Source organism: Amblyraja radiata, chromosome 37, assembly GCF_010909765.2.
Source record: "Amblyraja radiata isolate CabotCenter1 chromosome 37, sAmbRad1.1.pri, whole genome shotgun sequence".
NCBI lineage: Eukaryota > Metazoa > Chordata > Chondrichthyes > Rajiformes > Rajidae > Amblyraja > Amblyraja radiata.
In genome coordinates, this window is record NC_045992.1 from 21,968,644 (window position 1) to 22,095,878 (window position 127,235).

General features: G+C 45.6%; 1 protein-coding gene and 1 long non-coding RNA gene across 2 annotated transcripts; one reads left to right on the plus strand and one right to left on the minus strand.

Moving 5' to 3' along the window:
* Positions 1–36,902: 36,902 nt before the first annotated feature.
* On the minus strand, positions 36,903–121,069 carry LOC116966541 (prosaposin). Its single transcript, XM_033012889.1, has 14 exons — positions 120,953–121,069; positions 99,891–100,024; positions 86,560–86,634; positions 77,132–77,257; positions 74,013–74,189; positions 71,524–71,664; positions 67,232–67,288; positions 62,852–62,947; positions 50,753–50,848; positions 47,566–47,749; positions 46,218–46,381; positions 43,429–43,509; positions 41,252–41,359; positions 36,903–37,409 (listed from the first exon to the last, which is right to left on the minus strand). The coding sequence occupies exons 1-14, from the start codon at positions 121,002–121,004 to the stop codon at positions 37,374–37,376; spliced, it is 1,527 nt and encodes a 508-aa protein (XP_032868780.1). The 5' UTR covers positions 121,005–121,069; the 3' UTR covers positions 36,903–37,373.
* Positions 68,541–83,249, plus strand: LOC116966542. Its single transcript, XR_004410047.1, has 3 exons — positions 68,541–68,658; positions 73,026–73,030; positions 83,240–83,249. It is a non-coding gene; the product is annotated as an uncharacterized LOC116966542 (long non-coding RNA).
* Positions 121,070–127,235: the final 6,166 nt, after the last annotated feature.

A 127,235-nucleotide genomic window follows, 5' to 3' on the forward strand; every position in this document is an offset into this window, starting at 1 on the left:
ATGGAGCCCAAATTTTATGGAAAAGATCTTGTTTGACCATTAAGACAAGTCTAATTCTTTCTAAGTATAGGGTCTCCGACATTTCCGTAATCCACATTTTAATTGTGGTGGTTGTAGGGCCTTTCCAAAATTTTAATATTAATTTTTTCCCGGTTATAATACTGTAGTTGAGGAAATTTCTTTGGTTTGTTGTCAGTGTTAAGCTATGTTCTGATATTCCAAGTATTATTAATTTTGTGTCTGGTCCAGTTTTGTATTAATAACTTCTGAAGTTATTTCAAAAATATCAGTCCAGAAATGTTTAAGTTTTATACAGTTTGCAAACGTATGTGTTAAATTAGCCTCTAGATGTAGGGGTCCCTACATCGAAAGCTGGATCGCCTCAACGCAGAGGGAGACGAGCAGGGAAGAAACAAGGACTTTAAGACTTTTGCCTTCCATCACAGTGAGGAGGTGCCTGGTAGACTCACTGTGGTGGATGTTAAACTGTGTTAAGTGTGTGTTTTGTTATTTTATTCTATGTTATGACTGCAAGGTAAACAATTTCATTCAGACTGAAATGTCTGAATGACAATAAAGGATACTTTACTTTACTTTACTTTACTTTAGACATTTATCACAAATAGGAAAGATTTGTGGGAAGATTCTATTTAGTTTTATTTTAGAGTAGTGTAGTCTATGTAAGACCTTGAATTGTATTAAAGTATGTCTGGCATTTAATGAACATTGATGTATTTGTTGTAAACTTTCGTCCCACATATCTTTCGTGATAGGGTGACCTATTTCATTTTCCCATTTGTATCTATATGGTTCGGTCGGTGGTACCTCGTTGTTTAGTAGGGTGTTATAAATATAAACTATTAGTTTTTCAGTATTAGGATGCTTGTTCAGACATTCATCAAGAATTTCTGATTCACTATTCCTGTAGACTTGTGTATTAGATTTAACATAATCTCTAATTTGTAGATATCTGAAGAAATTATTTGAGTGCAGTCCATAATTCTGTTGTAACTCTTGAAATGAAAGAAAAGTACCTTTCCCATAAAGATGTCCTATATTTTTGATTCCATAATTTTTCCATTGTGTGAAACCTTTGTCCATAAAGGATGATTTGAATAAAGGATTATTTACAATGGGAAGGCAGAGTGGTATATTATTCAATTTAAATCTTTTTTTATTTGTTTCCAAATTCGTATTCCACTATGTATTATGGGGTTTTCTTTATAGGTTTTTTTGTGCAGTTTTGTGGGGGCAAATATGATCGGTCCAATTTCAAAAGGTAGACAGTCTTCCTTTTCCATCATTAGCCAATCTGGTTGTTGATCCATTTCTTCCAGCCAGAAATTCATGTTTTTAATATGGACTGCCCAAAAATAAAATAAGAAATTTGGCAAAGCCAAACCTCCATTTATCTTTGATTTACATAAATGTTTTTTACTTATTCTATGATTCTTATAATCCCAGACAAAACTTGTAACAATGGAATCGACTTTTTTGAAAAAAGTCTTTGGGATATATATCGGAATTAATTGAAGTAGGTACAGCAGTTGCGGTAAAAAAATCATTTTTATAGCATTAATTCTCCCAAGCATAGAAATGGGGAGTGTTTTCCAGTATTGAATATTCTTATGTAGTTTATTCAGTAAGGGTGGGAAATTTAGTTTAAATAAAGAGGTATATGTCTTAGTTACATAGATTCCTAAGTATTTAAATTTATCTTTAACTATTTTAAAAGGGGATTGTTGTATTGTATGTAAATTGAATTTTGTTATTGGCATGATTTTGCTTTTATTCCAATTAATTCTATATCCCGAAAACTGACCAAATTGAGTTATTAGATTTAATAGGTTTGGAATACTAGTTTCTAATTTTGTAATATATATTAGTATATCATCTGCATATAAGGAGATTTTATTCCTTGTGTCTCTAGTATTGTATCCAAATATTCCTGGATGGTTTCTAACGCTTTCTGCTAGGGGTTCGATTGTAAGAGCAAATAATAGTGGGGATAGTGAGCATCCTTGTCTACAGCCTCTAGAGAGATTACATTTAGTTGATAACATTTTGTTTGTTAATATTATACTTCTCTCCTAGTTGAAATTTTTCCATCACCGAAAATAAATATGGCCATTCTACCTGGTCAAATGCTTTTTCAGCATCTAACGAGATAATTGCTAGCTCTGCGTTAGGGATTCTATTGGAGTATATAATATTAAATAATCTTCTCAGATTATAAAATGAATACCGTTTGGGGATAAACCCTGTTTGGTCGGGATGTATTAATTTGCTGATCACTAAGCTCAATCTATTAGATAGAATTTTAGTTAATATTTTCTGATCAGTATTTAAGAGGGCTATAGCTCTGTATGAACCTGGGTCTTCAAGATCCTTGTCCGTTTTTGGTATAAGTATGATTGTAGATTCATTTAGAGTTTCTGGGAGTTTCTGTTGAGTATAAGCCTATTTGTACATTGTCTGTAGGCGTGGGGAAAGCAAATCATAATTTATTTTATAAAATTCAGAATTTAGACCATCGGGTCCTGCAGACTTTCCGTTTTTTAAGGATTTTATTGATTCTTCAATGTTTTTTATCGTAATTTCAGCCCCTAGCAATTCTCTCTCTTTCTGATCTAGACCCGCAAACTTACAATTCTGTAAAAATGTTTCCATTCCCGTTGATTGTTCTGTTATTTTAGATGAATACAATTTTTGGTAGTATTGTAGAAATCTATCATTAATATGTTAATGTTTCTCCCTTGTCTGTTCTAATTTTGTATATTGTTTTTTCCCCATCCAATTTGCGAAGTTGACGCGCTAATAGTTTTTGTGGTTTGTCACCAAATTCAAAATTTAATTGTTTTGTATGTTGATAAAGTTTTATAACTTGGTCTGAATAAATCTTGTTTAATTTATATTTCAATACTGCAATTTTATTGTGTTTTATCGTGGATGGTGCTGCTGCATTTTCTGTGTCTAATTGCTTTATTTCCATTTCCAGTTTCTGTTGTTTGGCCCTATTCTCTTTATTAAAAAATGATTGGGAAGAAATTAATGCTCCTCGTACAAATGCTTTAAATGTTTCCCAAAGAAGGGAAGCAGAGGTTTCAGGGCTGTCGTTAGCCTCAAAAAACATTTAAATCTGTTTTACTAGGTATTCATTACATGACTTATCTTTTAAGATTTGGGGATTAAATCTCCATTGTGACTGTGTCTCTGCCATTCCGTTTACTTTGATCATAAATGTTAATGGAGCGTGGTCTGAGATTATGATGTTATGATATTGTGAGTTATAGGTAAATGGGATAAGTTTTGAATCTACTAAAAAATAGTCTATCCTTGAGTAAGTTTTATGTATTGGTGAGTAAAATGAATATTCTCGGCCCGATGGATTTTCAATTCTCCAAACGTCCTTAATATTAGTAGTATTAATGTATGAATTTAAAAATTCACTTGATCGAGATTTTAGTTTTCTTTGAGTTGATGATCTATCCAAACAAGCATCCAAAGTGCAATTTAAATCTCAATCAAAGTGCAATCTTAACTTTTGTTGTGTACCTTCCGGGATATTGTTAAGAATTCTCTTAAAAAACAGAGGGCTATCAAAATTTGGTCCATACACATTGAGGAGAGTCACCTTTTTTAAGCATAACTCCCCTATTATTACAATATATCTGCCTTCAATGTCTTCTATCGTTGATATATGTTTAAAGGGTATACCTTTACGAATTAATATTGCAACACCTCTAGATTTATGTGAGAATGAAGAGTGGTACGCTTTAGCAATCCATTTTGCTTTCAATCTGTGTTGTGCTTCCTTTTTAAGATGTGTCTCCTGGAGAAATATTATATCTGTTTTCAATGATTTTAAATGAGCTAACACTTTGCCTCTCTTGATAGGTTCATTAAATCCCTTAACATTCCAACTACAGAATTTAATTCCCTCACCCCCAATTTTTATATTCATGTCTTGCATCTTGTGATTAAGTGGTAGAGCAGATGATTCAGCACACTCAACCCTACCTTATACTTGAACATCAGGTAGATGAATTTTACGTCACGTCTGTTTTCCATTCGAACATATCTCCTTAAATAAAATATGCAATTCCATTCCAAATACAAAATATAATATGATATAAGATAAAAAAGGTGATAGCAAATAGGGTTAGTAAAGTGTGGAAAGTAAAAAAGAAAAGCAACTGCAACTACAATTAGTGCAGTTAGTGATAGCCACCCTAATGTGGCTAAGCATCTATGGACTTCCGTAGCTTTTGGTTTATAAAAATACTAGCTCCGTACTTTCCTTGAAAGGAAAGTTTCCAATTCGATGCATACAATTTGTGGGGGTGAAAGAAATATTGATTATATTCCATTAATGGTATAATTAGTAGTCTCAAATTGAAATGTTAGTTTTGTATAATATAAACATTTATCAAAGAATAATCAAAAACGAAAACATCAGAGAGAGAGCCACCAAACATTTCTCATTATAAAATACCTGAATCACACTTTACTTATATTTCATACTTTTAGTTAATTCTTAAATAATCTAAATAATCTTATTATCATTAGTTAGTGTTAGTTAATATTCTTGATTATTAATAGTTGTTAGAGGTTAGTACTAGAATGTTAGTATTATATATCCGTTGCAGGAAATATACCCAATTCTTATTGCGAATTTTAGGCAACTCTTAAATATAATAGTTTAAAGTTTAGAGTTCCATATCTTCTCTGCGAGATAGCAGTATCCAGGTAGGTGTTAAGTGTTGAATATTTTTCAATCTTCGATCTTGTCCTCGATGTTCTTGGCAAATTCAAATGCTTCCGTGTGCTTGATGAAGAAGTATTCCTTCTTCTCGTAACTGACTCTTAGTGTTGCGGGGTATAACAGTCCATATCTCAGATTCTTTATGTTCTTCAGTATTCTTCTTGTTTCTGTGAACAACGCTCTTTTCTTAGCAACTTCCACAGGGTAATCTCTGAATACGCTCATCTTGTCTCCTTCATATACAAGATTTCTACTTTTGCCAATTTTCCTCATCATGTCATCCAATACATGGTCATATTGGACCTTTACTATCATTATTCTTGGTCGGTCGCCCACCTTTGGGGGACGTCTCGGCACTCTGTGCGCTCGGGCAAGTAATGGCGCCTGGTCCAGGTTCAAAATTGTTTTCAGTACTTCTGCAGCAAATTCACGGGGGTCACGAGTCCCCTCTCTGCCTTCCTGGATGCCCACGATTCTTAAGTTCTGACGCCTCTGTCGTCCCTCCAAGTCTGTACATTTTTCAGTTATTTGATGCAATAACTTTGATAGGCGTTGGTTCTCAGTGATGAGTTGTTTTGTAGTTGCGGTGCTTGTCTCAGCAAGTTCCTCAAGTTCTTTTACAATCTTGTGGTGTTGGTTTAATGTCAGGAGAATAGGTTCAAGTTTAGAATCAAATCTGGATTCCATCTTATTCAGCTTTTCATTTACTTCTTCAACATTTTGAGTCATATTTCTTTCCATATCTAATTTCCAGTCTTCAAGGACTTCGTGTACAATCTCTGTAACATCTTCTTTAATTTGTTCTTTAATTTCTTTTTTAAAAGATGTCAGCTCCTCTTTAAACTCTTTAAAGTTCTGTCTAAGATTTTTAAGTTCCTCCTTAAGAAACGTTTTTAATTCTTCCATCTCAGTCTTTTTCTTCTTCTTTGAGATGTCTTCTCGGGATGCTGTTAAACCTGAGGCCGAAGGTTCAGTTGGGCCTACCTCTTTAGTCGTGCCGTTTTTTGTCTTGTGGGGGGGAGTATGTTGAGTCGACATACTGCCGGTGTCGCGCACCTGATGACGTCACGGGCTTACTGCAAAACAATCGGTGCCGTTTTCTGCAGGTAGGATCTGTCTTTTCCCCCCATTTTTTCGTTTTTTCACGGAGCTAGTTGGCGCGAGTCTCTCCTACTCCATAGCACCGTGCGTTCTTTCTCAGTGGACATCCGGGCACGGACGTAACCCTGAAAATGGGGCAGGCAGTCGGCTCGTCTGCCTGGGACTGTGACGTATGAATGGCCAGCTTGGCCAGGACCAGGAGCAACCCAACCAAGACATCCTCTGCTCTCCCCATTTCACCACGCATTGTGTGGAAATGCCCTGTGTCGGGGTGCAGCTTCGGGGCAGATCTGTCACCAGGCACCAAGAGAAAGATGCTTCACAGTGACCTTCTTTAGTTCAAAGTGCCTGACACAAGGATCTGCAGGTGCTGGTTTACACAAAAAACACAAAGTGCTGGAGTAACTCAGCGGGTCAGGCAACATTTCTGGATAACATGGATAGGTGATGTTTAGGGTCAGGACACGGTTTGAAACATAGAAAGCAGGTGCAGGAGTAGGCCATTCGGCCCTTCGAGCTAGCACTACCATTCAATATGATCATGGCTGATCATCCAAAATCAGGACCCTGTTCCTGCTTTCTCCCCATGTCCCTTGATTCTGTTGGCTCTAAGAGCTAAACCTAACTCTCTCTTGAAAACATCCAGTGAATTGGCCTCCACTGCCTTCTGCAGCAGAGAATTCCACAGATTCACAACTCTCTGGGTGAAAAGGTTTTTTCTCATCTCAGTCCTAAATGGCCTACCCCTTATTCTTAAGGGTCCCAACCTGAAACGTCACCTATCAATGTTCTCCAGAGATGCTGCCTGACCCGCTGAGTTACCCCAGCACTTTGTGTTTTTTTGTGTAAACCAGCACCTGCAGATCCTTGTGTCAGGCACTGCAGGGTGACAGATCTGCCCCCAAGCTGCACCCTGACACAGGGCATTTCTACCCAATGTTTAGGGAAGTGGGGAAAGCAGAGGAAGTCTTGGTTGGGTTGCTCCTGGTCCTGGCCAAGCTGGCCATTCGTAGGTCACAGTGCCAGGCAGATGAGCCGACTGCCTGCTCCTTTTTCAGGGTTACGTCCGTGCCCGGGTGTCCACTGAGAAAGAACGCACGGTGTGCTGGGCACCGCATGGAGGGGTTCTGGACCACTGGGCACTGTGGGGAGAGGTTCTGGACCACTGGGCACCGTGGGGAGGGGTTCTGGACCACTGGGCACCGTGGGGAGAGGTTCTGGACCACTGGGCACCATGGGGAGGGGTTCTGGACCACTGGGCACCATGGGGAGGGGTTCTGGACCACTGGGCACCATGGGGAGGGGTTCTGGACCACTGGGCACCGTGGGGAGGGGTTCTGGACCACTGGGCACCATGTAGTCGGGTAACCTGGGCAACTACCGCTGCGTCACCGTGCCACCGACTATTTGGCTGAACATGGGGGTTGTCTATCCATTCCCATCTGTTCAGGGTCCCTTTCCAAATGGCTCTTAAATGTTGCTGTGCTATCTGCCTCTTCCACTGCGTCCCAGCACCTCTCACCCTCTGTGTGAACAACTTGTCCTATTGAGATGTACAGAAACCACCAACCGCCCTGGCTTCATCAAATTCCTTTGTTACCTCCTCAAAACCGTCATTGAAGTAGTGGGGCCAGATTTCCCCGACACAAGGCCATGCTGACTATCCCTGGTTAGTCCCTGCCCTTCCAAATGCGTTTGGAATATTGTGAGGTTTTGGGCCCCAAGGAAGGATGTGCTGGCGCTGCAGAGGGTCCAGAGGAGGTTAACAAGAATGATCCCAGGAATGAGTGGGTTAACATATGATGAGTGTTTGACAGCACTGAGCCATTGAAACTCATCGAATAGTGAAAGGCCTGCATAGAGTGTATGTGGAGATGTTTCAGAATGAAAGGACGTTCCTTTAGGAAGGAGATGAGGAGGAATTTCTTTTGTCAGAGGGTGGTGAACCTGTGGAATTATTTGTTACAGAAGGCTGTGGAGGCCAAGTCAATGGATATTTTTAAGGCAGAGGTAGATTCTTGTTCGGTACAGGTGTCAGAGGATATGGGGAGAAGGCAGGAGAATGGGGTTGCGAGGGAATGATAGATCAGCCATGATTGAATGGCGGAGTAAATTTGATGGGCCGAATGGCCGAATTCTGCTCCTATCACTTATGAACATGAACATACATTAATCTGATCCTTTGTCTTTTCTTCAGTTATTAATTATGGATTGCGCATGAATCGCTGGGGCAGTTACCTGGATTATCCTTGCTGGCCTTCTTAAACAGAAAAGCCTTAGCATCGTTGCATATTGCCAGTGGCTAACGAAGTGGTAAAAATGCAGACACAAGGAACTGCAGATGCTGGAATCTTGAGCAACATGCAAAGTGCTGGAGGATCTCAGTTGGCCAGGCAGCTCATGTGGAGGGATTGGACAGCGATGTTTCCAGTCGGACCATTCTGCAGACTGATTGAGGATGTAACATTTTAGCTGGGAAACCCCAACTACAGTTGTGGAAAGTGTTACCTCAGCTTTGACCCTGTGGACTGGGAACGCAGCCGGAGACCTTCATCGAGGCCTCGATCTCTCCCAGATCGCTGCGTAGAAGTCCGGGTATGAGCATGATGGAGACCAAGGACAATGAAGCTGGGTGTGGAGGCACAAGACTGTGAAGTGGAAAGCAGAACGTAAGCATTTCCCGAGGACAATTTGGAAGGTACCAGGACTGGGAAGGGAGACAGAAGATACAAGGACAGCAAGCAGAGCCCTGTGGCTGAGGAGAAAGCCCAGAGGGTACATGTAGGTCCGGCAGTCAGAACGTGGGACAAATGCAGCTGCCTCACAGTTCCAGGGGCTCATGTGTGTGTGTGTGAACATGTATGAATATGCAGGGATTTAGGTGCTTTGGGGATGGAATGTATCTGTTTAAGACTTGGCTTCACTGGTGGAGACCCTATTCCTGGAAGTCATGTGACCCACCTGCCACCACCAAGTCTGGACCCCTGAAGAAGTTTCTGTTTTCTTTCAATGTTATGTATCTGTGATCGGGCAAAGGGGTTGCCTCCCTCTGCACTTTCCCACCGTTAGTTTTCCCACCACTCTACATCCTTTTACTACATCGGTTTCCCCCATTCCGCTAATCTGACGACAAATTGGTCAGTCGCTGACGTGAGGGGAATCCCGACGAGATCAAGGTCAGTCTGGCGAATACTGGTAGTAGGATCGGTACATGGTCAGCGGCTGCTGAGAGTTCAGGGATCGAGTCCCTGTTGTTCAGGGTTCAAGTCCCTGTTCAGAACCATTGAATTGTTAACTGAAGGTCTAATATTGGAGTATGATTGGCAGGGTACCTTGAAGGACAATACTGAGAGGCCAATACTAAGCGGGGTAAGTACTGAGGAGCAGTACTTTATGGGTCGGTACTGAGAGGCCAGTACTAAGGTAAATTGGCATACTGTTACTGTAAATATTAGTGCTGAGGGAGAACGCGGAAACGTTATGGAGACCCGTCCGTGATATTCCAGGACAGTGTGATCCAAATTTTACTGCTCTAAATTCCGCTAAGTTTAAAGTGTTCCTATTGAATGCTTTTGCTTAAGTTTGTGTGGTTTTGCTATTGTATTATAATTGCTTGCTCCCTTAAGGAGGTAATATTGCTTTAATACGCTGTGCGAATTGTGTGTGTGAGCCCCGTCTATCTTGTTGAGTGGAGATAATTGTGTGTGGAAGTGCTTGTGTGTACATCGATCTTGTGTGTAGATCATCGGCCGAAATGAGAAATTAATTAGATCTCAAGTGTCCTTTGCAAATATTGTGTGCTAAGCATCCTGATAAAGCAAAACAACTCAAGTAGTTATCAGGAGCATTTAGTGGTCTGAGAAACGACTACTGGAGTTTTCAACAGATCTTTATTAAAAAGTTCAAGTTGCAGCATTCAGGCTTATCAGACACGTCTGCCCACAACGGTGGTCAGCGCTGAACTAACGCGGGCAAGGCAAACACCAAAGATCTTATAGCGGAGCAAGATAGGCTACCCCCTCCTTCGCTATAAGATCTTTGGGAAAAACCGCGCAAAAACACCAGCCCCTCCCAAGTCACGTGACCGCGGCTTCCGAACGCCGGGTTGGATATCTGCGTGCGCTACCAGGCGCCGCTACAAGCTTTGAATATTTGTGTGAAACTAATTCAGGAGATAGTTTGGAGATATAGTAAAAGCATTGCTGCTGAGGAGCTTATTGGGCTCTGGAGACAACATTATCAGCAACTGAAAGACCAGAAAGAAGCCGCAATGTTAGCGCGTTGGCAAGAAACGGCTCTGAGATTAGGAATAGATCTTACAGAGGGAGGAATGAGCAGACCAGTGCGCGCACTAAAAAGAGAATGTGCTTATGCTTATAAGGAATATAAGGAACAGGAGTGTGGACGGACCCTGGATGGGTTAGAAGTAGACAAGGATTGCACAATCCAATGGTTGGCTTGGCTTAGAAGAGGGGGACAAGGAAGATTTAGAGGATTGGGAAAGTAGACCCCATGTCTACTACCTCTACAACCCCCACCATATGCAAGTATCGATCCCACAGTCCCACCCGTGTCCCTTGCAGCAGCACCAACTCTGTACCCACCTACCTCTACAGCCCCCACCGGGCACCGGCAGCAGCACCAACTCCGATTTACCTAACCCCAACGTCCCTGACATTGGTAGACGCCCCGGTTGCGTTCCGTACCAGGAGTAAAACTAGAAGATGTCTACCCATGCCACGAGTTCAGGAACCCCCTGAACCAAGAAGGCTAAAGCATAGACAGAGGTACAGAACCAGTCCCTTGATAGTTATCGGCTTTGCAACAAAACCGAGAACGAGGATTCTGAGAATGACGTGATCCCCTGGGAATCTGAAGCTGAGCCTGAGCCAGGGACAGACGAGATATTTGAGCAACGATCCGTTCGTCGCCAATTCCCCGTTAGAGGAATGCCTAACCCCACTTTCAACCCAGCAAATGCAGTTGGCGCCGGCAACACACAAACAATAGGTGTTTACTTCCCTTGGAAGCCGAGCAAGATGATGGCTACTGAGCCAGATGCCTGATAGAAAGAAGTCTCATTTGTACACTTTCTCTGAACCACAATACGAGTCTCTGATGCCGATTTCAGAGATTTGTGGGCCCTAGTGCAACAAGTCGTAACCCTAGTAGAACATTCGAGATTCCTAGCTAACCTGGGATGCCCAACTCATGATGCACTAGCTAACCTGCTTGCCAGAGCACAGCACGGGAGGATGCAATCCTGGCCGCCCTTACTAAAACTCTGTAAAAACCCATTGATATCTCCAAGGTTTTGGTGACTAGACTAAAGTGACTAAAGGAGAGGGGGAGAAGAATTTTTGGAGAAGTTTTTGGAGATGTATATAGATAAGTTGGGAGATGCTAATTATCGAAACGGTGAGAATTCACCCCAGTATTGTGCTCTTCTAATAAACTGCCTACCAGCTGTTGCAGAGGCAATAAAAACTAGTAACATGGACTGAAAATAGTCTGAGCCAAACGGCCTGTGCAGTTCAATACCACTGGAGGGATAGTAAGTGACAGGAGAATCAACCCCAGGTTAAAGTAAAAATGGACTATGTGGTAAAGAAGGAAGGACCGAGGGCCATTCCATACGCCAGCGACTATCAAGCAGAACCCCAGTACTGTGTGCAGGGATGGGGAGTGAGACAGGGACATGGGTATACAGGTTACCCCAGCAAACCAAATGCCCCCACCTACAGTTCAAGTCCAAGTTCAAGTGAGTTTATTGTCATGTGTCCCTGTATAGGACAATGAAATTCTTGCTTTGCTTCAGCACACAGAACATAGTAGGCATTTACTACAAAACAGATAAGTGTGTCCATATACCATAATATAAATATACACACACATGAATAAATAAACTGATAAAGTGCAAATAACAGAAAATGGGTTATTAATAATCAGAGTTTTGTCCGAGCCGGGTTTAATAGCCTGATGGCTGTGGGGAAGTAGCTATTCCTGAACCTGAACCATCACATAGAAGGAGAGGGTTATCAGCAAGAACGAAGGGGAGGTTGGCACGGAAATCGAGGACAAGGGAGGCATACGAACTTCTCCCAGACTAATCCGTTTTCCCAGAACTGATTGGTCAACAGGTGCAACACTGATAATAAACCTGTTTTAACACTACAAGTTGCGGGAAGAGCGTGCACCTTTTTAGTGTACACAGGGACATCCATGTCATCTATTCAGTCCATTCACAATCTTCCTGAATCTGACAAAACCCAGAGACTGTCTGGACTCTGCCAATACCCCATCTCTATGCTAGTTGAAGTAACATGCTGGAGTGAGACAGTGCAGCATCAGTTTGTAATCACCACGGGTCTGGACTGTAATCCGCTAGCTCGGGATTTGCTATGTGCATTCCAGTTAAATATTGAATGTGGAGACAACGGGATAACTGTAATCACATGGGCCCCTAAACGACAGTGTTACTTGTCAGTGACACCCCAATGGTGGTCCCTAGACCTGGAAAATGACCCCCCACTCCATATTACCCCAGCATACAACCGGTGCAAGAAACAGGGAGCTGGAAATCTTTTATCAAATGAAGGAACCAGGCGGGATGTAAACCTCCTGGCTTTAGTGACCGGACCACAAGGAACAGCAGACTATGCTGAGGTACCTCCGGAATTGTGGAAACAGGCCTCTGGGGTCACCCCACATATAACAATGAAAGTGAACTTCCCATCTCATGCAAAAGACTTAGGACCTATGGTTCAGTAAGCAATCGGTTTAGCGAATGCGAACACGAGCCAAGAGCAAGAATTACCTAATGATTGTACTGTTTGATTATACCAGTCAACGTGGTGGTTACGATGCGATTACACCATCATCTTGGGAGCGAAGTAGAAGAGTATGTGGACCCACAGGTGTGGGCAGAAGACTCTACTCAGGTAGGATGTGTTGAGATTGACCCCATCCAAGTAGCTCTCCAGAAAAATGTAACACTGCCTTTTATACAACAGTACCCGCTGAACCAGCAGGAAATACCAAGCATTGACAAGTTAGTTCAGGGACAGCTAAAACAGGGCATTCTGGTGAAATGCCAATCCTCCTGCAACATGCCTATCCTCACAGTACCCAAAGCAGGGAAACCAAACCAGTATAGATTGGTCCAGGATTTGCAGTCTATTAATGCTATAGTAGAGCCGCTTCATGCATTGGTACCGAAACCAACCCATACAGCACGCCTTGTTCTCCCTGCCTCTACACCAGGATAGTCAGCACCACTTCACCTTCACCTACAATGAACAACAGTATATATGGACACGATTGCCTCAAGGATTCATGAATTCAAAACATTATTCTCCAGACCTTAAGCTTTCGACGTTGCTCCACCTCGTCCAATACGTGAATGATCTACTTGTTGCCACCCAGGATGAACAAAGCAACCGCGAAAATACCGCTCAGTTACTGAATCAGCTGTCAGCACTGGGATATGGAGTTTCCCAATCAAAAGCACTGGTAGCCCAACAAAGGATGAAGTTCCTTGGTGTGGTACTATCGGCACCAGAGTGGAGTCTGAAGAACAGCCGGGTGGAACCAATCTGAATTCTCTGCACCACGGGAGGCGAAGCAGATGAGGTGGTGGCTCGGCATGGTGAACTATTGTCCACAGTGGATACCCAACATTGCTCTGGACATTAAAAAATTGACGCCGTACACTGATATGGAGGGTGAGTTTCAATTGTCTGAGGAAGGTCAGGAAGCCTTTGAAAATCTGAAAAGGTCTGTGTTACAGGCATCAGCAATAGGACGGCAACTCTATGCCTGACCGTTCCAGTTGTACAGCACAATCTTCGCTGATTACTCCTCTGCGGTCCTTACTCAGAAACATGAAGACTAACATCGACCAGTAGCCGATTACTCCTCGAAACTTGATCCGGGAGCACGGGGATGTACACAGATCTTGACTGCGATCTACAACAGTTTGCAATCGGCTGCCAACTTGACTTTACAACAAGACTAAGTGTATAGTTCTCACTCAGTTGCTGCCTTGATGGGACAATTGCAGACTGTATGTTTTAATGTTTCTCAGGATGTCTTATGTCCGGGGGGGGGGGGGGGGTGAATAGGGAGAAACCGTTTTTCAGTCACTTACCTGGATGGAGATGCGTCTTTTTTCCATGTCGCATCTTCGGGGTCTGCTGACTTTAACATCGTGGAGCTGTGGTCTGCAGAGCTTCTAGCCGCGGGCGCGGCGCTGACTTTAACATCGCAGAGCCTGAGATCTTTTGCCGAGGATCGCCAGTGTTGGACCTCCGTCCAGCGGGGCCTGCGGACTTCGGAAGCCGCTGATTCGGGAACTCCAAACGGAGTGGGTTCCGATCCATCCCGACGTCGGAGTTTTGATCATCCTGGCGAGAGGCTTGTACATCAGGCTGTCCTTAGCGGCGAATGCGGAAGGTTCTAGGCCACGACCACGGGTGAACAAAAGGAGGATGATTGACTGAACTTCATTACCTTCCATCGCAGAGAGAAATGCTGATTCCACTGAGGTGGATGTTTATGTTAAATTCTATTGTGTATTGGGTTGTTTTTATTCGTCTGGCTGTATGGTAACTCAAATCTCACTGTACCAATTGGTGCATGTGACAATAAATGTGAATTGGCTCGCCAGAATAAATACGAAATACACCAAATTGCACTTTGAGTGTTGTACCACCATTAATCCAGCATCCTTTCTCGCGAAACCACCGGAGGGACAAATGGAATTAGGGCATGACTGCCTATTTATGATCAAAGAAGATACCTCTGTTAGGGAAAATTTGACAGATATTCCCATGACAAACCCTGACGTAACCCTGTATGTGAATGGGTGCATCAATAGGACCCCTAGGAGAAAGGCTTTCGGGATACACAATTATAGATAAAGGTGGGGATAGTATAGAAATGGCGGTCTTTGAAACAACATTCTCTGCCCAACAAGCGGAACTGTTTGCCCTGATTAGAGCCTGCATCTTAGGGAAGGACTTAAGAATAAAGGTTTACACTGACTGTGGATTTGCATTTGGAGTGGTTCGTGACTTCTGCCAGTTGTGGAAAATAGGGGATTCTTGACTTAGATGCAGATTGGTTATTTCCTACTAGCCAATTGTAGTGCTTATAGAAACATAGAAAATAGGTGCAGGAGTAGGCCATTCGGCCCCTCGAGCCGGCACCGACATTCAATATGATCATGGCTGATCTTCCAACTCAGTATCCTGTACCTGCCTTCTCTCCATACCCCCTGATCCCTTTAGCCACAAGGGCCACATCTAACTCCCTCGTAAATATAGCCAATGAACTGGCCTCAACTACCTTCCGTGGCAGAAAATTCCACAGATTCACCACTCTCTGTGTGAAAAATGTTTTTCTCATCTCGGTCCTAAAAGACTTCCTTGTTAGTGACTCCGCCTTTATATTAACAAGAGCTTGCCCACGCCAGTCAGTATGAGTAGCTGCTAGGAAATGTAATGTCCTGCATTTCGATGCTGTAAGTAGATTTAATAAACATGTGTTGTATTTTGATGTGTTTGACTCGACTCACATGGTGTCAGAGTGAGTCTTAACTATTCTGTTCACGTTTATCGAGTCTTGTTTTTATTAATTAGTTTATGTGCCAGTTATCTCTATAATGGCAAACTCGTCCCATAGAAACATAGAAACATAGAAAATAGGTGCAGGAGGAGGTCATTCGGCCCTTCGAGCCAGCACCGCCATTCATTGTGATCATGGCTGATCGTCCCCAATCAATAACCCTTGCCTGCCTTCTCCTCATATCCCTTGACTCCACTAGTCCCCAGAGCTCTATCTAACTCTCTCTTAAATCCATTCAGTGACTTGGCCTCCACTGCCCTCTGTGGCAGGCAATTCCACAAATTCACAACTCTCTGGGTGAAAAGGTTTTTTCTCACCTCAGTCTTAAATGGCTTCCTCTTTATTCTAAGACTGTGGCCCCTGGTTCTGGACTCGCCCAATATTGGGAACATTTTTCCTGCATTGAGCTTGTCCAGTCCTTTTATAATTGTATATGTTTCTATAAGATCTCCCCTCATCTTACTAAACTCCAGTGAATACTAGCCTAGTCTTTTCAATCTTTCCTCATATGACAGTACCGCCATCCCAGGGATCAATCTCGTGAACCTTCGCTGCACTGCCTCAATCACAAGGATGTCCTTCCTCAAATTAGGAGACCAAAACTGTACACAATACTCCAGATGTGGTCTCACCAGAACCCTTACAACTGCAGAAGAACCTCTTTACTCTGACACTGAAATCCTCTTGTTATGAAGGCCAACATTCCATTAGCTTTCTTCACTGCCTGCTGTACCTGCACGCCAACCTTCAGTGACTGGCGTACAAGGACACCCAGGTCTCGCTGCACCTCCCCCTTACCTAACCTAACCCAATTGAGATAATAATCTGCCCCCTTGTTTTTGCCACCAAAGTGAATAACCTCACATTTATCTATATTATACTGCATCTGCCAAGCATCTGCCCACTCACTCAACCTGTCCAGGTCACCCTGCAACCTCCTAACATCCTCTTCACAGTTCACACTGCCACCCAGCTTTGTGTCATACGCAAACTTGCTAGTGTTGCTCCTAATTCCCTCTTCCAAATCATTAATATATATGGTAAACAGTTGTGGCCCCAACACCGAGCCTTGCGGCACTCCACTCGCCACTGCCTGCCATGCTGAAAAGGACCCATTCACTCCTACTCTGTGCTTCCGGTCTGCCAACCAATTTTCTATCCATTTCAACACCCTACCCCCATTACCATGTGCTCTAATTTTAGTCACCAGTCTCCCGTGCGGGACCTTATCAAAGGCTTTCTAAAAGTATAGATACACTACATCCACTGGCACCCCTTCATCCATTTTACTTGTCACATCCTCAAAAAATTCCAGAATATTAGTCAAGCATGATTTCCCTTTCATAAATCCATGTTGACTTGGACTAATCCTTTTACTGCTATCCAAATGCCCCATTATTACTTCTTTAATAATTGACTCCAGCAACTTTCCCACCACCGAAGTCAGGCTAACTGGTCTGTAATTCCCCATGTTCTCTCTCGCTCCTTTCTTGAAAAGTGGGATAACATTAGCCATCCTCCAATCCTCAGGAACTGATCCTGAATTTATTGAACATTGGAAAATGATCACCAATGTGTCCACTATTTCTAGAGCCACCTCCCTGAGGACCCTGGGATGCAGACCATCAGGCCCAGGGGATTTATCATCCTTCAGTCCCATTATCCTACCCAATACTATTTCTCGCCTAATGAAAATTACTTTTAGTTCCTCTGTCCCCTTAGATCCTCTGTCCTCCAGTACATCTGGGAGATTGTTTGTCTTCCTTAGTGAAGACAGATTTGAAGTACCTGTTCAACTCTTCTGCCATTTCCTTGTTACCCATAATAATTTCACCCATGTCTGCCTTCAAGGGACCCTCATTTGACCGTCCTAGTGCTCTGATCTTTGACTCTGACATTGCTGAATGCTGGCGTCTTTTCGAGCGTGATTGGAAACTAAATATTCCAGGATTTTGTTGCTTCAGGTGTGATAGAATTGGAGTGGGCAAGAGGTGGAGGTGTTGCATTGCTTGTCAGGGAAGATATTACAGCAGTGCATTGGCAGGATAGATTAGAGGGCTCGTCTGGGGAGTGCTATTTGGGTGGAACTTAGAAATGGGAAAGGTGTAGCAACACTTACAGGGGTGTATTATAGACCGCCTAATGGGGAGCGACAATTGGAAGAGCAAATATGTAAGGAGATTGCAGATATTAGTAGTAAGCACAAGGCAGTGATTGAGGGAGATTTCAATTTTCCACACATAGACTGGGAAACACATTCTGTAAAAGGGCTAGATGGTGAGTCGCGCCACCCACATAAATTTCCGGTGGGCAGCGCGACTCACGTCGCAGCGGCCTCTGCAGTCCGTCTGTCTTTTTGTTGTTTTTTGTCTCGTTTGAATGTAGTTTTTATTTATTTTTTTGTGTATGTGTGTGGGTATGTGTGTGGGGGGCGGGGGGCGGGGGGTGGGGGAAACTTTTAAAATCTATCCCCTGCACGGAGAACCCGACCTTTTCTCTGTCGGGTCTCCATTGTCGTTGGGGCCTAGCACGGTGGAGCGGCCTCCGGCAGGAATGACCTGGGGCTCCAGTCGCGGAGCCTGCAGACCTACTCACCATCGCGGAGCTGGCCGACCTCGGAACGGTGGTGGCGCGCTGCTGAGACCCGACCCCGGGGATTCGGAGGCTTACCGCAGGTCTGGTGGACAGTGACACGGGGAGCCCGCGGGTCCCTGCTGGGAGACCGCTTTTCGTGGCTTCCGCAACGGCGACTTCACCCGCCCGAGTTGCGGGGCTGAAGAGTACCTGGAGCGGGGCCTTACATCACCGCCCCGCGCGGCTTGGAATGGCTGCGGGACTTTGCTAGCGCCCGCCGGGGGCTCCAACAACAAGACCCGGAGCGTGGCCTTGCATCACCCGGTGCGGCGTTAATGGCCATGGGACAATTGCCATCGCCCGCCGGGGGCTTTGACTCTGACATCGGGAGGGGAATGGGAAGTGCAGGGGAGAGATAAGTCTTTGCCTTCCATCACAGCGAGGACGAGATGCGCTGTGATGGATGTTTGTGTAAATTGTGTTGTGTCTTGGTTCTTTCTTGTGTGTATGACTGCAGAAACAACATTTCGTTTGAACCTCAATGGGGTTCAAATGACAAATAAATTGTATTGTATTGTATTGTTTGGTGTTTGTAAAATGTGTGCAGGATAGTTTTATGCAGCAATACATAGAGAAGGTGCAGTGCTGGACCTCCTGTTAGGAAATGAGACAGGTCAGGTGACGGAGGTATGTGTTGGGGAGCACTTCGGGTCCAGTGATCACAATGCCATTAGTTTCAATGTAATTATGGAGAAGGTCAGAAATGGACCAAGTGTGGAGAAAGGCTAACTTTGAGGAGATGCGAAAGGATTTAAAAGGAGTGAATTGGGACATTTTGTTTCATGGGAAGGATGTAGTAGAGAAATGGAGTACATTTAAAGGTGACATTTAAAGAGTACAGAATCTTTGTCCCTGTTTGGTTGAAAGGAAAGAGTATTAATTGGAAAGAGCCATCAAGGGAAATTGGACACTTGGTTCGGAAAAAGAGAGAGATCTACAATAAGGGAAACAAGTAGAGTAGCTATGGAAACTATGAGGATCAAAGAAGAGGAAGCACTGACACTTTTGAAAAATATAAAAGTGGATAAGTCTCCAGGTCCGGACAGGATATTCCCTAGGACATTGAGGGAAGTTAGTGTAGAAGTAGCAGGGGCTATGACAGAAATATTTCAAATGTCATTAGAAACGCGAATGGTGCCGGAGGATTGGCATACTGTTCATGTTGTTCCATTGTTTAAAAATGGTTCTAAGAGTAACCCTAGCAACTATAGAGCTGTTAGTTTGACGTCAGTGGTGGGAAAATTAATGTAAAGGATACTTAGAGATAATATATATAATCATCTGGATAAACAGGGTCTGATTAGGAACAGTCAACATGGATTTGTGCCTGGAAGGTCATGTTTGACTAATCTTCTTGAATTTTTTGAAGAGGTTACCAGGGAAATTGATGAGGGTAAAGCAGTGGATGTTGTGTATATGGACTTCAGTAAGGCCTTTGACAAGGATCCACATGGAAGGTTGGTTAAGGAGGTTCAATTGTTGGGTATTTATAGTGGAATAGCAAGATGGATTCAACAGTGGCTGAATGGGAGATACCAGAGAGTAATGGTGGATAACTGTTTGTCAGGTTGGAGGCCGGTGACTAGTGGGGTGCCTCAGGGATCTGTGTTGGGCCCACTGTTGTTTGTCATATACATCAATGATCTGGATGATGGTGCGGTAAATTGGATTAGTAAGCATGCAGATAGGTGGTGTTGTGGATAATGAAGTAGATTTTCAAAGTCTACAGAGAGTTTTAGGCCATTTGGAAGAGTGGGCTGAAAGATGGCAGATGGAGTTTAAAGCTGATAAGTGTGAGGTGCTACATGTTGGTAGGACAAATCAAAATAGGACGTACATGGTAAATGGTAGTGAATTGAGGAATGCAGTAGAACAGAGGGATCTAGGAATAACTGTGCATAGTTCCCTGAAGGTGGAATCTCATGTAGATAGGGTGGTAAAGAAAGCTTTTGGTGTGCTGGCCTTTATAAATCAGAGCATTGAGTATAGAAGTTGGGATGTAATGTTAAAATTGTACAAGGCATTGGTGTACAAGGCATACTCCAATTCTGGAGTATGGGGTACAATTCTCGTCGCCAAATTATAGGAAACAAGTCAACAAAATAGAGGGAGTACAGAGGAGATTTACTAGAATGTTGCCTGGGTTTCAGCACCTTCGTTACAGAGAAAGGTTGAACAAGATAGGTCTTTATTCTTTGGAGTGCAGAAGGTTAAGGGGGGACGATAGAGGTCTTTAAAATTATGAGAGGGATAGACAGAGTTGACGTGGATAAGCTTTTTCCATTGAGAGTAGGGAAGATTCAAACAAGAGGGCATGATTTGAGAATTAAGGGACAATAGTTTAGGGGTAACATGAGGGGGAACTTCTTTACTCAGTGAGTGGTAGCTGTGTGGAATGAGCTTCCAGTGGAAGTGGTGGAGGCAGGTTCGATTTTATCATTTAAAGATAAATTGGATAGGCATACAGACGGGAAAGGAATGGAGGGTTATGGTCTGAGTGCAGGTAGATGCGACTCGGTGAAAGTAAATGTTTGGCATGGACTAGAAGGGCCGAGATGGCCTGTTTCCGTGCGGTAATTGTTATATGGTTATATTATATGGTTATATAGTGTTCTGCATGCCATGCGTGACAGAGTTCACAATGAACTCAAGCGGATGATCTCCATGGGTGTTATTGCTGAAGTTACCGACCCATCTAACTGTGTTAGCACCATGGTGGTCGCAACAAAAAACAAGAAGATCCGTATCTGCATAAACCCCAGAGATCTTAACACTGCTATCAAACGCCCGTACTACCCTATGTGAACAGTAGAGGAAGTTGTTGCTCAAATAGGCAACGCATCAGTATACTCCGTTCTGGATGCCAAAAGCTCGTTTTGGCAGATTCCACTGGACCCAGACTCATCCGATATTTCAACGTTCGGCGCCCCCTTCGGCCGATACAAATTTCTAAGAATGCCCTTTGGCATCAACTCTGCCAGCGAAGTTTTCCAGCGCACGATGGAACAATTGTTTGCTGAATATCCATGCGCCATCAGTGTTGATGACATTCTCGTCTACGGACGCGACCTGGGTGACATGACGCCAATCTGAAGAAAGTACTCGACCGTGCCAAAGACATTCAGCTCAAACTCAATTTTCGAGTCCCAGAGGTTACTTACATTGGACATGTTTTCACAAGTGATGGTCTCAGACCTGACCCATCAAAAACTGCAACTATCAACGAAATGCCGGTTCCTACTGACGTTGCGAGTCTACAAAGGTTCCTTAGAATGGTCAACTACCTGGAGAAATTTATTCCCAACCTCAGCGACATATCTGCCCCCCTCCGAGAAATGACACACAAGGACGCTGCATGGTCCTGGTATCCGCGGCATCAAATTGTTGACACTCTCAAATTGCAACATGCTTCCGCACCTGCTCTCGCCTACTTTGCTTTGGAGTACCAGTAACGCTCACCTGCGATGCATCCCAGTACGGACTTGGCACTGCTTGCCTGCAGTCCACTACCGATGGCGACTGCAAGCCTGTTTCTTATGCCTCTCGCACACTTTATTTGACACTGAACAACGTTACACCCAGATCGAAAAAAAATTACTCGCAGTAGTTTTTGTCTGAACGAAATTCATGGACTTTATTTTTGGGAAGTCTGTGACTATAGAAACTGACCACCAGCCATTGGTCACTATTTTGAACAAACCCATCCACGCTGCCCCAGTCTGCCTACAACGTATGATGATGCAGCTGCAGCGATATGACTTCAACATGCTCTATAAGAAAGGCAAAGATATGCACATAGCTGACACGCTAACAAGAGCCCCACGCAAAACCAATGAACAACAACTATCTGAACAGGACCAGTTTTCAGTAATGTTCCTACTGATTGTTTGAGCAGCCTTGCAGAAAACACGGCAGCTGACAAGACTTTACATAGAACCATAGAAACATAGAAAATAGGTGCAGGAGGAGGCCATTTGGCCCTTCGAGCCAGCACCGCTATTCATTGTGATCATGGCTGATCGTCCCCAATCAATAACACGTGCCTGCCTTCTCCCCGTATCCCTTGATTCCACTAGCCGCTAGAGTTAAAATCTAACTCTCTCTTAAATCCATCCAATGACTGGGCCTCCATTGCGCTCTGTGGCAGGGAATTCCACAAATTCACAACTCTCTGGGTGAAAATGTTTTTTCTCACCTCAGTCTTAAATAACCTCCATTTTATTCTAAGACTGTGGCCCCTGGTTCTGGACTCACCCAACATTGGGAACATTTTTCCTGCATCTAGTTTGTCCAGTCCTTTTACCTATCTTCTATCTATTAATATATAAAACTCTCGCCCAAAATTCCGAAACGGAACTCCGTCCGGCTGCCACATTTCTTCCATTGATTCCCTGCAACTCCGAAACTGGACGCAGAATCGCCGACATCTTTTCCATTTCGGTAGAGATTTCACTTTTCTTTCTAAGTATCCGCTCCTCATTACATTCCGTCGTGTTTAAGTACACGTTTTTAATCAAATCCTTCCCCCCCCCCCCCCCCCAATATTTCAAAACTAAACTGGCTTCACACCCACAGAACCTTCACCAGCCCCAGCCCCTGCTGAACGTTCCATCGTGTGATGTCACAATGCCCAATCTTCACATATGTCCAATCGGAATGGATCCATTTACATATGCCTATGCAGGAGCCCAAGCCAATGGTGAACGTTCCATCGTGTGATGTCACAATGCCCAATGCTCAAAGACATCGTTGCCATAGAGAGGGAGTACAGAGAAGGTTCACCAGGCTGATTCCTGTTATGTCAGAACTTTCATATGAAGAAAGACTGGATAGACTCGCCTTGTAATCGCTAGATTTTAGAAGATTGAGGGGGTATCTTATAGAGACGTTTAAAATTCTTAAGGGGTTGGACAGGCTAGATGCAGGAAGATTGTTCCGGATGTTGGGGAAGACCAGAACAAGGGGTCAAAGTTTAAGGATAAGGGGGAACGCTGAATCGCCGACATCTTTTCCATTTTGGTAGAGATTTCTCTTTTCTTTCTAAGTATCCGTTCCTCATTACATTTCGACGTGTTTAAGTACACGTTTTTAATCAAATCCTAACCCCCCCCCCCCCCCAATATTTCAAAACTAAACTGGCTTCACACCCACAGAACCTTCACCAGCACCAGCCCCTGCTGAGCGTTCCATCGTGTGATGTCACAATGCCCAATCTTCACATATGTCCAATCGGAATGGATTCATTTACATATGCCTATGCAGGAGCCCCAGCCAATGGTGAACGTTCCATCGTGTGATGTCACAATGCCCAGTGCTCATAGACATCGTTGCCATAGTGACAGTACAGAGAGTCAGATGTGGGCCGAGGAGCCTTCAAGACAACATGAGATGTTCCCATATTGTGTGAAAATATTTACGTCATTCACCCCTGAACCTCGATAAGAACACCACCTGCACATCTTAATTAAATTAGAGAAAAACGGAAAAGAGGTCGGGCATTTACACTTTTAAGGCTCTGTGTGTGTCGAAGCTTCGTGTGTGTGATGCCGCACCGCTAACCCCCCCACCACCCCCCCCACGCGTTGCCGAGACGGACCCGACTTCGACGACTTCAAGATACGATATTTTAAGACGGCAGGGACCCGACTTCGACGACCAAATCTCCCCTGGGGGCTACAGGTAGGGAACGGTCTTTATGCACTTTTCCAACTCTGTGTGTGGGGGTGGTTAGTGTGTGTGAGGCGCCCGCCCCCCACCCCCCCCCCAGTGGAGGCTACGGGTAGGGAACGGCTGCGTTGGGGGATCAGACCCAACGGGTTTGCCATTGGTCGTCGTGTTTAAGTGCACGTTTTTAATCAAATCCTAACCCACCCCCCCCCCCCCAATATTTCACAACTAAACTGACTTCTCACCCATAGAAGCAGCACCAGCCCCAGCCCCTGGTGAACGTTCCATCGTGTGATGTCACAATGCCCAATGTTCAAATACATCGTTGCCATAGAGGGAGTACAGAGAAGGTTCACCAGACTGATTACTGGGATGTCAGGACTTTCATATGACGAAAGACTGGATAGACTCGGCTTGTACATGCTAGAATTTAAAAGATTGAGGGGGTATCTTATAGAAACTTACAAAATTCTTAAGGGGTTGGACAGGCTAGATGCAGGAAGATTGTTCCAGATGTTGGGGAAGTCCAGAACAAGGGGTCACAGTTTAAGGATAGGGGGTAAATCTTTTAGGACCAATATGAGAAAAACATTTTTCACACAGAGAGTGGTGAATCTCTGGAATTCACTGGCACAGAAGGTAGTTGAGGCCTGTTCATTGGCTGTATTTAAGAGGGAGTTAGATGTGGTCCTTGTGGCTAAAGGGATCAGGGGGTATGGAGAGAAGGCAGGTACAGGATACTGAGTTGGATGATCAGCCACGATCATATTGAATGGTGGTGCAGTCTCGAAGGGCCGAATGGCCTACTCCTGCACTAATTTCAATGGTTCTATGTTTCCCTCTCCGCACCCACTCTCCCACCCATCCCTCTCTCCCCCACCCACCTTTCCCTCTCTACGCCCCCTCCTTCCCTAACCCCTCTGTCCCTTCCATCGACCTCCCCCTACCCCTCTCCCCCTCCCTCCCCACTCTTCACATCTCACCCTTCCCCTCCCCTCCTCCCTCCCCAATCTCCCCTCTCTCCCCCACCCCTCTCCCCCTCCCTCCCTCCTCCCTACCTCCCCCATCCTCCCCCCTCCCCCACATCTCTCTCCCCATCCCCCTCTCTCACACCCTACCCCGCTCTCCTTTCCCTCCCAAATCTGTCCCATTTCTCCACCTCCTCTCCCCCCCCTCCCCCACCTGTGTGTTTGGGGGTTGGTTAATATGAGTTTGATGCCGCAGCCCCCCCCTCCCCCCCCCCCTGCAAAACGCCGTTGGGGAAACAGACCCAACGGGTCTGCACTTGGTCTAGTATATTACTAAAAGTAAGATCAAGACCGCTTTGGCTCGCTGTGCTGTGATTTCCAAGAGAACGCCGCCACCTACGGCCGTCACCCCCCTCCTCCTGTCTGGACTGGAGGATTTTTCCCATGGATGAAAAATCAGAGAGATATTAATGTTTTTTAAAAATCGCCATTCTCTCTGCTGGCGGCAGGGGGGAGGGACTATAAAACCCGGATGTGTCGTGCCTCACTCAGTCTCTGCCAGACCCAGGAAGTGAGAGGGTCGCGGCTCCCAGAGCTGCGAATAACACTGAACGCACGTCTACTCCACGGTGAGTCCCCGGGATGTGGTTTTCAGCAAATGTCTTTTGGTGGCTTGCTAAGTGTTTTTGCCCTAATTGCCTTTTTTAAAGTGTTCAGGAAAACGAATGTTTTTTGTTGGTTTGCTAAGTGTTTTTTGCCCTAATTGGCTTTTTAAAAGTGCTTTCAGCAAAACGAATGTCTTTTGTTGGCTTGCTAAGTGCTTTTTACCCTAATTGGCTTTTTTAAAGTGCTTTTAGCAAAACGAATGTCTTTATCGGCTTGCAATGTATTTACAAGCTGGTTTGAAGTTGAATGGCTTAACAAAATGGTAAAAACTGCTGCACCAAAAGCTCACGAGGTCATATATTTGCACAAGAATTCAGCGCACACACATTTGTAACCACATAAAAAATTGCACAATACAAGATTTCTGCGCACACAGTCCCTACACACGATCAATGTTCCCTACTAAAAATTACAGGGGAGCGCAGGGCGGTTGTAACTAAAATGATGAGGCAGACAAAAAGTATAGATAAAGGCAAGTCTCCCTAGGAAAAACCAATTATCCAAAATGTCGTTAGATTACAGGAGGATGCTCCTGACCAAGATATAGAAATGTGGAAGCAACTCGGTTGTACGGTTGATTGTATGTCGGGATTGTGGGTTACCCCGGCAGGACAAACATGCACGTCAGACGGACTCACAATGTGGGTTATTGAACGTATACACTTTTCAACTCACTGTGGTGCCCGAGCAACTGGCGATACACTTCTAGCTACCTGGTGGCATTCAACGTTGCAGGCTCTGGCTCAGGGGATTAGTAGTTGTTGTCAGCAACACAACCCCGGAAAGGGTATAACTTGTGAAAATGGGAAAACATCGTTACCAATGGGTCTCTTTGAGACCCTCCAGATGGACTACATTGAGTTGGAAAGATATTAGAGTTATAAATGTGCATTAGTTATTGTTGATATTTTCAGTAAATGGATTAGCTAATTGTTACAAAGCGTGGACAACAAAGCCTCTACAGTTGTTAAGATACTTATGAAAGAAATTATACCCAGGTATGGGATCCCAACTCGGCTGAGTTCGGACAATAGCCCTCATCTTGTGGGACAGGTAAGTAAAGAATTCTGCCACAAATTAGTATCCACCAGCTAACATTGTGCTTATCGACCACAGGCTGCTGGACTTGTCGAACGAGTCAATCAAACACTAAAAACCAAACTCGCCAAATTACAAGCTGAAACAGGGGCTAACTGGTTTAAACTACTCCCCGTGGCACTGTTCCAGATGCGCACCACCCCAGCACGGAAGGCACCGCCCACTCTGAACCCCATGGAACCAGAATACCCCAAAGGCCGTTCACTTTCACCACTTGACAGCAGAAATGAGTAACTATATTCTATCACTAACCAGGGCATTGATAGACTTGCATTCCAGGGTATGAGCAGCGTACATTCAACTCCCACCTCTAACTACGCAGTCTAAGATTGAACCTGGTGATTCTATAATGGTCAAAAATTTGATAAGATAGGGTCTGGATGCTCGGTGGGAAGGACCTTATCAGGCACTCCTCACAACCTCGACTGCTGCCAGGGTGTAAGGGAGAAATGCGTGGATCCACCTTCACCATTGTAAGATTGTCAGTATTGCGCCTAAAACCTAAACTGCTAACCTCGTCTTTTGTTTGAGAAATCTCTTTCCAGTACAGATAGATTGAGCTACCATGGACACACTGCTGTTGCTCATTTACCTTGGGATGCTGGTGGTGAAGATAAAGTGTGCCGACGTGATGACCCCAAGAGAATCCACCACCCATGTGAAAAATTCAGCAAGTGGAGACTTAAACCCCTGTCTCACAGTGCGAGTTGACCCACGAGGTACCCCGAGTTTAAAACAAATTTAACTCGTGGTAACTACGTACAATTAACGTAGCGGGAACGTCGGAACTCATGGACGCAACTTTGCGACTCATGGCGCTAACGGCAGGTACCCGTGAAACTTGTTAACTCTTGGAAAAATTCAAACATGTTTAAATTTTCCACGAGTAAAATGTACTGATGAAGTTAAAAATTGAAACATTTAATCTCGTTTTAAGAACGTAGTGGCCCGTGCTATTACCTTAGTGTCTCGTGAGTCTACCGTGGGAACACTTTAACTCAGCGGGCAGGCAGCATCTCTGGAGAGAAGGAATGGGTGACATGATGAAGTTTCCAAATTTCTGCTGCGTCTTTGTGTATCTACAGCACTGTGTGTACACTTTTTGTCAACCAGCATCTGCCCTTTCTTGTGTATTATATTATTTGTATCCGTGGCAGTTGATTGTCGCTCCCTTCAGTTTCCCAGGGGGTCGGGTCGGAACTGGAGTTGGGAGGGAAAGGTGGGGGTGTGGGGAAGTGGAGGTGGAGGAGAGAGGGTGAAGAGTGGAGGGAGAGGAAGGGGAGACAGATGGGGGTGTCTTCATTCACTGGCGGCGGGTGCCTGTCACTGAAACAGGCAGGTAAGATTTCACATCCACCTTGTGTGTGTGTGTCTCTCTCTCCCTCCCTCCCTCTCACACAGGCTGAGAGACTCTGCCTCTGTGAGTGTACGTCTCTTTCTCTCCCTCTCCCACACACAGCAAGACTGAGGTACTGTGCTCAGTCCATCTGTGTCTCCCACATACACAGTAAAACTCTGCTTTGTGTGGGTATATACGTCTCCCCCCATTTCTCTCTTTCTCCCCCCCACCTCTCTCTTTCTCCTCCCACACACAATAAGACAGATGTATTCTGCTTAGTCTCTCTTCCCTCCCACACACAGATAGACTGAGGTCCTGTGCGCTCTTTCTCTCCCCCAGTCACGCCGAAGTAGACCACACTGCCTCTCTCTCTCTCTCTCTCCCCCTCTCTCCTTCCTGCACAGTCAGAGGTCAGAGGTCCACACTGTCTCTGTGTCTCTCTCTCCCCCACACAGACCGAGGTACACACTGCCCATTGTGTGTGTGTGTCTGCCTCTGCCTCTCTCTCCCACACACAGTTAAAGGAACTCCACGCTGCCGGTGCCAGTCAGTGTGTGAGGCAGGAGGCAGAGAATGGTAGCACTCTGACCCAAAATGTAGGGGAGAGAGAAGAAAAAGACAATAAACAGAGAATAAGAGAGGGTGGGTTTCTTAAATGTGTATATTTTAATGCTAGAAGCATTGTAAGAACGGTGGATGAACTCAGAGCCTGGATTGACACCTGGAAGTATGATGTTGTGGCGATCAGTGAAACATGGTTGCAGGAGGGCTATGATTGGAAACTAAATATTCCAGGATTTCGTTGCTTCAGGTGTGATAGAATTGGAGGGGCAAGAGGTGGAGGTGTTGCATTGCTTATCAGGGAAGATATTACAGCAGTGCTTTGGCAGGATAGATTAGAGTGCTCGTCTAGGGAGGCTATTTGGGTGGAACTGAGAAATGGGAAAGGGGTAGCAACACTTATAGGGGTGTATTATAGACCGCCAAATGGGGAGCGAGAATTGGAAGAGCAAATATGTAAGGAGATTGCAGATATTAGTAGTAAGCACAAGGTAGTGATTGTGGGAGATTTCAATTTTCCACACATAGACTGGGAAACACATTCTGTAAATGGGCTGGATGGGTTGGAGTTTGTAAAATGTGTGCAGGATAGTTTTTTGCAGCAATACATAGAAGTACCTACTAGAGAAGGGGCGGTGCTGGACCTCCTGTTAGGAAATGAGACGGGTCAGGTGGCAGAGGTATGCGTTGGGGAACAGTTCGGGACCAGTGATCACAATACCATTAGTTTCAATATAATTATGGAGGGTCAGAACCGGACCTAGGGTTGTGATTTTTGATTGGAGAAAGGCTAACTTTGAGGAGATGCGAAAGGATTTAAAAGGAGTAAATTGGGACATTTTGTTTTATGGGAAAGATGTGGAAGAGAAATAGAGTACATTTAAACGGGAAATTTTAAGAGTACAGAATCTTTATGTCCCTGTTCGGTTGAAAGGAAATAGTAAAAATTGGAAAGAGCCATGGTTTTCAAGGGAAATTGGACACTTGGTTCGGAAAAAGAGGGAGATCCACAATAATTATAGGCAGCATGGAGTAAATGAAGTGCTTGAGGAGTATAAAGAATGTAAAAAGAATCTTAAGAAAGAAATTAGAAAAGCTAAAAGAAGATATGAGGTTGCTTTGGCAAGTAAGGTGAAAGTAAATCCAAAGGGTTTCTACAGCTATATTAATAGCAAAAGGATAACGAGGGATAAAATTGGTCCATTAGAGAGTCAAAGTGGACAGCTATCTGCAGAGCCAAAAGAGATGGGGGAGATATTGAACAATTTCTTTTCTTCGGTATTCACCAAGGAGAAGGATATTGAATTATGTGAGGTAAGGGAAACAAATAGAGTAGCTATGGAAACTATGAGATTCAAAGAAGAGGAAGTACTGACACTTTTGAGAAATATAAAAGTGGATAAGTCTCCAGGTCCGGACAGGATATTCCCTAGGACATTGAGGGAAGTTAGTGTAGAAATAGCAGGGGCTATGACAGAAATATTTCAACTGTCATTAGAAACGGGAATAGTACCGGAGGATTGGCGTACTGCGCATGTTGTTCCATTGTTTAAAAAGGGGTCTAAGAGTAAACCTAGCAATTATAGACCTGTTAGTTTGACGTCAGTGGTGGGCAAATTAATGGAAAGGATACTTAGAGATAATATATATAAACATCTGGATCAACATGGTCTGATTAGGAACAGTCAACATGGATTTGTGCCTGGAAGGTCATATTTGACTAATCTTGAATTTTTTGGTAAATTGTTGAGGGTAAAGCAGTGGATGCTGTATATATGGACTTGAGTAAGGCCTTTGACAAGGTTCCTCATGGAAGGTTGGTTAAGAAGGTTCAATGGTTGGGTATTAATGGTGGAGTAGCAAGATGGATTCAACAGTGGCTGAATGGGAGATGCCAGAGAGTAATGGTGGATGGTTGTTTGTCAGGTTGGACGCCAGTGACTAGTGGGGTGCCACAGGGATATGTGTTGGGTCCACTGTTGTTTGTCATGTACATCAATGATCTGGATGATGGTGTGGTAAATTGGATTAGTAAGTATGCAGATGATACTAAGATAGGTGGGGTTGTGGATAATGAAGTAGATTTTCAAAGTCTACAGAGAGATTTATGCCAGTTGGAAGAGTGGACTGAAAGATGGCAGATGGAGTTTAATGCTGATAAGTGTGAGGTGCTACATCTTGGCAGGACAAATCAAAATAGGACGTACATGGTAAATGGTAGGGCATTGAAGAATGCAGGTGAACAGAGGGATCTGGGAATAACTGTGCACAGTTCCCTGAAAGTGGAATCTCATGTAGATAGGGTGGTAAAGAAAGCTTTTGGTGTGCTGGCCTTTATAAATCAGAGCATTGAGTATAGAAGTTGGGATGTAATGTTAAAATTGTACAAGGCATTGGTGAGGCCAATTCTGGAGTATGGGGTACAATTTTGGTCGCCTTATTATAGGAAGGATGTCAACAAAATAGAGAGAGTACAGAGGAGATTTACTAGAATGTTGCCTGGGTTTCAGCAACTAAGTTACAGAGAAAGGTTGAACAAGCTAGGGCTTTATTCTTTGGAGCGCAGAAGGTTAAAGGGGGACTTGATAGAGGTCTTTAAAATGATGAGAGGGATAGACAGATTTGACGTGGATAAGCTTTTCCCACTGAGAGTAGGGAAGATTCAAACAAGGGGACATGACTTGAGAATTAAGGGACAGAAGTTTAGGGGTAACATGAGGGGGAACTTCTTTACTCAGAGAGTGGTGGCTGTGTGGAATGCGCTTCCAGGGAAGGTGGTGGAGGCAGGTTCGTTTTTATCATTTAAAAATAAATTGGATAGTTATATGGACGGGAAAGGAATGGAGGGTTATGGTCTGAGCGCAGGTATATGGGACTAGGGGAGAATACGTGTTCGGCACGGACTAGAAGGGTCGAGATGGCCTGTTTCCGTGCTGTAATTGTTATATGGTTATATGGTGTGTGTGTGTGTCTCTCTCTCTGTCCCACCCCCACACAGACCGTCAGTCAGTCAGAGGAACTCCACACCGTGTGTGTGTGTGTGTGCGCGCCCCCCCCCCCCCCCCAGTTGATTGTCGCTCCCTTCAGTTTCCCAGATGGTCGGGACAGGGGGGGGGGGGGGGGGGGGGGAGGGGGGGAGGAGGGGGGGGGAGGGGAGGAGGGGGGGGGAGGGGAGGAGGGGGGGGGGTTGGGGTGACTTAGTACGGGAGACAAGTGTACCGACAGTGTGAGCAGACACTTGTGTGATTGCCCATGGGGTTCACTGTGCAGTTCATAATGTGGGGTTCATAATGCAGAGAACATTATAAACAGTGGAGCGATTAACCCTGGAAAGGGGGGAAGACTTCTCTCTGAGTTGGACGCCGGAAACTGAAGCAGGAATTTTCTTGAGGTTATTAACGACATATAAATGGATGGGAAGGGTTTAGAGGGGTATTGGCCACATGCAGGCAAATAGGACTACCCCAAGACGCCAACTTGGACGGCACGGCCAAGCTGGGCCGAAGGACCTTTTTCCGTGTTGTACAGCACCATGACCAAGGCCTATCCAGTGGGATTGACATGTTTTGTATTTTTCCTTTCTAAAGATGCAGTGTATTTTGGTGACTATTGCACACTGCAGACCAGAAGCGCCTTCAATGCCCAGAGAGAAGGGATGGGTGGATTAGGTGAGCAGGAGAGTGGGGTTGTTTGCATTTGCAGAGGGAGGGGGCAAGGGCGGTACAGTTCCCAGTCTCAGCTCCTGTTCTACCGAGCGTGTGGACGTGGACGGGTGGCTTGGTTGGCGGCGGCCCATGGTGTGGCAGAGCCGGCGTGCCCGCTGACTCCCATCCCCCCCACCTCCCGGTCCGGGGCCACTGGGAGTGAGCCCCCGAGCATCTGCCCCAGGCGACTGGCACTGACCTGCTGGCATCGCCGATGTGAAGACAGTGCAAAGCCCCCGCACCCAGTGCAATGGGCGGGGAGCTGGAGACGGGAGGGAAGGGGTCACACACATGGTTGGGAAGCAGAAGGGTGGGGGTGGGGGTGGTGACAGACAGGGCCAACAATGAGTAGAGAAAGACAGAAACACCGACGTGCAAAGGAGACCTACAATAGTGCATGATCTCTCTCGCGTTATGGCGGGTGATTGTCGCCTGCCCGCTGTTTCTGATGCTAAAGCCTTGGGATCATTGCTCTTCGTGTTCGCGTGGAGGGGGAGGGGGTATTGTTCTGTTTGATCGCCCCCTGCTATCCCAGGGACAGAGAGACACAGCGACTTTTGAGACTGGTGGGCAATCACTACCAAAGTGTCTGCCCACACAGTCAGTACACCTCTCCTACACTTGTCTCCCGCACTAAGATCATCCCGCAGAGAATGATCCCAGCCTAACCCAAGAGCCTTGTCACCCCAGACAGATAAATGACCCCCCCCCCCCCAACAATCTGATGTGCACATCCGCCCACATTCAAAGATTTCATCTCCCGTCTTCCCGCAGTGTGTAGACATGGCAGTAAATTCAATTAAATATATCAAACCTGTGTGTTTCAAACAAATCATAAGTATAACTGCTCTGGCATTGGACGGTGCGCATTTTCCCTTTGTAGGTCACATCAATAGATGCGGCCGCGCTGAATTCTATCTTTAAATCAAAGCCGCAGGATGGAGATGTCTTCTTTAACACTGTTGCTTATTAAAACAGACCTTCATTCAGGGTTGGCTCAAGAGTAACTCGGGAGACAAACTTTGAACATCGCAGAATTGACAAGTAAAAGGCAAACTTGTCATACCTGTGGGAACTCGGTTAAACTCTTGATCATACACATGGAATCTCGTACACAACCACAAGTCTTTCACTCGGGGTACCACGTGGGTCAGCTCGCACCGTGAGACAGGGCTATAACTCAACTGATCGGATGTCTTGGACTCCTGGCACCACCTCATCATCATCATTGTTGATCATAATTATGGACTGCTGTCATATCATCATGCTTGTGTAAAGATGCCGAAAGGAGGAAGCAAGAGCCACAATGCCAAGTAAATCCTTTAAGCACGAGGGTCAATATACTGCTCTCAGGAGAAGAGATATCATAGAATGATAAAAGGAAGGAATGTGAATATGCAGGAATTGGGGTACTTTGGGAATGGAAGGTATCTGTTTAAGACTTGGCTGCACTGGTGGTGACATCACAGATTGGAGACCCAATTCCTGGAAGTCATGTGACCCATATGCTGCGACCAAGTCTCGACCCCTGAAGAAGTTTGTTTTGTTTCAATGTTATGTATCTGTGATTGGGTAAAGGGGTTGCCTCCCTCTGTACTTTCCCGCTGCCAGTTTCCCACCACTGTATATCTGTATAAATAGATCGGTTCGTTGGGGCGTCGTTTTTCTTCTGTTCTGTTTGCGCGAGGCTGCTGTGGGCTCGGGTGAATGGATCCGAAATCGGCCCCGTGCTGAATAAAGGGTTTGGACTACAGTATTCTAATTAGTGTTTCACTGACCCAGACTGGGGGGGGGGTGAAAGAACCGGAATCAACACATGTGTCTGTGCGTACATGTGGAGTCTACACATCCTACCACCCCTCGTAACCTTTGCACCTGCACCCCCCCCTCAAACCCTCCACCCCTATACAAAGTGTTTGCAAACTGACTGAGTACATGCAGGGAAGTCACTCCCCTTACCTCTGGTATTTAGACCCAGGGATCACACAAGGGCGGCACGGTGGCACACCGGTAGAATTGCTGCCTCACAGCACCAGAGACCCTGGTTCGATCCTGACTTCATAGCATTCATAGCAAAAGGATTTGAGTATAGGAGCAGGGAGATTTTACTGCAGTTGTACAGGGTCTTGGTGAGACCACACCTGGAGTATTGCGTACAGTTTTGGTCTCCTAATCTGAGGAAAGACATTCTTGCCATAGAGGGAGTACAGAGAAGGTTCACCAGACTGATTCCTGGGATGTCAGGACTTTCATATGAAGAAAGACTGGATAGACTCGGCTTGTACTCGCTAGAATTTAGGATTGAGGGGGGATCTTATAGAAACGTACAAAATTCTTAAGGGGTTGGACAAGCTAGATGCAGGAAGATTGTTCCTGGTGTTGGGAAAGTCCAGAACAAGGGGTCACAGTTTAAGGATAAAGGGGAAATCATTTAGGACTGAGATGAGAAAAATATTTTTTACACAGAGAGTGGTGAATCTCTGGAATTCTCTGCCACAGAAGGTAGGTGAGGCCAGTTCATTGGCTATATGTAAGAGGGAGTTAGATGTGGCCCTTGTGGCTAAAGGGATCAGGGGGTATGGAGAGAAGGCAGGTACAGGATACTGAGTTGGATGATCAGCCATGATCATATTGAATGGCGGTGCAGGCTCGAAGGGCCGAATGGCCTACTCCTGCACCTATTTTTTATGTTTCTATGACTACAGGTGCTGTCTGTACGGTGTTTGTACGTTCTCCCTGTAACCACGTGGGTTTTCCCCGTGTCCTCCGGTTTCCTCCCACATTATTCATTGTGATCATGGCTGATCGTCCCCAATCAATAACCCGTGCCTGCCTTCTCCCCATATCCCTTGATTCAACTAGCCCCATGGAGCTCTATCTAACTCTCTCTTAAATCCATCCAGTGACTTGGCCTCCACTGCCCTCTGTGGCAGGGAATTCCACAAATTCACAACTCTCTGGGTGAAAAAGTTTTTTCTCACCTCAGTCTTAAATGGCTTCCCCTTTATTCTAAGACTGTGGCCCCTGATTCTGGACTCGCCCAACATTGGGAACATTTTTCCAGCATCTAGCTTGTCCAGTCCTTTTATAATTTTATGTTTCTATAAGAAACCCCTCATCCTTCCAGTGAATACAAGCCTAGTCTTTTCAATCTTTCCTCATATGACAGTCCCGCCATCCCAGGGATCAATCTTGTGAACCTACGCTGCACTGCCTCAATCACAAGGATGTCCTTCCTCAAATTAGGAGACCAAAACTGTACACAATACTACAGATGTGGTCTCACCACAGCCCTATACAACTGCAGAAGAACCTCTTTACTCCTATACTGAAATCCTCTTGTTATGAAGGCCAACATTCTGTTAGCTTTCTTCACTGCCTGTTGTACCTGTAAGCCAACTTTCAGTGACCGGTGTACAAGGTCACCCAGGTCTCGCTGCACCTCCCCCTTACCTAACCTATCCCCATTGAGATAATAATCTGCCCCTTTGTTTTTGCCACCAAAGTGGATAACCTCACATTTATCTATATCATATTGCATCTGCCCACTCACTCAACCTGTCCAGGTCACCCTGCAACCTCCTAACATCCTCTTCACAGTTCACACTGCCACCCAGCTTTGTGTCATCTGCAAACTTGCTAGTGATGCTCCTAATTCCCTCTTCCAAATCATTGATATATATGGTAAACAGTTGTGGCCCCAACACCGAGCCTTGCGGCACTCCACTCGCCACTGCTTGCCATTCTGAAAAGAACCCGTTCACTCCCACTCTTTGCTTCCTGTCTGTCAACCAATTTTCTATCCATGTCAACACCCTACCCCCAATACCATGTGCTCTAATTTTAGTCACCAGTCTCCCGTGCGGGACCTTATCAAAGGCTTTCTGAAAGTCTAGATACACTACATCCACTGGCACCCCTTCATCCATTTTACTTGTCACATCCTCAAAAAATTCCAGAAGATTAGTCAAGCATGATTTTCCTTTCAAAAATCCATGCTGACTTGGACTAATCCTTTTACTGCTATCCAGCTCTTTCCTTGCAAATTATTTGTACCAGCTATCACCCTCCCCACCTTTACTCAATCTCACTGAAGAAAGGTCCCCACCCAAAACATTGTCTGTCCATTTCCCTCCACTGATGCTGCCTGACCTGCTGAGTTCCTCCAGCACTCTGTTTTGCTGAATAATCAAAGTATATGGATGGGAAAGGAATGGAGGGTTATGGTCTGAGCGCAGGTATATGGGACTAGGGGAGATTATGTGTTCGGCACGGACTAGAAGGGTCGAGATGGCCTGTTTCCGTGCTGTAATTGTTATATGGTTATATGGTAAACTGGAAAGCAATTCATGTTTAGATGTTCTGGGAGCAGAATTGGGCCATTCCGGCCATCAAGTCTACTCCACCATTCAATTGTCTCCCTCTCAACCCCATTCTCCTGCCTTCTCCCCAGAGCCCCTGACCATGTACCTGTCAAAATGTTTCTTAAACATTGTGATAGTACCTGCCTCAACTACCTCCTCCGGCAGCTCGTTCTATACACCCACCACCTTTTGTGTGAAAAAATTACCCTGCTAAATCTTTCCCCCCTTACAAACCTATGTGCTGGTGGAAACACCCTCACCACATCCATTCTATCCAGGCCTTTCACTATTCAGTAAGTTTCAATGATCATCCTTCTGAACTCTGGTCACCTCAACTCTTCTATTCCTTCGTGTCAATGAAACAACTCGCAGCAACTCTGCGGCTCAAAAGAAAACGAGGACAAAGACGAGACTTAACACAGACTTTATTGACCAACCAATTTGTACATATTTATCAAATATTTTACAACAAACTAATGATTGAACAGATCAGCACAGTTTAGTCATTCTGACCACGATGCTTGTACATTAAGAGAAGCATAACCCAGTTATTACTTCATTAGTAAAATCACTTGAACACTAAAAATCTATACATTAATTCTCACACATGAAGGCTAACCTTAGCTGCAGCTCCTTCCTGTTAACAAAGCCCAGATTTGCAGCTATCTTTCATCGTTAATTTCCTGCAGTGCATCACATCATAGTTAGGTTCAAAATTAGACAGACATCATGGAGCATAATCAATAACCACAGGGCCGAGATATACGTGGATTATGGAACATTCATAGCTGCTTACAACAGACATTTCTACACAAAGCTGGAGGTTAGAATGCAAACTACACTTAAAACCATTACTTTTCATCCGGGATGTGATCCCCTTCAGTTCCAGATGTGACGCTTGCAATGTTCAACCGCCTGTCAGACAATGAGAGAAACAGCCATCAGGGACGGCACCACCAGTGATTATGGTTCACACAGTTATAGACACAGCACAGAAACAGAAACTGCCACACTGCTGTGGAGGCCAAGTCAATGGATATTTTTAAGGCAGATATAGGTAGATTCTGGATTAGTGCAGGTGTCAGGGGTTATGGGGAGAAGGCAGGAGAATGGGGATAGGAGGGAAAGATACTTGATGGGCCAAATGGCCTAATTCTGCTCATATCACTTATGAAAGTTCCTTTAGCCCAACAAGGACTAAATGTCCCATCTAAGCTAGTCTGTGGAATTCTCTGCCACAGAAGGCAGTGGAGGCCAATTCACTAGATGTATTCAAGAGAGAGTTGGATATGGCTCTTAGGGCTTACTGAATCAAGGGATATGGGGAGAAAGCAGGAACGGGGTACTGATTCTGGATGATCAACAATGATCATATTGAATGGCGGTGCTGGCTCGAAGGGCCGAATGGCCTACTCCTGCACCTACTTTCTGTTTCTAGTCTCCTTTGCCCGCGTTTGGCCCACATCCCTCTAAACCTTTCCTGTACATGTACCTGGCCAAGTGTCTTTTAGATGCCTTAACTGTAGCTGCCTGTAGCACCCTCTCTGGCAGCTCATTCCTCATGCACAACATACAGTGTGTGAGGAAATTGCCCATCAGGTCCCTTTTAACTCTTTCTACCATCACCTCCATGCAGTCTAGTTTTACATTCCTCTAACACTGGCTATTCATCTTCTTTAGACCCATCATGAGTTTACAAGCATCTGAAAGGTCACCCCACAGCCTCCTATGCTCCAGGGGAAATTGTCATTGCCTATCCAGCCTCCCCGTATCACTCATACCCCACAGTCCTGATAACATGCATGTAAATCTTTTTTGAATCCTTTCTAACGCCATCCTTCCAATGGCTAGGTGACTGTGGCGGCACGGGAGCCTTACAGCGCTTGCAGCGCCAGAGACCCGGGTTCCATTCCGACTAGTGCTATTTTACAAAGTTTGTACGTTCTCCCCGTGACCTGTGTGGGCTTTCTCTGAGATCTTCGGTTTCCTCCTACACTCCAAAGACGTACAGGTATGTAGGTAAGTTGGCTTGGTAAATGTAAACATTTTCCTAGTGCGTGTAGGATTGGTGGGCTGAAGGGCCTGTTTCAGCGCTGTATCTCTAAACTGAAACTAAATGTACACAGTATATGTAAATGGTGCCTGACTAAAGGCTTGCATAGTTATACACAGAGCCCCATCTCATGAACCCAATAACATTCCCCAGAATACTGCCATTCTATAATTATTTGATTTCATATTAATATCTATATTCACCCTCACACTATATACAATTAAACTAATGGATCCAATGTTCTTATTATCAAAAATTATTTAAAAAATGTATGGCAGAATTTGTGTAAACTCAAATTTCTGTAAGTCAGGTCCTCCATAACCCAGGAAGCACCTGTCTCTCCATTGTGGATGGAGTCAGTGTCATACAGTTTTGGAACTTGCCCATGCTGACACATGCCTGGAGGGAGTATGAACTGTGAGAGTAGGGTGAAGCATGTTGGGCAGGTGGGCTGAATGAGCAAATGCAGTAAAGTGTAGATCAATTCCAAAACAGGAAGGCAGATGGTGTAAACGATGATAAGCTTATAAAATGGGGAATTGAAACAAGAACTTGGTGTCCTTGTACAGTACATGAAAGCTGCTGATGCAGCAAGTGTTTCAGGCAGCAAATACTAGGATGGTCTTCATAGTGGGTGGAATTGGGTTGGGGAACAGGGCTGTTGTTCAGGGCGGCACAGTGACGCAGCGGTAGAGTTGCTGCCTTACAGTACCAGAGACCCGGGTTCAATCCTGACTATGGGTGTTGTCTGTACAGAGTTTGTACGTTGCCCCTGTGACCGCGTGGGTTTTCTCCGGGATCCCGTTTCCTTCCACACTCCAAAGACGTACAGGTTTGTAGGTTAAATGGCTTGGTATAATTGCAAATTGGCCCGAGTGTGTGTAGGATAGTGTTAGTGTGCGGCGAGCACTGGTCGGTGCGGACTCGGTGGGCCGAAGGGCTTGTTTTCGCACTGTATCTCTAACTGAACTAAACTACAATGATACAGATGGAGAGATGACGCCTTGGGTATTGTTTTTAGTTTTTAATCTCCTGGTAGAAAATGGAAAGTATTCACCGATGGTTCACCAGAATGTTCCCTGGGATCCTAGGTAGGACTGATGTATGAGGAGAGATTGGAGATGATTGGATTTACATTCATTAGAGTTTGGAAGAGCATGGATTTAATAGAAACAAAGAATCCCATTAGGATTAGGGAGTAGATGCAAGAAGGGTGGTGAGAAGCAATGGGGACAGCTTAGAGACACGAGGCAGGCCATTTATAGGACTGGGATGATGGAATGGTAAACCTGTGGAATTCTCTACAGGAGGTCAAAATTATTCATTATTATAAATTATTAATTACATAAAGAGATCAATAAAAGCTGGAAAAAAGTATTGGGTTGAATAATCAGGCATATCCATTCAGGATTCAGAAACCAGAGCTGCAAAGGGACTTGGGGGAGCAGCTTAAAAGGTTCATTTGCAAGTTGAGTCAGTAGTAAGGAAGGCAAGTGCAATGCTAGAATTCATTTCCAGTGGACTGGAATATAAAAACAAAGATGTAATGCTGAGGCTCTATAAGGTGCTGGTCAGGCCGCATTTGGAGTATTGACAGCAGCTTTGAGCCCCACATCTGAGGAAGGATGTGCTGGCATTGGAGAGGGTCCAGAGGAGGTTTACAAGAATGATCCCAGGAACGAGTGGGTTAATCTGTGATGAGCGTTTGACGGCACTGGACGTGTACTCGCTGGAGTTTAGAAGAATGAGGGGGGATCTCATTGAAACTTACCGAATAGTGAAAGGCTTGGACAGAGTGGATGTGGAGGATGTTTCCACTAGTAGTAGAGTCTAGGACTAGAGGTCATAACCTCAGAATTAAAGGACGTTCTTTTAGGAAGGAGATGAGGAGGAGTTTCTTTAGCCAGAGGATGGTGAATCTGTGGAATTCATTGCCACAGACGGCTGTGAAGGCCGTCATTGGGTATTTCTAAAGCGGAGATTGACAGATTCTTGATTAATAAGGGTGTCAGGGGTTATGGGGAGAAGGCAGGAGAATGGGGTTGAGGGTAAGATAGATCAGCATGATAGAATGATGGAACTAACTTGATGGGCTGAATGGCCTAATTCTGCTCCTTTGACATGAACCATTGAACGGCAGGGCAGACTGGAAGGGAATCATGGCCACTTAGTTATGTTATGATCCACGTGATGAAGATTCAGTCTCTGGTCACTCTTCAAACCTTTAGCACAATGGGAAAGAGTATCAAAGGGAACTCAACTCAACTCAACTCAGGGCCATGCTTTTCAGTGCGGCACGGTGGCGCAGCGGTAGAGTTGCTGCCTCACAGCACCAGAGACCCAGGTTCCATCCTGACTACGGATGCTGTCTGTACGTTCTCCCTGTGATCTGCCTGGGTTTTCTCCGAGATCTTCGGTTACCTCCCACACTCCAAAGTACAGGTTTGTAGGTTAATTGGCTTGTTATAAATGTAAATTGTCGCAAGTGTTAATGTGCGGGGAGAATCGCTGGTCGGTGCGGATTAGGTGGGCCGAAGGGCCTGTTTCTGCGCTGTATCTCTAAACTAAACCAAACTAAAACTAAGTAGTGACCGAAAACCCACCACCTGTGTCCAGGAGGTTACAAGAAAATGGAGTTGACAACTGAGAATGAAAACATGTTGGAAGCACTCTGGAATCAGGGCAGTGGAATGCTGTTACTCACGTTGCACTGGGTTGCAGTGTCCATGTTTGCACACCAGTATGAAGGGCCCCACACACACTTCTCTGCTCCCAAGAGACTTTTCCTTGATCCATCGCAAACCCCAATATTCTGTTGATGAGAATAATCACAGTCAAACTTCATCACTTCAGGCTAGAAGCTGTTTTAGGATTACATTGTCAGGCACAATGGAAAGTTTTTGTTTGCATGGTATACCTATATGTTAATGAGATAATACCACACAATAATGGTATATAATCAGATAATACCACACAATGAAGCCAAACATGAGGACAAAATGTAGAATGCAGAGAAAGACAGCAGGATGCAGAGGATAGTTTCTTAACACTGTAGTGTAACAGTGCCAGAGAAAAAGTCCAATGTCCGCATCGAGGTAGTTTGGAGGGTGGGGACTTATGGCAGGACCAGAGGCCCGGTAACAGACGGGAACATTTTAAAGTAGTTGAACATTTACTTTGTTCCCAATGCCATGTTTGCTGAATGTACAGCTATGCCCCATCTGTGGGGACAAGTAGTGAGATTTTCCCTCTCCATCCTGGTACTGGGTTCCACATTGTAGCACTCACCGCAAATTAAACAGCGTTTGGACAGGTGCTTAAACAGGAAAGGCCTGGGACCCGGGCTGGCAAATGGGATTAGCACAGACAGGTATTGGGGTCGGAACAGGCAAAAGGGATCCATGAAATGACATAAAGACCTAATCCATGTCACAACTTGCATCACCAGTAAATCGAAAGGTACTTGAATAGTTTGTGAAGTAATTGTGACGTTCAAAGATGGAGAACACTCTAGAAATGCGTTGGCAGATATCCTACAGCTCAGCAATGAAGGAGTGACGATCAAATATAAAGGTAGATGCAGGGAACTGCAGATGCTGGTTTAAAAACAAAAAAACGTGACAACACAGTGGTGCAGCGGTAAAGTTGCTGCTTTAGGGGCTGTCCCACTGCGGGGACCTAATTTGCGAGTTTAGAAGCGTTTGCGCTCGACTCAAACTCGCAGCATAGTCGACACGTGGTCCTAGGAGGTCACTGTCCACTGAGGTCCTAGGAGGTCTCCTTCACACTTGAGGGAAGTTCCCGCATACCCGCGGCCTCAGTTTTGTCGAGGAACATTTTTCAGCATGTTGAAAAATTCTCCGCGGGTAAAAGTTGGTCTGCATGTTTCTTTTGAACTCGTAGTGCAGTGGTAGTGAGGTCACTATGTAGTTATAGGCAGTCGAGGTAGCCGTAGGCAATCTCCTTTTAATTGGCTCATTGGAGTTGTCAAAAACAAGGAAAAGTGTGTGTGTGTGTGCGTGCGTCTCGAGCTTGAAGGTCGAAAACAGTTGCTGAAGAATCGCGTTAGTGGGACAGGCCCTTGACAGCGCCAGAGACCCGGGTTCCATCCTGACTACGGGAGCTGTCTGTATGGAGTTTGTACGTTCTCCCTGTCACTGAGTGGGTTTTCTCCGGGTACTCCGGTTTCCTCCCACACTCCAAAGACGTACAGGTTTGTAGGTTAATTGGCTTTGGTAAGATTTGTCCCTCGTGTCCATCTCTAAACTAAACGCAAAGTGTTGGCGTAACTCAGCGGGTCAAGCAGCATCTCTGGGGAACACTAATAGCAGATGTTTCAGGCTGGGACCCTGAAGAAGGCTTCCGATCCCAGAACATCACCTATCCATGTTCTTCAGAGGTGCTGCCTGACCCGCTGAGTTACTCCAGTACCTTACGCTTATTATGATCAAATGTAATCTGGCTGTGCAAGTCTTTTACATCCATTTAGAATTAAGAAACAAATTAGAGGTGGGGTGGATAAAGCAGATTAACGATCGTTTTAGTAGAATTGTAAAAATATATCCAAAATGAGGAAGTGGGTGAAAGTGCTACTTTCAAGACTAAACCACATCCTTAAATTGAATTTTGCTTGCGTGCACTTGTTGATGAACTTTGGGCCAGGCACCTGCTGGGACAGGAGGTGTATGGCTGGGTCCTGAGACAGACTAGGTTGCAGGCTGACCGAGTGCTGATACACTGCGGGCATCAGGGCACAGTCCTGTGAACGGCAGCTGAAATCAGCTGAAGTGTGACGGTTCCACGTGCCGCCCCAACACTTCACACGGCAAGGTGCACCAGCAACAAGAGAAATGTGATTATCAGAGAGCAAACCATACTCACAGTGCAAACCAATGTTGGTTCCAGGTTATCCAACAGGACTTGAAGTAACACGGGTTCATACTGAGAGACCAGCTGGTCGCACTGCAACACAAAGTCGTGATTAGAGTGAGTCGCCATTTAGACACTGCATACTATCTGGTGGACACAGCCCCATTCATTCACAACATAAGGAGGCAGATAATCTATGTGGCATGGTGGCTCAGCGTTGCTGCCTCACAGAGTCAGAGACCCGGGTTCCATCCCGACCAGGGTTTGTACCTCTCCGGGATCTCCGGTTTCCTCCCACACTCCAAAGACATACAGGTTTGTAGGCTAATTGGCTTGGTATAAATGTACATTGTCCCCAGTGTGTGTAGAGTAGTGCTAATGGCGGCACAGACTCAGTGAGCCCAAGGGCCTGTTTCTGTTCTGTATCTCTAAACTAAACATAAGGAGGCAGATAATGTTAGTTTCAGGCTGGCGGTCAATCCATAGGTTCAGCCTGGTAGATAGGTGACCACTAGGAGTGGCAGGCAGATTGGTTTAGAACCGTCCCATCAAAGCATGAGACACCTCACACGGTCTTCAACTCTTCAATTGCTAGACCTCCATTGCCTCATCTTTACCATGGACGTCCACTCTACACCAGGACTCTCTCCATCCTCCGCCAGGAAGGGTTCAAGGCCCCCCAGTTTTTCCTTGAAAAGTGACTCAACCAAGTTGTCTCTACTGATACTTGTCTCAATCCTGCAGAACTTGTCCTCACCCTAATCAACTTTTCTTTTGACTGCTCTCATTTACTTCAAGTTAAATCTATAGCCATGGGCTCTCTCATGAGTCCCAGCTATGCCTGCCTTTTGGTTGGTTACGTCAAACAGTCCTTGTTCCAACCATGCACTGGCACCATCCCCCAACTCTCTCTCCGCTACACCGGGCTGCCTTCTACATCTGTGCACAACTCATTGATTTCATTAACTTTACCACTAACCCACAGTCCTCAAATTCAAGGACCATCTCTCCCCCTTTCATGATCTCTCTGTCTCCATTACAGGGACAGACGATCGACTGTCTTCTAGTACAAACTCGCCGACTCCCAGTTATCTGGACCAAACCTCCACTCACCCTGCCTCTTGCAAAGACACTATCCCCTACTCTCAATTCCTCTGTCTCCGCCACATCTGCTCCCAAGATGAGGCTCTCCATTCTAGGACATCCGAGATGTCCTCTTTGTTTAGTAAACATGGTTACTGTCATAGATGGTCTCTTCTGAGCCCTGCAGCTTTGCTCTCCCTCCCCCTCACACAGAACAAGGATAGAGTTCCCCTGGTTTTCACCTTTAACCCAAAACTCTGCATCCAACACATCCGACATTTTCCGACACTTCAGGCATCTCCAACATGATCCCACCGTTAGTCACATTTTCCCATTCCCACCCCTTTCTACTGTCCGCATAGACCGCTCCGTCTGCAACTCCTTGGTTCACTCATCCCTTCCCACCCAAACTATTCCCTCCCCAGGTACTTTCCCCTGCAACCGCAGGAGATGTAACACCTGTCCCTATACCCCCTCCCTCACCTCCATCAGGGACTCTAGCAGTCCTTCCAGGTGAGACAGCTTCACGTCACCTCCTCTAACCTCATCTACTGCATCCGGTGTTCCCGATGTGGCCTCCTGCACATTGGCGACCATTTTGTTGAACACTTGCTTTCAGTTCACCAACGCCTACTGGATCTCCCAGCTGTTAAACCTTTCAAATCCCTTCCCAATTCCATAGTGACCTTTCTGTCCTGGGCCTCCTCCATTGTCAGAGTGAGACCACAAGCAAACTGGAGGAACTGCACCTCATATTCCCTTTGGGTAACTTACATAAATAATGAATTCTCCAATTTTAGGTATCTAAGCTACAGACCCTTCCCCCTCTCCTTTCTTCCCTGTGCCCCACCTGGATGTGCCCCCTTCCACCCTCTACTTGCATTCCTTCTTCTGGCTTCACAATTTAACTTCTTCTATCCTTGTTTCACACCTTTTGTCTTTTCATCACTGGCCATTGTCCAAACATCTGCCTATAAAAAGCCCCCCTGATCTGCACCCACCTATTATTCGCCAGGCTTTGCTCTACCAGCTTTCTGCCCTCCCCTCACAACATCTGAAGAAGGGTCCCGACCTGAAGTGCCACCTATTCATGTTCTCCACAGATGCTGCCTAACCTGCCGAGTTACTCCAGCACTTTGAGTCTTTTTTGTAAATCAGCAATTCCTTCAAGATACTGGAGGCTAGGGACTCAGGAATATCACAGCGAGCCCTGTCTGTTCCTTCACACAGTCACACCATGTCCCTGAAGACACATGTGGGACGAAGGATTAATGGTTTAAACTGTAGACACAAAATGCTGGAGTAACTCTGGAGAGAAGGAATGGGTGACGTTTCAGGTCGAGACCCTTCTTCAGACTGAAAGTCACAGGAAAGGGGAACGAGTGATATAGACGATGATCTAGAGAGATATAGAACTAATGAATGAAAGATATGCAATAAAAGTAACAATGATAAAAGAAACAGGTCATTGTTAGCTGTAGTTAGGTGAGAACGAGAAGCTGATGTGACTTGGGTGGGGAAGGGATGGAGAGAGAGTGAATGCAGGGATTACTTGAAGTTAGAGAAATACATTTTCATACCCCTCGCTTGTAAGCTGCACAAGCAAAATATGGTGAAGAACCACGTCCACTTATCACAAAGAGAGGCCACAGCTGCCTGTGGCTCTGCTCCCGTTATCCATTGACTTAGTAAAGCTGGCAAACACGTGTGTCTCTTACCTCATCTCGCATGGTATCCGGGAGCATGGAACACACCTTCTCAAGAGCAGCCAAGATCTTTACCTCGGTGGAGTTCTTCTCCAGTAAATCATCCAAATATCTTACCATCGTCTCACAGACTTCACATAAAGCACCTGCCTGCTGCTGCTTTGGTCTGCTTATGTCTGTGGTGGGAAGAATGATCAGAACACAAACCAATTAGAAAATTACAAACACCGTACAGACAGCACCTGTAGTCAGGATCAAACCCGGGTCTCTGGTGCTGTGAGGCAGCAACTCTATCGCTGCGCCACCGTGTTGCTTTATTGAAAAGCTTTGATCCACAACCTGAACGTAATGTCATTAACATTCGGGCATCAGGGAAATGGATATAAACACCACCTCATGAGCAGTAGTTTATTTATTTTTAAGGTGCATCATAACCGAACCAAGCTATCAGCCAATTTACCAGAGACATTGTAAATATGATGGTAGCTGTACGTGACCAGCTGGCAAGTTTCACCAGTAAATAAAAATGAAAAAGATGCTGGAATCTAAACCAACAGCTTACTGGTTGAGCTGCACTGCCACCTTCAGAGATCATTGGACTTGTCCACATGGTCTCTGTTCTATTCAACTTATACACCATGGTTTCATTTTAGTTTAGCCTGGAAACAGGCCCTTCAGCCCACCAAGTCCACCCCAACCAGCGATTCCCGTACATTAACACTATCCTCCTACACAATAAGGACAATTTACAATTTTAACAGACAATTAACATTCAAACCTGTAAGTCTTTGAAGTGTGGGTGGAAACCGAGGCAGGCTCCCGGAGAAAACCCACGCGGTCACAGAGAGAACGTACAGAGGGGGGCCGTCGGAGAGAGAGGGGGGCTGTCGGAGAGAGGGGGTAGCTGTCGGAGAGAGGGGGTGGGGGGGGCTGTCAGAGAGGGAGGCTTTAGGGGAGAGAGAGAGGAGGGCTGTCGGAGAGAGAGGGGGGCCGTTGGAAGCTCCTGATGAACGCATGGAAGAATTCAAGAGAAGATCCTGCGGATGGGTCCTCGCGAGTGTGTTGCTGGTGGAAGCGCTGCCGATAGAACAAAAAGGGACCTGGCGTGGGGGGGCCCGCCAAGAACAAAGAGGGACCATTGGGGGCCACATTGAAGACTTTGCAACTCTGTCGGCGCCCTATACGTGGCGACTCTTTGCATACGTTGTGTATGGCATGCAAACAAAGTATCTCAATGTGACATATCACATGCGATAATAAAGTATCAATGATTCATTGATTGAATGTAAATTCTCCAGCTGCCACGGTGGCTGCTAGCCCACTGCCCCAAACCCCAATAAGAACGGGGAATTCACATTACCCGCGGCCACCCTTTTCGGCTTCTTGCACAGGCCGATCATGGTGCATACAAACTCAGGGTCCATCTCCTGGGAAAGGAGTTCAATCACAGCTTTCCCATACTGGTCAACAAAGTCTTGACATTCACTTTTAACTGTGGCCGGCAGAATAGAGCAGACTTTGATCAGAGCTTCAGTGATCGCCTCCTGCAAGTGAGAAACATGCCCGCAATTACAGAGAGACCTGTGCAGTGGTGGTGCCTATCCGTCCGCGAGACCTCTCTTTACATCCCATTCCCAATTTGCTAACACAATCGGACTCCTATTTAGAAGCAGCTACAAGTATAGATGTTGGGGGGGTCATGTCGCAGTTATACAAGACGTTAGTGAGGCTGCATTTAGAGCATTGTGTTCAGCTCTGGGCACCGGATTTTAGGAAAGATGTTGGAAAGGGTGCAGACGGTCTACAAGAATGTTGCCAGAACTCAGGGACCTGAGTTTTTGGGAGCGGTTGAGCAGGCTAGGACTGTATTCCTTAGAGTGCAGGAGGATGTGATGATCTTGTAGAAGTGTTCAAAATGGTGAGAGGAATAGATTGGGTAACGCAGTCTCTTGTCCAGAGTTGGGGAATCAAGAACCAGGGGACATAGGTTTAAGGTGAGGGTGGAAGGATAGGAACCCGAGTAGTAATTTTGTTTTTAAACACAGAGGATGGTGGGTATATGGAACGAGCTGCCAGAGGAGGCAGGGACTATCCTATCCAAATGCTTAAGAAACATTTAGACTGGTACGTGGTGTCAGGGTAGGCAAGGTAGGCAGTGCCTACCCTGACTAAAATTATAAAATGGTCATTATTAGATATAAATAGTAAAGGCACGGGAGAATTATGCCTACTTAAGAGATCGATCTCTTAGGTGGGCATAATTCTCCGTGCCTTTTATCTGCAGTACATACATGTAATACGCGAAAGTATGTGCAGCTCACGTGCCGTCGACGTAGCTTCTACCCTTCAATGACAAGGGGAGCTGAAGGCAGCTGAAATTCTGCCTTTACACTGTGGACTGCGTGCATGTGTTGCACAGCAGCCTACTGCGCATGCGCAGCGCAAGTTTCTTGGCCGGTTTTTCAAAAATGGTTTGTCATTATCTCAAGTCTATCTTTAGAAACAGAGAGAAGAATGGAGTTCGTGAACAAATAATGTGGTAAGTAAATTTCTTTGAGCTATATGTTATATGGTGTTTCCCGGCAATGAAGACGCTATTTTTTACCCAAAAATAAGGCACGAAAATTTATCTGCGTCTTGGAGCCCAAAGGTTAGGTTGTTAATCAAGAAAGATAGACTTGGCTATCCCTCAGTACAGCAACATCAAGAACGATGTTGCTGTACTGAGGGATAGCCAAGTCTATCCCTTATTGGGGAAGTTTAGGGGTAACATGAGGGGGAACTTCTTTACTCAGAGTGGTAGCGGTGTGGAATGAGCTTCCAGTGGAAGTGGTGGCGGCAGGTTCGTTGGTATCGATGGGAAGTGGCTGTAAAAGGACAGCTCCGCCGGGGAGGAAGAGTTCCTTTCACAGCTTGTGGGGAGTCTGGCCAGGGGTAAAGTTGCGGGGAGGGCAATAAGGAGGGGGGGTCGGGGATCAATAAGGAGGGCAATAAGGAGGGGGGTCGGGGATCAAGCCAGCAACTCACTCACTCAGTGCGCCGGGTGCGGTGCCACCGCATTGTGGCCAGGGAGGGAAGTAGCTCGGGTGGCTGCGAGCGGCTGCTGGGACCGGACAGCGGAACCGACTGCCATCTCAGCACCTTCTGCCGGCCCGCCCACCTCTGGCAGTGCTCTCCGTCTGAACACCTCTCTCCTGCCGTTCGCCGGCCTTGCCCATGTCAGCCGCGTCCTGCAAATCCGTAAATTCCGCGGGAGGAGGACATGGCCTCACTCGCTGCACTGGGTGACACTGCATTGCATTCACTGCCCAGTCCGTGTTTTTCAATGTAGACCGGACAGTGAGGGGACTAGCTCAAGAGCGGGTCAGCGGGCGATGAATAACAGGACAGCGGGCGGTGGAGCTTATTCCTGTTTCAGCGCGATCAATGGACCAACTGAGGTGCTCGTGCTGACACAGGAGTAAGCTCCACCGTCCGTGGTCCTGCTATCCATCGCCCGCTGACCCGCTCTTGAGTTGGTCCCCTCACTGTCCAGTCTACATTGAAAGACACGGGAATGCCATGCAGTATCACCCAGCGCAGCAAGTGAGGCCATGTCCTCCTCCTGGCGGCAGTCGTAATTTAAGGATTTGCGGGAAGCGGCTGATATGAGCGAGGCCGGCGAGCGGCAGGAGAGAGGTGTTCAGACGGAGAGCACTGCCAGAGGTGAGCGGGCCGGCAGAAGGTGCTGAGGTCCCGGCGGTCGCTCGCAGCCACCCGAGCTACTTCCCTCCCCGGCCACAATGCGTTGGCTCCACGCTCGTAGCGCTGCGGTAGCAGTGAGTGAGTTGCTGGCATGATCCCCGACCCCCTCCTTCTCAACGCTCCTGCCCATGCTGGCCCGGGCCAGACTCCCCACACGCTGTGAAAGGAACTCTCCCCCCAATTGGTCCCTTGAACTAGTATTGTCATTCAATAAGATCGCAACTGATTCAACTTGTCCCGGTGTGCTCCCGTTTTTCCCACCATCTCTCCACCTGCCGTCACCCTCACCCCCCACCCATTCAGTAATTCAGAATGGAGAAAATTTGGAAGCCTTGGGCAAATTGAATTGTTACTTTCTTTATTTTCTTTTTGAGCGTGAGATATTCTATGTCCAGCCAGCCCTTTTTTCAAAATTTCGCAACTCGAAATGGTGATGCGTCTTCATTGCCGGGAAATACGGTACTTTATTAAGAGATATGGCTTTTGAAGGCAAATGACTTTATAAAAGTCGACTGACTGCTCAGAGAGAACAATCTGCGCATGCGCGGTTTAAGATTTTTTAAAAGCCGACTGACTGCCTACCCTGAGTAATTACTCACGGCACGTGCCTGGTCCGTGGATAGGACAGGTTTAGCGGGATATGGGTCAAACGCAGGCAGGTGAGAATAGTGTAGATATGACACGTTGGTCGGTGTGGGCAAGTTGGGCCGATGGGCCTGTTTCCACGCTGTATCCCTCTGTGACTAAGTGCCAGTTTCTTACCCTGGTCATCTAACCTGCTGCCCGTAGTTCTGGGTTCTCACCTCAGTTGTATTCTTCTGCAGAAGCGTGCTGATCTCCTTCATGGCAAACTCACACATCACACATCCCTGCGACTCTGTTTCCTCCACCGGCTCCTTCTAAAGACAGAAAATACTTAGTGTGAAGAAAAAATTAAAAGTAACTGAAGCCACTATGGATTTCACAGGGGAAAGGTGCCCCACAATCGAGATTCACCAGGTTCTTGCCCGGATTGGAGGACTTTAGTTATGTGCAAGGGATTGGATAGACGCAAAAAGCTGGAGTAACTCAGCGGGACAGGCAGCATCTCTGGGGAGAATGAATGGATGATATTTTGGGTCGAGGCCCTTCTTCTGGTCTTGTCTGCAGAAGGGTCTTGACCCAAAATGTCACCCATTCCTTTTCTCCAGAGATGCTGCCTATCCCGCTGAGTTACTCCAGCTTTTTGTGTCTATCTTCGGTTTAAACCAGCATCTGGAGTTCCTTCCTACACAAGAGATTGGATAGGCTTTGCTTGTTTTCCCTGCAGTGAAGGAAGCGAGGGATGACTTCATGAAAGTATGTAAGATCAGGCGGCGCAGCGGTAGAGTTGCTGTCTCTCAGCGCCAGAGACCCGGGTTCAATCCTTACTACGGGTGTTCTGTACGGAGCTTGCACGTTCTCTCCGTGACCTGCTTGGGTTTCCCCCGGGTGCTCTGGTTTCCTCCCACACTCCAAAGGCGTACCGATTTGTAGGTTAATTTGGCCTCAATAAAAAGCGTAAATTGTCCCATGAGTAGGATTGTGCTTCTGTTTTCACCCTGTTTCTCTAAACTAAACAAAAATGAGGGGTATAGAGACGGGAAGTAATCAAAATCTTCTTCCCAGGGTAGGGATATCAAAAACAAGAGGGCATAGGTTGAGAGGAAAGAATTTGAAATGGGACCGGAGGGGTCAGGATTTTTTTTTACATATGCAGTGTTTGATATCTGGAATGCACTGCCAGAGCAGGTGGTGGACACAGACACACTCACAATTTGTACAGGGCATGAGACAGACACGCTGATAGGTAACTCATAGTAAAACATGGATAAAGGGGATTTGTCTAGATGTACATAAAGCGTGGATGTGGTGGGCCAAAGGATACGTTTCTGTGCTGTTTAATTCTATGACTCTGACTATTTCCCCCAGATTGGCAACACAAAAATTAGCTATTTCAAGAATCCTGGTTTGTTAAATTGAGCTCTGAGGGAAATATTAGTTATTATTATTAAATAGAATTGTCAACCTTTATTCAAAAAGTTGTTTCGTTCATTTCAATATATATGTATCAATTAAAAGTAGTTTGGGAGACTTTTGGAGATAAGAGAAAATGTTTGAAGACAGAACATAGACCAAAAAGCTGGAGTAACTCAGCGTGTCAGGCAGCATGTTTAAGAAAGAACTGTAAATGCTGGTAAAATCGAAGGTAGACACAAAATGCTGGAGAAACTCAGCGGGTGAGGCAGTATCTATGGAGAGAAGGAATTGGAGACGTTTCGGGTCGAGACCCTTCTTCAGACTGAGAGTCGGGAGAAAGGGGAAAGAGGGATATCGACGCCACAGAACAAAATTTATAATATACATCAATAATTTAGATGAAGGGATTCAAAGTAACATTAGCAAATTTGCAGATGACACAAAGCTGGGTGGCAGTGTGAACTGTGAGGAGGATGCTAGGAGAATGCAGGGTGACTTGGACAGGTTGGGTGAGTGGGCAGATACATGGCAGATGCAGTTTAATGTGGATAAATGTGAGGTTATCCACTTTGGTAGCAAAAACAGGAAGGCAGATTACTATCTAAATGGTGTCAAGTTGGGAAAAGGGGAAGTACAACGGGATCTGGGGGTCCTTGTTCATCTGTCAATTAAAGTAAGCATGCAGGTACAGCAGGCAGTGGAGAAAGCAAATGGCATGTCGGCCTTTATAACAAGAGATGAGTATAGGAGCAAAGAGGTCCTTCTGCATTTGTGAGATGCAGTGGCCCTTGTGAGACCACACCTGGAGTATTGTGTGCAGTTTTGGTCCCCTAATTTGAGGAAGGACATTCTTGCTATTGAGGGAGTGCAGCTTAGGTTTACAAGGTTAATTCCCGGGATGGCGGGACTGTCATATGCTGAGTGAATGGAGCGGCTGGGCTTGTATACTCTGGAGTTTAGAAGGATGAGGGGATCTTATTGAAACAGATAAGATTATTAAGGGTTTGGACACTCTAGAGGCAGGAAACATGTTCCCGATGTTGGGGGAGTCCAGAACCAGGGGCCACAGTTTAAGAATAAAGGGTAAGCCATTTAGAACAGAGACATGGAAACACTTTTTCTCACAGAGATTGTGAGTCTATGGAATTCTCTGCCTCAAGAGGCCCGTGGAGGCTGGTTCTCTGGATACTTTCAAGAGAGAGCTAGATAGGGCTCTTAAAGATAGCAGTCAGGGGATATGGGGAGAAGGCAGGAACGGGGTACCGATTGGGGATGATCAGCCATGATCACATTGAATGGCTGGCTCGAGGGGCCGAATGGCCTACTCCTGCACCTCTTGTCTATTGTCTAAAGGATATCCAAAAAGTAACAATGATAGAGGAAAGGCAGAGCCCACAATGGTTCATTGTTAGCAGTGAGGTAGGTGATAACAAGTTATACTGTGTTCCATGTCGGGAGACAGCATGAGTTATCAGAATAGTTCACGGATTATTGTGGCCCTATGGACTTCACAGAGAGGCTGCTGTGGCAATCATTGCAGGACTTAAGGAGCCACGTGGCTCTAAGATTCCAGTGTGGTTTAGCGTGGCTCCAAGGCAAGGGATCTGAGAGATCTGGCCCATCTCAAAGGCTAGAAAGCTCATTCGAATCACAGAGCATTTATGACACACTATCCACCTGCTGCATCTGTGGTGATAGACTAAAGAGCTACCCAACCATATCCCACCTTGCAGAAGGTTGAAAAACTCTAGTTACTTTCAGGATGCATCAATAGTCGTTGTTTCTCCGCTTCACTCAATCTTCTCCCAAACTTCCTCACCTTCTTGCATCTCCCCAAACACTTTGGCTCATCTATCTATACATAACTAAAACTCCGATCTTGTTATCTTCCAGTTTGGCAGTCATTCTATTTGCGCAAAAACGGTTCGCGATAGTGCTACTATTTTTCACCAGTTCACTCACCGTTCTCCTGTGCTGCGAGTGTACCAAGTTATGTTCTGATCGGTTGAATGTCGTAAATGTTAGTGAGGTCTAAAAATCTTAAAAAACGCGCATGCGCAGATTGATCTCTTCTCCTGCCAGTCGGCGCTGCGCGGATTATTCTCTTCCCCTGTCACTCCACAGTCCGCATCTTCCTGCGCCATCGCGTCTTTACTGGAGCTGAGGGTGGCTGGCGGAGGTTTCCAACCAAATACAATTTTCGGAGGGACCCGAAGCGACTCGAAGCAGCCCAGCCCCAAGCAGCCCAACAGGTCCCACTTAGTCTAGTAAGCATAAATTCTGGGAGCAAAATAAAGCTATTTGGCCCATCAAGTCTACCCCGCCACTCAATCATGGCTGATCGATTTTTCCCTCTAAACCTCATTCTCTTGCTTTCTTGCCATACCCCCTGACACCCTTACTAATTTAAAATCTGCCTTAAAAATATCCATTGACTTGACCCCCACAAGCAATGAATTCCACAGATTCACCACCCTGGCTCGATGGCCTCTGGTCCTAGACTCTCCAACTATAAGCGAGTTTGGTATTCCGACTGCGCATGCCCAGGTTATAGGTCACTAGCTATAAAACAGTCTCAGCAATGTTGGTGCTGCATCGTGTGCAGGCTTGTGTTTCGTCCCAGGGGTCACAGTTTAAGGATAAGGGGGAAATCTTTTAGGACCGAGATGAGGAAAACATTTTTCACACAGAGTGGTGAATCTCTGGAATTCTCTGCCACAGAAGGTAGTTGAGGCCAGTTCATTGGCTATATTTAAGAGGGAGTTAGATGTGGCCCTTGTGGCTAAAGGGATCAGGGGGTATGGAGAGAAGGCAGGTACAGGATACTGAGTTGGATGATCAGCCATGATCATATTGAATGGCGGTGCAGGCTCGAAGGGCCGAACGGCCTACTCCTGCACCTATTTTCTATGTCCGTAGTCGGGGTCGGGGTGGGCTCCCCGTCGCAGCGGGTGCTGTTGAGCCGTCCTTGACCCCTCCCCCGGTGTCTCGTCCCTGTCTGGGGTGGCCCTGGGCTGGCGGGGCGGCCCTGGACTTGCAGCCGTTGGCTCCAGCTCGGCTCTGCCTATCCTGCCGGGTTGGCTGGCAGCCCACCACCCCCATCAATCCGACACTGAGATCCCGCTGTAGATGGCCAGTCGCCGGCTGGGCGGGCGACTCGGAGCCGCTGCTACTGGAGTCGTCCTGGTCGGAGAGCGAGTCTGCGGACGGGTTCCTGCCGGCCATGGGCAGGCCGGGCGTTTGCTGGAGCTGCTGGTGCTCTTGTGGTGCTGGCAGCAGCATCAACCTCCTCCCCCTCCCTTGCCCAGCCCCATGCCCAGAGACTGGGCTGGCTACAACTCCAGGTCGGGGCTGAAGGCGCAGCCCAGTAGAGCGCTGGGCCGGAGGAGGCTGAGCCCAGGCTGGCGCCATAGCTCCTCCTCGGGGTTGTGGATGAAGTGGCAGCAGGCACCGTAGGGGCAGAAGCCTGTGATGTGCAATGTATGGCTTGTACTTGGGGTGGCGGCTCGGTCAGTCCGTGGGCGAACTGGCACTTGTCACTGCATCGGCCCATCGGGGAGCGGGTTCCTCTGCAGTTGGAGCGGTGTTGGGCTGGAGTTGATGCTGGCTCTGGATCTGTGGGCCTGGAGCCGCTGGTGTCGTTGATCTGGGCTGTCGGTTTGCCCGGCAGAAGAGGCGGAGGTGAGATGGCGTTGGCACTTCTAGGTGCTGCCTGTGGGCCGGTGTCTCATTGATCCGTAGGTCTCTGACCACCTTGCCCCCCCCCCTCCCAGTATCTCCCACCTCCCCCGGTCTCCCACTGAAAAAAAGACAAAAAATCGGACTCAAACTATACTCACTGAATCTACAGTGCTTCGTTCGATCTATATTTATAGTGTTCGTTCTTTGACAAATCCTTGCGTTTTTCGGAATATCGAACTCGCTAAACATCCTCTCCACATTCATTCTATCCAGGCCTTTCACTATTCGATGTTTCAATGAAGCCCCTCATCCTTTTAAAATCCAGCGAGTACAGGCCCAGTGCCTTCAAACGCTCATCATATATTAGCCCACATTTCTTGCAGTCTAAATCAGTCTACCGCATGGCCACATTCCAACCTTTGTAATTTTCCCCAGATCTCTCCCTATTCATAGGCATTTATTATAAAAGCTGGAGTACTGAACCTTGCGGATCTTCACCCACAACAACTCTCAACCCACAAGAACACCGAAATTAGACTGAAGAAGGAACTCGACCCAAAACGTCACCCATTCCTTTTCTCCAGAGATGGTGCCTGACCCGCTAAGTTACTCCAACTATTTGTGGCTGTCCACAAATGAGTCATTCTCTTTGTTCCCTGTCACTGAGCCAATTTTCAATCCAATTTGCTACCTTTCCTTAGATCCATTGGGCATTTACATTTTTTCATCAGCCCATCCAAGAATCACTGCAAGCCATAACAACTCATTGAGCTCAATACTTCCACAAAACATTCAATACGTTAGATACGCCCTTCCTTTAAATCCACATTGCTCCTGATTAATATGTACCTTTCCTATAGAAGATTAACTTTGTCCCTCAATAATCTGTTGCTGGGGTTCATTGGCCTGGTAACAAATCTAGAAACATAGAAAATAGGTGCAGGAGGAGGCCATTCGGCCCTTCGAGCCAGCACCGCCATTCATTGTGATCATGGCTGATCATCCCCTATCAATAACCCGTGCCTGCCTTCTCCCCATATCCCTTGACTCCACTAGCCCCTAGAGCTCTATCGAACTCTATCTTAAATCCATCCAGTGACTTGGCCTCCACTGCCCTCTGTGGCAGGGAATTCCATAAATTCACAACTCTCTGGGTGAAAAGGTTTTTTTCTCACCTCAGTCTTAAATGGCTTCCCCTTTATTCTAAGACTGTGGCCCCGGTTCTGGACTCACCCAACATTGGGTGAATGTTTGGGTGAATCTCTTTTTAAACAACAGAACATCAACAGTCTTCAAATATTCTGGCCATACTCCTGTAGCTACGGAGCATTAAAAATTGTCTTAAAAGCCTCTGCAGATTTCCTTTTCGTTTATTTTAGTAGTCTGAGATGTTTGGCATGGATCTTGGCGATTTACCAATTTTCAAAAATGCTGTATCGAATAAGGAAGAGTACAGTACAAGAACGGGTCCTTAGCTCCACAATGTCTGTACCCAACATGGTGCCAAGACCATCACATATCTATAGGTTGCAACTGTAGATGCTGGTTTAAACCAGATAGACACAAAAAGCTGGAGTAACTCAGTGTGTCAGACAGCATCCTTGGAGAAAAGGAATAGGTAATGTTTTGTGTCGAGACCATGAGAAGCTGTCTGACGTGCTGAGTTACTCCAGTTTTTAGTATCCATAACTTATCTACCTGCACAGAACCCATATCCCTCCATTCCCAGTACAGCCATATGCCTATCCAAAAGTCCTTTGAATGTCACTAATGTATGTATCTGCTTCAACCATCACCCCTGGCAGCTCGTTCCAAGCACTCATCAGCCTCTGTGTATAAAAACTTGCACTACATATCTCCTTTAAACACTGCTCCTCTCATTTTATAGCTATGCTGCGAGAAAGATTCTGACTTTCTACCTCATCAGTGCCTCTCATAATTTTATATAGTTCTATTGGGTCTCCCGCAATCTCCGGCGTTCCAGAGAAACTGATCCAATTCTGTCTAACATCTCCCTGTAGCTAATACCCCTCAACCCAGGCATCTGGTTAACCTCCTCTGCACGCTTTTCAAAGACTACACATCCTTCCTGCAATGGGGTGACCAGAACTGCATGCAATACTCCAAATGCATCCTAACTAAAGTCCTACAAATCTGCATCATGACTTCCTGACTCTTATACTCAATGCCTTGACCTATGAAACAAGCATAACATATGCCTATCATCAGTCTGAAGAAGAGTCGCGACCTGAAACTTCACCCATTCCTTCTCTCCAGAGATGCTGCCTGTCCCGCTGAGTTGCTCCAGTGTTTTGTGTCCATCTTCAATTTAAACCAGCATCTGCAGTTCTTTCCTACACATACCATTTGCCTTCTTTACCACTCTATCTACTTGTGTTGCCACTTTCAGCAAGTTATGGATTTTGACCCCATGATCCATTACATTAATACTGTTAAGGTTCATGCCATTAATCGTATATTTTCATTAACAAACCTTACTCGTATCCCCCACCTCTACACTCTGGTCCAGAAAAAGCCCTGCTAGCCCTGATTTTCTTTGATGTGACGTCAATTTTTTTGTTATAACTTTTTTGCCATTCTAACTTGTATTTTAATTTCACCCTTGTATTTTTACTCTTCTAGCTTTCTGTAGTATTTAGCTCTTGGTATCTCATCCCACCCCCAATACACATAATTGGCATTCTAGATCTAGCAGTCCTAGTTCTTTGTGGGAACATGTTTACTCTGAACGTTTTGTACCTCCATCCTGTATGTCTCCCATTATCCTGAGTTTGATGTAACTAAAGTAGCTGTCTCCAGTTCACTCTTGCTAAATCACTTCAGTCCAATAGGATAGTCCATAACCCTTAGATACACACAAAAAGCTGGAGAAACTCAGCGGGTCAGGCATCTCTGGAGAAAAGGAATAGACGACATTTTGGGTCAAGACCTTTCTTTGGTTTAAACCAACATCTGCAGTTCTTTCCTATACAGTCCATAGCCCTTCACAACTGTGGGACACAAATTCATTCCCACATCCCTGCACTTTTACCTGTTCAATTATTTACCAAATCCCATTGACAAGTCCTTCTTTGAGCTTCTTCCAACACTTTTTCAAGCAAATTGTGGGGCAAAAACATTTCTCAATTTTCCCTTACATTTTTTTTAAGCAAACAATCTTAAAACTGCTCTTCAGTTACCAAGTTTCCTGTCAGCCCATCAAAATATTTCTCTGCTACTTCCCTTCGTGACTTGAAGGAGAGGAATCTTGGCTTTTCAGTTCTCTCCATATAATTCCAAGTTCCTTATCCCTGGTAGAATTTTGGAAAATATTTCCAAACGTGGCATGGATGAAGTGGAGGTAGTTAATATCAAGGTTTAGATATCAAGTATCGAGATATACCATCCAAGCTCATCATCAAACTCGCGGGACTTGGTGTGAGCATTCATCTTTTCAACTGGATCCTCAACTTCCCGACCAACAGACCCCAATCAGTGAGCATAGGGGACAAATCATTCTCCACGATAATCCCAACACGGGGGCTCCACAAGGATGTGTTCTCAGCCCCCTTCTTTACTCCTTATACACCCACGACTGTGCAGACATGTACCAATCTAATTCAATTTCCAAATTCACAGATAACACCAGCATTGTGGGCTTTTGATCAGACTTTGCTGGCTTTACCTTGCCCTTAACGTTATTCCTTTCTGACGTTATCTATATACTGTAAATGGCTCGATTGTAATCATGTATTGTCTTTCCATGACGGGTGTGCTCGCAACAAAAGCTCTATACCTCGCTACACATGACAATAAACTAAACTGATAAACTGAGAGGTATTTAACTTTTGAAAAAAGTTGCAGGAAACATGTTCCCGATGTCGGGGGAGTCCAGAACCAGGGGCCACAGTTTAAGAATAAGGGGTATCAAAGGTATTTTATTAGTCACATTCACATACACCCAGGTGTAGTGAAGTCAGGGCCGGTGCTAGGAATTGCGGGGCCCAATTAGAAAACTGATGGCGGGGCCCCTACTCTACAAAAGTAAAAATTTATGTATGTTTATATTTCGTGTAGTATGCTCGTCAGGGCCGGCCTTAGGGGGTGCGGGGCCCAATTGGGAACAATTTTGGTGAACTCCAGATTCCCAGCCAAGGTCTGTCAGCATAGTTATTTAGTATATATTATGAAATTGTACACTAAGTGCTATGGATTATACACTGTGTGAACCACTCCTGCTCCCTCCCGTTTGACTGTCAGTAGCTCCGCTGGCTTCCAACATTTACCGTAGCTGCTAATTATGTGATTGGACACAATGCCCTTGGAGACAGCGGTTGATTGGACGAGAGGAGACTACATTCAGCTCAACTACATTCTGTGGCAGAGAATTCCAGAGATTCACCACTCTCTGTGTAAAAAACGTGTTTCTCATCTCAGTCCTAAAAGATTTCCCCTTTATCCTTAAACTGTGACCCCTTGTTCTGGACTTCCCCAACATCGGGAACAATCTTCCTGCATCTAGCCTGTCCAACCCCTTAAGAATGTTGTAAGTTTCTCCAGCATTTTTGTCTACCGCAAAACGTCAATGATTCCGGGAATGCCGAGGCGACAGTGTGAGAGAGCTAGAGAGAGACGAGATGGGGAGCGGGAGAGAGAGGGAGAGAGGGTGGGAGGGAGAGAGCAAAATACAAAGAGACACAACGTGGGTCGGTAGGTGAATGACTAACCTGCACACCAGGAAGAAGCCCCTTCTCGCGGTCCGGGGCCCTCACTCATGATGGTGAGTTTAAAGAAATTCTCAACGTGTCATCGATCTACATGTAATTGTGTTTTAAACAAGTATTAATGACGCCGCGTGAATTTTATTCAAAGGAACACGACGTCATTAATACTTGTTCAAAACACAATAACATTTACTGAGGTATGCGGATGGATGCATTGATGACATTGTATAACAACGTGTTAAGTACTTGCTGATAAGAAGTGCTAACAGTACTAGTTAACACATCGTTTGTGTCTGATGGCCGTGCAGCGGTTGCTATACACAAAGATCCTATAGTGGAGCTCTGCTAGAAGATCTTTGGTTACACATGTTCGTTTAAAAAATAATCCAGATGGCGAATTAAAAAAAACTTTAGTTAACAAAGAGAATTCGTATTTCCGTACGAAATACGGAACATTAGTGCGGGGCCCCCCTTAGGCGCGGGGCCTAATTGGGAGCAATCGGTCAAATCGGCTTAAAGCCGGCCCTGAGTGAAGTGAAATGCTTTTTGCCATTTTGCAGCACACAAAAAAAAGAATACAGACATAACACCAATAAGAGTTTTAAACACAAAGAACATCCCCCCACAATGGCTCCCACCATGAGGGAAGGCACAAAGTCCAGTCCCCAACCCCAGTTCACCCATAGTCGGGCCCATTGAGGCCTCCACAGTTGCCTCTACGGAGGCCTGATGTTCCAGGCCGTTCTCGCCGGGTGATGTTGCTCCAGCGTCGGGAGAGTCCTCCCATCGGCTTGGGAACCCTGGAACGGCCGCTTCCGCACTGGAGGCCGCGGCTTCCGAGATGGAGCTCCACAACTGGCGATCTCATCTTGAGATCCCAGGCTCCCGGTGTAAAGTTCAGCGCCGCCGCCCGCAGTTGGTCGCTCCACAGTCCCGCAGCTCCGCGATAGCGCTCTAGCGCTGTGCCGCCGCCGAAGCCGAGGTTCTGGGCGGTCCCCGACAGGAAACGCCGCTCCAGGCCCGCTGGTAGGCCGCGAGGACGGGTCGAAGCTGCAGCCCGGAGAAAAGCCGCCTCTCCGACCAGGTAGGGACCCTGAAAGGTAGTTTCCCCCTTCCCCCCTTCCCCCCCCCCCCCCCACTTAAAAAAGTCTAGACCTCCAAACAAAACACTTAACTAACTAAAATAAAAAATAAAAAGACGAAGAGACAGACAGCTGCTGGCTGGGCAGCCATGCACAGGACAGCGCCCCCTACAAGTAAGCTATTTAGAACAGAGATGAGGAAACACTTTTTCACAGAGAGTTGTGAGTCTGTGGAATTCTCTGCGTCAGAGAACTGGTGGAGGCCAGTTCTCTGGAAACTTTCAAGAGAGCGAGATAGGACTCTTAAAGATGGCGGAGTCAGGGGATATGGGGAGAAGGCAGGAACGGGGCACTGATAGGGGATGATCAGCCATGATCACATTGAATGGAGGTGCTGGCTCGAAGGGCCGAATGGCCTACTCCTGCACCTATTGTCTATTGACTGAGAGGCAATGCTGGAGCTTCAGGTGTGGTGAATGCAGCAATGTTTCCCCTTGTGTCAGAGTTTACAGTCAGTGTTAAGAGATGCAATGAGGAATTCAGGAGAAATTTAAACCACCAAATGAGTAGTTGTGGTAAATAATAGAGCATAGAACAATACAACATAGAACAGGCCCTTTGGCCCACAATGTCTTTACCGAACATGATGCATAAGCTAATCTGTTCTGTCTGCACGTGATCGACAATTCCCTGCATATCATTTGTCTCTTAAATACAACTATCGCATCTGCCTCCACTGGCATTCCAGGCACCACCAAACTCGTTAAAAAACTTGTCCCACATATCTCCTTTAAACAAAACACTTTTTTTTAAAGGAGAAACTGAACAAGTGGGCAAAGGATATGCAAATAGTTTTGGATGAAGCAGAATGAAAAGTTAGACCAGCGCACAAGCTCAGGCAATGACCGGCTGCACTTTTAGTTTTAGTTTTAGAGAAACAGCGTGGAAACAGGCCCTTCAGCCCAGAATGTGCACTGACCAGTGATTCCCATACATTAGTTCTATGCTACACACGAGGGATAATTTAAGCAATTAACCTACACAAATGCACATCATTGGAGTGTGGGAGAGAAAGCGGAGCAGCCGGTGAAAAGCCACAGAGTCACAGGGATAATGTACAAACTCTGTACAGTCAAGCACCGTCAGGATCGAACCCGGCTCTCTGTTACTGTAAGATAGCAACTCTACCGCTGTGCCACTGTGCCTCCTTTTCTTTACATTACATCTTCACCGAGTCCTTGTTAATCTATGGCACGCAGGGTTGAGCCCAACTACACACTCATTATGGGTTATCGTCATTTCCTCGGTTTTGTGCACAATTGTATGTCCCTATATCCCATATTCAGAAAGTTGATGGAGCATATGGGCATGGAAGAAGTTATCAACAGACCCTTGACTCTGTGGAACAGTGCTTCACCTTCACAGTTTGAACGATGGGTTTCTGAAGGAGCAGCATTGGCATGCTGGCTGCTTGCTGGCAGAATCCGTTTACAGCACAAATCTCTTCTGCACTCTGAAGGAGGAAAGAGGAATAAATATAACTCCTTAAAAATGACTTAACAACAACAAATAGATTCAAACACTATTTTAAAGAATGAAAAGTTAAAAGCACTTTGCCTGTTGCTGCTTAATTCAATAACGCCACCAGCTGTTTGAAAGTCAGATGTCTGAATTTATCGGTGACCGACACAAGGCAGATAACTGCATGGAGTGAGCGCTGTGGAGCATTGCCCACTGGTGAATTTATACTTTATAATGACAAGTTGTAAAGTGAAGAATAGATTGGGTAGATGCATGGAATATCTTGCCCAGAGTAGGGGAATCAAGGACCAGAGGTCATAGGTTCAAGGTGAAGGGGGAAAGATTTAAAAGGAATCTGAGGGGTAACTTTTTTCACACAAAGGGTGGTGGGTGAATGGAACAAGCTGCCAGAGGAGGTTGTTGAGGCTGGGACTGTCTCAACGTTTAAGAAACAGTTAGACAGGTACATGGATAGGGCAAGTTTGGATGGATATGGACCAAACGCAGGCAGGTGGGACTAGTGTAGCTGGGACATGTTGGCCGGTGTGGGCAAGTTGGGCAGAAGGGCCTGTTTCCACACTGTATCACTCTATGACTCTATGCAGGAAAGGCAGGCCAGCATGCTGCAGTGGAACGTGGCTCCTGTTTACTTTAGAGATATAGCACAGAAACAGGCCCTTCGTCCACCGAGTCCACGCCACCCATCGATCACCCCATACACTAGCACTATCCCACATACTAGGGACAATTTACAAATTTACCGTAGTAACAAATTAACCTACAAACCTGTACGTTTTTGGAGTTTGGGAGGAAGCCTCTCAATGCCACAGCAACAAGAAAATCGGTGAAGCAGCCTTTTTCAATTCTGCCCCTAAGCTGGGGAATACCCTACTTGGGTCTTCGAGAGAAGCCCACTCAGTTGGCATTTTTAAATGCCAGCTAAAATCTTAATTTTTTAATCAAGCTTTTAACTGACTTTCCTTTGTCCTTTTACACTCTAAATTTTATATTTAATATTTTTATATAAATCTGTGCTTTTTATGAGATTAACTGCCTACGTCCTTACTGTTTTAAATTGCATTTTTGTTTAGACCTGTGTTTTTGTGGAAAGCACTTTGAGTTGCATTCAATTGTATGAAAAGTGCTATATAAATAAAGTTATTATCTCTATATAACTAAAAGTCTTCGTCTTGAGTGTGTGTGTGTGTGTGTGTATGTGCGTGTGCGTGTGCGCGCGCACACACCAATCTGTTAATTCCGAACTTCTTCCAAACGCTAGGCCACAGCTCTTCCCATTTTCACACGTCCAATTCACATTTCCCCCTGGTGGCGATAAACATCTTTCTGTCGCATTTCCACCTATATTTCCGAAGTTATTAATCGTTTAAATTTTAAAAGCACCCAAAACCGCATTCTCACAGCTTCCAGCCTTCTCACAGTGATGATGTCACAATGCCTCTCACAGTGCCCCAATCACAATGGGCTCTCAAGTTGGCTGCCGACTTCCACAATAACATCACAATGGGACGTTGCCAACAGTAACAATGGGCTCTTAAGCTGGCTGCCAACTGCCACAATGATATTACAATGGGACGTTGCCAACGGTAACGAGGTTGCTGCCCCTCTACCAATATCTGAAGAGGCTGCTCCTCAAGTTCAAGTTCTGCATTTTGGTCCCACACCGTACTCAGCTTCACTTAAGATTTCATGCTATATTTCAAATGTTATTCATGATTAAAGTTTTGAAATAAGCCAAAACCGCCTTCCCGCAGCCCTTTTTCCAGGAGCTTCCAGTGATGATGTCACAATGCCACTCACATTGCACTAATCACAATTGGCTCTCAAGCTGCCGACTGCCACAATGACATCACAATGCGACGTTGCCAACGGTAATGAGGTTGCTGCCCCGCGATCCCGGTGAATGGCCACAAGGCAGGGAGTGGGGAGGGCCGATCGGAGGGCGAGGAATTTTATCCCCCCCCCACCCACCCTGCCCCCGCAGCAGGGGGAGGGTGAATTGGTATTGCAATTGGAAGTGCTGTGGCAGGCAGGGGAAGTGCAATTGGAATTTTTTTTCAGTCCAGTGCTGGGTGAGGCAGGGCAGTTGTGGAAGCTTACGTTGGGGAACGGGTTAAGTTGGGGGACCACGCCTCCCGTGGGGGCTACGGGTTAGTGGTAGAATATTGTGTTGGGGTACCAGGCCTCCCGTGTGACAGGGACCCAACGGGTGGGTCCCAGTTGGTCCAGTTATTATTATTAATATTGATCCACACAACTACACGCGCACTTCCACTCGCAGGGAAGTGCGGCTTTGGAGCTGGAGCAACGGGTGCAGTCCCTGGGCATCAACGACTGGACTGAAAGTGTCACTAGCACCACACATGGGCGGCACGGTGACACAACACGTGGAGTTGATGCCTTACAAGCGCTTGCAGCACCGGAGACCCGGGTTCCATCCCGATTACGGGTGCTGTCTGTACGGAGTTTATACATTCTTACCGTGACCTGCCTGGGTCTTCTCCAAGATCATCAGGTTCCTCCCACACTCCCATGATGTACAGGTTAGTTGGCTTGGCAAATGTAAAAATTGTCCCTTGTGCATGTAGGATAGTGTTAATATGCGGGGATCGCTGGTCGGTGCAGACCCATTGGGCCGAAGGGTCTGTTTCCGCGCTGTTTCTCTAAAATTAAAACTAAACTAAAACATCTGATTGATACCTCCTGAATAATGAAAGGCCTAGACAGAGTAGATGTGGAGAGGAAGCATCCACTAGTGGGAGAGTCTGGGACCGTAGGGCACAGCCTCAGAATAAAAGGAAGTCTTTAGAAAGAAGATGAGGAGGAATTTCTTTAGCCAGAGGGTGGTGAATCTGTGGGATTCATTGCCACAAAGGGCTGTGGAGGCCATCATTGGGTATTTCTAAAGAAGAGATTAATAGGTTATTGATTAGTAAGAGTGTGAAAGGATACGAGGAGGAGGCAGGAGAATGGGGTTGCGAGGGAAAAAAATCAACCATGATCAAATGGTGGAGCAGACAAATGGCCTAATGCTGCTCCTATGCCTTATGGTCTTGGAGAAGTGGTCATACTGCAGTTTAACAGCATGGGTACAGAGGGCGGACGAGTCCAGGACTCACCGAGTCAACCTCATTCACTCACGGACTTTCCACTCTGGATAGCAGTGAGGATGATGGTTGAGCACAATGGGTGGCCCCACGGGTGGCTCAACTGCACAGAAAGGAAGGCAGAGGCAGCAATAATGGCGGCACAGGAAGTGGAGGATAAGTGAGATAACCATGTGGCTGCAATGATGGTACTAGAGGGAGGCCTTTAGATGTACAATTCACTGGGACTTGTCCGGGGACCGGAACAGCTTGGACGGTGCCCTTGTACCAGAACAGGTCCAACATCCTTCTGAGATATTTGCTAATGCTATTGGAGAGTGTTTAAACTGAGTTGGCGAGGAAATGAGATACAGAGTAGTCAATGATAAGAGGAAAACTGTTGGTTCAATAGGCAGAGCATTCAGAAGCACGATAAGGCACATGCGAGTATCTTGTGGCAAAATCAATCTATTTTAAATATGTCGTCTAAGAAGTACCTGACTAATAACTGAGAGCAATAATCAGGATGGTATCTACCATAGTATTTTCTGTTTTAATATAGCATTTCCAGCACCTGTACTATTGAAACTACAGTTTATTTTGATTATGCTGGCATAGAATTTTGTACCTTTTAGACCATTTCCAAAGGCAATAAAGTGTCAATCACACCGTCATTTGATTGAAAGACACAGCATGGACACCTGCCTTTCGGGCCACCCAGTCCACAGTCGATCATGCTAGTTCGGTTATCCTGCTTTCCCCCTCCCCACTAGGGGCAATTTACAGAGGCCAATTAACCTACAAACGTCTTTTTGATGTGGGAGGAAACCGGTGGGAGGGACGACATGCAAACTCCACACAGACAGCACCCAGGGTCATGATCAAAGACAGGTCTCTGGCGCTGTGAGGCGGCAGCTCCACCAGCTGGGGTATAAGATGGTATTCAGGTGAGGCAGGACAGGGGTGACCAAGGACAGTTTCTTCCCAGTTGTTATCAGGCAACTTCATCCAACTAGGTACAGTTTTACCACAGACCAATCAGTTCATGATTCCTAATATTGATGCCAAGTTTTGGTCAATTCATTAACTGAATGCTTTGAGTGCAGAAGTGGGATTTAAGAAACACTTAAGCATATCAGATAACACATCACCACTTGTGTGTTAATACTCACTCGCTGCGTTAACACCTCAGCCACTTGTGGTCCGTGCAGGACGATGTACTTCTCACACTGAAATAACAGGTTAAACGCACATGAGCACACTGTTTCACGCTCTATTTGTGTTTAATCAGAGAGTAAGGCAACTGGAGTTAGCATTCCTACACAGGTTACAGCTGCAGGTGGAAGGAACACTGTTTGTTTTTTACAATTTATCAGCATGTACACTGGATAATATCATCAAACTGATATTGTCATTTCATGGGTCTGAAAAGTTCTCTGGGCGAAACACTGCTTCAGTGGTAATGAAACACGAACAAATCCTCGCTTGCAATCACAAGGCAAAGGTGTAAGATGACAGGTAATAAGGGAGGGTAGACCTTAAAAGGGGTGGGGGGCAGGAGGACCCATTACTTTGCTATGGAGCACTACAGGCCAGCTAATAGTCAACTGTGGCTACAGGCCAAACTTTGCTGTGAAAACAACTATGCTGGAGTTTGTGTAAGAAGGAACTGCAGATGCTGGTTTACATCGACTAGCTAGGTTAAATGATAGAAACTACAAGCAGTGAAGCTACAGCATATAGTTTCTATCATGTAACCTTCTAGCTAGTCGGTGGTATGTTTCTCTGCCTACAAAACAGATGGCATGCAAACATTACTGGTCCAGTGAAAGTAATCAATCTCAATTGAAAACATTTCTATCCCTATCCAAAACTGTAAGCTGCAGCTGAAAGCTTCTTGCCTACAATGATATCCCAATAATTGTCACCAGCCTTCATGTAGTTTACACCAATTTCAGCAAGGCCTTTGTCAATATCCAAAAGGTAAGGGACAACGGCTTCTGGAGCAAGTTGATATTTGGATCCAAAACTAATTTGGCAAAAGGAGAAAGGTTGTTTTGTAATTGGAAACCTTGACTTGCAGTGTATCAGGAGGGATTGGTGCTGGGACCTTCAATGAGGTAGCGAAGGCGTTCGTTGTTTACATTTTAGTAAAGCATTTGTTAAAGTCCCCCATTGTGCCCTAACCAAAGACGTATAAAGCTGCAACATGACTTCCTGACTCTCACGTGGTGCCCTGACCAATGAAGGCAAGTATACCGTATGGCTTCTTTACCAGTCTATCTGCCTGTGTGGAGCTCCATATCTTCATGGAGCTGTGGACTTGGACCTCAAGATCCCCCTGTACATTAATGTTGTTAGGGATCTTTCAGATCTTTTAGGCTGATACATAAGATTAAGATAAGGATTCACAGTGACTTGGCTTACTGATAGAAGTCAGAGGGTTGTGGAGAAAGGGCATTATTCAGCCCAGAGGCCTGTGACCAGTGGAGGTCCACAAAGATCTATGCTGGGTCCCCTGTTATTTGTGAAGTACATAAATGACTTTGACATAAATGTAAATGTGTTGCTTAGTCAGTTTGCAGATGAGACCAAGATTGTTGCAGTTACAGACTGTGAGGAAGACTGTCAAGGTATACAGCGGGAGATCAGCTACAGAAATGGATGGTGAAATGGCAAATGGAGTTTATTCCGAGCAAGTGTGAGGTGCTGCACTCCTGGAGGTCGAATGTAACGGGAATGTATACTGTTCATGGAAATACCCTTAACAACAATAATGTATAGAGGGATCTTGGCGTCCCATGAAAGTGGCAACACTTTAAATAATGTGGTAAAGGCGGCTTATGGTATGCTGCCTTCATGGCCTGGGCTACTGTGGGCAGGAAGTCATTTTGCAACTTTATACGACGTTGGTTTGAGTATTCCATGTATTCTGGTTGCCCCATTACAGGAAGGATGTGGAAATTTTGGAAAGGGTGCAGAGGTGATTAGCCAGACTGATGCCTGGGTAAGGGGGTGTTAGCTACAGGGAGAGGTTGGACGGACTTGGATTATTTTCTTTGGAGCGTCAAAGGTTAAAGCCTGATATGTGTATATAAAATTATGAGAGACTTAGATAAGCTAAATAGTCAGAACATCTTTCACAGGGTGTAAATGTCAAAAACTAGAGGAAATAGCTTTCAGGTAAAAGGGGCAAAGTTTAAAGGAGATGTGCGGGGCAGAGGGTGGCGTTTACCTGGACGCACTGCCAGGGGTGATAGTGAAGGCAAATACGATAGAGGGACACATGGATATGCAAGCATTGGAGGAGTATGGATCAAGTGCAAGCAGATGAGATTAGTTTGGCTTGGCATTGTGTTCGGCACAGACATTGTGGGCTGAAGGGCGTATTCCTGTGCTGTACTATTTTTTGAATGAATGAATATTCCTTTAATAATCCTTTTCAGGAAATTATTTGCCACGACAGCTTCAAGACAAACATAACATAACACCACGCTTTCATACATAACAAGTTAAAATTGCTATGTTCTTGACAAAAACATTGGATTTTGATGCAAATATAAAAATAAACTGCAATTAATAAGTTTGCAAATGTGATGAATATTGATTGGGGTTGTTTGAAAGGGAATTGGGTAGTCTCTGGCAACAAAATGATGCTGACAAATTGGTACTCATTACATTCCTACCATCGGGAAGAAGGTACAGGAGCCTGGGAACTAACGTCCCGGTTCAGGAGCAGCTTCTTCCCTACAACCATCACGCTATTAAACACTACAACCTCTAAATAAGCTCCAAAATTGGGGTCATTATTTTTCACTTTACGCTAACACTGCCCATCTATTTTTTTAAAATATATATATACTGAACATTTTTGTTGTTTATTATGGTTTTTACAGAATACTATGCTTACATTACTTGTGCTGCTTCAAGTAAGAATGTCATTGTTCTGTTTTAGGACATATATGTCAATAAAACACTCTTGACTCTTGGTTATGAATGTCAGATGGAATTTAATATTGCTGAGGTGATGTGCTTTGGAAGGACATACAAGGCTAGGACATGAATGATAGAGCTATAGGAAGCATCAAGGGACAGGAATCTTGGCTGTGGCTGACGCACACATAGATATAGAGCTGAGTATGAAACAGATATACTCAACTGTAATGTGCTACATGCAATGATGCTCAGCTGCGAGGGTCACAGCTAATGGTGGTACCTGTCCATGTGATACAACCAATAATGCTGAACACTACATGAAACAGACTCAATGGCACTCAGCCACTGTGAGCGTGAGACTGTCAATTATACAGGTAGTTCTGCTGTAATGTGATAATTGCTTTCCTAAGAAACCCTGTGTTATAGAAAGTCACGTTATAAAGACAATTGCAAAATGGCAAAAAGGAGTTATAGGCTGGAGGGTTTCAGACTCACAATAACAGGAGTTATTTATCCCCATAGAATTTCCAAAAATAAAGGCCTTGTCACCTTGTAACTAACAAGTTTATTTTTGTTGTCACAAGCTAAAAATATTAAAGGCTCTACATTACAAAGTTTAACAGACTATTGTTAACAAGTGTCAATGGGTGTCAATGCCAGTGACCGCCTGTCAACTTCAATGGCAAATTGCGGTTAAAATAGGGATAATGGTGCCGGTTACTATGGGGAAATTTTCCCTGGTATTGTTTAAATCCAAGACAGCATTGTTTTCTACTTATTAATTTTCAAAGTAACTTTAAGTGGTTTCCTAGATCCCGATTGAAATCTCATTATAAATTCAGCCGTCTCAATGCAAATAGTGTTGCCTAACTCATTGGGTATTTTTAAAACACAGATAGATAGGTTCTTGATTAGTAAGGGGTTTAGACTTTAGAGATATAGCGTGCAAACAGGCCCTTCTGCCCAGTGTCGACCAGCGATCACCCCGTACACTAGCACTATCCTACACACTAGGGACAATTTACAATAGTTACCAAAGCCAATTTACCTACAAACCTGTACGCCTTTGGAGAGTGGATGGAAACTGGAGCACCCGGAGAAAACCCATGCGGGTACGGGGGGGGACGGGGGGGACGTACAATCACTGTACAGACAGCACCCGTAGTCAGGATTGAACCTGGGTCTCTGGCGCTGTGAGGCAGCAACTCTACTGCTGTGCCACTCATGATGTCGGAAGTTACAGGGAGAAGGCAAGAGAAAGGGTTGAAATAGATCAGCCATGATGGAATGGTAAAGCAGACTTGATGGGTCAAATGGCTTCATTCTGCTCGTATGTCTGACGGTCCAACTGGCGTCATGATTAATTCATGATCTGGAAACACGTAGCAGAACTACCTGTACTCGGACACACCAAATACAACCTACCAGGTGTGCAATACAACATGGCATTGAGCTGTGCTTGCACAGACCCACCCATCCCATTGACAAGTCTATTCACACCGTGTGCTCCATACACAAGCATACTCACCAGCTCTGTTAGACCGGCCCCAACGTTACACTGTTTCTTCAACTGAGAAATGAATTCATTCAGGAATCCATCATTCACCTTCATAGCAAGCTGAATATTTGTGATGAACTGATTGCAATCCCGACAGGCATCGTCAGTGCTCTGCAAATAATTAATAAACAAAATGCGAAGTTGTGAATCAAAGGAAGTTTAAATATGTGCGACCTACCACAATTGCAGATCACCTCAATGAAAAAAAATGACCAGAATTGAACAATCTACTACAAATGTTTGGTTGAAAAGTTATTTTTTACATAATTACATTTCCTTTGGAAAAGGCAATTTTCTCAGTTCAGCACCACAAAAGACACTAACAGTAGCAAATTTAGTTCAGTTTAGAGATACAACATGAAAACAGATCCTACGGCCCAGCTAGTCCACGCTGACCATTAGTGTACACTAGTTCTATATTATCTCACTTTTTCAGGGAAAATAGATTATGAAAGAAAACTGGCAGGGAACATAAAAACTGACTGCAAAAGTTTTTATAGATACGTGAAGAGAAAGAGATGAGTTAAAATAAATGTAGGTCCCTTGCAGTCAGAAACTTGATCATGGAGAAGAATGACATGGCAGACCAATTGAATAACTACTTTGGTTCCGTCTTCACTAAGGAAGACATAAATAATCTGCCGGAAATAGCAGGGGACCGCAGGGTCAAATGAGATGGGGGGAACTGAGCGAAATCCAGGTTAGCGGGGAAGTGGTGTTAGGTAAATTGAATGGATTAAAGGCCGATAAATCCCCAGGGCTGGATAGGCTGCATCCCAGAGTACTTAAGGAAGTAGCCCAGAAATAGTGGATGCATTATAATTTTTCCAAAACTCTTTAGATTCTGGAGTAGTTCCTGAGGATTGGAGAGTAGCTAATGTAACCCCACATTTTAAAAAGGGAGGGAGAGAGAAAACGGGGAATTACAGACCAGTTAGTCTAACATCGGTAGTGGGGAAACTGCTAGAGTCAGTTATTAAAGATGGGATAGCAGCACATTTGGAAAGTGGTGAAATCATTGGACAAAGTCAGCATGGATTTACGAAAGGTAAACCATGTCTGACGAATCTTATAGAATTTTTCGAGGATGTAACTAGTAGAGTGGATAAGGGAGAACCAGTGGATGTGTTATATCTGGACTTTCAGAAGGCTTTTGACAAGATCCCACATAAGAGATTAGTATACAAACTTAAAGCACACGGTATTGGGGATAGAGTATTGATGTGGATAGAGAACTGGCTGGCAAACAGGAAGCAAAGAGTAGGAGTAAACGGGTCCTTTTCACAATGGCAGGCAGTGACTAGTGGGGTACCGCAAGGCTCAGTGCTGGGACCCCAGCTATTTACAATATATATTAATGATTTGGACGAGGGAATTGAATGCAACATCTCCAAGTTTGCGGATGACACGAAGCTGGGGGGCAGTGTTAGCTGTGAGGAGGATGCTAGGAGGCTGCAAGGTGACTTGGATAGGCTGGGTGAGTGGGCAAATGCATGGCAGATGCAGTACAATGTGGATAAATGTGAGGTTATCCACTTTGGTGGCAAAAACAGGAAAGTAGACTATTATCTAATTGGTGGCCGATTAGGAAATGGGGAGATGCAACGAGACCTGGGTATCATGGTACACCAGTCATTGAAAGTAGGCATGCAGGTGCAGCAGGCAGTGAAGAAAGCGAATGGTATGTTAGCATTCATAGCAAACGGATTTGAGTTTCGGAGCAGGGAGGTTCTACTGCAGTTGTAGATTGGTGAGACCACACCTGGAGTATTGTGTACAGTTTTGGTCTCCAAATCTGAGGAAAGACATTCTTGCCATAGAGGGAGTACAGAGAAGGTTCACCAGACTGATTCCTGGGATGTCAGGACTTTCATATGAAGAAAGACTGGATAGACTCGGCTTGTACTCGCCAGAATTTAGAAGATTGAGGGGGGATCTTATAAAAACTTACAAAATTCTTAAGGGGTTGGACAGGCTAGATGCAGGAAGATTGTTCCCGATGTTGGGGAAGTCCAGGACAAGGGGTCACAGTTTAAGGATAAAGAGGAAATCCTTTAGGACCGAGATGAGAAAAACATTTTTCACACAGAGAGTGGTAAATCTCCGGAACTCTCTGCCACAGAAGGTAGTTGAGGCCAGTTCATTGGCTATATTTAAGAGGGAGTTAGATGTGGCCCTTGTGGCTAAAGGGATCAGGGGGTATGGAGAGAAGGCAGGTACAGGATACTGAGTTGGATGATCAGCCATGATCATATTGAATGGCAGTGCAGGCTCGAAGGGCCGAATGGCCTACTCCTGCACCTATTTTCTATGTTTCTATGAATGGCAAAGCAGACTTGAAGGGCTAAATGCCTAATTCTGCTCTCATATCTTATAGTCTAAAAATGTTCATTATACAACAATGCTCATTTTATACAAAGTGATCAATCCCACAATACATTGCGATGGTTTCTGTTTACCTTGGGCATGACAGTCTGCTCTGGATAAAGAAGAAGTGGAACATTTGCGATGAAAGGGGAGACTGATTTGGACAAGTCTACCTCCGGTATTTCATTGGAGATAATATCTTTTCTGTTCAATGCTTCTTGGAGGGTTTGGCACAAGTGCAAAGCGCTGCACACGACCTCGGGATTTTCCTGTAAAAAAAAAAAGATGTGCAAAACAGTTTTAGCTGAAGTACTCTGGTTAATAATGCTGACTATCTCCCTGTGGCACTATTATCCTCCTATCACAAAATGGTAGTGCCATATAGAAGGAGGCCCTTTATCCAACAGCTAAGTCTTGTGCTCCAAATGGCCACCGATTCCTACTCTTTATTCCTCTTCTCCAGAGATGCTGCCTGAGCTGCTGAGTTACTACAGCTTTTTATGTCTGCCTTCGGTTTAAACCAACATCTGCAGTTCCTCTATAGACATTACCATAATCACACCAGAATTACCCATTGAATATTATTTGGCATTAAAAAAAATTCACTTTTGGAATCTGGCTTTGTAGGCAAGGCCAGCGATTTATTGTCCACCCCTAATTGTGGTTTGGTAGATGATGGAGAGGCACCATCTTCAACCACTGCATCCTCAGGTGAAGATTTTGACGGTTTGATGCTGAATGAGGAATTCTTGGAGTTAGACCAAATCACGATAAAAGCCAGGAATATATTTCCAAGTCAATCTGGTGTGTACTTACAGGTGAAGGGACTAATTGCGTGAGAAAGAACTGCAGATGCTGGTTTAAATCGAAGGTCGAAATCGAAGTCTGAAGAAGGGTCTCGACCCGAAACGTCACCCATTCTTCTCTCCAGAGATGCTGCCTGGCCCGCTGAGTTACTCCAGCATTTTGTGTCTACCTTGGAGGGACTCATTGTTCACAGTAAATCACTGCTCTAGTGGTGGAGGGAATGGATGTTTAAGGTGGTGGAAGGGGTACGCATTAAATGGGCTATTAGTCCCAGGTGCTGTTAAGCTACTTGATGGGAGATCCAAGTTCCACTATTTCAAGGGACATTGTTACTGCCCATCACTTGCGACATGGATGTTTCCAGCCACTGATCAACCTCATGCTGTAACACCGTTAGGCTACAGGCAGCAATGCCTGCTTCCCTTGCTCATGAGTTGTGAACAGGACCGAACACTGTGTAATGAGAACATCTCAACCTGATCTTGTGATGGTAGGTCATTAATGAAGCAGGTGAAGTTAGTTAAGACTCAGACACTAGTACGAGGAACTCCAGCAGTGATGTGAAACATCACAAAATGCAGATGCTGGAAGCGTGAAGTAAAAACAAAAGATGCTTAAAGGGTAGAGATATGGATGGGATTTGACGGTAGAATTTTTCACCCCGACAGTGGTGGAAGCAGAGTCACCGACAACATTTAAGTATCTAGTTCAGCACTTCAGTCGCCCAGGCAGAGAAGGCCCTGGGCCAAGTGCTGGAAGATGGGACTGACACTGATGGGCATCCACTGTCCTGCGTGGATGGGTGGGCTGAGTGATGCATTACCATGATGTATGACATGGTCCAGATATTACTTGGAGTCTATCTAATTGACTGGATACCAACTTCCTTGACACTTCTGGCTGAACACATTTATAAATGCTTCGGCCTTTTCATTAGCATTCACATGCTAGGTGCTGCCACCATTAGAAACGGAATGTTAATAGACCCTCCACTTCCCATGAGCTGCTTAATTAATTACTACCATTACTAGTCGTAAGACTGATCAATTGAAGGCGAGATTGCTTAGCTGTGTAAAGCATGCTGTTTCACAAGCAATTCCCCACTGCAGCCTCACTCGACTGGCACATCATCTATAGATGGACCATTGTGTGCTCCACCTTCCATGCCGCATCAATGCAGGCTCTGTCCTGTTCTGGACCATCCCATACCTCTAGTTTCCCACTCCTGACTCTCAGTCCGATGAAATCTTGACCCAAAACTTCACCTATTCCTTATCCCCAAAGATGCTGCCAAATCCAGAGTTACTCCAGTAATTTTTGTCTATCCGGTTTACACTAGCATCTGCATTTCCTTCTTGCATCATTTATAGATGTGCCTGGTGCTATTCCCAGCATGGCTCTCTTCACTCCTCAATGAACCCGGCTTGAACTGCTGGGTTGATGATATGGTCAAGTGGGAGGCCAAGCCACAAGGCTGGAGACTGTGGTGGTGTAGTCGTGCATGCCTAGTTTTGAACTGTTTGATCTATTCTCCATCTAACCAATTGAGCACATTTATTGTAAGTCAGCATGGAAACAGGCCTTTCAGCCCAAATCATCCATGTCGACCAGGATGCCCTATGTAAGCTAATCCCATTAGTCTGCATTTGGTCCACATGCATCCAAACCTTTCCTATCCATGTACTTGTTCAAATGTCTTTTGAGTGTTATTATAGTAGCTACCTCAACTACCTTCTCTACAGCTCATTCCATATACCCACCACTTTCCGAAATGTAGTCTCTCAGATTCCTATTAAATCATTCCTTTAACCTATATCCTCTGGTTCTTGATTCCCCTATCCTGGATAAAGGACTCTGTGCATTCACCCGATCTATTCCCCTCATGATTTCATACATAAGATGATACCTCGGCATCCTGCGCTCCAAGGAATAAAGTCCGAGCCGGCCCAACCTCTCCCAACAGCTCATGCCCTCAAGTCCCGGCAACATCCTTACAAATCTTTACTACACAAAATGTTGGAGGGTCCTCGGTGCAAAGACGGGATGTTCTACCTGAAGTGACGGAGTGATGGTCATCAACTGATGCTATCATGAACAGATGCATTTAGTCAGGTAGGTAGGGGAGAACAAGGTGCAGTAACTTAATCAACTTGCTTTATCAAGTAGCTGGCTCTGTGTGCATCCTTAATAGTCATCTCAAGGATTTGGCATGATTACAAATTAAATAATCTATCTTCCACCCAGGAAGTTTTATTTTTCATCTTCAACCACGCAACTTGGTGGGATAAGGTGAGAAGAGATCGAGAGTTAACCAGAACACTGGAAAATGCATGCTAGTTCTCATTTTAATTATGTACTATGCCATTACATTTAAATTCTGTATGAAAAGGAATGCTTGGGTTACCAGCTCTTCATTGAGAATATCCAGGATAATTGGTAGATAGTCATCTATCAATTCGTTGCATTCTGCTTTCGTGGTTGGATCAGGAAGCAGCTCACAGGCTTTGTTCAAATAACTTCTCACCTCCGCCTGGATAAAAACAAAGCAAGCACATCAAACCAAGCCTCAGCAAACCTTTACAGAATTCAAGAGAAGGAAAGTAATATTATTTAATAGCTCTGAGCACATTAAAAGGCTGGTCACAACTGGTTTGGATATGGAGATGGTGAGGTCGGCTCAGACAGCACCAGCAATGGTATGGCGCTCTTCACCTCAGTTTTTCACTGAATTGTCCCTTGTGTACCTGTTGTAGAAGAAAAAATTAAAATCTTCATTTACTTAATTTTAGGTCGGAATTAAATAAGATAATGAAAGGGTGTACGAATGTGGCAATTGGCATCTCTTGTTGACCAGCTGCAGAAGAAGATCATGAGGAATCAGGCAAAACAAGTTTCAGACACATTATCCCTTCTAGAATTGACCTCGTACCCGTTTTTCTTTCTGGGAATGCGTAGCGTTGGTGAACAAAGCACAGCTTTGGACATGGATCAAGAAGCCTGTTTCTTAGTGGAAAGTTACTGAATGCTGGAACACAATAGTTAACCCTGTAATGTCCATAACTATTGTGATCAAAAACACAGCAGCAATAGCTGGGTAGACCACCCGCGTCCTTTACCACTAGTAGCACAGAAACATTGCAGTAAATGGGGGCTTATGGTTGGCTCTGGTAAGGGGCAGTGGCGTGGCCCGCTTGAAAGATGAGATAGAATAATGTCAAGATGCCCTTGTATTATGTTTGACTTATATTAACCATCTGTTGTTGAATATGATTAACATAAACAAAAAGTATATTATGACTAATGAAATAATTAATACCCATGTAGTAGATAGTAATAACAGTAAAACATATAGCCAAGTATATTTTCATATAGTTGTATCTAATTTAAAAAAAGTTGTTTACTGCACTGTATAACTGTCGGCTAATTCAGCTGCAAAGGCAGAGAGTTCGTGAGCAGTTAACTGCCGCCATCTCTACATGGGTATTAATTATTTAATGCTCTTTCCTATCGAAATTTCCTATCGAATGGTCTCTTGAAGCAAAAATCAAAGTCTTTGTTTTTCCTTTAATTTTCCTCTGTTAATTTCCTCGACACCTGTACTTAGTGCCACTGGGTTTACTCTTATTGTCTCATATAGTTACATTGTCAAAGGTACTGAAGCACCACTGGCTTGGTTCCCTTCTTCTGGACAGTGAAGCGAACAGTACCAGATTAATAAGCGTAACTGGTGAACAAGATAGCGGCGCCTCGCGGCAGCCGCCTCTGCAGTCCGTCTGTCTTTTTTTTCCTTCTTGTCGTGTTAGGTGTATGTTTTGGTTTTAGTTTTATATTATTTTTAGCTGTGTATTTGTTGGGGTGCGGGGTGGGGGAAACTTTTTAATCTCTTCCCTGTAGGGGGACTCGACTTTTTCCTTGTCGAGTCTCCATTTTCGCTGGGGCCTAACATCGTGGAGCTGGCGACCTTCAATCGGAATCGACCTGGGGCTCCAGTCGCAGAGCCTGCGGACTCACCATCGCGGAGCTGGCCGACTTCGGAGAACGGAGCGCTGTGGTGGCGCGTGGCTGCGACCCGACTTTGGAGCTTCGGAGGCTTCGTCTGCAGGCCCTGTCACTTTGGGAGTTCGCAGGTCCCTCGTGGGAGACCGCTTTTCGGAGCTCCCGCAACGGCAAACTTCGCCCGCCCGAATCGAGGGGTTTAAATCGACCCGTAGCGGGGCCTTACATCGCCTGCCGTGGCTTAAACAGCCGCGGGACTTACTATCGCCCGCCGGGGACTCTAACATCAAGAGCCTCGATCAGTTCGATGCAGCAGTTTAACTGCTTGACTGCGGGAGAAGAATAAGAACAGAGAACAGGGAAGAGATAAGACTTTTGCCTTCCATCACAGTGAGGAGGTGTTTGGAGATTCACTGTGATGGATGTTTGTGTGGAATTGTGTTAATTGTGTGTTTTGTTTTTTGTTGTTGTTATGACTGCAGAAACGTAATTTTGTTTGAACCTATGTTTGAATGACAATAAATGGCATTCTGATTCTGATCTTATTTACACACAAGCACATACACATTTACAAACAGGAAGGAGTTAGTCAGAATTATACAGCACGGAAATATGCCCTTCAGTCCAACTCGTCGAAAATGCCCGATCTAATACAGGCAGATTTACACCCATATCCCCCTCGCTCTTTCCTGTCGAAATGTCTTCTAAATGTTGTTTTGTAATTGCTTCAACTGCCTCCTCTAGCAGCTCTTTCCATAAACCCACTACACTGTGTGAAAAAATTGTCCCTCAGATTCCTATTCAATCTTTCCCCTCTCATCTAAACTCTAGTTCTTAATTCCACTATACTGGGAAAAAGACTGTGCATTCACCCTGTCTATTCCCCTCTTAGTTTCATGCACCTCCATAAGTTCACCCTCAGCTGCCTGCGCTCCAAAGAATAAAGTGCTAGCCTGCCCAACCTCTCCCTGTAACAGGCTCGAGTCCTGGCCACATCCTCGTAAATCTTCTCTGCACTCTTCCCAGTTAGATGGCATCTTTCCTGCAGCATGGTGACCAAAAGTGAACACAATACATCAGGTTCAGTCTCACCAACATCTTGTACAACTGTAACATATTGTCCCAATTATCAGGTACAATTCATCAGGTGTGGTATCACCAACATTTTGTACAACTATAACATATTGTCCTAATTATTTGACTGATGAAGGCCAATACCCCAAAATCCTTCTTCACCACCCTATCTCTCTGCGACGCAACGTTCATGGAATGATGTACTTGTTCTCCGAGATCTCTCTGCTCTACACCACCCCTCAGGACCCTCCAGTCCACTGTGAAGGCCCTGCTCTGGTTTAACTTCCCCAAAGTGCAACAACGCAAACTTATCTGCGATAAACTCCATTTGTCATTCCTTGGCCCGCTTGCCCAGCTGATCAAGATCTCACTGGAATTCTGAATAACCATCTTCATTATCTACGAGACCCCCCTATTTTAGTGTAATCTGCAAACTTATTCATCATGCCTGGTACAATCTCATTTAAATGGTTGATACAGATGACAAACAGCAATGGGCCCTGGTAAAGAAAGCTTTTGGTGTGCTGGCCTTTATAAATCAGAGCATTGAGTATAGAAGTTGGGATGTAAAGTTAAAATTGTACAAAGCATTGGTGAGGCCAATTCTGGAGTATGGAGTCCAATTTTGGTTGCCAAATTATAGGAAAGATGTCAATAAAATAGAGAGAGTACAGAGGAGATTTACTAGAATGTTGCCTGGGTTTCAGCACCTATGTTACAGAGAAAGGTTGAACAAGTTAGGTCTTTATTCTTTGTAGCGCAGAAGGTTAAGGGGGGGACTTGATAGAGGTCTTTAAAATTATGAGAAGGATAGATAGAGTTGACGTGGATAAGCTTTTTCCATTGAGAGTAGGGAAGATTCAAACAAGAGGGCATGATTTGAGAATTAAGGGACAAAAGTTTAGGGGTAACATGAGGGGGGAACCTCTTTACTCAGAGAGTGGCAGCTGTGTGGAATGAGCTTCCAATGGAAGTGGTGGAGGCAGGTTCGATTTTATCATTTAAAAATAAATTGGACAGGTATATGGATGGGAAAGGAATGGCGGGTTATGGTCTGAGTGTAGGTAGATGGGACTAGGTGAGAGTAAGTGTTCGGCACAGACTAGAAGGGCCGAGATGGCCTGTTTCCGTGCTGTAATTGTTATATGGTTATATGTGGTTAAATTGCACATTGTCAGATTTTATTAAAGGGTATTTTTATACAATTTGGTTTCACCATGTAGAAATTACAGCTGAGTTTATACATAGTCCCCCCATTTCAGGGCACCATAATGTTTGGGACACATGGCTTCACAGGTGTTTGTAATTGCTCAGGGGTGTTTAAATGCCTCTTTAATGCAGGTATAATAGAGCTCTCAGCACCTAGTCTTTCCTCCAGTCTTTCCATCACCTTTGGAAACTTTTATTGCTTTTTATTAACATGAGGACCAAAGTTGTGCCAATAAAAGTCAAAGAAGCCATTATGAGACTGAGAAACAAGAATAAAACTGTTTGAGACATCAGCCAAACCTTACCAAAATCAACTGTTTGGAACATCATTAAGAAGAGAGCACTGGTGAGCTTACTGATCGCAAAAGGACTGGCAGGTCAAGGATGACCTCTACAGCTGATGACAGAAATATTCTCTCTATAATAAAGAAAAATCCCCAAACACCTGTCCGACAGATCAGAAACACTCTTCAGGAGTGGATTTGTCAATGACCACTGTCCGCAGAAGACTTCATTAACAGAAATACAAAGACTGCACTGCAAGACGCAAACCACTGGTTAGCCGCAAAAATAGGATGGCCAGGTTACAGTTTCCAAGAAGTACTTAAAAGAACAACCACAGTTCTGGAAAAATGTCGTGTACAGATGAGACGAAGATTAACTTATATCAGAGTGATGGCAAGAGCAAAGTATGGAGGAGAAAAGGAAGTGCCCAAGATTTAAAGCATACCGCCTGCATCTGTGAAACACAGTGGTGGGGGTGTTATGACCTGGGCATGTATGGCTGCTGAAGGTACTGGCTCACTTCATTGATGATAAAACTGCTGATGGTAGTAGCATAATGAATACCTAAGTGTATGGACACATCCTATCTGCTCAAGTTCAAACAAATGCCTCAAATCTCTTTGTCTGGCGGTTCATTCTACAGCAAGACAATGATCCCAAACATACTGCTAAAGCAACAAAGAAGTTTTTCAAAGCAAAAAACTGGTCAATTCTTGAGTGGCCAAGTCAATCAACCAATCTGAACCCAATTAAGCATGCCTTTTATATGCTCGAGAAAACTGAAGGGGACTACCCTCCAAAACAAGCATAAGCCAAAGATGGCTGCAATACAGGTCTGCCTCATGGACATCACCAGAGAAGACACATCACAGGTGATGTCCATGAATCACAGACTTCAATCATTCATTGCATGCAAAGGATATGCATGCAATGAAACTCAAGCTCTGGCCCAGTCCACTGTTCCACCCTGTCTGAAGTCCGCAACCATAGTCCCCTTGCCCAAAAAACCCCACATTTCCAGCCTCAACGACTACCGGCCAGTCGCACTCACACCAGTGGTGATGAAGTGTTTTGAAAAACTGGTCCGGGGTCACATCACATCACTCCTGCCCCGAAGCTTTGACCCCCACCAGTTTGCGTACAGAGCGAATAGATCTACAGAGGACGCTGTAGCCACAGCTCTCCATGCTGCACTGTCCCACCTGGAGCAGCGGGGGAGCTACGTGCGGATGCTCTTTGTGGACTACAGCTCTGCCTTTAATACCATCCTTCCCCACAAACTGGTGGACAAACTGGGGGACTTGGGACTTCCACACTCCACCTGCATGTGGATAAACAGCTTCCTGTCGGGTCGCAGCCAGAGAGTCAGAGTGGGCCATCACACATCCACGGCCCTCAGCCTCAGTACCGGCTCTCCACAGGGCTGCGTGCTGAGCCCCCTGCTCTACACCATCTACACACATGACTGCACCCCCGCCCACCACAGCAACACCATTGTCAAATTTGCGGATGACACTACGGTGGTGGGACTCATCTCCGGGGGGGACGAGTACGCCTACCGGGATGAGGTGGAGCAGCTGACAGTGTGGTGTGGAGAAAATAACCTGCTCCTCAACACCTTAAAGACCAAGGAGATAATAATAGACTTCAGGAAGAATAAAACGGACATGGTACCATTAATTATCGGAGGGGACTGTGTGGAGAGGGTGGCGGATTTCCGCTTCCTGGGAATCCATATTGAGGAGGACCTGACGTGGAGCGTGAACACCTCTGCGCTGCTGAAAAAGGTCCAGCAGAGACTGCACTTCCTGAGGGTGCTCAGGAAGAATAACATCACTCAGAGACTGCTGCTGTCCTTTTATCGGTGCTCCATTGAGAGCATCCTAACATACTGTGTATGCGTATGGTACACCAGCTGCACAGCGGCTCAGAGGAAAGCGCTCCAGAGGGCCATTGACAACGCCCAGAGGATTGTCGACTGCCCTCTCCTTACCTTGGAGGACTTACACAGTTCCCGCTGCATCAAAAAATCCCAGAGTATTATAAAGGACATTTCCCACCCCGGACACTCCCTGTTTGAACTGTTACCGTCAGGCAGACGGTACAGATCTACAAGGACAAACAGACTTAAAAACAGTTTTTACCCCACTGCTATAAAGGCACTAAATGTAGCCGCCAAGGAACGCAGGGGCGATACATACTAAGAGACTGTGAAATCGACAGAAGGATGTAGGGCTGGGTGTTTATGCGTGCTATTTTTATGATCTTTATTTTAGTTGTTTATCTTTTTTAAATATTTACATTGTATGTATCGTTAGCTTTTAGAAATGTTTGAATGGTGCACTGACTGGCTGACATTTTACAATTTCGTTGTACATGGTTCATGTTACAATGACAATAAAGAAACTATTCTATTCTATTCTATATGCAACAAAATACAGTTCGAATAACTCGAAAAGGATACCATCATGCACATAGCTCGCATCAACAAGACCTTGCTACCAGGAAAACTCAAGCTGTGGTGCTTCTACTACTGGCATACTACCAAGACTATTTTGGCCCTTAACTGTGTATGAAATCCCCATCAACAAAGTGGAAAAGCTGGAAAGAATGATCAGCACATATGTGAAACAGTGGCTTGGATTTCCACGATGCTGAAGTGCTGTCGGACTGCATGGGAGTGGTAAATTGGAATTACCCATTGCAGGACTTGTGGAAAAGTTCAAATGCACCAAAGGTTGAAAGGTTCAAAGGTTCAAAGGTTGATTTATTGTCACATACACCTAAATGTAGTGAAATTCCTTTTGCCAATGCAGCACATAAAAAAGAATACAAACATAACAATAATAAATAGCTTTAACATAAAAACATCCCCCCCTAAAGCAAGGTTGGTCATGACCATCACTGAATCTGAAGATACTGTTGTTCGTAAGGCCCCCCCCCCCCCCCATGTGATAACGGGGAGGAAGTGGACCCCATCTGAAGCTGTTCAGAGTGCTAAGTCTGCTCTTCATTTCAGGGATGTGGTTGGCCAAGTCCAACACGGGAGAGCCGGGATCAGACTCGTCCCAAAAGCTCCTCAATGGCACAAGGCAACATCAGTGCAGAAGAGACGGTTCGTGGTGGAGGAGGTGAGAAGACGGGAGGAGGCAGAGCAACACGCCAAGGCCGTCTCAATGACCAAGCAGGGCCAATGGACTAACTGGGAGAGCCTGGATAAGAGGAAATTCAGCAGGCGTGACATCTTTGGTTAAGAAGGTTCAATGGTTGGGTATTAATGGTGGAGTAGCAAGATGGATTCAACAGTGGCTGAATGGGAGATGCCAGAGAGTAATGGTGGATGGTTGTTTGTCAGGTTGGAGGCCAGTGACTAGTGGGGTGCCACAGGGATCTGTGTTGGGTCCACTGTTGTTTGTCATGTACATCAATGATCTGGATGATGGTGTGGTAAATTGGATTAGTAAGTATGCAGATGATACTAAGATAGGTGGGGTTGTGGATAATGAAGTAGATTTTCAAAGTCTACAGAGAGATTTATGCCAGTTGGAAGAGTGGACTGAAAGATGGCAGATGGAGTTTAATGCTGATAAGTGTGAGGTGCTACATCTTGGTAGGACAAATCAAAATAGGACGTACATGGTAAATGGTAGGGAATTGAAGAATGCAGGTGAACAGAGGGATCTGGGAATAACTGTGCACAGTTCCCTGAAAGTGGAATCTCATGTAGATAGGGTGGTAAAGAAAGCTTTTGGTGTGCTGGTCTTTATAAATCAGAGCATTGAGTATAGAAGTTGGGATGTAATGTTAAAATTGTACAAGGCATTGGTGAGGCCCATTCTGGAGTATGGTGTACAATTTTGGTCGCCAAATTATAGGAAGGATGTCAACAAAATAGAGAGAGTACAGAGGAGATTTACTAGAATGTTGCCTGGGTTTCAGCAACTAAGTTACAGAGAAAGGTTGAACAAGTTAGGGCTTTATTCTTTGGAGCGCAGAAGGTTAAGGGGGGACTTGATAGAGGTCTTTAAAATGATGAGAGGGATAGACAGAGTTGACGTGGATAAGCTTTTCCCACTGAGAGTAGGGAAGATTCAAACAAGGGGACATGACTTGAGAATTAAGGGACAGAAGTTTAGGGGTAACATGAGGGGGAACTTCTTTACTCAGAGAGTGGTGGCTGTGTGGAATGAGCTTCCAGTGAAGGTGGTGGAAGCAGGTTCGTTTTTATCATTTAAAAATAAATTGGATAGTTATATGGACGGGAAAGGAATGGAGGGTTATGGTCTGAGCGCAGGTATATGGGACTAGGGGAGAATACGTGTTCGGCACGGACTAGAAGGGTCAAGATGGCCTGTTTCCGTGCTGTAATTGTTATATGGTTATCTGGCAAATGCAGGCATCTCGGCATTACTGAAATAAATAATTACCAGATACAATGATATCTTCGCTCCATAGATGCTTTCTCACCCGCTGAGTTTCTCCAGCATTGTTGTCTACCAGATACAATGAGTCCAGGCTCCCTCTGTAGGATGCCAAAGATGACCCATTGCCTCCTTGACAAAGAGCCCTGGACAATATCCTTCTCTCCTCTGCTATAGCAAATTATTTTCCCACAGTTATGTTTGATGGACTAAGTGGAAGAAATGCTTTCTGTGATCCTTGCGGGTTGTGTGAGCCAACAGTTGCTGCTTAGTGCGGGTGTCAGGGGTTATGGGGTGAAGCAGAATGGGGCTGAGTGGGAAAGATAGATCACCATGATTCAATAGACTTAATGGGCTGAATGGCTTCATTCTGCTTCTAGAGCTTATGAACACACAACCCAGTTCAGAACCTGGCCTCAATGGAGGTGCATCAGAAGAGTACAATGTGCTTCAGCTGCCAGTGGCTTTTAACGCCACAGAGACCTGGATCTGTGGGCAGTAGGATGTTTTCTCACCTCTTCAAACACAGCCATGTTTCTCAAAGAGCAACTACATATAGAAAGACACAGTGGCGCTGCTGTCTCATAGCACCAAAGAGTTGCTGTATCATGGCACGGGTTTGATACTGACCTCTGGTGCTGTCTGTGTGGAGTTTGCACATTCACCCTGTGACCTTACCCCAGTTTCCTGCCACATCCCAGGTTTGTAGTTTAATTGTCCTCGGTGTGCAGGGAATGTGAAGAGATGGTGTTTGATGGATGGGCAGTGTGGACTCGGTGGGCCAAGGGGCCGTTATTATGCTGTAGCTCTAAACTAAACTACTGCGCGCGCACAAACACAAACATACCTCTGTGGTATTGTCCTTCAGAAGATTTCCCACCACGGACATAACTTCTTTGCACAGATCACAAGGGACAGATTTCTGAAATGAAACAAATAGATTTCCATTAGACATTATTGCCACAAAAAGCTGGAGTAACTCAGTGGGTCTGTTGCAACTAGGGAGAGGGGGAGCAAAGGCAGAGATGAGGGGTACCGAGGAGACACAAGTGAGGGCCTCATCCATGATGAGAGAGGGGAATCCCCGTTCCCTAAAGAATGAGGACATCTCGGATGTCCCCTCGGATGAGGGGGTTCTCCCCTCCCATCATAGGTGAGGCTCTCACTTGTATCTCATCGGTACCCCGCAGCTCCACCCTTGCTCCCCCTCCCCCTTGTCGCATCAGAGTCCCCCTAGTCCTTATCTTCCACCCCATCAGCCGTCGCATACAACACATAATCCTCTGAAATTTCCGCCACCTCCAAAAGGATCTCACCACTAGCCACATTTTCCCCATCTCCACCCCTTTCCGCCTTCCGCCGTGACCATTCCCTCCGCAACTCCCTGGTTAACATCCCTTCCCACCCAAACCACCCCCTCACCACGTACCTTCCCCTGCAACCGCAGAAGATGCAGCACCTGTCCCTATATCTCCCCCTTCGACTCTGCCCAGGGACCCCAACAATCCTTTCAGGTCAGGCAGAGGCTCACTTGCACCTCCTCCAACCTCATCTACTGTATCCGTTGTTCATGATGTGGACTCTTATACATCGGCGAGACCAAACGCAGACTGGGCGATCGTTTCGCTGAACACCTTCGCTCAGTCTGCCTGAACCAACCTGATCTCCCAGTTGCTGGACACTTGAATTCTCCTTCCCATTCCTAAGACCTTTCTGTCCTCTGTCTCCTCCATTGTCAGAGTGAGGCTAATCGCAAATTGGAGGAACAGCATCATATTTTGCTTGGGCAGCTTACAGCCCAGTGGCATGAATATTGATTTCTCTCACTTCAGGTAGCCCTGGCATTCCCTCTCTATCCCTTCCCCACCCAAGTCGCACTAGCTTCTCACTTTCACCCTACAAACAGCTTACCTGTTTCCTTTATCGTCATTACTTTTTTGCATATTTTTTATTCATCGTTTTTTCATGTCTCCACAACACCATCTATATCTCTCGTTTCCTTTATCTCTAACCAAGGGTCCGAATAAGGGTCTCGACCCGATATGTCACCCATTCCTTCTCTCCAGAGATGCTGCCTGTCCTGCTGAGTTACTCCAGCTTTTTGTGTCTATACTGGCATGATTGTGAGATTTACTGTATTTGCCGGCAATGAAGACTCTACTTTTTACCCAAAATTAAGGCACAAAAATTTACCTGCGACTTGGAGGCCGAAAGTTAGGTTGTTAGCCAAGAAAGATAGACTTGGCTATCCCTTAGTACAGCAACATCATGAACAAGATAAGCCAAGTCTATTCCTCATTGCTGGCAGCTGAAAGGAAGCGGCTGTAAAGTGGGAAGTGACTGTAAAAGGACTGCGCCTGGGGGGGGTGTGTTCCTTTCATAGGAGGGAGGGGGTCGGGGAGGGAAGTAGCTTGGGTGACTGCGAGCAGCCGCCTTCTGCCGGCCCGCCAGCCTGCCACGGTGACCTTCGGCACAGGTGCAACCGATGGAGGTGGTGGTTGGCGGGTAACTACTGGGGGAAGGCTGGCTGCTCCGTCCCGGACTGACTTTCTCTCTCTCTACACTTGTCCCGGGGGAGGTGACCTGAGTGTTACAGCCAGTCCCAGGGACGTGAGGGATCTGGGAACTGCAGCCAGTCCCGGGGCACACAGGCGATGTTACCGACCCCTGGACTAAACCAAACCCTTGATCCTGTCCCGCCATCCTTTTCTCAAAATTTAGCGACTTAAATTGTGGGTGCGTCTTCGACGCAGGTGCGTCTTCATTGCCGGAAAATACAGAAGTTATCAGTTATGTAGGAAGTTGGATTGATTAAATAGCAGAAGAAACAGTTAGGCAGTAATGTAAGGATGTCAGGAATTTAATTGTGATGAATAATTTGCACGGATCATTTGAGATGAAAGTCAATTGAACATCCTTAATGTTAAAATAATTTTCTGAATTTGCAGGGAAGTTACTGCATGTCAAAAGTAATTCATTAGTAATTAAACAATTATCCCAAATGTGTACAAGGAGCTATATTAAGGAATCTACTGTTTGCTTGCAATGAATATAATTGCTTCCTCTTTAAGAATTCATGGTTAAAAATTGCTAACGGAGAACATTAGGAACATTTAGGCAAAATGTACCGATGTCAATCATGTCTGACGAATCTTATAGAATTTTTCGAGGATATAACTAGTAGAGTGGATAAGGGAGAACCAGTGGATGTGTTATATCTGGACTTTCAGAAGGCTTTCGACACGGTCCCACATAAGAGATTAGTATACAAACTAAAAGCACACGGTATTGGGGGTTCAGTATTGATGTGGATAGAGAACTGGCTGGCAGACAGGAAGCAAAGAGTAAGAGTTAATGGGTCCTTTTCAGGCAGGCAGTGACTGGTGGGGTACCGCAAGGCTCAGTGCTGGGACCCCAGCTATTTACAATATATATTAATTATTTGGACAAAGGAATTGAATGCAACATCTCCAAGTTTGCGGATGACACGAAGCTGGGGGGCAGTATTAGCTGTGAGGAGGATGCTAGGAGGCTGCAAGATGACTTGGATAGGCTGGGTGAGTGGGCAAATGCATGGCAGATGCAGTATAATGTGGATAAATGTGAGGTTATCCACTTTGGTGGCAAAAACAGGAAAGTAGACTATTACCTGAATGGTGGCCTGTTAGGCGCTTCCCCCCCCCCTGGTGAATGCTATGTACTTACCTTTCTCTGTTTCTCTCCCGAGTACAGGCCTCGTGGCTGAGAGTCTGGAATCAAGGGGTTAAAAGGCTCCTGTACCCGATTGGCCAAGCTGCGTCAGGTGACGGGTGACTCATCTGAAGCTTAAATACCAGAGTTTCCCAGGATTCTCTCTCTTCTTCGTAGACCCTGACTTGTGAGCAGCCTGCTGGTGTGAGCTGAGGAAGGCCTGGCCACATGGCATAGAACTTTGTGTACTTTCACCATTACTTGTTAACAGATATTGAATTGGGACGGATAAGGGCTGACCTTAGTGTTTTCGTGTATTTTGTTTCAGGGTTATATCTCTTTAGGCAGGTTTTTGAGTCTCTGGTTCGACGGTCCATTACGTGGCTGGCTGGAGCACTGTTTAATTGTTTGTTAGTCCATCCATATCCCTGACTGGGTTGTTTAAATCAGGTTTGGGTTTTTGTGTTCCATTGAATAATTAAAAGATTTTTGAACTTGAACCTGGTTTTTGAATTATGTTACGCGGCTCTGAAGTACCTGCATTCAGGAGTCGTAACAAAATGGGGGCTCGTCCTAAGTTTTGAGGACCCTAGACGTTTTTGGGGGTTTTTTTGGTAGGCTTCTGGTGACTGAGGAAGTCTGTGTGTGTGAGGGAATTTTTTCTTCCCTGCTTTGAGGCAGTCTGTGTTGTGAGGGAATTTTTTCTTCCCTGTTTGTGGTAGCATTGGTGCCCAGGGTTTAGCTGGTGGTTTGGTGCTACATTAGAGATGGAATTTAAGGTGAAAGAGTTTGTTGTGGCTCCTAGTCGGGAGTTGTTTGATAGATGTACGAAGGAGCATTTGATTTTGCTGGCTGAGAACTATGCCGTGCCTATTGACAAGCATTCAAAGAAACACTCCATTAAATCGGAGTTGTGGGCTGCGTTGGTGGAGGGTGGGGTTTTGCCTGGCTGTGCAGACAGTCCCCCACCTTCTGTTCAGCCAGTTCAGAACATGGAGGCCGTCATTAAACTTAAGGAGATGCAGCTTGAGTCACAGAGAATTGCCTCTTTGTTAAAAGAGAAAGAGCTCATGCATGTTCTTGAAATGAAACGGCTTGAGCAGGAAACCAAAAGGGCTGAATTTCAGCTGTGGGAAAAAGAAATAGATAATTCCCGGGTTTCTTCTAAGGAACGGGAGTTTGATATGAGCAAGAACATCCGCCTGGTTCCCCCGTTTCGTGAGAAGGATGTGGACAAGTATTTCACAGTGTTTGAACGGGTGGCTTTGTCCTTGAAGTGGCCTAGGGACGTGTGGACCTTGCTATTGCAGTGTGTCCTTGTGGGTAAAGCACGGGAGGTGTACTCGTCTTTATCTGTTGAAAGCAGTCTGGACTATGAGTGTGTGAAGTCTACAGTATTAAGGGCTTATGAATTAGTTCCAGAGGCGTACCGGCAGAAGTTCCAGCGCTTTAGGAAGTTTGATAGTCAGACTTATGTGGAGTTTGCTAGGGAGAAGGAGGCACTTTTTGACAGGTGGTGCGCTTCTGCAGGAGTGAAGGATTTTGAGCTACTGCGGGCCTTGATGATTATGGAAGACTTTAAGAACTGTCTCCCTGAGAGGGTTGCTATTTACCTTAATGAGCAGAAGGTGAATGAGGTGTCTAAGGCCGCGGTGTTGGCAGATGAGTATGTATTGACTCATAAATCTGATTTTGTTGGGCGATCCTATAGTTTTGGTGCACGGCCGGTTGATCGTGGTGGTGTCGCCGGTGGCAGTGTCAAAGCTGTTTCTGTGCCTGCAAGTGGCAGCACGTTGATACAGGGGGAGGTCCAAGCTGATAAGGTTGACGGAAATTTGAGGGCTAAGGAAGGTCCTGTATGCTACTGTAGAGGGAAAGGGCACATGTTAAAGTCGTGTCCCGTGCTGAAAAAGAAGGATGCAAAGCCTGTGGCTTTGGTGGGTACACAGAAGACACCTGTAGTTCCTGAGGTGCCTGAGTCTGATGAGTGTAGGAATTATTCTGCGTTCATCATGAATGGTTTTGTTTCTCTAGAGGATGGGGGTGATAGAGTTCCAGTATCCATCTTGCGTGATACTGGTGCTACTCAGTCCATTATATTGGATAGTGTACTGCCGTTTTCTGGGGAATCATCGGTTGGGTCAAATGTCCCAGTGGTAGGATTCGGGATGGATGACATGGTAGTGCCTTTGCATACCGTGAGTCTCGAATCCGAGTTGGTTTCAGGCCGGGTGACTGTTGGGTTACGGCCGTGTTTTCCCGTTGAGGGAGTTTCTGTGATTTTGGGGAATGACTTGGCAGGAGGTAGAGTTTCAGTTACTTCTGAGGTGACGGCTGTTCCGATGGTGCAGTCCTGATAGATTGGCTATGCAGCATCCGAGGGTCTTCGCAGCTTGTGCTGTCACGAGGGCTATGGCTAAGAGCCAGGCGAAGTTTGAGGATGTGGTGGACCTGAGTGAGAGCATTTTGGGGGATCAGGATGATAGATCCTGTGTTGTGAAGGGTGTTTCTACATCTCAAGATGGGGTAGTGTCTGGAAATGAATTTTTCTCCAGGTGACATGGCCGATTAGGAAAAGGGGAGATGCAACGAGACCTGGGTGTCATGGTACACCAGTCATTGAAAGTAGGCATGCAGGTGCAGCAGGCAATGACGAAAGCGAATGGTATAACCATATAACATATAACAATTACAGCACGGAAACAGGCCATCTCGACCCCTCTAGTCCGTGCCGAACACATAGTCTCCCCTAGTCCCATATACCTGCGCTCAGACCATAACCCTCCATTCCTTTCCCATCCATATAACTATCCAATTTATTTTTAAATGATAAAAACGAACCTGCCTCCACCACCTTCACTGGAAGCTCATTCCACACAGCTACCACTCTCTGAGTAAAGAAGTTCCCCCTCATGTTACCCCTAAACTTCAGTCCCTTAATTCTCAAGTCATGTCCCCTTGTTTGAATCTTCCCTACTCTCAGTGGGAAAAGCTTTTCCACGTCAACTCTGTCTATCCCTCTCATCATTTTAAAAACCTCTATCAAGTCCCCCCTTAACCTTCTGCGCTCCAAAGAATAAAGCCCTAACTTGTTCAACCTTTCTCTGTAACTTAGTTGCTGAAACCCAGGCAACATTCTAGTAAATCTCCTCTGTACTCTCTCTATTTTGTTGACATCCTTCCTATAATTAGGCGACCAAAATTGTACACCATACTCCAGAATTGGCCTCACCAATGCCTTGTACAATTTTAACATTACATCCCAACTTCTATACTCAATGCTCTGATTTATAAAGGCCAGCACACCAAAAGCTTTCTTTACCACCCTATCTACATGAGATTCCACTTTCATGGAACTGTGCACAGTTATTCCCAGATCCCTCTGTTCCCCTACATTCTTCAATTCCCTACCATTTACCATGTACGTCCTATTTTGATTTGTCCTGCCAAGATGTAGCACCTCACACTTATCAGCATTAAACTCCATCTGCCATCTTTCAGCCCACTCTTCCAACTGGCATAAATCTCTCTGTAGACTTTGAAACTCTTCTTCATTTCCCGCAACCCCACCTATCTTAGTATCATCTGCATACTTACTAATCCAATTTAGCACACCATCGTCCAGATCATTGATGTACATGACAAACAACAGTGGACCCAACACAGATCCCTGTGGCACCCCACTCGTCACTGGCCTCCAACTTGACAAACAACCATCCACCATTACTCTCTGGCATCTCCCATTCAGCCACTGTTGAATCCATCTTGCTACTCCACCATTAATACCCAACCATTGAACCTTCTTAACCAACCTTCCATGAGGAACCTTGTCAAAGGCCTTACTGAAGTCCATATACACAACATCCACTGCTTTACCCTCATCAATTTCCCGAGTAACATCTTCAAAAAATTCAAGAAGATTAGTTAAACATGACCTTCCAGGCACAAATCCATGTTGACTGTTCCTAATCAGACCCTGTTTATCCAGATGCTTATATATATTATCTCTAAGTATTCTTTCCATTAATTTGCCCACCACTGACGTCAAACTAATAGGTCTATAATTGCTAGGTTTACTCTTAGACCCCTTTTTAAACAATGGAACAACATGCGCAGTACGCCAATCCTCCGGCACTATTCCCGTTTCTAATGACATTTGAAATATTTCTGCCATAGCCCCTGCTATTTCTACACTAACTTCCCTCAATGTCCTAGGGAATATCCTGTCCGTATGTTAGCATTCATAGCAAAAGGATTTGAGTATAAGAGCAGGGAGGTTCTACTGCAGTTGTATAGGGTCTTGGTGCGACCACACCTGGAGTATTGCATACAGTTTTGGTCTCCTAATCTGAGGAAGGACATTCTTGCCATAGAGGGAGTACAGAGAAGGTTCACCAGACTGATTCCTGGCATGTCAGGACTTTCATATGAAGAAAGACTGGATAGACTCGGCTTGTACTCGCTAGAATTTAGAAGATTGCGGGGGGATCTTATAGAAACTTACAGAATTCTTAAGGGGTTGGACAGGCTAGATGCAGGAAGATTGTTCCCGATGTTGGGGAAGTCCAGAACAAGGGGTCACAGTTTAAGGATAAAGGGGAAATATTTTAGGACTGAGATGAGAAAAACATTTTTTACACAGAGAGTGGTGAATCTCTGGAATTCTCTGCCACAGAATGTAGTTGAGGCCAGTTCATTGGCTATATTTAAGAGGGTGTTAGATGTGGCCCTTGTGGCTAAAGGGATCAGGGGGTATGGAGAGAAAGCAGGTACAGGGTACTGAGTTGGATGATCAGCCATGATCATATTGAATGACGGTGCAGGCTCGAAGGGCCAAATGGCCTATTCCTGCACCTATTTTCCATGTTTCTATGTCAGACTTTCTCAGCTTACAGATCTTTTGTGAAGGCTGCCTAAATCTTCCTGAACCTGCTGAACAACAGTACATCATAAAGCCTGCAAATGAAGTTAGAGGATCTGTAAGCCGGCGAGATTAATTGCAATTTAATCACAGCCACAACTCCACGATTAGAAGTTGTGGCTGCGAAGAAAAATATTTCAAAGAAATCCTGAGTTTTCCCAGTATAATATGATAGGTGTATCTGGGTAAACCGGGAACCATTACCTAATTGTCCACATTCCATTTGCCTGCAGGGTTGGCTACACAGAACTAAGACTCTTTTTGCATGAAGAGAGGAGCTGCAAGTTTAGTCAAATTGAAATAGGAAGCATATGTAAGGTTTCAGCAGATTAATTTGACAGGACCTTAAAAGCATTAGAAGGGAAGTGTGAGAGAACTGAATCAGAAGGGCTAAGAGGAACTGTGAAATGTCCACGGTGAGTAGGATTAAAGAGAAGCCCGCGGCATTTCTTGTATATATTAAGAACAAGAGAGTAACTAGGGAGAAGGCGGAACATTCATGGAGTGGAGGGGAATGTATGCCTGGAGGCAGAGAAAGTGAATGAGGCACTGAGTGAGTACCTGGCATTGGCATTCACCAAGGAGAGGACATGGGGAGAGCGAGATCAACTATATTAACAAGTTCGCTGATGACACAACAGTGGTGGGTCTCATCAGCGACAATAATGAGTCGGCGTACAGGATGGAGGTGAAGCTGCTCACAGGATGGTGCAGATCCCACAACCTCACTCCCAATGTGGAAAAAACTAAGGAGATGATGAGGACATTGGTGCCCCACTCCCTTTCCTGTTGGAGATCTACAAGAAGCGGAGCATCAGTAGAGCCATCTCCATCATCAAGGACCCCTACCACCCATCACACCACATCTTCTCCATTCTGCCATCTGGGAAGAGGTACAGGAGCATCAGCTGCAAAACCAGCAGGATGCTACACAGCTTCTTCCCACAGGCAATAAGACTGATTAACGGACTTTGTCCCCTCCCCAAATATCGTTCACCAACACATTCAACCTCGTCCATACTTTGACAGTTAGCCACCTGTCAAAGTAAAGCCACTGTCGGTCGGAATGTCTGTTTTTATTCTATTGTAAATTTTAGGCCTATTTTCTGTTTTTAGACATGGTAATTTTAATTTGTTTTTAAAGCTCTATGTATTTATCCTTTTTGATTAACTACACTGAATGGAAACTGATCGAGCAACGTTTTTTCGTTTCCTCTGTGTATGCTCAGTGAAAATGATATTAAAGAAATACTGAATACTGAGGTGCATTGATGGAGGAGTTGGTAGTGTTAGTGTAGATGCTGGTTAACATCAATGATATACAATCAATGCTGGAGTAACTCAGCGGGTTAGGCAGCATCTATGGAGAAAAGAAATAGGTGACGTTTTGAGTTGAAACCTCTCTCCTCTGGACGCGAGAAGGGTTTCAACCCGAAATGTCACCTATTCCTTTTCTACAGAGATATTGCCTGACCCGCTTAGTTACTTCAGCATTGTGTGCCTATCTTAGATGAGTGTTAGGTTTCTTGTAGAGCTGAAGGCTGACAGCTCTCCAGGACCTGATGGGATCTATCCCAGGTTATTAATATAGCCACGAGAGGGGACTGCTGAATGCTGGCAGGGATCTGTGTAATCTCTTTAGCCACAAGCGAGGTTTCAGAGGACTGGAGGATAACCAATGTTGTTCCTCTGCTTATGGAGCACGGTGGGGACAAACCAAGAGACTATAAGCTGGTGAGACTTACATCGGTGGTGGGGAAATTAATGGACATTCTCAAGCATAGGATCGACTTGTGTCTGGATATGCACAAGCGGATTAGGGATAGTCAGCATGGCTTTGTGCAGGGGAGGCCACGCCACACAAACTTAATTGAGTTGCACCCCCCCCACCCCGTGGAGAGGTGAGAAAGGTGATTGATGAGGGTAGTGGATGTTGTGTACATTTGAATTTGACAATGTCCCCATGGAAAGCTAATCACAAAGATCAAGGTACATAGGATCCACTGAAGCCTAGGAAATTGCATTCAAAATTAGACCATAAAAGAATCAGCGCTGAGGCATTTGTCTGCATCTGTGCATGAGTGCCCCTATCTGTGTGCGTCTGTCTGCCGGCACGTGCGTATTTATGCATGTGTGCGCATGTGTGGGTGTGTGTGGACGTGCGTGTATGTGTGGACGTGGGTGTGCTAGCATGTGTGTGTATGTGTGTGCATGTGTGTGCAGGTGTATGTGTGCAGGTGTGTGTATGTGAGAATGTGTGTTTATGTGTGTGTGTGCATGTATGTGTGTGTGTATGTGTGCATGCGTGTGCGTGTGTATGTGTGCACATGTGTATCTGTATGTGTGTGCGTGCGTATGTGTGCGTGTGTATGTGGGCATGTGTGTATGTGTGCATGCGCATGTGTGCATATGTGTGCGGATGTGCCCATGTGTGTGTATGTATGTGCACGCGTGTGTGTGATTGCGTGTGCGTGCTTATGTATGTATATGTGTGCGCATGTGTGTGCATGTGCGCATGTGTGTGCATGCATGCGTCTGTGTGCGTGTGTGTATGTATATGTGCATGTGTGTGTATGCGTATGTGTGTATGCGTGCACGTGTGTGTATGTATATGTGCATGTGTGTGCACGTGTGTGTATGTGTGCACGTGTATGTATGTGTGCACGTGTATGTATGTGTGCACGTGTGTGTATGTGTGCGTGTGTGTGCATGTGTGCTCGCACATACAAATGTGGTGCAATTGTGAGTAGTGAGAAAGGTTGTAAAAGATTCAGCAGGATCAATTAGAAATATGGGCAGAGATGTTACAGATGGAGTTTTAGTGCGAGATGTTGCACTTTGGCAGGTCAATGTAAGGGGAAAGTATATCATAAATAGTCAGACCATCAGCAGCAATGAAGAAAGGGATCTTGGATCACAAGTCTATCGCATCCTGATAATGGTAACACAGTGTGACATATGACTTCATTGATTGGGGATTGTATATAAATTGGCAACTTCCCCACAAGCTCTGTCTTCCGCCCCCACACTAATGACTGGTATTTAGCTTCTACTAATTACATCTAGTGTAAGTGATTGATGGTATTTGGTGGGAGCCCTTGGAAATGTAGGATCAATGGGTGGTTTATGCTTGGCACAACTCAGTGGGCTGAATGGCCTGTTTCCATGCTGTCTCTCTCTGTGACTCGAGTAGAAAGGAACTGCAGATGCTGGTATACACCAAAGATAGACACAATAAGATGGAGTAATTCAGCAGGACAGGCAGCATCTCTGCAGAAAGGAATAGGTGACATTTCAGGTAGAGACCCAGTCTGAAGAAGGGTCTCACCCCGAAACGTCAGCTATTCCTTTTCTATAGAGATGCTGTCTGACCCGCTGAGTTACTCCAGCTTTTTGTGTCTCTCTATGACTCAGTGTCCTCACAATCTTCAATTATAGGGGGGCGGGAAGGCTCTTATTAGCAATCTTTGCTTCACATACCGGGATCTGCAGATGCCTTTGTACTGCAATATTCTATGACTTATTCCTGTTTTTTTTCTTGTGTTGAACAACTCCAATCGCTTTCCGGGTGCAGGTTAATCAAGGCCCACGGATATCTTTCCAACAGCTTCTCTACCACTGATTTTCCAGTCGCTGGCCAGGATTCACCTGGCCAGCGGTGCTTCATAAATAACATATTTGCTGTCCTCCAGAAACCAATGACAGGATCAGTCAGTCAGCATGGATTTATGAAGGGGAAATCATGCTTGACTAATCTTCTGGATTATTTTGAGGGTGCAACAAGTAGAAGGGATAAGGGGGAGCCAGTGGATGTGGTGTATCTGGACTTTCAAAAAGCCTTTGACAAGGTCCCACACAAGAGATTAGTGTGCAAAAATTGATCACATGGTATTGGGGGTAGGATATTGACATGGATAGAGAACTGGTTGCCAGGTAGGAAGCAAAGAGTAGGAATTAACGGGTCCTTTTCAGAATGGCAGGCAGCGACTAGTGGGGTGCCACAAGGCTCAGTTCTGGGACTTCAGTTATCTATATTACTAAAACTCTGTTCTTGACCGGTTTTGGCAATCTGTGCTGCGATTTCCGAGAGAACGCCGCCACCTACGGCCGTCATTTTTGGCCACCTCGCTCAGAGCCCCCCTCCGCCGTATGTGTACCGAGGATTTTTCCCGTCGATGAAATATGACAGAGATATTAATTATTTTACAAAATTCTCCATTCTCTCTGCTGCCCCCGCTGGCAGCAGGGGGGAGGGACTATAAAACCAGGAAGTGGTGTGCTCCAATCAGTCTCTGCAAGTGGTGTGCCTCAATCAGAGCTTTGAATGACACTGACAAATGTCTACAGCACTGTGAGTACCCTTAATTTGGTTTGAAAATGAAAATATGGTTAGAGGTAAAAAAGCACTGCCTGCAAATGGTTGTTTGGGTTTGGGTTGAAGTAAAAAGGCACTCTCTCTCCCCCCCTCCCTCTCCTCTCCTCTCCCCCCCCCCCCTCTCCCCTCCCCTCCTCTCCCCCCTCCCTAATCCTCTCCCCTCTCCTCCCCTCCTCTCCTCCCCCCCCTCTCCTCTCCACCCCTCCACCCCCGTCTCCTTTTCCCCCCTCTCTCTCCCCTCTTTTTCTCCCCTTCCTCCCATCCATCCCCTCCCCTAAACCCCCCTCCCCTCCACACCCCTACCCCCTTCCCTCCACCCTGCCCCCCCTCTCTCCTCCCCCTCCTCTCCCCTCCCCCTCTCTCTCTCTCTCTCCCCCCTCCATTAGCGTGAGTGCGGGGGGGGAAGTTAGTGTGTCACGCTGCATGCCCCCCCCCCCCCCCCAACCGCACTTTGGGGCACTTGGTCTAGTTTACAATATATATTTAGACAAAGGAATTAAATGTAACATCTCCCAATTTGCAGATGACACAAAGCCAGGTGACTGTGTGAGCTGCGAGGAGGATGCTATGAGGTTGCAGGGTATAATGTGGATAAATGTGAGGTTATCCACTTTGGTGATAAATACAAGGCGGCAGATTATTATCATTATTATATCAATTCACTGGATGTTTTCAAGAGAGCTTGTTATAGCTCTTAGGGCTAAAAGAATCAAGGGATATGGGGAGAGAGCAGGAACGGGATACTGATTTAGGATGATCAGCCATGGTCATATTGAATGGCGATGCTGGCTCGAAGGGCCAAAAGGCCTATTCCTGAACCAATTTTTCTATGTCTCAGATTTACTTTAAAAAAATCAACATTATGTTGTGTATTGCTTTCCATCGGTGATACAAAGAACTATCCACTGCTATTATTATATATAATTCATTTTAGTCCGAGCAAGCCATAGAAAAAAAAGTATTTCACAAAACAAGGTCACTAACTACTACAATGTCTGATCATCATTTATAGTGGCAATTGAATTGATATACTTTTGGTTAATTTACTTCTGTTGATCCCATCATTAACTAAAAACAAATTTCACAAGAACCAAATCACATAATATTAAATGACTTTGGACAAGACTACTGAAACAGCGTGCGGGACATGTGAATGAGAAGGTATTTGCAGGCTTCTCTCTCACCAACTTACCACAGTTGGTTGTCTCCAAACATTCTGCTGACAGTGTTTCACAGCTCCACACTCGGATGCAGTTTTTACATCATGACACCAAAATGGGGGGCCTTTAGCACATTGTTGCTGGCCTGAGAAAGGCTTGGCCACAGCTGTCAATAGAAAAAAAAAATTTAGAATTCACTTTGTAGCTAACATTCAGACAAGGGCCTGAACCAAGATATCTATGCGTAGCACTCTCCCAAACTTAAAGATGCAGAAGTTAACCACATTGCGGTATGTGTAAGACAGAACTGCAGATGGTAGTTTAAATAGACAATAGGTGCAGGAGTAGGTCATTCAGCCCTTCGAGCCAGCACCGCCATTCAATCTGATCATGGCTGATCATCCACAATCAGTACCCCGTTCCTGCCTTCTCCCCATATCCCCTGACTCCGCTATCTTTAAGAGCCCTGTCTAGTTCTCTCTTGAAAGAATCCAAAGAACCGGCCTCTGTGTGAATCGAAGGTAGACACAAAATGCTGGAGCATCTCTGGAGAGAAGGAATGGGTGACGTTTAGGGTCGAGATTGGGCCTGTTCACAGGCTACAGGGCATGTTCCTCTGTTTTACTGTTGCTGTGTTCTGTGCGTTTCTGACAACTAGATCTGCACGACACTGCAACCCCTCTCCGACTATGTGATGGAACAGCAGATGGACATACTGAGGAGCATACTGAGGCAGAGAGGGCTATAAGCAGTGGTTCCACCAGATCGGTAGGCAGGTAGTGCAGGAGTCTCCTGTGACTATCTCCCTCTCAAACAAGTGGAGCATTTTGGAAACGGTTAAGGCTGATGACCTTTGGTTTGGTTTATATATACAGCATGGAAATAGGCCCTTCGGCCCACCAAGTCCACACTGATAACCGATCATCCATACACACTAGTTCTATCCTACACACTAGGGTGACTTTACAGAAGCCTATTAACCTATAAACCTGTACATTTTTGGAATGTGGGAGTAAAACGGAGCACTCGGAGGAATCCCAAGTGGTCACAGGGAGAATGTGTAAACTCCATTCAGACAGCACCCAATCAATAGTCAAGAATACACACAGGCATTTCTATGGTTGTAATCAAAGCTCCAGGAATGTGTATTGTTTTTCTGGTGCCATGCTCAAAGATGTCTCTGAGTGGGTACAAGGCATTCTGAGAGGGGAGGGTGACCAGCGAGAGGTTGTGACCCTTATTGGTACCAGTGACATAGGCAGGAAGGGGGATGAGGTCCTGCAAAGAGAATTCAGGGAATTAGGTTAGAGGTTGAAAGAAACAGGAACTCCAGGGTCGTGATCTCATGATTATTATTCATGTAATGTGCCAGTGAGACAATAAATAGAAAGATAGTACATTCAGGGCGGCACGGTGGTGCAGCGGTAGAGTTGCTGCCATACAGCCCCAGAGACCTGGGTTTCATCCAGACAACGGGTCTGTCAGTACATTCTCCAGGTGCTCCGGTTTCCTCCCATATTCTAAAGACGTGCAGGTTTGTGAGTTAATTGAATTTGGTAACATTGCAAAATTGTTGCTAGTGTTTAGGATAGTTTTAGTGTATGGGAGGGCACAATCGCTGGTCGGCACGGACTCGATGGGTCTGTTTCCGTGCTATATGTCTGTTTGTCTAAAGCAAAGCAAAGTACATTCAGTGGGTGGCCAAGGAGCTGGTGCAAGAATGAGGGCTTTAGATATACGGCTCATTGAGCGTGTTCCAAGGCAGGTGGCACCTGTACAGAAGGGACATTGTAATTGAGCTTGAGGGGAACCAATATCCTCACAGGGAGGTTCGTAAGCACTACTCAAGATGGTTTAAACTAGAAGGTGCGGGGGATAGCAACCAGAGCAGTCGGTCAGAAAGTGGAGGCACTGATGGGAAGATGGAGGTTGTGACAAGCAAGTCCAAAAGGACAGACAGGAACAGGTTAACAAAACACAGCCAGACTCATGGGCTGTGTTTATTTCAATGCAAGAAATATTGTGGGAAAAGTAGATGAATTAAGAGCTTGGAACTATGTTGTGGCCATTTCAGAGGCTAGATAGTGAGAGAGACTAAACTAGCAGCTCAACACTCGAGGGTTTCAATGTTGCAGACATGATATAGAGCGTGGTAAAGGTGGAGAAGCTGCTCCACTAATCAGGGAGAATGCCACTCAAGAGAGGACATACTGGAGGGTTCATTCAGTGAGATCATGTAGGCACAGCTCAATCCCACTCTGTTGGGATTGCACTCTCAGCCCAACAATAGCCAGCGAAGGTACAATTGCAACGTTTAAGCACGTACTATCACAACGATTAAGAAACAATTAGACAGGTACATGAATAGGATAGGTTTAGAGGGATATGGGCCAAGTAGGTTTGGGCAAGTTGGGCGGAAGGGTCTGTTTCCACGCTGTATCAATCTATGGAAGATAGAGTAACAGATCTGTAGGTAGATTACAGAAAGATGTGAAAGCCACGGGGTTGTCAAAGTGGGTGAATAACTTCCCCAATAGTGACTGTGACTTCCTCAGTGTAAAAGGAAGTGCATCCAGGAGGGGTTCCTGAAACATTGTGCGGCCAGTCCAACCCAAGGAGGAACAAACTGGAGCCTGACCTGAGAGACTGGTGTTTCCGTGGAAGAGCATTTGGGGAACCACGATCACTACCCCTTAAGTTATGAATAAGGATAAGTCTGAACTTTAATGGGCCTGTCCCACTTAGGAGATTTTTCAGGCGACTGAAAAAACGGCGACTGGAACAGTGACTGTCAGAGTGGAACAAATACACACACACACCGATTCCTTCACCAGCCCGTTATACAGGCGGAGGACAGGGCAAACGGGGGGGTGCACTGTCTGAGTGAAATTCACACGGTGCAAAGCCAATGTGATACAGACACACACCGCGATGAACAAGAAGGTTGGCACTGTAATTAAGAGGGTGAAAGCACAGTGTATGGGAAGGGTCACATACAGTGGCTTGCAAAAGTATTCATACCCCTTGAACGTTTCCACATTTTGTCACGTTACAACCACAAACGTAAATGTATTTTATTGGGATTTTATGTGATAGACCAACACAAAGTGGTGCATAATTGTGAAGTGGAAGGAAAATTATACATGGTTTTCAAATTTTTTTACAAATAAAAAACTGAAAGTGTGGCGTGCAAAAGTATTCAGCCCCCGAGTCAATACTTTGTAGAACCACCTTTCGCTGCAATTACAGCTGCAAGTCTTTTGGTGTATGTCTCTACCAGCTTTGCACATCTAGAGACTGACATTTTTCCAATTCTTCTTTGCAAAATAGCTCAAGCTCAGTCAGATTGGATGGAGAGCGTCTGTGAACAGCAATTTTCAAGTCTTGCCAGAGATTCTCAATTGGATTTAGGTCTGGACTTTGACTGGGCCATTCTAACACGTGAATATGCTTTGATCTAAACCATTCCATTGTAGCTCTGGCTGTATGTTTAGGGTCGTTGTCCTGCTGGAAGGTGAACCTCCGCCCCAGTCTCAAGTCTTTTGTAGACTCTAACAGATTTTTTTCCAAGATTGCCCTGTATTTGGCTCCATCCATCTTCCCATCAACTCTGACCAGCTTCCCTGTCCCTGCGGAAGAAAAGCATCCCGACAGCATGATGCTGCCACCACCATGTTTAACAGTGGGGATGGTGTGTTCAGGGTGATGTGCAGTGTTAGCTTTCCGCCACACATAGCATTTTGGCCAAAAACTTCAATTTTGGTCTCATCTGACCAGAGCACCTTCCTCCACATGTTTGCTGTGTCCCCCACATGGCTTGTGGCAAACTGCAAACGGGACTTCTTATGGCTTTTTTTCAACAATGGCTTTCTTCTTGCCACTCTTCCATAAAGGCCCGATTTGTGGAGTGCACGACTAATAGTTGTTCTGTGGACAGATTCTCCCACCTGAACTGTGGATCTCTGCAGCTCCTCCAGAGTTACCATGCTTGGCTGCTTCTCTGATCAATGCTCTCCTTGCCCGGCCTGTCAGTTTAGGTGGACGGCCATGTCTTGGTAGGGTTGCAGTTGTGCCATACTCTTCCCATTTTCGGATGATGGATTGAACAGTGCTCCATGAGATGTTCAAAGCTTGGGATATTTTTTTATAACCTAACCCTGCTTTAAACTTCTCCACAACTTTATCCCTGACCTGTCTGGTGTGTTCCTTGGGCTTCATGATGCTGTTTGTTCACTAATGTTCTCTAACAAACCTCTGAGGCCTTCGCAGAACAGCTGTATTTATACTGAGATTAGATTACACACAAGTGGACTCTATTTACTAATTAGGTGACTTCTGAAGGCAATTGGTTGCACTGGATTTTATTTAGGGGTATCAGAGTAATGGGGGCTGAATACTTTTGCACGCCACACTTTTCAGTTCTTTATTTGTAAAAAAAATTACTGTATCATTTTCCTTCCACTTCACAATTATGCGCCACTTTGTGTTGGTATATCACATAAAATCCCAATAAAATACATTTATGTTTGTGGTTGTAACGTGACAAAATGTGGAAAAGTTCAAGCGGTATGAATACTTTTGCAAGCCACTGTAAGTCCTTTAAAAGAGGGGGAGAGAGGGGAGAGAAGGAGTGGAGACAACTTTTAAGAAGCCAGAGATACACGGCTGTGAAGCTCGGTGGACATTAACATTATCTTTATCCATTATTGGTTACCCTTGGTTCTGAAAACTACTGCTTATGTTCCCCCCCCCCCCCAATAACCATATAACAATTACAGCACGGAAACAGGCCATCTCGGCCCTACAAGTCCGTGCCGAACAACTTTTTTCCCTTAGTCCCACCTGCCTGCACTCATACCATAACCCTCCATTCCCTTCTCATCCATATGCCTATCCAATTTATTTTTAAATGATACCAACGAACCTGCCTCCACCACTTCCACTGGAAGCTCATTCCACACCGCTACCACTCTCTGAGTAAACATAGAAACATAGAAATTAGGTGCAGGAGTAGGCCATTCGGCCCTTCGAGCCTGCACCGCCATTCAATATGATCATGGCTGATCATCCAACTCAGTATCCCGTACCTGCCTTCTCTCCATACCCTATGATCCCCTTAGCCACAAGGGCCACATCTAACTCCCTCTTAAATATAGCCAATGAACTGGCCTCGACTACCCTCTGTGGCAGGGAGTTCCAGAGATTCACAACTCTCTGTGTGAAAAAAGTTCTTCTCATCTCGGTTTTAAAGGATTTCCCCCTTATCCTTAAGCTGTGACCCCTTGTCCTGGACTTCCCCAACATCGGGAGCAATCTTCCTGCATCTAGCCTGTCCAACCCCTTAAGAATTTTGTAAGTTTCTATAAGATCCCCTCTCAATCTCCTAAATTCTAGAGAGTATAAACCAAGTCTATCCAGTCTTTCTTCATAAGACAGTCCTGACATCCCAGGAATCAGTCTGGTGAACCTTCTCTGCACTCCCTCTATGGCAATAATGTCCTTCCTCAGATTTGGAGACCAAAACTGTACGCAATACTCCAGGTGTGGTCTCACCAAGACCCTGTACAACTGCAGTAGAACCTCCCTGCTCCTATACTCAAATCCTTTTGCTATGAAAGCTAACATACCATTCGCTTTCTTCACTGCCTGCTGCACCTGCACCTAAAGAAGTTCCCCCTCATGTTACCCCTAAACTTCTGTCCCTTAATTCTGAAGTCATGTCCTCTTGTTTGAATCTTCCCTATTCTCAAAGGGAAAAGCTTGTCCACATCAACTCTGTCTATCCCTCTCATCATTTTAAAGACCTCTATCAAGTCCCCCCTTAACCTTCTGCGCTCCAGAGAATAAAGACCTAACTTATTCAACCTTTCTCTGTAACTTAGTTGTTGAAACCCAGGCAACATTCTAGTAAATCTCCTCTGTACTCTCTCTATTTTGTTGACATCCTTCCTATAATTGGGCGATCAAAATTGTACACCATACTCCAGATTTGATCTCACCAATGCCTTGTACAATTTTAACATTACATCCCAGCTTCTATACTCAATGCTCTGATTTATAAAGGCTAGCATACCAAAAGCTTTCTTTACCACCCTATCTATATGAGATTCCACCTTCAAGGAACTATGCACGGTTATTCCCAGATCCCTCTGTTCAACTGTATTCTTCAATTCCCTACCATTTACCATGTACGTCCTATTTTGATTTGTCCTGCCAAGGTGTAGCACCTCACATTTATCAGCATTAAACTCCATCTGCCATCTTTCAGCCCATTCTTCCAAATGGCCTAAATCACTCCGTAGACTTTGGAAATCCTCCTCATTATCCACAACACCCCCTATCTTGGTATCATCTGCATACTTATTAATCCAATTTACCACACCTTCATCCAGATCATTGATGTACATGACAAACAACAAAGGATCCAACACAGATCCCTGAGGCACCCCACTAGTCACCTGCCTCCAACCCGACAAACAGCCATCCACCATTACCCTCTGGCTTCTCCCATTCAGCCACTGTTGAATCCATCTTGCTACTCCTGCATTTATACCCAACAGTTGAACCTTCTTAACCAACCTTCCATGAGGAACCTTGTCAAAGGCCTTACTAAAGTCCATATAGACAACATCCACTGCTTTACCCTCGTCAATTTCCCTAGTAACCTCTTCAAAAAATTCAAGAAGATTAGTCAAACATGACCTTCCAGGCACAAATCCATGTTGACTGTTCCTAATCAGACCCTGTTTATCCAGATGTTTATATATATTATCTCTAAGTATCTTTTCCATTAATTTGCCCACCACTGAAGTCAAACTAACAGGTCTATAATTGCTAGGTTTACTCTTAGAACCCTTTTTAAACAATGGAACAACATGCGCAGTACGCCAATCCTCGGGGACTATTCCCGTTTCTAATGACATTTGAAATATTTCTGTCATAGCCCCGGCTATTTCTACACTAACTTCCCTCAATGTCCTAGGGAATATCCTGTCAGGACCTGGAGACTTATCTACTTTTATATTTTTCAAAAGTGTCAGTACTTCTTTCACTTTGAAACTTATAGTATCCATAGCTACTCTACTAGTTTCCCTTACCTCACATAATTCAATATCCTTCTCCTTGGTGAATACCGAAGAAAATAAATTGTTCAATATCTCCCCCATCTCGTTTGGCTCTGCAGATAGCTGTCCACTCTGTCACTCCAATGGACCAGTTTTATCCCTCGTTATCCTTTTGCTATTAATATAGCTGTAGAAACCCTTTGGATTTACTTTCACCTTACTTGCCAAAGCAACCTCATATCTTCTTTTAGCTTTTCTAATTTCTTTCTTAAGATTCTTTTTACATTCCTTATACTCCTCAAGCACCTCATTTACTTCATGCTGCCTATAATTATTGTAGATCTCCCTCTTTTTCCGAACAAGATGTCCAATTTCCCTTGAAAACCAGGGCTCTTTCCAATTTTTACTGTTTCCTTTCAACCGAACAGGAACATAAAGATTCTGTACGCTTAAAATTTCCCCTTTAAATGTCCTCCATTTCTCTTCTACATCCTTCCCATAAAACAAAATGTCCCAGTTCACTCCTTTTAAATCATTTCGCATCTCATCAAAGTTAGCCTTTCTCCAATCAAAAATCTCAACCCTAGGTCCAGTTCTGACCCTCTCCATAATTATATTGAAACTAATGGTATTGTGATCACTGGACCCGAAGTGCTCCCCAACGCATACCTCCGCCACCTGTCCCGTCTCATTTCCTAACAGGAGGTCCAGCACTGCCCCTCCTCTAGTAGGCACCTCTATGTATTGCTGCAAAAAACTATCCTGCACACATTTTACAAACTCCAAACCATCCAGTCCATTTACAGAATGAAATTTACAGCCAATGAAATTCACCGGTCATCACCGGCCACAACCTACGAGAACCTATGACAACCTTCGACCTCTTGGCAACCCACGGCAACCCACGGCACCTACGGCACGAGAATTCTCGCTACTCGCCATGCGGCTTTATTCTAGTCTCCGCTAATTTTTCAACATGATGAAAAATTCACGGTGACCATAATGAGGCTGCGACTACTTCCCAGAATGCGGGAACTCCTCACGACCATGAAGGGAACTACCCGGCAACCCGCGAACATGTGGCGACCGCTTAGTTTCCTGCAGTCGCCTAAGTGGAACAGGCCCATTAGGGGACAGTAGTAAATTGGGGTACGGCAGATTTCAGCATCATTAGGCAGGAATGTGAAAGAGCAAATTGGGAGCAGTTGTTGTTGGGTAAGTCCACATCAGACAGTCCAGCTGATCAGAGTTCAGCATCATTATCTTCCGGTTAGGAGGGATATGGGCCGCAAGCTCAGGAAACCTGGGATGAAGAAGATTGCCAATTTAGTCAAAAATGGAAAGAGAAGCAGGCATAATCTTTAATTTAGAAAATGGTCAGAGGAAATCAGACAAGTCCTATCAGGAATATAAAGAAAACAGGAATAAACTCAAGCCGGCAATTTATGAGGGCCAGAAGGGCCATGAAAAAGAGTCACAGTCATATACAGCATAGAAGCAGGCCTTTCAGCCCACCTTGTCCATGCTGACCAACTTGCCATTATGGAATAGCCCCATTTGAAACATAGAAGAGATAAGAACAGGAACACAATGCCTGTGCTGTATATGAAGCTAGGTTCAACTAATCTCCACTGCCTGCATGTGATTCATATCCCTCCATTCCCTGCACACTTGTGCTTAGGTCAAAGTCTCTGAGACACCATCATCATATCTGCTTCCATCACCCCACGCAGCACGTTCTAGCCACTCACCACCTGTGTGTGAAAAATGTTTTCCTCATCTCGGTCCTAAAAGATTTCCCCCTTATCCTTAAACTGTGACCCCTTGTTCTGGACTTCCCCAACATCGGAAACAATCTTCCTGCATCTAGCCTGTCCAACCCCTTAAGAATTTTGTAAGTTTCTATAAGATCCCCCCTCAATCTTAAAATTCTAGCGAGTACAAACCGAGTCTATCCAGTCTTTCTTCATATGAAAGTCCTGACATCCCAGGAATCAGTCTGGTGAAGGTACACAAAATTGCTGGAGGAACTCAGCGGGTGCAGCAGCATCTATGGAGCGAAGGAAATAGGCGACGTTTCGGGCCGGCCTTCTCTGTACTCCCTCTATGGCAAGAATGTCTTTCCTCAGATTAGGAGACCAAAACTGTACGCATTACTCCAGGTGTGGTCTCACCAAGACCCTGTACAACTGCAGTAGAACCTCCCTGCTCCTATACTCCAATCCTTTTGCTATGAATGCTAACATACCATTCGCCTTCTTCACTGCCTGCTGCACCTGCATGCCTACTTTTAATGACTGGTGTACCATGACACCCAGGTCTCGTTGCATCTCCCCCTTTCCTAATCGGCCACCATTCAGATAATAGTCTACTTTCCTGTTTTTGCCACCAAAGTGGATAACCTCACATTTATCCACTTTGTGTAGATGGAAGAAAGGTTGGTTTGTGTGATGGTTTGGGCTGAGCCTACAATTCTCTGCAATTTCTTGTGGTCTTGGATAGAGCTGGAGCTGTTCCCAATGAGGCAATTTGGTTGCATGGATGAGTTAGCCTCAAGCGCAATATGGAACAATATATAACAAATGAATGAAAAATATACAATACGTAATGATGATCAAGAAGAGCCACAATGGTCTGTGGTTGTGTTGTGGGCGAGGTGATAACTAGTATTACAGGCAGTGAAATGCAACACAACAGTGAAACTAGTACGATGACTAGGGTGGGGGAGGGAGGGACAGAGAGGGGTTGCAGGGGTTACTTTAAGTTAAGAAATTCAATATTCATACAGAAGTTAGACACACAAAGCTGGAGTAGCCCAGCGGGACAGGCAGCATCTCAGGAGAGAGGGAATGGGTGACGTTTCGGGTTCAGTACCGCTGAAGCTGCTCAAGCAAAATATGAGGTGCTGTGAATATATATGTCTATTGACAAGGTTCCTCATGGAAGGTTGGTTAAGAAGGTTCAATTGTTGGGTATAAATGCAGGAGTAGCAAGATGGATTCAACAGTGGCTGAATGGGAGACGCCAGAGAGTAATGGTGGATGGCTGTTTGTCAGATTGGAGGCAGGTGACTAGTGGGGTGCCTCAGGGATCTGTGTTGGGTCCACTGTTGTTTGTCATGTACATCAATGATCTGGATGAAGGTGTGGTAAATTGGATTAGTAAGTATGCAGATGATACTAAGATAGGTGGTGTTGTGGATAATGAAGTAGATTTCCAAAGTCTACAGAGAGATTTAGGCCATTTGGAAGAATGGGCTGAACGATGGCAGATGGAGTTTAATGCTGATAAGTGTGAGGTGCTGCATCTTGGCAGGACAAATCAAAATAGGACATACATGGTAAATGGTAGCGAATTGAGGAATGCAGTTGAACAGAGGGATCTAGGAATAACTGTGCATAGTTTCCTGAAGGTGGAATCTCATGTAGATAGGGTGGTAAAGAAAGCTTTTGGTATGCTAGCCTTTATAAATCAGAGCATTGAGTATAGAAGTTGGGATGTCATGTTAAAATTGTACAAGGCATTGGTGAGACCAATTCTGGAGTATGGTGTACAATTTTGGTCGCCCAATTATAGGAAGGATGTCAACAAAATAGAGAGAGTGCAGAGTAGATTTACTAGAATTTTGCCTGGGTTTCAGCACCTAAGTTACAGAGAAAGGTTGAATAAGTTAGGTCTTTATTCTCTGGAGCGCAGAAGATTAAGGACTTGATAGAGGTCTTTAAAATGATGAGAGGGATAGACAGAGTTGACGTGGACAAGCTTTTCCCATTGAGAGTAGGGAAGATTCAAACAAGAGGACATGACTTGAGAATGAAGGGACAGAAGTGGGGACTTCTTTACTCAGAGAGTGGTAGCTGTGTGGAATGAGCTTCCAGTGGAAGTGGTGGAGGCAGGTTCGATTTTATCATTTAAAAATAAATTGGATAGGTATATGGATGAGAAAGGAATGGAGGGTTATGGTCTGAGTGCAGGTAGATGGGACTAGGGGAAAATAATTGTTCGGCACGGACTTGTAGGGCCGAGATGGCCTGTTTCCGTGCTGTAATTGTTATATGGTTATATTAAAAAAAACCTCAGCTCCATCTCCCTGCAACTTCTGTGCCCATTGGAATGAACATAAACCAAACACTGATTGGTTTTTTAAAATATTAAAACTGCTTTAATTTCTCTCAGTTGGCTGAACAATACTGAAAAGGAGAATTTCTGACTGCCATGAATACAATTCAGCATATTTAAACGGTGCACACTACTTTCAGTATTATGGATTTCTTAATGCCAAAAAAAACCCTCAAGTAGTTTAGAGGATTAGCAAATGTGAAATGTGCATTCATTATGCATGAAAAGCTTACTGATGTTTAAACATAATGGCCCAGTCCTCCTAATGCTCCACAAAGCAGACAATTCTCTTGCACCAAGCTGATGCAGAATAAAGAACAATGCTGCAAATGTGGAACAGAAACCAAGGGCTAGCAAGCGTTGTGGAATGCAGTCACATGCTGCTGATCACACACTCACATGATTAAACTAAAGAGCACAACACATCATGGGACAAGATTACTCACTCAGCTTGATAATCTTACGTTTCACAAACCACTCCACTCTCTGAACTAGAAATAGACTGCTGCTGTTCCCATCCAAACCTCCCCTCCCTTCCGGTAGTGGAGTGTCCAATCATGTCATTTACAATGTCACTTCCCCAAAATCTAGCAACCAAAAAGTCATGAACTTCCCTTACCTAATTTAATCAACACATTGTACTTTTAAACTTTAGGAATCTTTTTATGTTAAAAATGTGAAAATCTAGTTTATAACTTTTAAGAGTTGCTGGTATGTCATACACCATCACAAAAAAAGCACATCATCATCTAGAAATGTTTCTTACAATGGGCTTCAATGTTGATTGATTTAAGGATAGAGCATTGAAACAGGCCCAGGCCATGGAATCCACGCCAACAAGTTCACACTAAGTCTATGTTATCCCACTTTCTAATCCACTCCCTGCACACTAGGGGCAATTTAGAGGGCCACGTCTTTAGGATGTGGGAGGAAACCGGAGCACCCAGAGGATACCCACAGGGAGAACGTGCAAGCTCCACACAGTTGACACTTGGGGTCTGCATTAAACCCGGGTCCTCAGCACAAAGAAGCAGCTGCTCTTCCCACTGCACCACTGTCCTGCCCCACCAGCCTTATGTGGATAGCAGTATCATCCTGTCAATAATCCCATCACCAATTGCAGTGTCTTCTGCTAACTCACTACAGACCTCCTGTATTCATCGTATTCATCGGGATCTCAGATCCCATAAGGCTTGGCTAGAGTGAATGTGGGAGAGTCCAGGACTAGAGGTCATAGCCTCAGAATTTATGGATGTTCGTTTAGCAAGGAGATGAGGAGAAATTTCTTTAGTCAAGGGTGGTTAATCTGTGAATTTCTTTGCCACAGAAGGCTGTGGAGGCAGAGTCAGTGGATATATTTAAGGGAGAGATAGATAGATTCTTGATTAGTACGGGTGTCAGAGGTTATGGTTTCTTGGTTCTTGGTTTCTTGGTCCTCCAAATATTCCAAATGTAATTTAAACTGGAGGTAGTGCCTCATGGTTATACCCCATCTCCCCCTCCCCACACCTCTACTCCCCCTCCCCCACCTCCCTCTCCTCCTCCCACCCCCATCCCTCTCCTCCTCCCACCCCATCCTCTCTCCCCCACCCCCATCCCTCTCTCCCCCACCCCCCTTCCCTCTCTCCCCACACCCCCATCCCTCTCTCCCCCACCCCCAGCCCTTCTCTCCCCCACCCCATCCTCTCTCCTCCCCCACCCCCCTTCCCTCTCTAACCCCACTCCTCTTCCCTCTCCCTCCGCCCCTTCCCCCGTCCCTCTTCCACCTCTCCCCTATCCCTCCCTCCCCACTCTCTCCCCCCACCCCTCCCTCTACACTCTTCCCCCTCCTTCCCCTACCCCATCTCCCTCCTCCCCTCCCTCCCCCACACCTCTCTCCCCCACCCCTCTCTCCTCCCCCTCTCCATCCCCCTTCCTCTCCCTCTCCCTGCCTGCAGTCATACACAATAATAAATAACAAAACATACAATAAACACAAATTAACACCACCACAGTGTTCACCAAGCACCTCCTCACTGTGATGGAGGCAAAAGTCATAGTCTCTGTCTCTTCCCTCCCTGTTCTCCCTCTGCGCTGAGGCGATCCAGGCAGAAGATTCCGCCCTCCAGTTCAGCGGACCTCCGAAGTGATGTCGCCCCCGCCTCAGCTCCGATTCGGGCCGCTGCCGAAAGCCGGAATGCCGTCTCCGCTCCAAGTCAGGCCGCCACAGCCTCAGCTCCGAGTCGGGCCGCTGCCGAAAGCTGGAAAGCCGCCTCAGCGAGTCGGGCCGCCGCTGCCTCAGCTCCGAGTCCCTCAGCCTCAGCTCTGAGTCGGGCCGCCGCCGGAACGCAGCCTCAGCTCCGAGTCCCGCTGCCTCAGTTCCGAGTCCCGCCGCCTCAGCTCCGAGTCCCGCAGCCTCAGCTCCGAGTCCCGCAGACTCAGCTCCGAGTCGGGCCGCCGCCGCCTCAGCCCCGAAGTCGGCCAGCCTCTCGTTGTAAGTCCTGGCTGGCTCTGCCTCCGGAGCCTCGAGGTCGGTCGCAGTTGGAGACCGCCAGCTCCGCCATTAGGCCTCAGCGCAGACGGACGCAGGGAAGGGGGATACGACAAGAAAAAGTCGCATTCCCCCGAAGGAAGAGACAAAAAAACTTGTTTCACCCCCCGCCCACACATAACACAGCCTAATAAACTAAAATGAACTAAAACAAGACAAAAAAACCCAACAAAAGTAAAAACAGACGGACTGCAGGCCAGCCGCAGCTGTTCAACAGCGTCGCCATCTTTTGAGAAGGCATGAGAATGGAGTTAGCAGGGAGAGATGATTGAATGGTGGAGTAGACTTGATGGGCCAAATGGCCTAATTCTGCTCCTATCACCTATGATCTTATGACCACACAGGTCACCGACTTCCAATCTCAAAATAACGCTCTACCTCCCAAAAACATTCTAATTTTGGATTCATTCTTCCAACTGGTCTTGGATTCCAGAGATTCTAACACTTATGACTACTTTCTTGCGAGTGTGGAACCCCTAGTTCAAACATTACCAACTCAGCGTGTCAGACAATATTGGTGGAGGCAAAGGAACAGACAATGCTTTGGGTTGGGACCCTGAGATTCTCACTAAAATCCATATTGTTTGAATCAACCAGGTTTGTCTTGATTTGATTTGAGAAGGAAATAATAAAATAAATCAGGCTGCAGTTCCAGATAAGCCTGAAGAGCAATCACCAATAAAAGGACAGATCCTTTTTATCAAATCGTTCACACAACACTGCCAATTTATCATAGAACATTCCTGGATTGGGTTGGGAAGGAAACGTTTAGATATTACTCTGTTCGATCGTCAAACTGCTGCTGTGGAAAGGGATCCTGAATAAAGACAGCCCACAACAATAAAGCGCCCTCTTGCCCTTCCATCAAAGGAGATCCACGGAATGACTTGGGAACAGCAAGAAATTGCAGCAAATTGTGGACGCAGCCCAGACCATCACACAATCCAACCTCCCTTCCATTACTCCACTTATACCTCACGCTGCCGTCGGCAAGCCCGTATCATGATCAAGGACGAGTCGCACCTGGCCACTCCCTCATCTCCCTCTTCCATCGGGCAAAAGGTATAGAAGTGTAAAAACGCACACCTCCAGATTCAGGGACAGTTTCTTCCCAGTTGTTATCAGGCAACTGAACCATCCCATCACCAACTAGTTGAGCGGGTCCTGAACTACTATCTCATCGGGAACCCCCACGCTATCTTTGATCGGACTTTACAGGCTTTATCTTGCACTAAACATTATCCCTTATCATGCTCTGTACACAGTGAATGGCTCTATTGTAATCACATTTGTTTTCTGCTGAATGGTTAGCACACAACAAAAACATTTCACTGTACCTCCTTACATGTGACAATAAACTAAACTGATCCCAGCAGTTTCAACACACCCATACTGTGCTCAGTCTCTCTCAATGCAAAGTTGTACCTCCCTAACAAGGTTACTACTGTTGCAGCTTATCCACAGGACAACTGGAGAACACTTCAATCTATGTTGCCCCGCTGCAGGTGTGAGGTCTGTTCAACCACAGTTTGCAAGGCTTGTGAGTCTGCAGGCTGAACTTCAAATCATCGACTTCATCCCCAAATTAATCAACAGAACGGAACTCACCAATCCTCCAAATACCGCCAACTTTTCCTGGTTTGGCCACAAAGGTGGTTCCCAACCACAACTCTCCCGCATCCCCAACCACAACCACAAAGATTCGAGCATGAAGATCTCAAACTTTGCACAAAGCTCATGGTCCTCCAGACACGAGTAGTTGCTCTACTCAACAGCCTCCCTTTGATCTAGTATTTTGTTGGTTCGCATGCTTGATCAATGGTATTTTATCATTAATGTTTTATTATTATTGATGTTTAGTGTTTTCTGAGTCATTCGTAACTGTCACTGTATGTCATGTTGTTACTTGTGGGCGGAGCACCAAGGCAATGTCCTTGTATGTGAATACTTGGCCAATAAACTTACTTACATCAATGATGCATTTCAGAGGCATGGATGACTCAGTGCAGGCATTTCAAAAACACCACCGCTGTTTCCTCTCCCCAAAACACTAACTCCACTGGCACGAGGAGACCCTCAGTCGCCTTTCCCAGACTTCCATGACAACATTACCATTCAAAGTACTCTCATCTGACCTTGAAGGCTGTGCCAAGCTCACATGTGCAACAGTGGACTCTGACACAGCAAGATATGAGCAGAAGGTCGAGGAAATTAATGTTCTCAAAGTGTCCTTGAAAAAAAAATGTTACATCCACAATGACAGGAGAATCTCCGGCCCTGACAGCTCAAAATAGGGTGGTGTCCGGGAACTGAGAATTTAGTTCAATGCTTCTTTATTGTCACGTACTGTGAAATTATTTTGCACAACCACAAATACAGTCGCCACAATTTATGGCACGGTTTAAAAAGTACTGGAGTGGAACAGATTTACCCTTGAGCTTCAGGGACCATCCAAGGAGAAGATGATACAAATAGTTCTCAGAATTCTCTTTTAATAACATGCAAAACACCCCCTATCTACTCCTGCGTTGCTGCCCATTCAATAAAGGGTTTTAAAGAAGCAAATCATTCTGTCTGAAGAAGGGTCTCGACCCGAAACGTCACCCATCCTTTCTCTCCAGAGATGCTGCTGAATCCGCTCAGTTAATCTAGCATTTTGTGTCTATCTTTGGTTTAAACCAGTAACTGCAGTTCCTTCCTAAACAAATCAGTTTCATGAGCTGTCTTTTCTAACATAACAGTTTAAATTTAATTACTCTATTGAGTTACTCAGCTCCGTGCTAAATAGGATGAATTATTGTGCAAAATTCTTAAACAGCCAGATCTCACTAACCCCACCACTGAATATCCCCCCATAAGGGTAGAGATTCTCTGGAACTTCTTTTCCATAAAAAGCAGTGAAGCTGAGTATATGGATTATTTTTTTAAGTGAGTAGCAGACAGATATTTGATTATCAAGGGAATGAGAGGTTACCCTGTGTGGGGAAGAATTGAGGAGAGATTACAATCAGATCACCCATGGTTTCATCAAAAGCGGGTAAGTTTGAAGGGTGTATAGCCCACCGCAGCTCCTGGTTCATGTGCTGGCCTGCATGGCTCAGTCTCTGGTACTGGTGACTTCCCCTTCAAAACCGCACAACTTGCTCAATTGAATCTTTTGTTTGCCTGTTGAAGGAAAGATTTGATTTCATTGTGGGTGGATCGGAATACAGAGGGCTCATGTGATGAGGATCAGAGAAGGTGTGGTGTCAAGGACGGAGAGGTTGTGGGCTCGAAATTAGTGGTTGCTCGGGTGCCAATGGCCCGCTGGGCAACCTAAACTCGTGTAATTTTGCCCGGCTTGGGCAAGCACCCGGGACAGCTATCGTTTAATTCTGAGCGGGCCCCCCTCTCTATCTCTCTCTCTTTTACCTTTCAGTCTCCGCCCCTCAACCGTATCCATGTCCGGTCTCGGGTCCTCCGCTCCGCTCCTCATCCGCGGGCACGGCAGGCCGCCTTGCACATACGCACTGCCACGGCCTGCACATCCACCCCTGCACATGCACACAACCACGGTCAGCACATCATCGGCCGTGTTGTGTGCATGTGCGCCCTGCAAATTTACTCCCTGGAAGCTGGAGTAACTCCCTGGAGTAACTTTTGCGTCTTGGTTTCCTGGTTTAACCAAAAATATTCCCAACGGAATTTAAACTGTAATGGACCCACCGCCACCACCCTCCAAACTCTGAAAAAGAAGTCTATTGCACTTTATCTGTTTATTTATTGTGTATATATATGGTCTAAGGTATCTAGACACACTGAACTTTATCTCCTATTCTGTATTATGTTTAGATATTCTGTTGTGCTACAGCAAGCAAGAATTTCATTGTCCTATCTGGGACACATGACAATAAACTCTGACTCTTGACTCTTGACTTGGACTTAAGCAAAAAAGGGTTCTTGGGGAAAAAAGGAGCTACCTTAAATTTAGTTACGTCTGGTTGGGTAACTATGGTAGGGTGAAGACTATTCCATGCTTTAAATGTGTGTGGGAACTCCATGGAGCAGCCAGCATCTCTGGATAGAAGAAATTGGGTGACGTTTCAGGTAGAGACCCTTCTTTAGATTCCTCTGGTTTTTAGTGTGTTTTAGTGTTAATTTAAAGATGCAGCGTGGAACAGGCCCTTCGGCCCACGCCAACCACCGATCACCCGTACTCTAGTTCAATCCCACACATTAGTGACGTACAGTCAAGAGTCAAGAGTGTTTTATTCTCTCACGTCCCAGTTAGAACAATGAAATCCTTACTTGCAGCAGCACAACAGAATATGTAAACATAGTACTTGTATATGGTTACATATAAATATATATGTATATATATTTAAAAAATATATATGTATATATATTTATATACACACACACACACAAGTACAAGTGTGTGTGTGTGTGTGTGTGTGCGTGTGTGCGTGTGTGTGTGTGTGTGTGTGTGTGTGTGTGTGTGTGTGTGTGTGTGTGTGTGTGTAATATATAGTATAGTATCGTGTGTGTAGGAAGGAACTAGACACAAAAAGCGGAATAACTTAACAGGTCAGACAGAATCTTTGGACAAAAGTAAAATATTGACGTTGTGGGAATGGGTCTGAAAAAGGTTCCTGCACGACCTTGGAATTGTGGAAGGGAAACATGACACCCGGAGCAAACCCATGCAATCAAATGTGGAAAAGGAGCAAACTCCATACAGACAGCACCCATATTCAGGATCAATTCCGGGTTCTCCTGGCAATTTAGGTAGGCAGCAACTTATGGGTCAATGTACTGCCGCATAGTTCTTGAACTGAATTCAAACATACAGTAAGCTGTAAAGGGGGACATAAGCGTCACTTTTAAGATTTAAGAATGAAAATGGGATAGTTTTCTTTCTTTTTAGTAACCAAAGTTAATCAAACGGATAATATTGTTGTGTGGTTGAAAAACAACATATAGTGGCAACAGCTGGTAGACTTGCTGCCAGACGCCAGAGATCTGGGTTTGATCCTGTCCTCGCGGGCACTGTCTGTGTTGAATTTGCACATTCTCCCAGCAAGCGTGTGGGTTTCCCTCCCACATCCAAAGACGCATTGGGCTTTGTAGGTTAACTTGTCTCTGTAAAATTGCCCCTAATGTGTAGGGAGTGGGTGAGGAAAGTGGGATAACAGAACTTGTGTGAATGGGTAGACATAAATGCTGGAGAAACTTAGCGGGTGAGGCAGCATCTATGGAGCGAAGGAAATAGGCGACATTTCGGGTCGAGACCCTTCTTCAGACTGATGTGAGGTGGGGGAAGAAGAGAGGAAGAGGCGGAGACAGTGGGCTGAGGGAGAGCTGGGAAGTGGGGGAGAAAGCAGGGACTACCTGAAATTGGAGGCCAATGTTCATACCGCTGGGGTGTAAACTGCCCCAGCGAAATATGAGGTGCTGCTCCTCCAATTTACGGTGGGACTCACTCTGGCCATGTAGGAGGCCCAGGACAGAAAGGTCGGATTTGGAATGGGAGGGATAGTTGAAGGGCTGAGCCACTGGGAAATCAGGTTGGTTATTGCGAACTGAGTGGAGGTTTTGTGCGAATCGTTCGCCAAGCCTGCACTTGGTCTCACCGAGGTTGATCATCGAGAATAATCCAACCACATTTTTGTTTGGAAGTGGAAAGTAAATAATAGAAATTGCAATTCATTGCAACGTGTAAAAAGAGTTGAGATACTGTATTGTAATTTTGCTGTATGTCATGTGGTATAGATCATGTCTTGATTGGTGAATATGTTTGTTTTGACTTTATTTGAAGCAGAATAATATGTGTGCGCATCATTGACTATGATTCCGATTGTAACCACGCACTTCGCATTAGCACATTATCGCACGCGTCTTGCAAGCTGTCTTAAATGACCACCTAAACTGTCATTTGGCAATCTAAAAACCTGCTGAGTTGCCCAGCTGGTTACAGGGAAAAAAGTTAAGTGAGAGCCCTGGAGATGAGGAAAAGTTAAACATGTTAGAACTCAACTGATTGCAACTTACAAGAATAAGAGGCAATGTTACTGATACATACAACATATTTTATGGGTTTAATCAGGGTTAAATGCTAAACATTCTCTCTCATGGTGGCATTCTTTAGTGATGGCAGTGGGAAGTTAAATAGATTTGAGGAATGTCAGGCACGATCCCACAATCTCCAGTTTGTTCTTATGGAAACATCCTCTCCACATCCATCTTCAGGAACTTGCATGTTCCAATTGTTCCCCAACACTTATTAAACTCTAATTGATACAAGTCTTAACTGCTCAACTATTCATCAAATGACAACCAATTCTGGGGAAGTTTAGTAAACGTTCCACAAACTGCTTCCTTCCACAATTACCAGCCTTCCTTAAATGAGACGACCACAGCTGCATCCCAGAAATCCAGATGTGCTCCAACAATACGACAAATAACGTAAGCATGACTACTTTTGTGTTTCAACTCCCTAACAATAAACATAAAGATTGAAAGGACACAAAGTGCTGGAGTAACCCAGCTGGCAGGCAGCATTCCTGCAGAACATGTATAGGTTGAGGGGAAGAAAGAAAGCTAGAAAGTGGAGAGGAGAAATAGGTACGAGTTTAGGTAGGGCACAGGGATGGGGTGTAAGAAAATAGGTGTAATGGAAGGGTGTTGGCAGGCTACCAAGGGGAATATGAGGTACTGCTCCTCTGGATTGCATTTGGCAATGGCCGAGCCCCAGGACAGAAAGGCTAGTGTGGGAATGGGACTTAAAATGGTTAGAACCGGGAGATCCAGTCGGCCTTGGCGGAACGGTCGCCGAGCCGACGCTTGGTCTCGCCGATGTACAGGATCAGCAACACTGGAGGCAGTGGATGAGGTTAGAGGTGCAAGTGAACCGCTGTCTCACCCGAAGACAGTCGGGGTCTCTGGACAGAGTTGAGGAGGAGGGTGTTGCATTTCCTGTGGTTGCAGGAGAAGGTACCTGGGGAGGGAGTGGTTTGGTGGAAAGGATGAGTAAACAATAACCTGGCATTGGCAATAACAGAGCCGCCTGCAAATGGCGCAGCAACTGGAGAATGACCGCTCTAAAATGATGACGTTTGCTCAGTTTCCCAATACTCCGGCATCTGCCCAACCTTTGCCCACACCCATCCTGATCCCTGTTCACAACCTCACTCCTTCCCTTCCCTATTCAGCCAACTCATTGCCATTGGCCTGGGCCCGGCCACAGGCCGCCGCCGCTCCTCCATCTCCCCGCCCAGGTCTCGGCATCAGCAGCGGCCGCCGACAGACAGCCCTGCGGGGGCAGCGAGAGCCGCTGTCACCCCCTCCCCTCCCCAGCACGGCGAGCCGGCGGCCGGGCCCCGCCATTAACAAGCGCCCCTACCTGCGCCCACACTGACACACAGCAACAGCAGCGCAGTCACCAACACCGCCATCTCGTCCGATGCCCCTGCTCCGACTGCCCGCTGGCGTAACCGCCCACAGCGCCCCCTGTCGCACCGGAGGATTCACCGCCCACAGGCGTAACCCGCCACACGCCCCCTGTCCAACAACGCCCCCTGTCGCACCGGAGGATTCACGCCCACAGCGCCCCCTGTCGCACCGGAGGACCTGCCAGGAGGACTTACTTACCAGATGCCAGTTCATAATCCATAGGAACAGAATTATGCCATTCGCCATCGATTCTACTCGCCATTCAATCATGGCTGATCTATCTACACAGTGGGTCCAGACAGGATCAGCGGAGGGAATGACAGATTTCGGGTGGAGGCCCTTCAGACTGACCTGAAACATTGTCCATTTCCTCCCAGGTGCTGCCTGACCCGTTGAGTTATAAGGCATAAGTGAGACAGTATGGAAACAGGCCCTTCGGCCCAACTTGCCCAACCAGCCAACATGTCCCAGTTGCACCAGTCCTACACCTGCCTGCATTCGTCCATATCCCTCCAACCCTGTCCTATCAATTTACCTTTCTAACTGTTTCTTAAATGTTGGGATAGGTCCCTGCCTCAGATACCTTTTCCGGCAGCTCGTTCCATTCACCCACCACCCTTAGTGTGAAAAAGTTATCTCTCAGGTTCCTATTAAATCTTTCCTCCCTCACTTTTAAACCTTGGTTCTTGATTCCTCCTTCTCTGGTAAAATACTCTGTGCATTTACTCAATCTATTCCTCTCAAAGTCATGAGAGGAATAGGTCATACCCCTGATCATAATCAGCTTTTGAATTTTAAGATCATCCCTCAGCCTCCTGCACTCAACGGAATAAGGTCCCACCCTACCAAACCTCTCCCTATAGTTCAGGCTCTCGAATCTTGAGTTCTTCCGGCACTTTGTTTTTTGCTCAGTATTCCAGCATCTGCAGTTCCTTATATTTCCAAGCTCTGCAAAATCCCAGCCTGACAACCTGAGATGCATCTGTTTTTCCCCCAATTCATTACTTTGTTTTACCCCCATTCATTAGAATAAACTCTATTGACTCTTGACTCTTGATTTCAATAACCAATTCTCAACGTGTGTCAGTGTTTTATCTCCAAATCCACTGGGCAACACAGTGGTGCAGGCGGTAAAGACCCAGGTTCGATCCTGACTTCGGGTGCTGTCTATGTGGAGTTTCACCCTGTGTCCACATGGGTTTTCTCCAAGTGCTCCGGTTTCCTCCCACATTCCAAGGACATGCAGGTTTGGAGGTTAATTGGCCTACATAAATTGCCCCTGGTGTGTAGGGAGTGGATGATAATGTGAGATTACATACAACATGTGTGAGCAGATAATCGATCGTCAGCATGGACTCGGTGGCCGAAGGACCTGATTACATGCTGTATCTTTTAATCCATCAATGATTGTTACCACGTCCTGTAGCGAACCTATTCAAAAGCCTTCATAAAATCCAAATAATGTGGAAATTCCAAATTCCCCTTATCCATTTTAATCACATAGCAACATCTATCTGAACAGCACGTAAACAGACCCTTCGGCCCACCGTGTCCATGCTGACAAAGTTGCTTATTCCCATTTGCCTGCATTTGGCCACATATCCCTCTAAACTCTTCTATCCATATATCGGTCTAAAGTCTTTTAAAAAGTCATAATTGAATCCACCTTCTGTCGCTTCCTCTGGCAGTCCATTACAGGTACAGACTACAGCAAATGTTGCCACTGAGCTCCCCTCTACCTCCAGTCTATGCTCTCTGGTTTTAGAACGTTTACCATGGACAAAAAGCCTGTGAGTTTCACTTATCCATGCCCCTCATGATCTTGTGCACTTTCCTAATTCACCTCTCAGCCTTCTACACTCCAAAGAAAGTGCTCGACCAATCCACCTTCTCCCCATAACTCAAGCACGTAATATTCTGTGGATCTCTGCTGCATGCTTTCCAACTTAATGATGTCCTTCCTAAGGCTGGGCGATCGATACTACACAATCCAATGATTCAATTATACTTTATTATCACATGTACCGAGGTACAGTGAATGCTTTGTTATGTACACAACCCGGTAAATCGTACAGCAGACCGCACCTAGGCAAGTACACAAGAGTTGCCACATTTCTCGCACCGACAACATTGCATAAAGTTCACCGAACAGTCCTATCCACTGCCTGCCGCCGCATGTTCTCGTCAGCACCCTGTCAGGTTGCTCTCAGTGGCCCTCCTCACTCTCCGATGGCCCACCTATCTCTCGAAGGTCCCCTACACTCTCCACAGTCCCCTACACTAAACACAGTCCCCTACAGTCTCCACAGTCCCCTACACTAAACACAGTCAACAACACTAAACACAGTCCCTACACTAAACACAGTCCCTACACTAAACACAGTCCCTACACTAAACACAGTCCCTACACTCTCCACAGTCCCCTACACTAAACACAGTCCCTACACTAAACACAGTCCCCTACACTCTCCACAGTCCCCTACACTAAACACAGTCCCCTACACTCTCCACAGTCCCCTACACTCTCCACAGTCCCCTACACTCTCCACAGTCCCCTACACTAAACACAGTCCCTACACTAAACACAGTCCCTACACTAAACACAGTCCCTACACTCTCCACAGTCCCTACACTAAACACAGTCCCCTACACTAAACACAGTCCCCTACACTAAACACAGTCCCCTACACTAAACACAGTCCCTACACTAAACACAGTCCCTACACTCTCGACAGTCCCCTACACTAAACACAGTCCCCTACACTCTCCACAGTCCCCTACACTAAACACAGTCCCCTACACTCTCCACAGTCCCCTACACTCTCCACAGTCCCCTACACTCTCCACAGTCCCCTACACTAAACACAGTCCCTACACTAAACACAGTCCCTACACTAAACACAGTCCCTACACTCTCCACAGTCCCCTACACTAAACACAGTCCCCTACACTCTCCACAGTCCCTACACTCTCCACAGTCCCTACACTAAACACAGTCCCCTACACTAAACACAGTCCCTACACTAAACACAGTCCCTACACTAAACACAGTCCCTACACTAAACACAGTCCCCTACATTAAACACAGTCCCCTACACTAAACACAGTCCCCTACACTAAACACAGTCCCCTACACTAAACACAGTCCCCAACACTAAACACAGTCCCTACACTAAACACAGTCCCCTACACTAAACACAGTCCCCTACACTAAACACAGTCCCTACACTCTCCACAGTCCCCTACACTCTCCACAGTCCCCTACACTAAACACAGTCCCCTACACTAAACACAGTCCCCTACACTAAACACAGTCCCCTACCACTAAAAACACAGTCCCCTACACTAAACACAGTCCCTACACTAAACACAGTCCCCTACACTAAACACAGTCCCCTACACTAAACACAGTCCCCTACACTAAACACAGTCCCCTACACTAAACACAGTCCCTACACTAAACACAGTCCCCTACACTAAACACAATCCCCTAAACTCTCCATGGTCCGCTAAAAGGGCCTGTCCCACAGGCGCCTTTTTAGGCGAGTGCAGGAGACTCTGCGCTCGCCACATGGCAGCCACATGTTCGCTGGTGGTCTCTGGTGAGTCTCCTTCATGGTCGTGAGGAGTTCCCACATTCTGGGAACTAGTCGCGGCCTCAGTACGGTCGGCGTAAATTTTTCGGCATGTTAAAAATTTTACTGCGACCGGAAATTGGTTGCCATGGGGAAAATCGCTAATCCTGTAGTCGTAAGTGCAGTTGTAGTGGGGTCACCATGTAGTTATGGGTAGTCGATGTAGTCGTAGATAGTTTTAGTTAATCGCCTTTGCTGACCGGTCATTTTCATTGGCTCATTGCGGACAAAAAACTTAAGCACGAGTTTTTCAGAACCAAGGATAACCGACCGTAATGTTAAATGCCCTGCCGAACTTCACAGCTGTGTATCTCTGGCATATTAAAAGTTGTCTGGCTTCTAAAAGTGTCTCCACTCCTTCTCCCCCCTTCTTCCCCCCCCCCCACTCCCCCTTTTTTAAAGGACTTCCCGTACCACTGTGCTAGCTGTCTTAATCTTCCTGTTCATCGCGGTGTGGTGTCTTTATCACCTTGGCTTTGCACCATGTGAATTTCAGACAGCGCTCCCCCGCTTTCTGGCCCCCGCCGTTGCGAGTATTTGTATGTGTGTGGTATGTTCCACTCTGGCATCGCCGATCCAGTTCTCGGTTTTTCAGGCGACGCCGGAACTTGACAGTCGCGGACAGTCTGCTGAAAAATCGCCAAAGTGGGACAGGAATAAACTCTCCACTGTCCCACTACACTTTCCGCGGTTGCTCGCGGGTTCCTCCTCGCTGTGGGCAGTGCAGGTCCTGTCGACACAGGTGGCTCGGGGCCGAGTTCGGAGTCCGAGGTGGGTGAGCCTGCCTAGTCGGGCGGGTCCTCCGTCCTCAGTGAGCGACTCCTGGGTCTGCGGCGGGTGAGCCGGGCCTGGTGGAGGGCTTGGCCACTCCTCACCGGGATACACCCAGTGCGTGTCCCACACAGGAGACCAAATGACCAGAACAGTTAATAGCAAGAGTATAAGTTTCACTAAACTATAAGTTTAGTTTTAGTTTAATTTATTATTGTCACGTGCATCGAGGTATAATGAAAAGCCTTTTGTTGCGTGCTATCCAGACAGCGAAAAGGCTATACTTAAATACAATTCAGCTGTCCACTGTGTACAGAGACAGGATAAAGGGAATAACATTTAGTGCACTATGAAGTCCGATTAAAGTAGGTCGAGGGTCTCCATGTTAGATGAGAGGTCATGATTACTCTCCAGCTGGTGATAGGATGTTCATTTGCCTGACAACCAAACTAAGAAATTTTCCAATTTCTGTTGTCATGCATCTTATCCTTTTACATAAATGTACTTTCTTATCACATTCTTATTGGGGGTGGGAGATTGCAACCTTCACGTGGTCCACCCTGTTTGACAAATGCAATCAACCTGGCATGCACAAACAGAAGATCAAACAGAACAAGTTTAGGCTGTGCACGCCATACGCAAGAAGAAGGAGACATTCTTATTGCAGGAAATGTAACTTTATGTTCCTTGCAAGTTTGCTCCATTTTCCTTTGATCTACCCAGGTCTCATAGACCCCCATTCTTGGCGTGCTGACCTGTAAACCTTGAAACAACCCCATGAAAACTTAGAAACATAGAAAATAGGTGCAGGAAGGAGGGCCATTCGGGCCCTGCGGCCAGCACCGCCATTCATTGTGATCATGGCTGAACGTCCCCAATCAATAACCCATGCCTGCCTTCTCCCCATATCCCTTGACTCCACTACCCCTATAGCTCTATCTAACTCTCTCTTAAATCCATCCAGTGATTTGGCCTCCACTGCCCCCTGTATCAGGGAATTCCACAAATTCACAACTGTCTGGGTGAAAATGTTTTTTCTCACCTCAGTCTTTAATGGCTTCCCCCTTTATTCTAAGACTGTGGTCCCTGGTTCCGGACTTGCCCAACATTGGGAACATTTTTCCTGCATCTAGCTTGTCCAGTCCTTTTATAATTTTATATGTTTCTATAAGATATCCCCTCACCCTTCTAAACTCCAGTGAATACAAGCCTAGTCTTTTCAATCTTTCCTCATATGACAGTCTCGCCATACCAGGGATAAATCTTGTGAACCTCAATTCTGCCTCAATCACAAGGATGTCCTTCCGCAAATTAGGAGACCAAAACTGTACACTATACTCCAGATGTGGTCTCACCAGAGCCCTATACAACTGCAGAAGAACCTCTTCACTCCTATACTGAAATCCTCTTGTTATGAAGGCCAACATTCCATTAGCTTTCTTCACTGCCTGCTGTACCTGCACGCCAACTTTCAGTGACTGGTGTACAAGGACACCCAGGTCTCGCTGTACCTTCCCCTTACCTAACCTAACCCCATTGAGATAATAATCTGCCCCCTTGTTTTTGCCGCCAAAGTGGATAACCTCACATTTATCTATATTATACTGCATCTGCCACGCATCTGCCCACTCACTCAACCTGTCCAGGTCACCCTGCAACCTCCTAACATCTTCTTCACAGTTCACACTACCACCCAACTTGTGTCATCCGAAAACTTGCTAGTGTAGCTCCTATTCCCTCTTCCAAATCATTAATATATATGGTAAACAGTTGTGGCCCCAACACTGAGTCTTGCGGCACTCCACTCGCCACTGCCTGCCATTCTGA

Bases quoted from the DNA above. Each gene is read 5' to 3' on its own strand.
- LOC116966541 (XM_033012889.1), bottom strand. From the start codon at position 121,004: ATGGCGGTGTTGGTGACTGCGCTGCTGTTGCTGTGTGTCAGTGTGGGC. The intron at 100,025-120,952 runs GTAGGGGCGCTT...TTCTATTGACAG, and splicing joins GTGTGTCAGTGTGGGCGCAG to CTGTGGCCAAGCCTTTCTCA. The intron at 50,849-62,851 runs GTGAAGCACTGT...TTCTGTCTTTAG, and splicing joins CCATCGTTCAAACTGTGAAG to AAGGAGCCGGTGGAGGAAAC.